At 45.5% G+C, this 133475-nt stretch overlaps 1 protein-coding gene across 9 annotated transcripts; it reads right to left on the reverse strand.

Moving 5' to 3' along the window:
• Positions 1-216: 216 nt before the first annotated feature.
• Positions 217-116992, reverse strand: PEX5 (peroxisomal biogenesis factor 5). 9 transcript variants are annotated; one of them, XM_086932945.1, is made up of 16 exons: positions 116913-116992; positions 95739-95920; positions 83794-83829; positions 72744-72876; positions 72107-72238; positions 53431-53533; positions 46056-46146; positions 45648-45770; positions 45276-45365; positions 43711-43830; positions 39808-39951; positions 39316-39386; positions 35505-35705; positions 33723-33888; positions 8778-8935; positions 217-3080 (listed from the first exon to the last, which is right to left on the reverse strand). In XM_086932945.1, exons 2-16 carry the CDS (start codon positions 95880-95882, stop codon positions 2879-2881), a joined length of 1914 nt encoding a protein of 637 aa, XP_086789071.1. In that variant the 5' UTR covers positions 95883-95920; positions 116913-116992; the 3' UTR covers positions 217-2878. The 9 variants fall into 9 exon arrangements, with proteins under 9 accessions (XP_086789071.1, XP_086789070.1, XP_086789073.1 ...); XM_086932944.1 differs by having other exon boundaries at positions 116909-116992; XM_086932947.1 differs by having other exon boundaries at positions 95739-95974; positions 116899-116977.
• Between the last annotated feature and the right edge of the window lie 16483 nt (positions 116993-133475).

The raw sequence follows: 133475 nt of genomic DNA on the forward strand, positions 1-133475 counted from the left end.
CAATATATTGTATTATCTTGAGTGTCTTTTACTTGGACACATACAAAAGGAAGGCAAAGACAATAAAAAGGATGTGTAATACAAATCTCAAAAGAGTATGTTACAAGGCTGGCTTACACAGTAATTCCATCACAGCAGTGTGTCCTGCACTTACCATCAGACAACAAACTCATGGCAGATCCTCCTTCAACACTCCCGGCATAATAACAATACTGCTTTTATGTTTATTTACAGTTTTTATTTCATTTGATATTATCAAGAAAGCTCCAAGTTACAGCCAAGGGACTTTCCTTCTACAAATATCTTACACATATTTTTTACATATTTTGTTTACCGGAAACGCGCAAGGTAGACCTATACAAGTATAAAAAGACGAGACAGATAAGATATTGGACTGATTGATTTTGATATTGATATTGATTTAGTTTTTTAACCAAAGTTTACACACATAGGAAAGGCATCCTGGCTACATCACATCTTGCGTTTCGCCAAAGGAGAGAAAAGAGAAAAGTTGAAAATTGCATTGATTGGATTATGGGGTGAATAACATCCAAGATCTTGGAGCTTCATTGATATTTTATAACGCAGACTTCACTGTGATGTCCCACGCGGTTAGTGATCTCCAGCTGGGCGTAGCACCTCCTGCTGTCAATGTTCCCAGGCTGGAGAGAGTGCTGCCAGCATTGAGTGCTCACTAAGCTGGGAACAGAATTTGAGATAGCTCCCTACACCTGCTGTCAGGGCATGCAGCCTATCAAGCGCATACCATGTTGGCATCATGGGTTTTCTTGAAATGTTGGTCAAATCCCCAATGGAAACGTTTCACAGACAACTTTGGAAGCGCTGCTGATGTACCAGACACTGCTGCTACAGATATGGCTGCGTCACAGCAAAGAGCTACAAATTCACACCCAATGATAATCTTAGATCACGGTTTTTCATTGATGCGTCTGTTACGGGCAAGTGGTCCTAACAAGATATCAGGGTAGGAGCTTTCCCTCGTCCCCCGCGCAACACCCAATCAGGAAAAAAGGTTGAACACCAGGGGTGGAGGGTGCTCCGCGGTCTCCGATATCACTCCTGTGGGTGGGGAAGGGAAGTCAGCGGGCCTTTCACCCTCACCCGTCATACTGGACTAAAACTGCCTGAAACAAAGAATTGCGAACACAATTGCTTATAATGTAAAAACACTCCAATCCTGTAAGCCCAAAACCAAACAGGAAGCACTCTTTCCCAAACGTACTCCCTGTTGGACAGGCCTGATTGGGAACCTATTTGCTGCCACATTCCCCATCCTGTGGCTGGTACGGAAAATCCCATGGTCCACTGTAACTGTTAAAACTATTCCCACGGACTCACAGGTATCACTTGCAGGGGACGGAGGCAGAGCTAGGAAGGTTTACCTTGGACTCTAAAGTCAATCATCAAAGAAAAAGAGAGGACGGTCTTTAAACTTAGCTTTCAAGCGTCCATGACCACGCTGTCCTTTTCTATAGATGAAGAGTTGTGCGAAAGTGTATGGATCAACCATGGTTTAAATGAGGTGAGAGAATATTCCAGCAACATTGAAGTATTTCACAAGGAAAGCAAGACCACAGTGGGGGTGATTCTCAATGGAGAGGGGCCTGCACCGGAGTGTGGACAGAAAGAATAGAATTACAAAGCTCGGTGAGGAATATGGGTTCACCCCATGAACTGAATTAACAAACAAAAACTCCTATTGTAGGCCTGTTACAAAATATAATTAACATTTGATGTAAAGGAACAAAAGATGCAAAGAGGTCAAGAATGGAAAAGGGTAAACATTTCTTTAGCGACGCAAACTTAAAGTTATAATCCAAGAACTAAATTATAGATAGTTGTACACCATGAATGACTGAAATCAAAGGTGGTTAGCTAAGTCTGGATGTAAGACCCTTAAATGGCAGCCAGGTAAGGATTGCTCCTCTGTTGCTTGGCAAGTCTTGCAGCATAACCGGAATAAATAATAAATCTATTCAACCGTCTTATGTACCACGAGGTCCTTGAGAATCTGTTTGATCGTACCATTTTGGAAGGATACCATAAGTGCGTATAAGCCATCTCGCATATTTTAAGGTGCATTACATTGAGAGGGGTTTAACAGTAGAGGTATTTTACAAAAGAAGATCAAGAAAGCACAGAGCAGCAGAGGCGATCAACACGTGTTGACATGTGGGAGGTTTTCATCATCTTATCCTGGATCCAGTCTCTTACCAGTTCTCACATCCAGTTGGGATGTTTCTGCAGGCCATCATGAAGACTACTGTGCCACAGCCTCGAAATTGCTGAGTAGGGTTATGCAAAACAGTTCCTTAGATATCCCTCAAGATAAGACATTTTAAGGAGAGTCCGAGGAGTTTCCACCAGCCTGGAGTTTTGGCCGCTTTTTGATGGTACCCTGTCCCTGGTGGGTGACTTCCTAAACCTATATACCACAGGCAACCATCATTGTTGAAAGACTGAGGAATTTGTTAATATGGAGGACTTGGAAAGAACAGATACTGTCCATGAAACTGAAAGGAAAAGTCACACTCTCAGTACTTGGTAAATGCCATGTTCTGAATGAGGTCGTACTTCAACATGGAAGTGGCATGGAGCGTACAAAGAGCATTACAGGTAATGTCCTCTTCAGTACAGTTATTCTTTCCATTGTATCTTTAAAAGGCTCAACACCACCTATCACATAGCACATTCCCACCTGCCACCTTCTGGGAGCATTTTGAGAATATGGTGAAGCGTGGATGCACCACTGTGGAGCCTGGGGATGCTGGGGCTGAGAGGACTGGAAAAACCCTCTCGAGTCTCTGCCACCTGTTCAGCTGGTGTTGAAGCACTCGCACAGTATCCCACTCGGCTGTCACTGCTGGAGTCCGAATGCTTGGAGGAGGGCAGGTAAGTCGCGGGCATCAGCCGTAGCATAAAGGTCACTCTGGCCCAACATGGACAGGGCCATGCGCAGCGTGCTCCAGATATTCTCCGACATCGCACCCCGCTCTCCCTGTGGACCCCGACTCTTGCGCTGCATGTTAAGTGCTTCAAGAAAATGTTCCACCGCCTCCCTAAGAAAAAAACAGAAAAAGGAAAAGATTTGAGTATCTAAATCAGGGCCAGATAACGCCAACATTCAGCAAAAACATATGTTTATTTGAAAAGAAAATGGCCAGTGCAGCAGTTGACAATTTAACACTGTCCTCATGGAATCTACACATTGAAGGATTGTGGGTTAAGCAAGCCCTGGCAAGGCATAGCCAATACAGGTAATGCTGCTCTTATGACACCACTGCACTTACTTTGTGTCAGATGATGGGCGGCCAAGTGACCAGTATGAGGGGGAGACCAGTTTCCTGATGCCTCGAGTTGCACAAACCCCCTCTGGAACAATGTTGTTCCATGGGAGACTGATGGTCCATGGATTCCTGCAGCCCTTCAAAAGCAATAGGGCCCTCTAGGGTCACAGTCATCCTCACACTTGTGTAACTTCAATTATTTTGATTTCCCAACACATGTAAGATGGCAATGTACATATTTTTGTGGCTGCAGTATTTTGCATTTTATGTGTGTAGCACAGATACTTAGTTTATACATAGGGCTGTTTTGTATGGATATTAGTGGCTCTTTTGCTACACGCAGAGTCATCTGCAAAGTGATTATCACAAGTTGTATTCTTTTTTTCTTTCTAATGGGATAAGAAAAGAATGATGGACTAAATTTTTCTAAGTCGAATAGAGAAGCGTCAACGCTCTCCTGCACTTGGCGCTGAGGATGGGTCTTGCTATTATGATGCTCTTTGGTTTGCCTCGCTATCATCCACAATGCCATCTTTTTCCAGTTCGAAAGGCCTTTAAAACAAGCGTGTTCTAGCCCTTGGGACTGTGGTTCTCCCTGCACGAATCACATGGCTGTATAAGGAGTTTCTGCACTATAAGCGCAAGATGATAACCTTATCCCCCTATATTCCATGCATCAATCACCCATAAATGTTGCTGCATTATCCCCTCGGTCTTTCTCCTACCAAGTATAATTTGTATTTGTTACTTATAGAGCGCATATATCACCACAAAGGTCTCATAGCACTTGCTAGTGTTCAAGGCAAGACAGGACAGAAAACACGGCAGTCAGATGTAAAGGACTGGGCTAAAACAGCCAGGTTTTAAGGAGTCTACGGAACTTCTTATGGTCAGTCTCCAGGCGGAGGGATAAAGGCAGAGTGTTCCAGATTTCTGGGGCCACCCGGGAGAAAGATCTACCCCCATTTCTGGCGGTTCGGATCTTCAGCACTGTCAAAAGATATTTGCTATTGGACCTGAGAGTTCTAGCCTGTTGTTATATGGTGAGTTTTTTTAGCTAGATAGTGGGGCCCTTTATCATCGAGTGTCTTATGCACCAGACAACACAGTTTAAAATGGATCCTTTTTTTGATTGGAAGCCAGTGCAAGGTCTTCAAACTGGGCACGGAAGGTGAACGCGAGGGCAGATTGAGGACCAGCCTGGCCACCGTATTCTACACGACCTGGAGCTTGGCCAGGAGTTCTACATTAGTAGAAGCAAGTAAGGAATTGCCGTAGTCCAGGCAGCTAATAATCCATTTGAATATTTTTCCAAGACTGCGCATAAATCCGTAGCAGATGCGAACCAGATTGTTAATATGGTGTGACATAGAAAGTTTAGAATCCAAAATTACACCAAGATTACGTGCAGCTGTCTTAGGTGGGGGACAAGATCCAAACATGGGGGCCACCAGTTGTTGTTCCATAATTTGGCTGCATCCCCAAAAAGCACAATCTCTGTTTTGTTGGCATTAAGGAGAAGGTGATTATTCGTCATCCAGTTGTTTATGGCTATCATACAGAGTTTGAAGCGTTTTTTGGTCTTGGTGACATCTGATCCCATGGTGATTAACAACTGAGTGTCATCTGCGTAAGACACTGTTTGAAACCCAGTCAGTCAGTCAAAATACACTTTATTCGATTTTTGTTAAAATAATAAAAGGACAAAATACAATACAATACACATTTTTTAGAAACAGCAAAGGATTTGATTGCTAATTTATAACATGATTTGTTGATTTCATTTATCCTCATAATTACAATGATTAAAATTGCAGATAAAACCAGATTTAAAATTGGGTTAAAATAAAACTTTCCCAGATATTCTTTTCTTCCTTGATCTGAAGGCAGCTGTTAAATAACATGCAACGCTAAATATGGTATGAGTGTCTGCCAGTGATTGGAGGAAAATTAAAGCTGGCCTTACTTGGATGAATCCAGCAGCCTTTAGAACAGGAAGTAAATATTTTGCCCTCTCAGTAGTATACAGACTACAAAAAAATATAAAATGGAGGGTATCCTGGATTGAAAACTGATCACAATCACAGGGTGGTCCATCTTCAGGTTTTGACCACACAGGGAAGTTGCCAAGTGAGTAATGAATTAAATTCAGCCTGAATTTTGTTAGCAGGAGTCTGTGGAGTGGGTTCGAGACGATTTTTAAATATGGTTCCATGGAGGGAGTGGTGATTAAAACTATGTGAGCCCTTACCGTCGGTTTCCTCAGTTCCAACTCCTCTCTCGCCAGACGAGCCCTCTCCAGAAACTCTTGCTTAATCCATCTAATGTCTTCCCTCCTGATGTTGTTTGGGTCAGTAAAGAGCTCCGGTCTCCCAAGCGTGGCGAAAGCACATCTAATGTATTTCAGCCAGGGTATTCTTGTGGCATTTTCCCTTGAGATTACATCCTTAAGGATAGCATGATTTAGTGTTAGCTCGGAGTTCAACCATGTTTTGGTCCAGAAGAGAAGTGGGGCTAATTTTAGTTTGTCAATAATATAAGGCAAGCCCATTTCCTCATGGATCGTAAAAGTAGGCGTGGAATTGGGGATGGATAAAAATTTTCTGATGAGCCCATTTTCCACCCTCTGGATTTTATCCAGGTTTGCATAACCCCACAAGGCAGACCCATACGTGGCGATTGGGATGCACTTGCTATTATATACCTTTATCATTGCCTCCATTGGTTTGGCCCCTAATCTTTTTGTGAAAGCCAACAGGGCTGATGTTGATCGGACTAGGCTTATACTCTTTGCCTTAATCTGGGGGGCCCAGGAGCCTCTCTGGTCAAAAAGGACCCCCAGATACGGAAAAACAGGAACCCTTGAGAGGACCTCACCCTTGCAAGTAAAAGGTTTAGCATGCAGTTTTTTCCCTTTATGGCCTAGGATCATGGTGTGTGACTTTGTTACATTAATTTTTAAGTCGAGGTTCTCCATAAAGGAGCCAAAACGATCTAAAAGGGCCTGTAGACCAATGCCAGTACGGGCGATTAACACGGCATCGTCCGCGTATAGGCGAGCTGGTACCTGTTCTCCTCCTATACGCAGCACAACAGCCATTCCTTCTAGATATTTCCCCAGCCCATTTATATAAATGGTAAAGAGAAGGGGGGCCAGGATACAATCCTGGCGCACCCCTCTCTCGGACCTAAAACTCTCCGTGCACCTTCCATCCCTAGTGACCCTTACTTTAGCAGAGAGGTCCTGATGCAAACTAGCAATAAGAGCTACTAAGTGTTCTTCTATCCCTATCTCAAGTAAGAGAGACCATAGCTTGGTCCTATTTACCAGGTCGAAGGCCGAGGAGAGGTCCATGAAGGCCAGATATACTGACCCCTCCCCGGCCACCGTGTATTTAGAGACCAAAAGGTGCAGGTTAGAACATTGTTCCGTGGAGCCCCGTTTTTCTCGAAACCCATATTGAATATTAGAGAGCCCCCCCACACAGTTCTAAATTTTCCCTCAATTTAGCCAGTAAGACTCTGCCCAAGATCTTAAAGGCAGAGTCAATGAGGGAAATCGGGTGATAGCACCCTGGGTCCTCCCGGTTTCCCTTTTTAAAAATGGGTACAATGATGGACGTTGCCCATGTTTTGGGGAAGATTCCTTCATTTATTGCCCTAAAGACTCTAGCTAGTATTTTGGACCAAAGTGTCGGACAATATTTAAAAAAGTCCGCCGGCACACCATCGGGACCTGGCGCCTTATTTTTTGAGGACTCCATTATGGCTTTGTGGACCTCCCCCTCAGTAAACTCTACTGCAAATAAAGAGTCGTCCCCCTCCATCGTTCTAGCTGTTTCGTTACGGTTACCACCGTATATGTTGCTAAAATGCTGCACCCACTTCTCATCAGGGATCACACAATCTGTGACTATATTATCATCCCCCGAGAAAAAAGAATGGTTTATGATGTCCCAAAATTGTTTACCGTCTCTAAGGACATCTATGGTAAGGAGATCGTTCCATGCATTATTTTTAATTTCATTTTTCCTTGCCTTGATATATAATGCTTTATAATTCCGCCTCAAATTTGAAATTACAACCTTGTCTCTTACCTTGGCCTTTAAGGCCCGTTTCAAAGCTCTATGGGAACGTGAGCATTTAGTGTCGTACCATTTATGAGGTTTTGGGGGGAATTGTGGTGAGGGTTTGAAACCCAAAAGATTTAATGAGTTTGGCCAAGGGGGACACGTATAGGTTGAATAACGTAGGGCTCAAAATGGAGCCCTGGGGAACACCTTTGTTGATAACTTGGCTATCCGAGGAGAAGTCACCTATTTGCACTTTAGAGGAGCAGTCTGTCAGATAGCTCCTGAACCAATTAAGGGCTGCGCCTTCGACACCAGATGCGCATAGACTATCAAGAAGGATGCCGTGCGAAATGGTGTCGAAGGCAGCCAACAGGTCAAGTAAAACCAATACAGCCGGCATCCAGGGAAAGTCTGATATTGTCGACCATTTCAAGCAGGGCTGTTTCGGTGCTATGGAAAGCCCTAAATCCTGATTGGGAGGGATCCAGTAGTTTATTATTTTCCAGGTGCTGGGTAAGTATGCCGTTAACCAGGGACTCTAGAATTTTGCCGAAGAGTGGTAAAATGGATATTGGCCTGTAATTGGTTAACTGTTTGGGATCAGCAGAGGTTTTTTTAAAAATGGGTCTAATAATGGCCTCTTTCCAAAGGGTGGGGACTGTGGACTGTGACAGGGAATGGTTAAATAAAACAGTAAGTTGGGGGAGGAAGACGGGGCCAATTTTGGATAGGACTTGAGCAGAGGCCGAGTCGGTAGGCGAACCCGATTTTATGCGATTAGGAGTTAATAATATTTCCTCCTCTGAGACTGTATGAAAGTCAGTGAGGGGGGCAGTATTAAAAGATACGGGGTCAGGATTGCTCTCGTTGAGTGAGATGTCTGATGATTGTGGAAATGATTTGTGAATGTCATTGATCCTTTCAACAAAAAAAAGTGGAAAGGGAGTTCACCCACTCCTGAGAAGCGATTAGCGGTGGTTGACAGGAGGGAGAATTGGTGAATTCCTTGACGATAGTTTACAGTTCCCTCTGCGAGTTAGCTGCAAGAGTGATTCTGTTGCCTAAGTATTCTTTTTTAGCCTCGGCTATGTGATTCATATAAAGCCGGTGAGTGATCTTATAGTGCTGTTTATCACTACTATCCTTGGAGCGCCTCCACTTACGTTCCGCCTTCCTAACGGCAAGTTTGTCGATTTTAAGTTTGGGGGTGAACCAGAGGGAGAGTTTAGTGGGGCATAATCCCATGCAAATCTCTTCTACACTATCTTATTTGTTGCCACCCAGAATGTTGACACTGTACTCTGTAGCCATACCTCCCACTAACACTTCTGCACCCTGTGGTCCAGCTGGTCCTTTCACCCCAGTGCCTTGATGCTTCTGGCCTACCCTACGTTACCTGTGTGCCCCAAGGTTGATGCAGCTGATGCCGAGGTTATATCGGGAGCGGATGTATCCAGGCTGCAGCTCCAATGCCCGCCGGTATGCCTCCACCGCCTCTTCGCTTTGGTTCCCATTGGCCAGGGTGGCACCCAACTTGTTCCAAAGCAGATAATCCTGCAATGAAAGAGGGACACAGGCAATGATTAGAGAGTACTTTATAAAGCGTAAGATGGATGTGAAGAACAAATTACTTACCTTCGTTAATGCGGTTATTCTGGTGAATTTTCCATCCGTAGATTCCTCACCTTTGAATATTCCCCAGGAGCAAGACTGGATTTGGAAAAAGTTTCTCCAAGCAGAGCTTCTGCACACAGCTAGGTAGGGTCATGTGGCTCTTTGCTGACTTCACACCGCCTTGGAAGTGACTAAGCGGAGCTGCATAGAAGCGCCACCGCTACACAACGTCACTTTGTCTTTTTCCTTTCTGCCCCCTGACAGAGTGTGAACAACTGTTGGTTCCAGTGTGCTCAATACTAACTTTGTAGATGTTGAAAAGAAGCCACTTGAGAGGAAGAGGAGGTGGGAGGGTGCTGAGGAATCTGCGGTTAGACGGAATATATATCAAAAAGAGTGTTACTGAAGGTAAGTAACTTGTTCTTCTGATTGAAACGTCCAACTACAGATTCTTCACCTTAGAATAGATACCAGAGCAGAACTTCCCAAGGCGGAGGGTTTGTGAAGTAGGCTCACACCAAAAGTATTGCAGGACAGAGCTGGAAAAATGCCATTCTGGACCTTGCAGTCAAGGAAGCAGTATTTTGTGTTCGTGTGCACACACACCCAATCTTGCAGCCTGGCAGATGTGAAGTAAAGGCGCTCAGCGTGCCAACACAGTGGTAGCAGCCATAATCCAGGTGGAAAGGGCTCTCAGAGCTTCGGAGGCTGCCAGTGAGTTGCAGAGCTTAATGCTGAAACCTACCCACCTCAACAGGGCCCTGCTCTGCACAGCCTTCCTTTTTTTCCTATGGAAAACCCCTCAAATAGTTGATTGTACACTTGCTGGTCATTGGTACGATCAATGTAAAAGCTTTAAGCAATTTTGGGGTCCAGTCGATGGAGACTCTCCTCCTTTTCATGAGTTGAGAGGGACCAAACAATGTGATTGATGGATTGCCTTAGCACCAACTTATTTGAGAGAAAGGATGATGTATGGCAGAAGTTCACTGTCTTGATAAGCTGACATAATTGCAATTAGATAAATGGTTGTCAAAGTCGGGAACGCAGCAAGCAGCTATGCATCGGCTCAACGTGCACACACATAGGAAACCTCAAGATTAAGTTACGGTCCGACTGTGGCATCACAACCCTCTTTTGGAGGAAACACAAGTCAAACCTTTGATAAATGTCATCACAACAGGTGATATAAGCAAGAATGGTTGGTGTGGAAAACATAGAACGGGCCAGCAAATAACCTTTAACAATGGCAATTGCAAAACCTTGCTGTGCTAAAGATAAAAAACAAAATGAAATCAGACAGTTTTGCTTGTACTGAAATAGTCTTGCAAATGTCACACGAGGTCATAGATTTTTCCCAGTGTCCAGAATAAATGGATTTTGTGCAAGGGCACCCTGTCAGCAAGATCTGCCTCTTCAGGCAGCCGATCAAACATAGTCAGGTGCTGCCACTCAATCTACAAGCATGTAGGTGTATATTATAGTACTTACAACAAACACATACACATTGCTAAAACAGACCACCTCAGGCTCAGCTGGATGGCGATAAGAATAGACCCAAGACGCTCTTTGAAATCATCAAGCAACAAGCTTACCACTCTTCCAACTCCATCTCGACTCCCTTATCCCTGCTTCCTAGTGGGGAGGACTTCTCAGTGCACTTTGCTGAAAAATACAAGAACACTGAAATGGAGCTGCTCCCTGACACTCCCATTTTGAGACCTCTGAACCTCACTGCACCTTCAGTTGAGTGGGCGGAAACTTTGGGAGTGTCCTTACCCATTAGTTGTTCTCTCAAAAACAACACCTCCTGGAATTCCTTTCTCCTTCCAGATGTCAAGGAGCTTCTCCACGACATGGCGTCCCTTGAACCTTCCAACCTTTTCAGCGATCCACTGCCTGCTAAGATTTTTAAAGATCTCAATTCGGCCATTCTCCCTTTGTGGGCCCGGTTCATTCATGAATCTCTCTTACAGGGAAGGATCCCTGATTGCCCCAAGAGAGGGCAAGTTACTCCCATTCCTAAGATGCCCAATTCTGATTTATCTGATCCTAACAACTTTTGACCTATCACCAGCGTCACGACTCTAGTTAAATTGCTCTAGAAATGTTTCCATTCGCAGTTATGCAAACACATCAAGAAATTTTAACTCCTTGACCTCTACCAGTCGGGTTTCAGAGCAGGGCACAGCACTGAAACAGCACTAACGCACATTGTGGATGACGCCTTGAGATCCCTTGATCAAAATGTCTTTGTCTCCTGATCCTTCTTGACCGGTCCTCAGCATTCAATACCATCAAACATGGACACTTGATTGCTCTTCTTCAAGAGGATGGGTCTCTCGGGCTCGGTCCTAAATTGGTTTGCCTCTTTCTTACATAACCGCTCACAAAGGATCAAAGTTAACCACGCCCTTGCAACCAGTACCCAATTGGAGTTCCGCAAGGATCCGCACTCTCACCCACTCTTTTCAGCCTTTTTATGGAACCACTTACCGTCATTCTGAACCACTAACATTCAGAACCACATGTATGCGGATGACACGGAACTGCACTTGAAGATCTCCTCCCAAGAAGACATAAAACGCTAAATGATGCTCTCTCACAAACTCAACAATGGTTAGCGAGAACCATCTTCTGTTAAATACTCTCAAAACTGAATTCCTTCTGATTGTTCCACTCAACCACTCTGAACCTACCCTTGTCTGGCTTAATCAACTCACTGCTCTTAACTGCACCCCTCATGTGGTTGACTCTACTAAATCTTTAGGCATCACCTTGGACAAGTACCTAAATATGCAAGCGCACATCAGTGCAACTATAAGGGGAGCCAACTTTCAACTCAACACCCTTAAGAAAATCAAGCCTTTCCTGCTGCCCGAAGACATCAGGCCACTGTACAATCTCTTGTTAACTCTCGTCTGGAATATGGTTTGGTGACCCTTGCTGGGCTTCCCAAAGCTAGCTTGGCCGTGCTTAGAATTACTCTAAACCCATAGGCCAGGCTCATCACTGGCTCTAGAAAGCATGACCACATCTACCCAGACCTTTTGCAACTAAATTGGCCATCTATCGAAGCCATAAGAGGTTTCAATTGAGCTTGCTTGATGCATAAAGCCATACATCACAACACCCCGGTATACTTTGCAAATAAGTTTGAACTATCAGGCTCTTGTGGGAACTTAAGAAGTACATCCACCCTACTTTTGAAACCTCCCAAATTCAAAAAGAAAAGATCTTATAATCGGGCATTCACCTGCCTTGCTCCAAGAATTTGGAACGCTCTACCGCCTCAGATTAGCTCTTATCTTTCCACGGCATCTTTCAAGAAACAGGTCAAACTATTATTCTTGAGTGAACATTAACATCATCAACTTGTTCTCATGCTCCTTATACAAATTTGACTCTTTTTTTACACCGTTGTTTCGATTTATTGTATGCTTGTCTGTTAAATGGTATTGTGCTCTAGTTTGCATCGGGCCATCTCTCCAACCACTGACCTTGATTGTTTCCCCTTTGCTTGTCGTTGTGTGGACTCAACTACACCATTTGTAAAATTGTGCTTGGTTTTATTCGTGCTTTCCCCACATCTGTACAGTGCTCAGATACCCATAAGGGTCTTGTTTGCGCTTTATAAAACTTTTCAAATAAATTGTGCAGATTCGGGTGAAGGACTGTTACTGAGAAACTAGGTCCTTGCAAATTGGTAGCAGAACAGAAGAAAACTACTCGTACCCAGAAGGTTTGGGTACCAGACTCGCCTGACCCAATCAGGAGTCACTAAGATGACCTGAGCATGGCCATTCCGGATATTTTCAGAGCTACAGGCAGGAGAGGCTGGAAGGTGTACAAGAGTACCAAACTCCATTTCAGCCAGAATTTAACTCCTATAAGTATTCTTGCAGAAACCCAATGCGCAAAACTTTCAACAGTGCATGTTTTTGATGGTGGCAAAATGATTTAGGCAGAGTTCTTCCCACTGTAGTACGTTACCATGAGTCACCTCAGGATGTAGGCACTGCTCATAATGCACCGCCTGTTCAGTTCATCTGTTCTAGCATTCAGGGGCCCTGGCAGGTGGTCCACAATGAAGAAATTGCCTCGATGTTACACCCACCTTCAGGACCCAGAATGCAAAACTATTGAAATTGCTATTGAAACTTGGAATTTCATTGAAGAGCCTGAATATGCCATCTGGAACAGATGAGAAGGATGCAAGAGGCTATGAAGCCTCAGAGATGCTCTCAATGTGATCCAGGTTTAAGCCGGAGACATCAGAATCATAACTCGAATGTCCTAAACTTCACTTTGTTCAGGATTGCTCCAATGAATAGAGGCATCTGCTTAAGGAGTAACTTGGGACTTTGGCTCATTAATAGTGAACCCGAACGATGTTCATAGTTTTTTCATTAGCTGGAAGTGGTACAAGACCAAGTGTGGTCAGCCTGCTTCCAACATCCATTCATTGATGAACAGCAATACTGATATCCCTGAACTCAGATGGGTAGTGACCACCTGTATCACTTTTGTGAAAACTTGAGCGATACTAGTGAGGTTGAAAGGGAGCTCGGCAAACTGATTATACTCCTGGCTTACCTTGAAGTACGAGTTAATTACCTTCGTTAACTATGTATCTGGTAGAGATGTTGCCTTGCCGCAGATTCCTTAACTTAGAATATCCCCAGGCATCAGACTGGATCCGGATTATTTTTTTTTATGTGGACACTGACCAAAGGATGAGAAGAACATGAAGAGATGCAGTCAAGATCTACCAGACTAGCCCATGGAAGGAAGGCTGGAGGAGCTACAGTCAAGAACCAAGGGTAAGAGGTAGAAACTGAGCAGTGTCGCAAACACGCCAAGTGCACACCCGGTCCTAAAGGGGAGAACAGGGATGAACAGCAGCAACCTAGAACCCGCTGAAGCAAGCCACCACATGAACATTCCGCAGCAAACAGCCATAGAGACCACAAGGTGGCGTAGCTAAAGAAGCAGACCGGGTATCGGGAGGGCTAAAGTGAGAATCAATCCACAAATAGAGGCATGCAGGAAATAGACCAAGGACAGTCGCTATCAGAATAGCCGTCCAGCAGGCCTAACAGATACAATGGTAGGAAGATACCTAGGAAAGAGGCATCTCCGAAGGAAGTGGCAGCAGAGGCACCCAGACGCAGAAACGTGGGAAGAGTCTCAGAAACAGAGACCAAACCCTCCAACTGGAGGAAGGGACCGACATCCAGAAAGAGATAAGTACAGTTGTAAAACTGGGAAACCACCCCACTAAGTGGAAGCAAAAAGGGACATTATTGGCAATCCCGCAACAAACACTTAAAGGGTACCCAACACATGGAGACATAAGAACAGACCTCGCAGCCTCGAAGAGAGTTGACGACGTAAGAAGAAGAATACCCATGGCAACCGGCAGATATACATAAATATATATCTATATAAAGACATACATTAATATAAACGAGCCAGGACTATGCAACATGGCCGTACCGGAACACACCTAGTACAGAAATGGCAACCATGAAACCCTCCCAAGGAGGTGAAACAGGAAAAAGGCAAGACAACCTATGGTGGACAGAAGATAGCGTCAGGGTGGAACATGGAGTACCGTACAACAAAACATAACTGCTCCAGGTAACACCTAGAGCCCACGTGATCTCTAGGCCCAGTTGAGATAAGCAGAGCTATATAATAGCATACAAGTACCCCACATGGAGTATGCATACCCTAAACACCAGGGAACACCTCTTAGGCCGGGGGGGCGTGGCTTGGGCGCCGATGGCGATGGTCGCCTGAGAGCTCGGCTCCGGGACTAAGCCCGAGATTATCCTGAACATCGGAGGCTGAGGGGCGCCCCAGACCCCTCATTCGGTTGAGCGAGGCGACGACACCCTGCCGGGGGCCTTGGTGGAGTTTGGACGGGGGTGGCTACGAAGAACCGCCGAAGTTTGCGGAGTTGCGGAGTGCGACCCAACATGGCGCCCGGACTCCTTTGTCCCCTTGATCGAAACTACGATGTTGAAGAGGTCTCGCGGGTGTCGACTGGCACCCGGCTTCACCATCCTCGCTTGTTTTAGACATTGGACATTGGCAGGCTCGGACCTTCTGCAACGGGTTCATACTCGATTGGACGACCGGGCGGGTGCCCACGCACTAGAGGGCACCGGGTGCGGGTGCCCTCGGATCCAGGCGGTGGTCTGCATCGCGACTCCGCAACTAGCCACGATTTCCTGGCCAGTCCAACTACATGGGAGGCGCGACACTCTGGCGCCACAGATCAACCGAGGGAGTTGGTGGCCCTCACCCCGGAGCTATAGTGGGTGAACGGGCCTGCCCGACCCGGCGACGGTTGTCTCCGCCCCCTCATCGGTGCCCCCAGACGCCGTGGCGGTGGCGTGAGCCGAAGCGGCGGAGTCTCCACAGGCTCTGGAGAAGGAGATCGCCCATACCCGACGTGAGAACGAACTCCCGAGAAGGTCGTGCTGGACACCTGTACACGAAGACGCCTACTCCGGGACCCTTACGGAGAGTCCCTGGCAGCATGGGGAAACCTAAAGGAGCCAAGGGTTCCAACCAGACCACCTCGGACTCTGAAGCCCAGGACAAGGAAGAGCATGGAGACCCAAAAAGACCTGGTGGCGCACCACTGCAGCAACAATTTGACCGTGTACTGAAGGCGATAGAGGCAACTCGGTCGGCCCTCCAACAGGACATTGCTCAGGTGGCGACGGGCCTGGGCCTCCTTAGGGCAGACCATGGTAAACTCTCAGACCGGGTCAAGGAGGTGGAGGGCACAGTGAAAACTTTAGAACCGGCGCAGAGAACCCTGGCTGCGACGATAAAGGATGCCTTATCCCGAATTGAGACCCTCGAACGGAGGGCGGAGGATGCGGAAGGCCGCAACAGGAGGAATAACATTCGAGTGGTGGGCCTGCCGGAAAAAATCGAGGATGGCGATATGGTGCGATACTTGGAGACCTGGCTCCGAGACACGGTGGTCCCGGAGGGTCTGTCCTCCTTTTACACTCTAGAACGGGCCCACAGAGTCCCAGCGCGGCCCCCACAGCAGGGACGTACCCCAAGGCCGGTGGTGGCGCGGTTGCTACATTTTCGGGACAGAGACCTGATCCTAAATGCCGCCAGGCACAATGGCCCGTTCCAGGTTGCGAACAGTCAGGTGAACATCTTCCCTGACTACACCTACGAGACGCAGCGCAAGCGGTTCTCCTTCCTGGCGGTTAAGCGTGAACTCAGGAGTGAGGGCATCCAATATTCACTCCTATTTCCCGCAAGGCTCCGCGTCATTGTCGACGACAAAACCCAGTTCTTCGACACCCCAGAGGAGGTCTGTGACTGGCTCGAACTGTATCGGACAGGGAAAGATGGTTTTGGCGCCTCGACCCATCAGGCGGATGAGCCGGAACAAAGGAGGCGATCCAAGAGGGTCAGGAATCGACGCGGCCGCACGGGAGGGCCCTCGACTGCGGAGACATCATCGGAGCGGAGGGGAGTGTTGGAAGCTCTGTCGGAACTGTCGGGAGCAAGAGGCGAAGTCATCGAGGAGGAGGAAGAAAACCCGGGTGCTCAGGGGGCACCATCGGACTCGGAGGATTCAGTGGCAGACAGTACCCACACACCGGTGATCACACCGAAATCGGTGGAGGACCTTCTGGACGGACAAGGGTAACGGGGTATGCTGCCTTGGTTTTGGGTGGGGGCCCGGCAGGGGGGAGGCGGTTGCCGTTCTTTCTTGCTGACAACGAAGGAGAGAGGGTTGGGGGGCTCCTGCTCTTGCCCCGGAAGGTTCTGACACCGGGGGGGCTTGCTATAGTCCTGGTAGCCTGGGCGACGAGGGCCCACTGCCTCCGCCCAGCCCGCACCTGGCCCATAAGGCCTTCCTACGGTGGCGACCGTAGGACTAGTGGGGGTTTTGGGGTTGATATACATCGAGGTTTGGATGGGATCTAGATGGTGCAGTTTGGGTCCTGTTCTGGGGTGGTTTGGGGGGGGTCTTGTTGGTTTTTGGGTGGTTTGGTTCTGGTTGGGGAAAATGGCCGCCATCAGCGCTGGGAGGATTGATGCTTTTTCTTTGTGGGGACCCGAACGGGGAGACTGTGCAAGAACACTCTGGGACAATGGCTGATGTTACTAACTTGAAATGTGTTACTTGGAACGTGAGGGGGCTTCACACTATGTCCAGGCGTCACAAGGTCCATGCTTATTTAGTGCGTAGGGGAGTGCAAATGGCGCTGCTGCAGGAAACGCATCTGAACAAGGCGGAAGGGGCGGCGCTTCAGCGTAGGTGGCGAGGGCAGGTCTTTTCCACGGCGTACTCTGCTTATGCCAGGGGGGCGCTAATATGGATTAGGGCGGGAGTCCCCTTCCAGGTCACGAGAACAGTGTTGGACCCAGAGGGGCGTTTCGTGGCCATCTCAGGCACTCTAGGAGGGAGGGACCTAAACGTTTGCTGTGTGTATGCTCCTAATGTAGACCAGACTGCCTTCCTTTCCAGGTTATCGGGCTCGCTGGCCCACTTTTTCGCCGGGCCCCTCCTGCTGGGGGGAGACTTTAACTCCGTAGTGGATGTGGACACAGACCGCTCGCATCCCCCGCTCCCCGATTCCCCGGTCCGGCGGACGGCTAAGGGTCGTCAAGATTGGCAGACCCGCTGGGGTTTGACGGACATTTGGAGGGCGCATCACCCCGCGTCCAGAGATTATTCATACTTCTCGAGCCTTCATGAGCTGCATGTCAGGCTAGATGGCTTTCTTGGTTCGTCCGAACTAGTTTCGGCAGCGGTCCGATCAGAGTATTTATCGCGGACCATCTCGGACCACAACCCCCTCCTGCTGGACATTCGCTGGTTCCCCGGGACGCCGGCAGTACCCACCTGGAAGATGCGCCCTGAGATCCTCGAGGACAGTGTCTTCAAGGCGGACCTAGGGGAGAGAATCACGGAGTATTTTGCGTCCAACGGCGGCTCCGCGAGTACTAGGGCGTTCGAATGGGACGCTTTTAAGGTGGTGGTGAGGGGCTACTGTATCTCTAAGAAGGTGGGCATGCGGCGTGTTATCCTGGCTGATTTGGACGCAGCGGACCGGGCACTCCGCGAGCTCGAAGTTGGCCGCCCCGGACACCCGGAATTGCAAACACAAACGGTAGAGGCGAGGGAGAAGGTGGCGGTGGAGGTCGAACGGCTCCGCTGTTTCGATTATAAGGCCTATACGGTCCGGTCTATTGCGGAGGGAGACAGGTCGAGTGCGTTGCTGGCGTGGTTGGCCAACCCTACGCGCCAGTCCCAAACGACGACAAATATGCGTAGGGCAGATGGGACCGAGGTGTGCACCCAACCGGAGATTCTTAGTTGCTTCCGGCATTACTACGAAAGTTTATACCGCAGTCGTTCCGCACGTGACCCAGACCGGCTTGATAACTATCTTAGCCCACTGGAACTCCGCACAGTAGGACAGTAAGTGGCGGAAACCCTGGGTGCTGATATCGACTTGGGGGAGATCCGCGGAGCCATCAAACGGATGGCGAGGAACAAGACCCCGGGCCTAGATGGCCTTCCGGTGGAGTTCTATGCAGCTTACGCTGACCTCTTGGCCCCTCGATTACTGGTGGTCTACAGGGAGGCGAAGAGGTTGGGTCGTCTCCCTGGCTCGATGTGTGAGGCGTTGGTGGTTCCTCTCCTCAAACCTGGCCGAGACTCATCTGACCCGGGGTCCTACCGTCCCCTTTCAATGTTGACGGTGGACTACAAAATATTGAGCAGCATCTTGGCCTCGAGGCTGCTGGGACATATGAGTTCCCTAGTGCATGAGGACCAAGCCGGTTTCATCCCACGGCGGAATACGACTATGAACATCCGAAGGTTGTTCCGCTTGCTTGGAGAACCATTCGTGGATGCCCCGGCCCCGGTAGTCTTGTCGGTGGACCTGGAGAAGGCTTTTGATAGCCTAGAGTGGGACTACCTATGCACGGTATTACGGAAATTCGGCCTCGGGGAGGGATTTGTCAAATGGACTGCAGTCCTCTACGCTTCCGCTTCGGCCAGGGTTAGATCGGGCCCTTTGATTTCATCGCGATATCCGGTGGAGCGTGGCACGCGGCAGGGGTGCTCCTTATCCCCGCTTCTTTTTGCACTAGCGGTGGAGCCGCTGGCGATGCATCTTCGCTCGGGAGCCCACTATACGGGCTTATGGACGGCGGCGGGCCCACATTATGTCTCGCTCTATGCGGACGACCTGTTGCTCTTCCTGGAGGATCCGGTCGACGCTTTGCGGGGAGCGGAATTAGCGCTAACGGAGTTCGGAGCGGTCTCAGGCCTCCGAGTGAATTGGTCTAAGACCTGCCTCTTCCCGATGCGTAGGGGTACCTCCACTCCTGCGCTACGTAAGGAGATCAGATGGGAGCCCGACTGCTTTAAATACCTTGGGGTATTTGTGTACCACGACCAACCCGACCTCCTGGATGGGAACATTGCCCGTTGCGTTCGAGCACTCCGAGGCTGCATGGACTTTTGGGCCACGCTGCCGCTCTCAGTGGCGGGACGCATCGCCCTACTCAAAATGGTGGCGCTCCCCCGACTATTGTATTACTTCCGAACTTTGCCGATCTGGGTCCCACCGGCCACGTTTCGTCGCCTGCGTTCCATGGTGGTCGGGTTCCTCTGGGGAACGGGCCGGCGGCGGGTGGCCCTTAATACCCTGATGAGGCCGAAGGACGAGGGGGGGCTCGCTATGCCGGACTTCGAGAAGTACTATCTGGCGGCGCAGCTCCAGACCTACACCCAGGAGATAGCCAGGGAATTCAGAGGCCCGGAAGATAGTAGAGGGACGGGTATGGCCAGGCACGTCCTCTCCTTTATCGCGCTGCGACAACGCTTGGTCCTACGGGACTTGTCGATGGAGGAGCGGACTATCCGACTATGTTGGAATCGGGCTCACAACAGAGGCCACCTACGGACGCCATATGCGCCTGAAATACCGTTGGGGATGCTGACGGCCCTCCCCCACGGAGGGGATTGGTCACGATTGGCGGACTGGGAGGATTCCGGTTTACAGCTCGTCGGGGACCTGTACGAGGACGGAGCGCTCCTGTCCTTTCAGGATCTCATTGACCGCTTTGGGATTCCCCGGGGCGACTTTCTGCTGCACTCGGCCATTGTGCGAGCGATCCAGGCGCACTGGCAGAACGGGCTAGAGGAACCTCAATTGTCTCAGGTGTGCCAGTATGTAATGATGTCGGCGGGCACGGTGAAGGCGGTCACTTGCCTCTATGGCAGGCTGATTACCGAGGGGTTGGTTCCTCTTACCACACTGAAGTCCCGCTGGGAAGAAGACATCGGTAGGGAGATCCCGGAGACGACCTGGTCCCAGTTGGTGAGGCGCGCCTGGAAGGGTACACGTAGCGCCCGTTTCCAACTGGTCCACTACTATGTCCTCCATAGAGCGTACCTGACCCCGGTAAAGATCAGGCGTTATTTTGCCACGGCTTCGGCGGAATGCCCTAGGTGCCCGGCTCAGGAGGCGGACCTCCTACACATGCTATGGGCCTGTCCAGGACTGACGTCCTACTGGCAGGAGGTGGCGACGACTTTGGAGGAGGTGACAGGGAGGCACTTATCATTCGATGTAGCGGTAGGGCTCTTGCACTGGTTCCCCCATACCCCCCGGAATAAAATCTCCAGTAAATTTATTGACCTGGGGCTCCTACTTGCTAAGCGAGAGGTGACCAGGAACTGGAAGGCACGAGCTGGTCCAGCAGGCAGCAGATGGCACAGTGAGCTTTTGAAATGGGCGGCGGGTGAGAGCGCGCTAAGATATCAGCTGGCTTGGAGGCAGGGTAGTGAGAAGGCGCAGGAGGCCGCGTTGGAGTGGGAAACGCTGGTGCAGGCCCTCAGGGATCATTGTACCCCTAGTGACTCCGAAAGTGAAGAAGTAACTCGCCCCGAGTCCCGTTAAACATTAGCATTGACAGCACTCTTACCTTCCCCGTGGGTCAAGCAGTGGATTCTAGGTTGATGAGCTCCCTGGCGCTGATGGTGGGGGGGGGGGGGGAGGGGGGGTTTCACAGTTACTGGGAATTTCGAGGGGGGGGTTTATTTTAGGGGTTTTGGGTTTGTTTAGAAAAGCAGAGGACGGACAGTGTGTTATCCGGACCAGCTCCAGCATCCTACTGACCCCAACTGTATTTGCCGCCCAACCCCAGGGACATGGGCTGATTAGATGTATACAAACGTTATGGAAGGGGGTCGGTGGGCTTTATTCTGTATATGTTGTTCATATTACAATGCTGGTCGCTACTGTATTGTTTTACTGATTCCTGCAATAAAAATATATTTTAAAATAAAAGAACACCTCTTAGGCCAAACCACAGTCAGAGGACCAGACACAGCATCCATGGTAACGCAACCACAGCAAGCCGACTGTCAGCTCAAAAGTAAAAATGCATCCAAAGAATGCCAATGAAAGGGTAATCACCCTTGACCATACGAAAAGAAGACCTAAGGCTTACTGCCCATCTAAAACACTGAACGTATCTAAAGGATGACTTCTGTGGGACTGCGGGAGGGGTATATGAAAACAAATGTCCTGCAGGTCCAAGGAAACCATCCGGACGTTCGGTCCAGAACAGACAGGATCTGGGCTAGCATGAGCATTTTGAATTTATCCTTCTGCAGGAAGGCATTTGGAGGTCCAAAATAGGCCCGAGTCCCTCAGAATAAGGTAATAGCCAGAGCAACAACGCTCTACTCATTTTAAGTTCGGAACCTCCTCAGATAGCAAATCTGAGAGTAAATGTCAAATACTGCCCCTCACCGCTTGGTTAACATATTTGGCTGCATCCTGTCCATCATCCAAGCCTAAGAGGTCCTAGGGTCCTTTTGGACAGCCAGCAAGATCTCACTTGCCATGCTCCTCATGGTATGTGTGTAAAAGCCCAACAAACAAACCGCATTCACGGATCACAATGCTAAATTGGTGGAAGAAAACATGCACTCAATCCTGTAGGATTAATCTTACTGGTCGAGGCCAACACAATAAGGCTCTCTCATATGGGCCGCTTCAGGAGAAAATCTGGGTCACCAAGCACGGTCTCAGACTTTTGGTGCTTGTGTATTCATAGGCAGGGAAGAACTAGGTTTCGTCCAAGTAGGTATCAAAGTATGAGTCACAGCACAGTTAAAGGGAAGCAAGGGCTCAGATGTAGCTCGCCTAGGTTGTAAGATCTCTGTAAGGACATTTATTTTGGTCTCAACCGAGAGTAGCTGTAATTCTAGCACATATTCTGCGGCCTGGACAACCACAGCAATCGTGAAACTCTCTTCTGGCAGTGACCCATTAAGGCCACTGGCATTCTGTAAATCAATATAAAAGGCCTTATTGGTATAGTGAGTGGGGAGCAAGTCATCACCTTTCACATCTTGGGGTGCCCCTTGCACCCCAAGATAAAGCTTAAAAGATAAAAGTGAGACCTTGAAAGATAATGGAGCCTCTGGTGATAGGGTCGATGTTGCAGAGGAGCTGGGTTAGAGTCAGAATGTATGACGATCAGTTGCACTTTTGTAATTTGTAGTGCAACATTAGTCAGAATCAAGCCGAAGTAGGTTCAGAGTCTGACAAGGACGTTGGCAATGCCTCCTCTACAGGCACCAGTAGGGTTGACACCAGGTTGGTGTAGAAGGGACCAGCTTGGATTTTGGGGCTAGCGTTGGTATGCGTCTTTTAACAGGTCCCAGAGGCACAGATGGTGCCAGGAGTGGACTCAGATGGTAACCCAATGCAGTTATGCGGCGACCACAGGGGACCCGGAAGCACACTGAAAATTTGCAGCATGGCCTCACTGTAGGTCTTTATCTGCTGCGAGGTCTACAACTGCCTCAAAAATTCAGGGTGCGGGGGGGGGGGGGGGCAGTTGAGGAATTGATTGCGTGGCTGGGGACCTTTAAGGGGTGCGATTTAGAAGTCCCAGGGAAAGCAGCCAACGTTAGAAGTGGAGCTTTGGATCGGTGCCAGATGATGGAGAAAGAAAGGAAAGGACATCAGTGCTCAGGGGTGTCATTTATATGTGAATCTGGTCTGCCACTTCAGGGGTGGTGAGGAGTCAGAATGGAGCTGCACGGTGCCACTTAGTGGTGCGCTGGAGCACTGTTTGGAGAAACGTTTTCCTGAACCAGTTGGGCTCCTGGCTGGTATTGTAAGATGAGGAAACGGAAGTTAGAAGTATTCATCAGAATTATATTTTCTCTTTATATTAACAGTTAATACCACCCTCAACTCAGTGCTACTCAATTGATCAGCCTCAGAAGCATGCTCTTCTACATCTGCCCAGGTGGCATGTTGACCTATGACATGGTGATGACACGTCTATCTGCAGCAGGTTCATCATCTTACTGGGATTGTGTCTAGCAGCCTACAGTATACACAGACACCTACAGCAAAAGCAGATCAGCCCATTTAGTTATCCTATTACAATACGAATCTTTGACCTTGAGCAGTGGTGGCTGGGTATCTCTGAAAGTGGTGGGGTGCAATACCAGCCAGGAGTTCACTCCATTGTTTTTCATGATTTGCCCCACTCATACTCGCACTCTCTCACATTTAGGCCCAAATGTATCCAGTATTTGCGTTGTCCTTGTGTCGCGCAAAGCAAGGATATCACAACGGCTTCAGTAGTATGTACAAACCACTCAAGGGATGATTTGCGCCGCCTTACACAGTTTGTAAAGAAATGTAGCAACGCAGCTGCTTGTGTGCGTTACATGTAAGCTGGGGGCATTACACGGGTGGAGCATGGGCGTTCCAATGCAGCCATGGATTTTGGTGCATTCTTGGATTTACTAAAGCTAGTAAACCAGGGAAAGTGTCAAAAAGCTACACCTTCCCCAGGGATGTATGACGTTAGCACGCATACTATTACCACGCATACCTTTACAACGCGGTATTTACAACGAATACCGTTACAACGCATAGCGCTTTGAGGTGCTGGATAGTGGTAAGTATAATTTTATATTCCAACTCCAGTCCCCGTGGACACTAGGGAAGGTGTTGGATATAAAATTATACTTATTCCCTATCCTAGAGCGCCCCCCAGCGCAATGCGTTGTAATGGTATGCGTGGTAATGCCTGCGTTGTAGTGGTAGTGCGTGGTAAAAAATGCGTGCTAAACGTTGTATACCCTTCCCCAGTGGCTGCACACAGTTCACTAGCGCCGTTCATGCAATGAAACACAGCAACTTTGCTCGCTGCCCTGTGTTGTGTGAAAGATTAGTAAATATGCCTCTCAATCTACTTCCTTACTCACTGTAACTTACAAGCTCTCACTTACTTTCACTCATACTCACTCCCACTCACTGTTAACCACACACAAATGTACACATACTCACTGGTTCTCTTTTTCACTTACTGAATCTGGGCACCAGTGCAACTGCACCTGCTGCACCATTGGTAGCTACACCCCTGGCTCACTTCCACTCCATCTTGCAACCTCCAATCACTTACTCATTCTAACACACTCACACTGGTGCGTTTCATTGGATTGAGGGATACACAGATGTGGACTCCGGCAGACACACTGTATGGGATATGCTGTGCTCCATGAGGCATGCAAAGCATGTCTCCTAAATAAAAGAGATTGTGGCTGTGTGTTACACTACGCCCCTCAGGCATGCACAATCCTGACATCCAGATACAGAGTGTTGTTTTAACATATCACTCTGTTGCTGGATCATGAGGCAGCCCCCCCCCCCCCTCCCTCCCCCAGGAGCCTGTAGAAGAGGCAGAGAGGGCGGACATGAATGCATGCAGTGTTCATGAATACACAAAACATATGTTTACATGAACACTACTAACTTGAAAAATGAGCAGGGGTATCACAGAAGCCAGTGGGGCTGCACCCGGATGTCCCTGATCAGAAGCTGCTGCTGTCCTTGAGGTGCACATAGATCTCTTCTGTAAGAGAATCCCCGACCTTCTGTACTGTCCTACTGGATTAGGACGAATGAAATGCAGGGCAAGGAGGTTTAACACACTTTTGTATTCATGGGATCGTAAAATGGACATTCAAGTTATGCAGTTTGTAAGCAGGTCCACCAAACAAATAGCCCTACTGGGAATAAATCAGCCCTACTGCAAGTAATATTAAGGTCACACACAGATTCAGGAAGCAGGCACAACCTTCCCCATTTATATAGGGGTATTGAAACATGTCGTCTGCTGGTTGCACACAGACGTCTACAGCGGGTGCATTATTCCAACTGAGCCAACCACCTTCCTAATCCTTCCATTTGTACACTTAAGAGATTCATCGCTTCCCCATGGTGGGCGGCGGTAGCAGTGGTAGAGCCAGGGTTTTCTGGACCCCTAGTGCAAGCATTACAGGTCAATATTACAGGACCGCCATAACTGGGGTGAAGGGGCCCCTTGCACGCCTGGACTCTCCGTCTTCCATATTCCACCTTTCCTTTCTCCTCTCTATTATTACCAGTCTCTCCAGTTACCTATTTTCGCCGTTCAGCTGCTCCCCTCACTGCCTCTTTGAGTGTCTTTCTCTTCATCCCCTCACTCTTCCTCATCTCCTTGCCCCATCGCTCACTTTTCTGTTCCTCTCTTTGGTCCCATTTATCCTCTCTCCACCCCCTTTCCATCTATATCCTCCTCTCTATTCTCTCCCCTCTTCTATGCACATCCTACTCTTCTTTCTCCCAGCATCCACTCTCTTCCTCCCTTTTAAATATTTACCTTTCCTTCTCTTTCTCACTGATCTTCCATCGTTCTTTTTCATTTCCTGCTTCTTTTCACATTTTTTTTATCCTATCTCTGGACTCCATTTCCCCCTTATTTTCCTTCTTCAAAGCTCATTTTCTGCTCTCCTTCTCTCTCTGTGCATCCCACTTTTGCCTTCTGCTCTCTTCGCATTTAATCTGGCCTTTCCATTTCTCTTTTTCCTCCCTTCTCTAGCTTTGCATAATTTACCCTTCCAACCTACATTTCTATTTTATTTCTTACTAACACGCCATCTGCTCAGCTGCACCACCCACCATCCAGAGCTCTCCCCTCTACCAAAATAAACGTTCCTAAAAAAGAATTAACACAGATGCACGCCCTGGTATAGCACAGGTATCAAAATACTCAGTGGGCCTCCCAAGTAAACTTCAGAGGGTCTATGGCATGCTGGGGCCTCTCACACCTTTGGGCCAAGGCGCCACTGCACCTGCTGCACCATGGATCACTACGCCCCCATGCAGTACATCATTTATGGAAGAAATGCTGCTAGTAAGGGTGCTCTTGGTAAAATAGGCTTGTCTTGGTTTGAGAAAATCTCAACACCATTCTTTCCTTGTTCAGGTATTATTTCCGCAAACTTGAAAGAGGACATCAAATGTTTTCTGTTTTACATGCCGCTATCAAGCACAGTTGTCACATCACGGTTGTGTGTTACTGTCTTAGGAAACGTCTCTGCAAAGCCTGGAAAAGCTGTGCAGCCATCTCGAGTTTTCAGAGATCGCCTATATTTTTCCTCCAGAGAACTCAAAAATCTGTTGGTCCACTGGAAGTAATCTACATTTTTACTGTGCTGCTCATCGTCTGACCTAGGATCTGTTACCCCCAACCCGAGTGAAGGTGGCCGCTAGCCCTCCTCCCCGAGAGATTCTTAGTGGTGGTATTGCTATCACAGTCCAGGCCTTTTAATTGGCGTCCCAGTGGGGTGAATGCGTGTTGGCTCTCTTCCACAACTAGGGTCCACTGCCTGTTTACAGGGTCAGGCATGCCTTGGAAGTGCTAAACTGTGTAAGGGGGCAATGGATGTTGATTTGTGGCATCTGGTGCATGGATGTACAAGACGTTGATCTCCACGGAGACTGCACTCTGTCCATGGCGGACAGGAGAGCCTGCAGGTCTCTGTTCTCCAGACACCTTCTTTGGGTATCCATCCGCTTTCCTTTGTTGGGAGCAAGATTTCCTTGCAAAAGTAAACTTCCCTATTGCTTTTGCTGCCTGGCAACCATTACCTTGTTTTGGGCACTGCCTAGGAATAATCAACATCGACACCTGGAACAATTCACACCTGGACTCCTTGTTCTGGAGGTTCACACATACAGAGGGTATTATGGGGTATAGATATGCCCTTTATCTAGGGAGAATGTCCTTGAATTTAAAAAAGGTAGTACTTTCGCTTGGCAGGGCTTCAGCCTGTGCCACATAAGTTAAGTGGATGATGGGCACGTGAGGCAATAACATTCTACAAAGAGAAGACACTGCATATCACTGCTGAACAGAACTTGCCATCAGCAGAACAGCTAGCTACTCTTCAGGTTGATGTATAAAGAACAAGGGGACCCCAGTCGTAAGAACAGGGGTAGTATATAAGGTTGAAAGGAACAATGTTCTAAGGGAGGCCTTTAAGGTCCTCAGGTAGCCGAGGCTACTAATTAATGAGCGCTGCTTTAATCAGAGGGAACACTTTCACAGGGAGTCCAAGCGGGACTCGATCAGCAATGTATGCTGGGACACAAGGTTTTTGGAATGACATCACATTTATTAACAGCATAAATGGAGTATCATTCAATTGTTTACGGTAATAGTTTTAGTGCTCACACAAAAAAAAGTGAAAGTGTGTGAAGTGAAAGGTGCTTAGTGACATTTAAAATTTACATCGCATTGACAACAATATTCAAAACTCCAATTTAATCAAATACAGTGGAGGAGTTTTGGTTGTAAGATCGATGGCGTTTCGATCTGATTAATTGAAGATCATCATCAGGACAAGAGAGTGTGAGCAAGTAGAATCTGTAGTGAGAGCTTGAGAGCAAGAATTTGCTAGAAGGGGTCCGCAAGGCGCAGAATGGGTTCCAATAACTAGGAATCCGCTTAGTGGGAGAGCTGTGGAAGAGAAAGCGAGTAAGGCAGGGCCACAATTGAGGCCGGGTGACATTTGAACCAATTTGGATTACCACAGTGGGCCGCTGCGGGCGGGCGGGAGAACCCGAAGGCGGTAATGACCGTCAAGTGAGGGCAAGGAGTATTGGGCGAACCGGATTAAGTCAGGAAACCGGGAGTTAAATCTTCTGAGCCGGCAACAGAGGAACAAATTGAAAACCGGGATTAGTCAGGATCAAGACAGAGTCAATCTGCTGTGTCAGTGCTTTCTTGGGAAGGAATCTGGTTTGCCCAATACTCCTTGCCCTCACTTGACAACACACCAGATTGTTCTTTTCCTGCATGCAATGTGATGGATGCTTATGCATTATTCAACGAGGAAGTGGTCTGTCCAGGCAGGAATTCACAAAACATCACAGCCAGGTCTTGTGTATGGAAACTAGAAAATGTAGCAAAGCTGCCTTAATGGTCTTGCGCACTAACGTCAGCAGGGCTACCACAAGCATATTAAAGTCACTGTGTTCTCTCATTTTGCATAGTGACTTGGATAATATACCAAGGATAATATGTAGCTATCCAGACAGCTGAAGGCTTGTAGATGACCAACAACAAGGTAACAGCTTCCACACAGAATTGGAAGTTGCATAAGAGTCAGTCAATGTAGTAGGAGTTCCAATTCAGAGTCCCTTTACATGTGTGGATTAAAAAATACCTCCCACTCCCTGTCAGGATGCTTTTCTGTTGCAATAGAAGCCATCAGAGATAGCACTGGCAAGGGCAGGACAAATGATGCCCTGAAGCCATACATCAGTAAGAAGAGAGATGAAAAATAAAGCAAAAGGGAAGGAGAGCGGGGTATCGTGTCTTTCCACTCTTGTCTCCCAGAACATCCTTGACTACCAAGTGGAAGTTACCTGGAAGAGCCTCACAAATAAGGTTCAAGAACTGATGTCATGGCACTCCTTGGGTGTGCATCCTGAGGTTATAGGGTTAGCCAACTTTCCTAATCCAAAATGAGCCCAAGTAACATATGTTGGCGTGTGTGGTGGGGACAATGTTACCCACATTACATCAGAAATTCTTAAAACAGCGCATATGTGTAGATGACCAAACAATTTAGATAGCTCTGAATGCACTACAATTTAATTTTATTGATATACATCCATTACGAGATCAACAATTGTACATAATTCCGTTTGTGAACATAACATATTTTAAAGCTTAGTATAAAAGTCACATTTAAAACAAAAATAGAACACATTTAAAAAATGTGTACAATTTATAGCCAACAAATTAATTTGGTGGACTTAAAAAAAAACCAATTACATTAGTGGAGTAGCCCCTACTACCTCCTTGTTTGAACATAACCATAAGATATGTGCTAGGTCCTGGTATCGGTGATTGCACTTATCCCATCCCCCACTATCATCATCAAGGTTATTCCAGTGTCTTGTAAAAACCTTTAAAGGAAGTAGTCCTAAGCGCAACATGGCGAAACATCTCCTAATATTATGTTCTAAGGTAAAACTTGTGTATTTTTGAGGGGATTTAAACTCGATTGTAGAAGTGATAGAGTTGTAATGGGATACTTGCAGGCAATACGCCTTCTCAAGGTCGAAACTTAAACGGGGAGTCACATTTTTCAGGAAATGCTTCAGGTGGGCTGGAGTCCAGGATTGAAGATTGGGTTCAGTACACTGAAAGTATTGTAGAGCAGGCTTAAGATTTGTTTGAAATTAATCATGATTTTTCCCTGAATTAAAGCTTTCGTATCTCAGTAAAGCCCTTAGAAAGCCTTCTTCTGCAGGCAGAACTTTGAAAGCCCATCTAATTATATTTGCCAAGGCTATTGAAAATGCACTTGCTATGGCGAATTCCAAACGAACGATCTGTACTGGGACGGGTTTACTTAACATTAATTTCCGTAAAAAAATTGTTTGCTGATATTCAAAAAGTCCCATCTAACTAAAGGAATATACTCTGTGGCATAGGTTATTGTTGGTGCAATTGTGGCCCTATATATATTCCTAAAAGCGCTTGAAAATGCCTCTTGCCTGAATAATTGTTGAATTTCCCTATGGCTTAAATGTGCGCTTTTGCTTTTTGGTTCATCTGATGAAGACGAGAATGAGCTTCTAAGGTTTGAGAAAAGATTCGCCCAAGATAGGTATAGGCTTTTACCACCTCGATTTTAATGCCATCTACTTGCCAATTATAGTGGATGTGACGTTTCCTACCCCTAAAGGGAACTACCTTTGTTTTGGAAATATTCACCATTAGGAAATTTGTTTCTGTAAATAGCTCTGAATGTATTCCATCAGTGACCATGTGTGTTTTTGATGACTCCAGACTTGCCATCTCCTCAACGGAGACACATGCCTAACTGTCAGTCGTATAACCCTATTACACTTATGGAACCACTGAGTATCACCCAGGAGAGAAGCCAGATGGGCAGGTAGGAATACGTGATATTGTCATTTCTTTAGCCTTGCAGTTGATACTGTGGACTCCTGTCCTCTCCTGGCTTGGTTGACTTAAGACCTTTCTATACCAGGCCTAACCTTCTGATTGTCGCTGCCAACAAATCTCAATAATGTCTTTAAGGAACTACCTCCGCATGAACAAACTTTCATTTATGAATCATTCAACCCAAAAAAGTTGAATAAGGAATCATAATGTATAGCCATCAACTTTTCTCCTGGCAACATGGAGAGGATGTGGCATAACGGCTAGAGTGGCAGACTCCGACGCTGCGGAACCGTGTTCCAGTCTCGGTGGGAGGCTCGACATCCTGCGATTCTGGGCAAATCACTTAATCAACTGGAGCGCATGTAAAGTGCTCCGATACCTTCAGGTCAAGTTTGAGCTATTATATAAACTGCTAAAAAAACATGGATGCAGGCATCAGAAAAGATCCATTGATTCTTACTGCACCTCTGAAACGGTACAGGGCTGTAGTCAAGCTGTCTTGCCCAAGCAGCTTTCAAACTTTAATGCTTGATCCTCTCACACTCATTCAACTCTAGTCGTATTCCTCTGTGTGAGAGAGGGTTTAGTAGAGCCGACACCTTTTCCTCTAGCATAAGATTCTGCATAGAGAAGGCTAACTCAAAGGTTACAGTCCATGCAAGCACATCATTACCAAGTGTAGTTGACTAGTAGGGCTTTACATATGTACAGCTAGGAGTAGGCGTCAAGGCAGAGCAATGGTACGTGGATAGCGATGAGTTTGGCTTTCCTCAATACTAATTCTTAAGAAGATGTTACAAAATCTCTCATTTGCCTAGATCTACTCCTTTGCAAGGTATTCGTTATCCATGTCCTGCTCAAATTCCCTGGTTCCTTTCTTATCCTCTGTGGTCTTTGCCTCAGGTACAGCCATCCAGCCTCTTGAAACCAAAGATTTTAAAAGCTAGAAAGAGCTAGAGCTTGGGGTTCCAGAGAATCTGGAGAACCATAGCGTAGAAAAGCAGAAAGAGTGCTGCAAGCGATCATGTACTGGGTGAGCCGCACTGCTAACCTAGTTATCATGTGGTCCTGGGGAAGTCTGTGGTTACTGGGTCTGATGCTGTGTGGTTGCTGTTTAACCACGGGTTACAGTGTGACATAGTAAGTAAAATTTAAGCTAAAAGTCCTTCCAGTGGTATAGCTTCAAAGAAGAATATGACTTCCTCATAGGCACACAAAAACGCTTAAAAACCCGATACACATTAGAAATGTAAGATATCAGCCCTAATATTTTTTTTATAGTGCTAGCTCTACATCACCTGTTTCACGACCAATGCTATCCTATGGGTCTGCCGTTAGCCTTTGTTGAGGGAAGTCAGACTTTTATTACACTGTTTAGTAACACAGTCAACAAGACGGAGGTGCCAGATAAAACAAACGCAACGTAGGAACCTTTCGATTCCTCTGTATTAATGACCCTCAGTGTGGCGACACAGTGGGTGGAAGCCCCAGCAGCTGTGTTTTCAGTTTAAAAATCGCACATTTCCTGATCCTCCAAGCCTACATTCCGTACAAGAAGAGTCCCACCCAAATAAAGTCAATGGTAGTGTTTTCAGAGTGCCTGGAGTCCAGGTGTCAAATCAGTGGTAACTAGGAATCTGGGTTGCAGTGTACTACTGCAAGTCCAAACCTCCAGCACTGGGAAGGAGCATGCAACCTCCCAAAAGCTGCAGAAAGGATTGGCAGAAGTGCAGGTTTGAAGGAAATGTTCTCTGTAGCTCCAGAGCGCTGCTGGTCTCTGGGTTTGGATCTTTGCGAGAAGAGCTGCAGGGACCCTTGAAGTATGCTTCAGTCAGCGGGACCGTGGTACATCTTTCGGGTTTCAGGCAGATCCTCACCTCACAGGGCATCCCTGCTCCATCTTTACCAGTACAATGGTCTTCAAGAACCCAGGTTGATCACAGCCTGAACGACAGCAGTCGATTAGGTAAGGCCTTGCACAAGGCAATGTGTTCGCCCAACACTGATCTGAAGGGTCTCCAAGACATCCAAATAATGTACGAGTTAACAGCTCAATTCGGAGAGTTTTGATACTCCTTTGATCCTCTTCTGGTTCCAAAACTACTTAAAGTCTGCCTTATTAAAAGATCTCCCAATCAGGGAAGAATACAACTGCCTTCTTTGTGTCCATGTTTCACAGTTATGGAGCAGGAATTCCAAGGCCACACCAGTCTGAACTGGCCAGGAGATTTTGTTGATCTGAGGCAGACAGAGCTGCCAAATGGTTATGATTGCTAGGCAAAAGATAGCAATACAGGAAGAGGGTTGGTTCACTCTGGCCTGAGAAATTACACTGAACAAAGGAAGGGGCTAGGAAGCCTTCCCCCGCCCACCCAGGAGGTAGGGATGTTTGCAGTGAGGAAGATCTCAAACCGAGGGAAACTGTGTCTTGTGTGCACCATGAACAAAGGCAGCCTGCATCATGCACATGAGAACACGGCTCTACACCCATATTCAATGTGTCCAAAGGGACAACATTCTATTTCTTACAATGACAGCGCATTGTGGGACTGTAGTTTTATGTGAAAATACATACAACAGTGTTTAGAACTGCTCTGAAACTACTTTGAACAAGTATATTATTCCAAGGTAATATTACAATGAAAATAAAAACATTTTGTCAAACAATACAAAATGTGGCTGTTTGAAAAAGGTGAAATACATTCTCGGACAATACCGTCTTGTGGTTCTAGTGACTTTTACCAAGCACTTTACCTTCAGCCCTGTGGTTTATTACGTCAGACAAAATAAACACCAGTTGCTGAGGGTAATTATTGGTATGCTACCAGAGTTTCAAGTGTGAACAACCTTTTAAGTTGGATTGCTAAAAAGCAAACGTCCGTAAGACCGGTTTACAGAAATCCCAACAATCACTTGGAATTTGAATTGGAAATGTCTGACATATGTGTGTTCAGTAGTCCTACAAGGACATTTTTTCTTTTTCAAATCTGCGGGTTTCTTAGTGGTCACTGGTGATCTTGTGCTAGAGCAATGGCTTTACCGGAACATGTTAAAGCTCTTCTGGAGACAGTAAATAGGCGCCCCACTTTTTGTAGTCCCCACAATGTGATGTACCAATCTGTGACGCCTCAGGGTCTGTCGCTTGTAAAGTCTCTACTAGAGGTGAGGTAAAAGAAGCATTTGTAGTGCCCAAGATTAGGCAGTAACCTCACTACCAAGTTGGGTTTGGACCCACAGTTCTTAGCTTATATTAACAAATGTAAGCTCTTCTGCTGAGGCAGGGCGCTAGGCTGCCCTTACCCTTCAGCTTCCAACCCACACCATTTCCAGTCCCTTCTGGAGCTGCCATTTTCCACACACTTACATTTGGCCGCGTGCTCAGGGCTGCGTTGAAGCAGTCCACCGCCTTTTCATACTCGCCGCTGAGGTTGAAGAGGACACCCAGGCCACACTGTACATCAGGATCAAGGCTAGACACATCCAAGCGCACAGCTTCAAGGAACATCTCCTTCACATCAGCAAAGAGAGAGCTGTGGGGAAAAGAAGAGCAGAAGTAAGGGGGAGAGAAACGTTCAGGTGATTTAGTAAGGAGAAAGTAACAAAAAGCAGATAGGGGAAGGGCTTAGAAAGAGTGAAGCGTGAAAGAAAGATGGAGAGAAAAGAACGAGTAACATTGAAGGAAGGGGAAACATGGGAGATGTGGCGTGAGACGTGGAGGTCATGGGGGTAGAAGAAGAAGAGGGAAAAAAAGAAAAGAATGGAATAAAATAAGAACGCAGGAGACAAAGAACGATTAATAAAATAAAAGCAAGTAGTTAATTGAGTTATGGGAGAACGAGAAATTAGAAAAAAGGAAATGTGGAAAAGAGGTAAAGAAATGAAAAGCAGGAGTAAAACAGAGCAGCATGTGAAAAAACACGAAAATGGCGTAGAAAAGGAAGAGTGAGAGGTGAAAAAAGTGAAGATGAGTAGGAAATAATAAAATAGTGAGAGAGTGCCAAAGTTAGATAAAAAAAAAGGCAGCAAAGATAGCAAGTGTATGGGAACAGAAAGAATAAAAGCAAAAAGAGTGTGAAAGAGGGAAGGATTAAGAAAAGTAAATCGGATTTAAGCGGCGGCAACTATTGATATCAACAGAAACCTATCATAGTCCAAGAATGATGGATTCTCCAAGTGCCACTAATTTTGGGACGCAACTTCTCGAAGCATTGTAAACAAAACGATTGCAGCTTGAGAGCCTCAAACTTTGTGGAAAAGTAGGTCCATTATACGCGATTGATACTTCTACAATTATCTGAATCTAGAGACAACTATTTGTTACGTAAATCAGCAGGATTGACACCAAGAGGTTCTCAGGACTACCTATTTGTCTTCACGTCATATGTCTCATATATCACAAGGTACAACCTGGTGATTTTACTCAGAGCCTTTGAAAAAGTCACCTCAGTGACAAAACACATGTCGGCTGTTGTCTATCACCGAACATTGCTATGTTAATTGGACTTGGCAACGCCATCACCATCACCAAATCGTGTAGTCATTGTATAAAATAATAATTTTTTCCTTTTCTGTAAAATTTGAAATGAATTTAATACGTTTTCAGTGGGATTACTAAATCATTGAGAAAATGACTTTCTTCTGTATTTTCTAACCTGTGAAAAGGAAACAAAGTTCTTTAACCCCTTCGGTGCTCATGACGAGCTCAGCTTGTCATGAGGCACGGTGCTCGTGACGAGCTGAGCTCGTCATGACAACACCCATTATCATTATGGCCCAGCACAGCAGAGAATATCCTGGGCAGCCAATGTGTTAAAAAAACATCAAAATATATGTGACTAGATATCAACTTGTTTGGGTGAAGGGGTATACTTCCTGATTGATAAAAAAAAAGCTGTATGTGGGAGGGGAATCAGGACATAGGTCAATGCATGGACTGGGCTAAACACATTTTTGCTTTCTGTACATGACAAGATGTCTACCACGCATTTCAATGGAAAATTGTGAAACCTCTCAGGACCCAGTTCTGCACTGCTGGAAAAACGAACTGCCCTATATCCCATAAGAAATTCCAGGGGCTCAGCTACGGCAATAGAGGAGCACATCCCAATGACAGAATAAAAGCTCAATACCCCTTTCAAATACTCACTCAGCCAAAAGGGAGCCCATTGCCCTCTTGGGAAGGCCTAAGCCGCTTTCTGCCTCCTCCTTTACCAGGCTGGAGTACTTGGGATTATACCGGAGCCAGTCCCGCAGGGTCTCACATGCCTGCTTCTGGAGAGACTCGTTTGTAAAGCTCACAGCCAAGGCCATCAGGGCTGTGAGGTTATCCGGCTTCAGCTCCAGGCACCTACCAGAAAAAAAAAGAAGACATGTAAGGAAGGAAGTGAAGCAAAAAGATGATAATGTATGGGATGGGAGTTGGATATATAGACAGAACATGTCTAGGGGGAAAAGGAATACCAAGAGAAAATTAGGGTGAAAAACAAACCAAGATAATTTTATATTTATGGGTTAGAATGGGAATAGTGTGAAAGGAACGTGGGTGGGGAGGGGGTAAATCGCTGGGAAGGAGCGACGGTTTAAATGAGAGGGAAAAAGTGATATTTGCTCACCCAGGGATGCATCGGTTAATCCTTCTCCAATGCAACCATCACTGAGAGTGAAGAAGCACGACCAACAAAAGCAGAAAAGTATTTGCCTTGTTTGGGAGTAGAGTAGTTTTTGGCCTCTTTTCAGATCTTTCCAATGCTGAGGGAAGATTATGGCTGTACTCCCACCCTTGGGTTTGTGGAAATTATAATAAAGGGCAGAGAGTCAATGTGTCATGGATGGTGTGGGCCTTTTGAAGGATCTCCCACTGATTAGAGTGTTTGTCCTGTGTACAGCTTTCCTGAATGCCAGCATCTTCTGGCTGGATCTCCAGCCAGATGTTGAAGCGCAACAGACTTTGGAAATAACATATGACTCTTGTGTGTGAAGTGCTGAATTATCAAGATAGCTCTGCAATTTAACTCATGGCTCGGACATCGGTAGGTCAAGAATTCAACCACCAGTAGGCCAACACAGCCCCGAGACAGGTAGGTCAATGGAGTATCATTAAACTGCCCAAATCCTTCTGTACGCAATGTCTTTCAGAATGAAAACTTGAAACACTCAGCCATGAGACTTTACTCGAATCTTGGTTGGCTAAACCTTCTGCAGTTCTAATAATCTTCTTAAACTTGAACAGAACACTTATCAGCCTGATTATATTTAATGAGAGCCAATTAACTAGTAATGTGTGTGAAATTAGAAAAGGCAAAGTGACATAGGTGTAAGGGGTAATCCATCATGGGAATCTTATTTGATATCAGACATTAGAATGCGTTTGCCCACGAGTAGCCTGGCACCAACCTGCCATTTGCTAAACTTGGTTTGAGAAGTGTCCTTCCCCTGTAATCATGGCTGTGTGGGGAGTTATTGATTTTAATGCGGAGAGGGCTATCAAGAGAGCTTTTGCCAAAGGATGTTGTCTTTGGTCTTTGTTGTTCTCTGTGTGTTTTTGCTGATCCTTTTGGAAAGTACTCCTACTGTTGCTTCTGACATCAGGTGTGTAAACTAGCTGCTGGTAGACTTCTCCTCCTGAAAAACACGGATTAGATTCTGAAAAGGCCCCTTTTTCCTCGAGGCCCAGCATCTTCATGATTCCAGCCACAGTCTTCACTTTCTACACATATTAACTTGCAAGACACTCGAAGATGGAAGCCCCAGAAAATGGCACGGCTAGGTTCTTCTCCCGTGTTGTTGTAGTTCAGGTTAGTAAGGTGGAGGTAGGAGAAAACTCGCATTGTGACTCCCAAGGCAATAACAAGAAGTCTACATGTCACTTAGTTTCTAGCTAGGCTTATAATCGGTTTGTAAGCGCACATGCTTAACTCAAGAATTCATATGCGGTCTCCTTTTTGGTTTCTGAAAATTACTCACTAACCCAGATGAGCTTTAGAGCTAACTGCCAGACTTTCCTCCACACTAAATTCATGCCACTGATCTTTATCGGATTATCATGAAGAAGTGGGTGGAGAAATGAACCTCTTCCTTACTGATTAAGGTACTTGGTAAATCAGCAGGAGGGTGTTTCTTCAGGAAGAGTTGATCATGTTTGTCACTTCTGAACCGCTTAGCCTATGTCTACCTTTCTGTTTGGCTTCAGAAGGTGAAGAAAACCTTCATACTTCGCTCAAAAAAGTCTGGAGCCAAGGAGCCTGGCAGATGCTTTCAGTTGCAGTGTTTCATGAAAGACTGAGTTAAACTACTGGTGCAAAAAATATCAATATTTAGTGTCAAAGGTGACTCCATCATATCCCAGAGTGGACATATTCTGAAGACTGGTTTGTTCCATCAGAAAAAGCATCAGGCTGAGAGATGCAATTGTCCCTTCACATTGTGGCGAGACTTCTGAGGGAGGAGATAAGGCCTGGGAAGGTAGAAGACTAAAGAAATAGGTTTTGATCAATTTCCTGACCTGCAACACTAAAGGAACAAGTCTGAGGTAAAAAGGGAGGTCGTAGTAGAGTCTCAATCTGCAAGGGTTTGTGTGTTCTTAGAGTCTCTTGGGTTTCAAACCTGTCCAGACATGTGGTCCAAGTGCACATCCACTAGTGAACATATTGGTAATGAATATAGCCATGTTTGCTCAAAAGTAAGGCCCTGTTGACCGCACAACAGACTTTAAAATGGATTCTAACAGGGGAAAGGGAGGCCCTGCATAAAGGTATGGGAGATGTGACTGACCTTTCTTTGGTTGGTGATTAGTCAAGTCACTGTACAAACAAGCAGTTTAATTAGTAGCCTTTTTATCTCTGGTAGACAACTAATGTGTTGTCCCCAACAGTGTTTGCTAAAATTAGGAATCTCAGCTGTAATTCTGAAATTGTAGAGTGTGAAGAACACCATTTTGGAAAAAAGTTTAAAAAAAATCAAATTGGGTGTCAACATGTTTGGCAATTAGTTTGAGAGGCAAACGATTACAATCTTATTCATTTTTCTCACATGTGCAGTGAGTTACACTCCACCCTAATTCTCACCCCTAACATTATTGATAAATGCATCACTTAATCCTTAATGGTATATACTCTAATCTTAACAAACAACACCCGATACTGGTCTCATCATTTAACCACCCCTAACACTATGCCTAACCCGATCTCTCACACTATCACTATGCTAACCCTAATCATATCTCTTACCTCATATGTGCCCTTAATGGCTTTAATCCCTAAGCCACTCCTAAACCCACACCCTAGCGCACACACTTGCCCGTACTAGTACCCAAAAGCTTTAGGTTACATTAAGACGAGCGTGATGAGGGTTCTCTCATCTTTCATACTTTGTTAAATCCGTGTCATTCTCATTGACCCCTCTCTGTCCTTCACTGCTCATATCAACAATAAAGGCCCACAGAAGCATGGGTTCAGCTTACATTGTTTTGAAAGCTCAAAGCCTTTTCACCAATTAAGAACATCTGGCTCACAGGTCAGACTCATCTTAATCTTAGACTTCAGTTTCAATTAAAGTGAGATCTACACCTACTATCCGCCCTAGTATAGACTACCTGCGCTGCAGGATTATTTTCCAGTGGCAATCTCCAGATCTCAGAATGCAATATGCTCAACCTTATGATAACGCTAAGTGGAGATACGCCAATCAGTCATTACCAAGTCTGTTTACTTTCTGCCATTAGACGGTACACAAGGTAAACATACAGTGTACACCATGATCATGACCAAAAAGCTCAATTTTAAGATCAGTTTCCTGGTTCTTTTCAGAAAATAAACATTGCCACACTCAAGCAATGGGGAGAATGTCAGTACAACAAAATGAAAAATAAAAGCAGTGAAAAGCAGTGCAAAATAGACACAGAGTAATGTGGATTTGTCTGGCCATCTCTCTCCTTAGGGATCACAGGTTTGGGTACTCACCGGCGCAAAGCACTAATAGCAGACAGCTCCTGCTCGTTCTCTGCCTGAGTGGTTCCCAGATACTGCCAGGCCTGTTTAGAAAAAACAAAGAAAAGTAGTCTTACCTTACACTTACTACAAAGAGTGCTGTGCCCATATCGCCTATGTTTAGATGGGATCAGCTTTGCAAGCTACGTGGCGAGAATCCTTATTGAACCAGTTAAATCACAACCAATGCCGCATGGTCAACCTCACCTCTCTACCATGGATTATACAGTCATCAATCCTGCCAAACAAATCAGAGTCACTTTTTATCCCTCCTCCTCATTCACACAACAGCCATAAAGCAATACAGACAGCCACCGGACACTCACAACATCATCAAAACTGTTTGAAAATCCATCTTTTTAGTTATAGGTAATATCCTGTTAAAAAAAAAAAAGAAAAAGAGAGATTGCTCTCTGTCCTGTGGTCAATCCACGTCCATCGACGTAAGTGCATTACACTTCTTACCTCCATGTGGTCGGGCTGTTGTTGAACAGCAGCCTCAAACAGCAGTACAGCGTTGGGGAGGTCGCCTTCCTGCATCCTTCGGAGCCCTTCCTCAAAAGCCTGAGGGTGATCCCTCATTGGGTTTTCCTCTTCAAACGTGTAACCCTGGGGAGAGAGCAACGGTGTGAATCATCCTTATGAGCATCCACCACCATCCCATGTACATGTCCCTTTACTCTTGCAGTGTGAGTTGTACCCAGGAGCATTATCTACTCTCAGCCGTTCCAGGTCTGTGCAGATGCCTGACAATGCCACACAACGCCCCAAGGATCATATGCATGCTCTTTGGTTCATCCCCATGTGGACTTCTCCCAGCAAGATGATGTTCCTCACAGCAGTCATTAATGATTGCTGTAGGACCCAGACAACACGGGATTCCTCAGAGTCGCGCCACATCAAGAGAGGAGGAGAGAAGTAGTGTGCACTTCCACCCAACTGTGCGCGGTCAGTGCAGGAGGGAAAACTTTGAGTGTGTCAGTGGACCATGACTCCAGCAGGCAGTGTTAGTTCACTCTCAGCAGTGCCATGTCAGAGTAGGCTGCATCCCAGCACCGTCTCATCAGTGTGCCCAGAGTTTCCAAGACCATGACTACAACATGCCATAGACAGATAAATAGGAATACAATTTGGCTGTGACCACTGAGTCACAGAGGGATATTAATGATGGTGCTAGGCAACATAAATAAAAGGACTACTGTTAGAAATTGAGGTCACAGGAGGTCATTTTGTGCTATAACAGGAAAAATGAAATGCAAATTTGACACAGTATCATCTGTACAACAAATTGCTTACTAATAGGTGTTGCTAAAGAATCATTTACAGGTGTGAGGCAGATTTATCTTCCTCTCTGAACCCTGCCCAGGCACCAAAGAGCATCAGAGCTGCTGTGCATCACATTAAAATTACAAAAAACAATTTGATGGACAGAATGTAGATCAATGTCTTACATTCACCCCAGTACAATGATCTGGGCCTAAATCCATCGTTTTTTGCACTCCACACCACCCTGGGTTAGATAATGGCTTATTCACCCCAGTACAATGATCTGGGCCTAAATCCATCGTTTTTTGCACTCCACACCACCCTGGGTTAGATAATGGCTTTATGCAAATCAGCCCTGACCCTGTTGCCCCATGGGAACAGTCCAGTCCGAACTACACAGCCATATCTTTCCCAGACCGGAATCAAGCATCCGAGGACCGGACCGGTTTCGAGGTAACACCTCTCATCAGCCCGGCTAGCTTGACTCCAGTGGTGTGGAGGCTCTGGGACCCATGTCTGAGCTACCCCAGTACACTCAGGGAGAAAATTACAAAAAACAATTTGATGGACAGAATGTAGATCAATGTCTTACATTCACCCCAGTACAATGATCTGGGCCTAAATCCATCGTTTTTTGCACTCCACCCCACCCTGGGTTAGACAATGGCTTTATGCAAATCAGCTCTGACCCTGTGCCCCATGGGAACATTCAGGTCCGAACTACACAGCCATATCTTTCCCAGACCGGAATCAAGCATCCGAGGACCGGACCGGTTTCGAGGTAACACCTCTCATCAGCCCGGCTAGCTTGACTCCAGTGGTGTGGAGGCTCTGGGACCCACGTCTGAGCTACCCCAGTACACTCAGGGAGAAAATTACAAAAAACAATTTGATGGACAGAATGTAGATCAATGTCTTACATTCACCCCAGTACAATGATCTGGGCCTAAATCCATCGTTTTTTGCACTCCACACCACCCTGGGTTAGATAATGGCTTTATGCAAATCAGCTCTGACCCTTTGCCCCATGGGAACAGTCCAGTCCGAACTACACAGCCATATCTTTCCCAGACCGGAATCAAGCATCCGAGGACCGGACCGGTTTCGAGGTAACACCTCTCATCAGCCCGGCTAGCTTGACTCCAGTGGTGTGGAGGCTCTGGGACCCACGTCTGAGCTACCCCAGTACACTCAGGGAGAAAATTACAAAAAACAATTTGATGGACAGAATGTAGATCAATGTCTTACATTCACCCCAGTACAATGATCTGGGCCTAAATCCATCGTTTTTTGCACTCCACACCACCCTGGGTTAGATAATGGCTTTATGCAAATCAGCTCTGACCCTGTGCCCCATGGGAACAGTCCAGTCCGAACTACACAGCCATATTTTTCCCAGACCGGAATCAAGCATCCGAGGACCGGACCGGTTTCGAGGTAACACCTCTCATCAGCCCGGCTAGCTTGACTCCAGTGGTGTGGAGGCTCTGGGACCCACGTCTGAGCTACCCCAGTACACTCAGGGAGAAAATTACAAAAAACAATTTGATGGACAGAATGTAGATCAATGTCTTACATTCACCCCAGTACAATGATCTGGGCCTAAATCCATCGTTTTTTGCACTCCACACCACCCTGGGTTAGATAATGGCTTTATGCAAATCAGCTCTGACCCTGTGCCCCATGGGAACAGTCCAGTCCGAACTACACAGCCATATTTTTCCCAGACCGGAATCAAGCATCCGAGGACCGGACCGGTTTCGAGGTAACACCTCTCATCAGCCCGGCTAGCTTGACTCCAGTGGTGTGGAGGCTCTGGGACCCACGTCTGAGCTACCCCAGTACACTCAGGGAGAAAATTACAAAAAACAATTTGATGGACAGAATGTAGATCAATGTCTTACATTCACCCCAGTACAATGATCTGGGCCTAAATCCATCGTTTTTTGCACTCCACACCACCCTGGGTTAGATAATGGCTTTATGCAAATCAGCTCTGACCCTGTGCCCCATGGGAACAGTCCAGTCCGAACTACACAGCCATATCTTTCCCAGACCGGAATCAAGCATCCGAGGACCGGACCGGTTTCGAGGTAACACCTCTCATCAGCCCGGCTAGCTTGACTCCAGTGGTGTGGAGGCTCTGGGACCCACGTCTGAGCTACCCCAGTACACTCAGGGAGAAAATTACAAAAAACAATTTGATGGACAGAATGTAGATCAATGTCTTTACATTCACCCCAGTACAATGATCTGGGCCTAAATCCATCGTTTTTTGCACTCCACACCACCCTGGGTTAGATAATGGCTTTATGCAAATCAGCTCTGACCCTGTGCCCCATGGGAACAGTCCAGTCCGAACTACACAGCCATATCTTTCCCAGACCGGAATCAAGCATCCGAGGACCGGACCGGTTTCGAGGTAACACCTCTCATCAGCCCGGCTAGCTTGACTCCAGTGGTGTGGAGGCTCTGGGACCCACGTCTGAGCTACCCCAGTACACTCAGGGAGAAAATTACTAAAAACAATTTGATGGACACATTAAGGCACATCTGAGAGTAAAGGAGGCAGCGGAGCATCTGTTTGGATAGGGAATCGCTGCGTTCTTTGATATACTGGCAATATGGGTGAGAGGCAGATGGAAAGGCAACCGCTAACAGTGCTGCACTTGTTTAGCAGGGAATAATGCGACAGACGTTCAAAAGCTAGTGCTTCCCCACAAATCCAGACCATCTGTTTGCTGTACATCATTATGGTTTTTCTCTCCCCGGGAACAGGTCAGTGTGAGCTTCCTCGTAGCAGGTCCTGTTTAGAGTAAGCTTCATTCCAAGCTCACACACTAACACATATGGGGTTTCTAGTAACATCTTCTGGTCAATGTGAGGTCCGCTGAATAGGCCCAAGCTCACACGCTAACACATATGGGGTTCATGCCAATATTTTATGGTGTGACCTTCCTCCTAGCAGGTGCTGGTTAGAGTGAGCTTCATTCTAAGCTCACACCCTAGCACATATGGGGTTCTTACAGACAACATTCTGGTCAGTGTGAGCTTGCTCCTATCAAGGGACTGGCAAAAACATGAGATTCTGCTGACTGTTACCTTGTCATATGAGGAGGAGGTCAGGTCGTCATAATCCGTCAGCCAGGGGTGAACCTCAGCATCACGCTTCGCCATCTCCTCCCACTCTGCCTGCAGCTTGTCCCAGAAATCAACATCAGACTGCGAAGGAAGAGGAGGTTGGGAGTTGCAGGAGGACAGAGGTTGAAAGAAGAAATAGGGAAGGAATTGAGCAACCGGCAAACAGGTGAACAGGAGAAAAGGGAAAGTAAAAGGTATGGATAAAAGAAAGTAGAAGAGAAAGGAGGGGAGAAAGCAATGGCATTAAAAAGGAAAAGAGAAAAGTAAGATGAGGGAAATGAAATATTAGAAGAGGGGAAGAGGAGTAAAGGAAAACAATTTGGACGGAGACCAATGAGAATAGGGTTAGGAGAAAGTAGGAGAGGGTAGATGGAAAATGAGACAAGAAAAAGGAGGAAACAGTGGAAAGAAGACAGTGAGGGGAGAAGAGTAAATGGGAGTAAGAATGAAAAGTAAAGCAGGGTAAATGAAGAGAGGCATGAAGAAACGGAAGAGTGGAAGGATACAAATAGGGAAAAACAGGAGAAGCAAAGAAGAGTATTTGATATAAGAGTAAAAGGACAGGGGGAGTGGAAAGGAAATGAAAGAAGAGGAAGTGGGGAAAGAGTACATGGTGGTTAGGAAACAAAAGGTGGCAAGAAATGATGGAAGCAGAGGAGTATGCCAATAAGAAAGGCGACAAAAGTAGTGATAAAAGGAGCAGTGTGACCAAAGTTAAGAAGGGAGGGGAAAGAATGGCAGAAGAGTGACCATGTAATTAGTTGTAAAGAGAATTCCCACTATCTTAGCCTCACTCTAGCTATAAAGATTCTCAGTTTTCTGGTCCTGCACGCAGTCTCTGTTCTGTGTATTCCCTTACTTTCCTCACAATTAGCATCCTTTGGGGCAGCAAAAGGAAGCCTTGCTAAGATGTTTGGGTCTAGTCTAATCACAAGGGTTACCTACTGGAAAACTGGCAGTATCTCCAATGGAAACTAATGGCTGCTATCTGTCCAGCGTCCCCGCTCCTCCTTTCCTCAAAGCACTAAAGCACTGGAAGAGGCCTGTTATGCTAACAGGTGAATCTAACAACTCACAATTCCACCCAGAGAAATAAGGCTCCTTTGGGAGACAGATTCCAGAGCCACTTGGAGTACTGTAGAATCGTATGTAGGTGGTCATGCCTCGTCTACTTGCTGAGCATATTCTCTCCAGACATCCCCCACAATTTTTTCTCAGCCCATTTGGTCTATTGAGTGCTGCTCCTCTGTGCATTTTAAAGGCATTCATCACTTCCCTTTTTGCCCCACCCTTTTTAAAATTATGTTGTAGGGACATCATCTTGTGCGCATTCACTGCAGTTGTACCCCCTTATTTATCACAATGTTATGAAGGGTATTGTCCTGTCCTACGTCAGTCCTGGTTTCATTTCCTGGAGCATTCAAACTCCATCTCTCAATCCACCTACCCCCACAGGGGAATTAACAGGATCAAAGTTATTCTGTTCTGTATCCCCTGGTCACCCTCTAATCGCTTTGCTCTCTTACCTCGACAGCCACTTTAGCCTTCTCAAAATCCGTGTCTGCTGGCAGGTTCCCACTCATTGCAAACTGGTCGACCCAGGCATCTGAGGCAGCCTGCCATCGGAAATAAAAAACACAACACAATATGGAACCCTCTAGAAAAGAAATTGAAATAAATCGTTGGGGGTGAAGAACTTCTCTCTCTACTGTTCTCGACTATAGAAATTTTAAAAGTTGTGAAATCCTACTTGCCTATAAATCGCAGAGCATTCTAACATCTGTTACAGTGGGTTACAGACCACCACTGCCACTCGAGCGCTAACACTTTAAACAGTGTATCTTTTCTTCTTTAAAGGAAGTGATGTGATCCCTGTTCTGCAAGAAGTACTTCCCTACCTGCTGCTGTAAAAATTCATCAGCCCACTGCTCTGCCTGCCCGGGGGTGCTAGTGGTCACAGTCACTTGGTTTTGGTCAATGGTGACCTGACCGTCTCCTATCTGTCTGACAAACTTCATGAACTGTCACCAGGAATGGGAGATGGAAGCAAAAAAGAAAGGAAGAGAGAGAGAGAGAGAGAAAGATGGATAATATTCAGTTAAGAGATGCTGGTTTCTACAAAATCTTGCCATTTTAAAATACATATTAATAGGTGTTCTTCTCAAATAGATCTCCTTAGTATTTTAGTTTCATTCTCTTAATATGAGACCACTAAGAATTGTCTTAACTGGCACTATATCACAAATATCTTCTCAAGACATCTTAAAAGGAAGCTTCAGATACAAGCAGCCCCCGACTCTCCTCACCTCGGAGCCGGAGAGCTTGGGGTCCTCCACCTTGGACAAGAACTCGTTGGCTGTTCTTCTGAGGTCCTCCTCGGGCTGATATTCCTCGTACCTAAAGTTCCCACACAAGACATGAATAAGATTGACATGTCAGTCATTAGACATGCGAGGATGGAACATAACCTCAAAAATATTCTTTCAAGCCCCCCCTTGCAATACTGCTCTTCGAGGAATCCCCAAATCAGGTTGAGAAAGGCTCCTTCATTGTATTGCTTTACTATACCTGCATTTTTTGATTTTTTGAAAACCATACAGACTTTTAAAAATATCTGAGGAAGAGACACAGCATAGTATAGGACATCTGGTTAGTCTTGCATGTCCAGCACAATGGCCCCCAGCTTTCAGAAGAAGAATGATATGATTCACGGGTTCTGACCCACAAACTTATGCATGTGTAGCACAACCAAATGAGGACATTGGAGGGGAATCAAAGAGCAAAGAGCGGAACAGGGAAAGAAAGATGCTGAACAGGTGATTGAAATGAGAAGAGCACAGACTGCTTTCAGAACCAAGGAAGGCAGGAAGAGAGGATCCTAAAAAAGCTGAGAAGCAAAATGTTTCAAGATAGGAATGGTCGTAAAAGAGCCAATGCTACAATAATAATTCACAAAGCTGGTTATCATAACTTATTTATTGTGACCTACGTAGCATTGCTTCCCTGATGGCCTTATTTCTATTTACCTGACCTATGTCTGCCAGCCGACAGCCATCCTTCGACAATTATTCCCTTGTAATTTTCTTTACTATAAGGGAGCACTGAAATACCACTGGAACTAAGAAAACATATAAATTAAAACCGCAGAAAAGTGATTTATTCTCTTTAACAATAGCAGCTGTTCAACCATTTATCCAAAACAATGGTTGTTCTACAGCCCGGCAGACTATATTGCTCCTTTCTTGATTTGCAAGGTATCGTTGAAGTTGTTGGTCAAACATCTGTAACTATGCCGTGACGATCATGCCTCCAAAACCAACCACTGTCCTGCACTGGACAATGCTTTGGCGGCCTTGTGTAAAGGCCTTTCCAACCAGCAGGCAAACCATTGCTAGGCTAAACCACTTCCACCTGCATCAAGGTACACTGTTGAAGCACAGATGTCGGTGGCCTCATACAAAGTCATCACTCTTACTAAATGAAGAAAGGTTTCAGTGGTTTGTACATATCACAAGAATGTCCATAAAAGAGATAAATGAGTTGCATTTACATGAGACGTAAACAGTATGTAGACTTGATTTAGGATCCGTAAGCTACATAAATAATATCACATCTGTGAATTATTGGTACAGAAATCACTGCAAGTTATGCAAAAATGATTCACAAATGATAGAAATAGCACAGGTGGGTAGGCAGAACCGCCAAGAACTCTTTCTCAGGGAGATGGCCTGAGAGAAGTTGTTTTTCCACGTACCTCAAGGAGTTCATTCCTTAATGTAGGAGGGTCATTAGAACTCGAACTACAACCCACACACAAGAGATTTACGCAATTGTCAATTCGTTTTTAAAACCCCAAATTGCTGGAGCCAGTCCTCCACCCACAAAGGATCATTGTGAGTAGTTTCCTAATTTCTTTCTTTGAAAAATCAGCCTTATATACGACTCTCTGGCATGAGACCTGGATCTAAACATTAATACCAGGGAAATCGTCCAGGCAAAAGAGGTTTCATTGGATTTGTCAGCCTTCCACAAACTGAACAACAACGTCATTAGGGCAGCAGCTAAGACAATCACGTCTGGCTCGCCTCTGGACTGGGCACCTATAGATCTACTGCTGAAGGGAGGCAACAGTATCATCTATGTCTTGGCGGCAATCTATAACATCTCACTGCAAAGAAGAGTAGTCCCTGATATGTGGAACATGCAATTATTAGTCCATTGCTGAACAAATCCTACTTGAATCCCAACAAAATCAAAACTAGACCAATATCATTACTTCCAGGTATTAGTAAGATCTTAAAAAAGTGGTAAATGGCTATTTGGCCGACTTTTTGGGAAACGCACAATCTCCTGCACCAGACGGAAACAGGCTTTCCTCCCGGGTATAGTAAGGATATATCCCTTTTGATAGCCAAGGCGGACTCAAAAAACATTTGACCATGAAGGGGCAGCTGCTCTCATTCTTCTTGATTTGAGCGCAGCCTTTGATACAGTCTCCAGTGGCATCCTCAAACACAGATTTTAGGCGGTAGGTGTCACTAGGAAGGAGCTAAAATGGCTTACCTCATTTTTCGCACAATAGATGTTTTCAGATTAGGGAAGGGCCTTGCCTGTCGGTTGTCCGTCAGCTCAGGTACGGAGTGCCTCAAGGCTCATCGCTGAGCCCAACTCTTTTTCATACCTATGCCCGCTCTTTAGCAGACACTATCTGTTCAGCTGGTCTCATTATGGTGTTGTATGCTGATAACACCCAGATCGCCATTTCCTTTCACCTAACACAAACCCAACCTCAGAAACATAGTCCACCTGGCAGGTGAAAAACTGGATGACAAGCTGAAATTGAATGGCGAAAAAACTATGGTTATGGTTGTTGGAATCAAACCAGCATTGTGGGACCACATTCTCTAGCCTTCATGCCTGGGTGCCCACCCTTCCCCTAAAATGGAGGTTAAGAGCCTGAGGGTTTTAATAGGTAATAATCTAACCATTGCCATGCAGGCTAAGAAAGTGTCAGGGACATGTTTTGGTCTTCTGAGAGCCCTCAGAAAGCCAATAAATTAGCTCCCTGTGCACACTCGAAGAGTTGTGGTCCAAGCTCTTGTACTTCTACGCCTAGATTATGGTAACTCTATCTAGGCAGTCCTGCTTATGAAATTCAAAAATTGAAAGTTATGCAGAACACATCTACCCGAATACTGCTTGGCCTGCCTAAAAAACAGTTCATAAGTCTGGCTTTGGCAAGCCTTCTTTGGCCTCTGGTGAACAAAAGAATTTAATTCAAGGCCTTGTGCAGTGCACACAAGGTAAAATACTTGTGTGGCCCGCATATCCTCAGTAACCTTATCCCACCATACCACAACACAAGAGAGTTAAGATACAACAATTGCTCCCTCCTGGTTACCCCCAGAATTAAAAGACCCAAGGGCGATGGGCGATCGTTTGTATACTGGGTGTCTAAACTCTGGAACTCCCTGCCCAGTTACTTCAGAGCCAAAAGCAACTTGTTAAGTTTCAGGAAGCAACTGAAGACCCACCTCTTCGCCTAACCAATACATTTTTTCCTCACGATTCCGGTCAGTGCTGGGAAGCCCGGTCTTGAGTAGCTACGGGCTTTACAAGACTAGGTAACATAACATAACATCTCCACCCCCTGAGAAGATTGGGTACATTACACTAGGCCCTGATGAAATGCCATTGATCCTTAGGGACAAAAGAAGCATGAAACATGTCGACCATAAATTCAATTTTATTAATTTCCCAAGTATCATATGTCAAAGAATGCCTACTTAGAGAACACTAGGAAAATTAATTCCTAACCTAGGTTGCACAACTACAACCTAATTTGAAGAAAAAAAGATCTCCGACAAAGAGCCCCCTTGAGTGGCCTCATATGGCATTGCGATGCCAGCCCAACGAGGAGCAAACCCAGTGAGGAAGCATGCCACCCTTGGGTGGGTGAGGACTTCTACTCCTACCAGCAGATGCTCCTAGTGACTGAGTGGGTTCTGGATATTTAATATAATAGCTCAAGCCAGCAACAAATGGGTATACTCCTCTAAATTTAATACAAGTTAGGAGACCATATATTGGACCGTAATCTCTCCTTATTCTACAAGGATTAAGATAGCACTGTAAATGACACCCAGAACTTTCCATTTTAAGGTATTGTGTGTTACGGAATTTATTCTGTGCATCCAGTATCTATCAAAGCCATTTCTGCATAAGTTTACAGAGGTACAAATGAGAGATATTAGTAACCATCACCCAGAAACCGGGCCCCCAATACTCATTTATTGTTAGGTCCAGCTTGATGGTGGGACTCTTTCACAATCTAAACATAGAATTGTAGGAATCTTCAAGCATGTACTCTTGAAGGACAGGACTGGTTTTCACTACAGCACTAAAGGATCCTAAGGGAATTGAGGCATTAATCCTCGACTTCAAGGTTATCTCGATACATAAGGGGGAGTTGGCTAGGGCGGTCGATCTTGAATCTGGGGAACTGGGTTAGAGTCTCGGCAATGACGCTGAACATCCTGTGATTCAGGGCAAATCACTTAATCTCCCTGTGCTTAACAAAAATTAATGTGTCCTCATGTAATGTAACTAGTGCTATGTAAAGGGCTCTGATACCCGATTCGGGTCAAGTTTGCGCTATATAAAGCTCTGCAAAAAAAAATAATAATACGTAATGTTGATGTTGAGGATGCACAGAGGTCTAGGATGCATCAACATTTTAAGGAGAAATATGCGCATATTGCTCAGAGGTTTGATGTGGACATCAGAGAGAAACCATCAACAACTGAAGGAAGAGAAAATCCATTTGTGTGTAGCAAAAATGCAACCACCAAATACACTTTTTTCCACCTTTATGCTCTGCAATGCCTCAATAAAACCCTGTAAAAAGGATGTGATGACTAGTGAGGGGAACAATAAATAATACAGCACACAGAAAGTTACCCTTGCATTAAACGTAAGGATGGGGGCATGCAGGAGAAGCAAAATAAATTAATTCAGCTATTATTCTATTGTGAAAAATTACATGAAATGCAATGCACAGAGTTCAGGATGCTTGCACGACCGAGTGGAAAATGAACTAATTCAGTTGCTGGACAACATTATGGGAAAGTAAAGCAGTTTCAAGTCCTAAAGTGACAGTGAAAGATGATTTTTAAAGAGGCTGTTGCCTATCTGAATTCTTAGCCTGCATTCTGCCCAGTGAAAAGCAGAGTATTAAAAGGTGTTAACCCACCTTATGGTTTATTAGGGTATTTAATTCCATTTGCAAAGAAGTAAAAACCTTTTACTTTACCTGGCAACTTTATGTGCCAAGCTTGGAACTCGGGCCACTGTTTGAGTCATGATTGACATTACTTACCCCTCCTCGCTACCCTACGCTTTAACTGTAGCTACCACTGTCTAAATAACGTGCTGTGTACCTATTCAATGCTAAAATGCTTACAACTACAATAGATGCAAATATTATTAAATATGTTACTAGCTGATTAAAGCTATAGGTGGAGGTAGGCAGTGAAAATCCTTTCATCAAAAAAGGTAATAAAGATGGGCACCATCCAAGAAATCAAGGGGTTAATTCAGGTGCCACTGCCACGTCTACATACAGGCTGAATCAATTCAAATGCATTCTTTGATTCTAAATCATGTGGGCACTAGCTGTGCGTGGGCGGTTAGCTTTTGGCCTGCTGGCCCAGCATGTCAAGAGTTTGTGTAGTGGAATGACAGTAACCAATTTTAAAGTCCTGCCATTTTTCATGCAATGTAGTAGAGTCGTAAGGTTAGGGTTATAGACACTGCTTCATGTGCTTAATAAATTACCAATAAAAAAATGAGTGAGTGCAGGGGCCCAAAGATGAGAGTTTTTCTTAGAAACCCAGTGCTGATAAACACCAGGTGTGATGAACTCCATGGGATGCCTAGTTTTGATTCCACCTCAGGTGCCTGACTATCACCACCCCTCACTTCGGAACTTCTTTTTTCTCTTTTGCAGGTTACTTTTCAGGTTCTTTTTCATCACTGTCCCTGAAAATAGATGCTGGGGCCAACCCCCTGCAGACACCTGTACAAATGAAACACTCCTCCTGTAGGTCCGGGAGGAGTAGAGTGACTGGGAGTGACTTCTCTGGAGGAGCCCTAAACGTATACATGGCCGATTTCCAGTGGAGCTGCACCGACAGCTAAAGGGGAGATTGGCCCTGGCACAGCGCTATGGCCGTCACCTACTCAGCCGGATCACGGGCATTTGTCTTGTTTTCTTTCCCGCTGCTGTCTCCTCCCTGTGGATTACCTGCAAACCCTGGTCTTTCCTAGCCTGTCTTTCTTGTTCGCTAATTTACTCCTGTATTGTTTTTTATCCAGGATGTAACTACTGTGAAACCTTTGTAACTTGTAACTCGCGGTGTCCTTATGTAAAGCGCTCTGATACCTCCGGGTCTAGCCAGCGCTATATAAAACTCAAGAAAATAAAAATAATAAAATAAAATAAATTATCCTGCAAATTGGAAGAACAGGAAAGTGGGTTTTCATGTGTGAGATAGTGTAGTTCTCTCAACTACAGGTCTTGTGAAAAAATTAAAAACAGTTACAAGACACAGGAAAGAAAAGAATGCCAGTGTTGGGGGCCTGCCCCTGCCAGTACTAGGATGTACAAGCTGACCTCCAGTTAGATTGCCAACCTTCCTTGGTGCCAGCAGATTGTAGTACTGTGTTTGACTTTTTGTTTTTAGCTAGAACTGCTCGAAATTAAAATATTTCTTCCCACCGGACCACCAAGAGAAGTTTTACTGCAGTTACAGCACTGATTTGCTCTAGTCTGGCAAATGGCAATGAGATACATTTTGTCCAAACTAAAGGTATCGTAACTGATAATAAGGTCATTCAAAAAACTGCAGTTGGACTTCTACTTACGGCCCCAAAATACTCGCCAATGTCTCCCTTCATTAGGCACTCGTAGTGGGACCAGTCAATGTCAGAACAACATTTAAGACCATAAGTGCATTGCCAATCAAGAAGACCAAGCCATGTCCCTTGTGAGATGAAGCAGCTATGCCCCCAGTTATGTCGTTCTTCCTTGGCTCAGAAAAGGTAGAAAAAGGGACTGGGGCTTCTACGTACTCGACTCAATGTTCAATGCACTGCTTCCTACTCATCAGGGTCTGCCAGGGCAGCTTCTCTTCTGAAAAAGCGGATCCAACCTCTTAACCAATTTATTTACCAGCATTCGGCTGCTAAACTTAGTACCACAATGCCCTACAGCTCCACTTTCTAAGAGACACAAAATAAATAAATAAATATAATAAAGACTGCCCCACAAATAGCACCTACAAAAAGGCCTACATGTTTATATTCAGAGAGGTGATTACATTTTAAATAGATACCATTTAACAAATTCTCAATTAACAGAGTAAAGAACTGAACACCTTAACAGAGTGAATAGTATAAAGACGGATTACGAAGAGTGGCATTTAAACCACAGCCTTGTGTGCGATAAAGGGTGACGCCTTTTATTAATTAAGCATTCAGGGCACTGGACTAAATAGCACAAAAAACAGAGCAAAAACAAAGAAAGGAGGAATGCCCACCCAAAAAAATTAGAATTTATTTGTGGAAAGATGGTTTGTGGAAAGGTGGCCTGAAAAATGAATTAGAATGATGGATTCTTACCACTTATTAGCAGTCTGGTCTTCGGCCTCCCCCAGCCAGAGCTTCTCCTCAGACTGCTCCAAGTATTCCTCAGCCCACTGTGCAGGGGAGACGGAGAGCGGATCTGGAAAAGAGAAGGAGTCAGTGGTGCACACATAGAAGAATGTCTAGACCCAGCGGCTAATCAGTAAATTTGCCCGGGGAAAGAGACAAAGGAGACGGGAAAAACATGTTCAAGACCTCAACCAGTGGGAGATGATCACTTGTCTTTGAAGTCACTGCTACACCAGGGAGTGCCAAGTTTATCACACAGGCTCTCACAATCGCTTTCCTTGTACTGGTGAGATGATTAAATGTATTTATTTAGTGACATGGCCTTGTGGGCTACAGAACAGTCACAGTTCCTGGAGTCTAACAAGCGGCACAGCTTGACTCTGGCCCTTTCATATCAGAGATTCTAGCTGATTTCAGGAGCTGGGGAACATTGAGACTTTCTTTCAACTTGAAGGGATCATGAGAGACCCACAGCCGGAACACCTTCTTTACTCCACTAAAGGTATTCTGATCGACTTTTGCCACAGGGCAGCTGATGGCGCTTGGCCTAACCCTTGAAATCAGTCCCCCGCTGAACCCTTGGATCCTCACTGCCACAGAGAGAATCAGGGTGCCTCAATGGAGTGCAAGGTGCTGGAAACTTCCTGCCAAGCTTCCAAACTATGGGAAGACAGAGGGCCAGTGGGGCTATTCAAAACCACTAAGGAAGGACACCCTGACTCAAGTCACCCCATGCCCCCACGAGAATTTCTTAAAAGGAAAACCTGGGTGCGGCTAAAGGTTCCCCTTATGAAGCAGAGTCGTAACACAGGCCTGCGGTGCAGGGTGCGGTGCCCCCCCAAGCTCCAGGGGGGGCCCCTCAGCATAACACTGTGGCCGGAGATCTGATTTAGCCCGGAGGGGAACCCCTCCACGTACATTTGCAGGGAGGCCCCCTCAATTTTGGTTATGTCAGTGTTATGACGGAGGGAGTATAGAGGACATGTGCAAGGGAGAGCGGAGTCTCCTACCTTCCAGGGAGAAAATGCACAATATATTTGACAAAATGGAGGATACAACAACTGCTTTTGAGGCAAAGGTAGAGTAACTGAACGTAAATGTAAAGAATGTAGAAAATGGGGGGGCCAGTGTTGACAACAAGGTGACGATACTAGAGACTGCGTTGAAGTGGCTGGAAGACAGCGCCATACACATTATTGAGATGTGTGCTTGCGATGGTGGCGCACCTGGTGTAATAGATTGATTGCCTAGAGAACAGAAGATGCTTGCTGAACCTCAGGGTCTGGGGTGGCCTGTGTTTGACGAAAGCCAGCATCTTGTGAGCTAAAAAAATGGAAATATCCTGCAACGAGAGGGCCCGGCACATTGAAAAGGCAATGCAATTGCCCACAAAGGGACAGAAGGATTGGGCAGGGGAGGCTGAATGTGAAATAGTAGTGTTCGTGATTAGGGAGGAGGGGCCATTTCATATAGAGCAACCATAATAAAAAGTGGTCTTGTTGGGTAAAATAATGTTTCTGTTCTATCACGTCTGCTCAGTGTTAGGAAAATAAATCTTTCAACCTACCTAAGAGTGACACAAAGAAAACACAGACAGGGGCTCAGAAACAGATGAAAATCATTTGCAGGTACCAATGCTTATTGGCAGGCAAGGCAGAAGGCTGACGCACATCCCAGTGTTACGTCTTGGAACAAGCCCCTTTTGCCCTGAGCTATTCTTGGGGGGTCTTTAATATGTTACAAAGTGCTATCAGCAACAAATCCCCAAAAGGGGACACATGGGTAATCATATAGAACAATGAATTGCCAATTAAGCACAAAACACAGTGAAAAATGTACTTATTGCAGTAAATGTAAATAATGTAGAAAATGGGGGGGCCAATGTTGACAACAAGGTGACGTTACTAGAGACTGCATTGAAGTGGCTGGAAGACAGCGCCATACACATTATGGAGATGTGTGCTTGCGATGGTGGCGCACCTGGTGGAATAGGTTGGTCTCTCCTACCTTGTCGCTGCTGCTCCCTCGCTCCAACTACCGCTCCCCTAGCCCCGGTCCGGCACGGCTGAGTGCCGCTAGATCCGGAGGGCTGACGGGGTTGCGGCCGCCATCTTTGGAGGGGCAGAGCATTCCCTAGGGTAGCGCTCTAGTCACCGCGCACCTAGGCTACAAAAGCCACGCCCCATGCGCACGCGCAGCGGCGCGCCAAAGGCAAGCCCGTCTGCGCCCGTCCGCGGCCGGCCGGGGCAAGGGGCACCTCACTATGCCCAAATATTAACGTACTCCCCAGAGGAACTCTATTGTTATCAAAACCATGGAACCCTTAGCCCCACTTCAGCGTCCATTATTTCCAACCTCGGCCTTGCTCTGCCCCTTCCTGTTCTCCCCTCTGTACTCACCTTGCCTTCCCTTTCACCCCTGCCCTCCCCCTCATTAGAACCTTGTCAGCTCTCGAGGCCAGTGTCTACCATCTCGGCTTTTCTCCTGAATACCAGATCAGCAGTGAAACACCACCTTGAACTTTTTGTGTTTCTGGACTCCTACAAACCTGATCTTTTATTCTTGACAGAAACTTGGTTCTGCCCAGACTCCCTTCCCAATATCCCTGCATCACTACCCTCTTCTTACTATGCCCTGTGGGCTGATCGACCGTTGGGCAAGGCAGGAGGAGGTGTCGCTCTGATTGTCCGGTCGGACCTCCACTTTCAAACTCTCTCCTCTCCGATCATCCAGGGAGCTGAGTGTTTAGTGATGCGATCTGCTTCTTTTCAAACCCCTATCAACGGTGTCCTTGTCTACCGCCCACCTCACCATACCCCCTCCTTTGTGACCGAGTTCCAGGAACTACTTGCCACACTAGCAGTTAACCACTCTTCTGTGCTAGTTCTCGGTGATTTTAATTTCTGGCCACTTGACCCCGCAGAAGACGCCGTAACCAGAGACTTCACAGACCTTCTTCATAGCTTAAATTTCACCTCAAATGTGTCTGTTCCTACTCACATTGAGGGTCATATCTTAGACCAAATTTGGTCTCTGAACATCCCGATCTCTCCTATTACCATCACTCCCTGTCTCTGGTCAGATCACTTTTTGATTTCGTTCTCTTTAGATTTCCACCGGTCCAAGCGCCCCACCCTTCCTAGGAATGTCTGGGCCCGCAATTGGAATAAGGTTGACATCCCTGCCCTCTGCCTTTCCCTCCAAGACTCCTACCCGGCTTTAGAAGCACTCCCTCTCTCCTCCCAGGCAGCCGCTATCAACGCCTGGCTATGTAGGTCATGCAGTCAAGTGGCCCCCTTGAAACTTGTCGTAGTGAAACTTGCTCATAATGCCAACAAATGGTTCACTGACGAACTCAAGGGAAAGAAGTTAGCTGCCCATCAGGCAGAACGTGCATGGAGGCGTACCTACTGCCCAATATTGAAAACTCACTATTCATCCATGCTTAATGCATACAAAAGCGCAATCCTTTTAGCCAAGACTAATTATTACTCTGACAAAATACTCTAAGCTGAAGACCAGCCTAGAGAAATTTTCTCTACTGTCCACGAGTTGGCTTTGTCAGATAGAACCTCCCTTAAACCTCCACCTTCCCAAGCCCTCTGTGATTCCTTAAATACTTTCTTCGTTGAGAAAATTGCAGATATTGAGGCCAATATACCCCCTCCTCCCCCTTCCCCTCCGGCTCCCGGACCCCCCCTAATAGGTTTCAGTTAGATCATATACCTCTGCTGACCAGAGAAACGCTATCTTCTCTGGCGGTCCGTGTCAAATCAGGCTCCCCCTCTGATGTCTGCCCAGCTCCCGTCCTGAGAGAAATCTTTCAAGCCTGCCCCATCCCTCCCTTGGTATTCCTTAATGACTACCTCAGGGACGGTACGGTCCCTGATCTCCATAAAACAGCTATAATCATTCCCCTACTGAAAAAAACTGGTGCCGACCCTTCCTCCCTCACTAATTATCGCCCCATCTCCCTTCTCCCTTACCTGGGTAAAATCTTGGAATGCCATATCTGCTCTGTCCTCAGCTCTTTTGTGGAGGACAGCGGCTATCTGGCCCCCTGCCAGGCTGGATTCCGCCCTCGTCATTCTACTGAGAAGGTCGTGGTTTCAGTCTTAGACAGCCTCAGGGAGGGGATGGACAAGGACCGGCCCCAGGCTTTGGTCCTTCTAGATCTGTCCGCTGCCTTTGACACGGTCGATCACTCCATTCTTCTCGGCCGTGTCAAGGCAGCCGGCATCGGCGGGCCTCCGCTGGCTTGGCTTACTTCCTTCCTGAGGGACCATACCTAGGCTGTTCATCTAGAAGGGTTTTCTGCTCCCCTACGTAAGGTACAGTGTGGTGTCCCTCAAGGTTCCTCCCTTTCCCCCCTTTTATTCAACCTGTACATTTTCCCCCTCATTTTTGCTTTACAGCAACTGGAGGTCACTGTCTTTAACTATGCAGATGACCTCCAGTTAATCTTTAACCTTTCCCACTCTCCGGAATCCATCCATAACTTCCAATCTATTATGATTTTTATCAGGGACTGGATGAACTTTAACCACCTTAAACTTAACCCAGATAAAAACGAGTTGATTTTGACGGGTGGTACATCCAGTCCCTGGACCCCCACGTTTTGGCCCCCTTCACTCGGTCCCCCTCCCTCACCTTCCCACTCAGTTAAAACACTTGGGATCACGTTAAATCAAAATCTTACCCTGCACTCCCAGATTAGCATGGTGGTATCCTCTTGTTTTTTCACTCTCCGCACTATCCGGAAAATTTCCAGATTCTTCTCTCCCTCTGCTCTCAAACTCATGATGGCAATGGTATTATCACGGCTGGATTATGGTAATATCTTGTATAATGGCGCCCCAGCTTATGCCCTCTGACGCCTACAGCTGGTTCAGAACCAAGCGGCCCGCCTTATTCATGGTCTCCCTAAATTACATCACGTCACCCCTGTATTGAAGAACTTACACTGGTTGCCCATTAGGGAGCGGGCCCTCTTTAAACTTGGCTGTACCGCGTTTCAGGCCCGAGCTGTAACTGCCCCAGCATTCATAAATTTGGCAATCTCAAGCTACATTCCGGTAAGAGAGCTGCGTTCATCCACCCAGTCGCTCCTCTCAGTCCCTCGTTTTAGAAAGAAGAGGATGGGGGGGTAAAATTTGCTGTCCTCAGTCCTACTTTCTGGAATTCTCTCCCCCTTGCCCTCAGATCCATTCTGTCCTACCCCGACTTCCGTAAGGCATTAAAAACCCATCTTTTTCTGCAAGCCTTCTCAGTTTAAAGTTTTCCCACAGTCTCCACCCAGGCCCTAACTTTCCTCAGCGCCAAGAAACCGCCAGGTATATGTGCGCTTAATAAATGTTTTTAAATTCAATTCAAATAAATGCAATATAAGCAAACAAAGGAACATAAAACAGGTTGAGTTAAACTTAACGTAGCGACAGGAGGCCTAAGACTGTGGTTTATGTTGACAGCTGTTGGAGGAGTGAGAGGGAAGTGAAGGGCCTTGTGTCAGGTTGGAATAGATTAGTAAAGGAGTGGGGGAGCACTGCGGAGGACAGAGCAAGACGTTTCTTCAGATACAGATGTAGGTAGCTTGATTAGTCTGACATAGTGTGAATAGGAATCGGAACTGATTCCCATATCTGTGTAAAAATACACATGGATATATATTTTGCTCCCACAATATCTCCCCCTTTAGGATAGTCATATCATATACCATATGTAATATAGAATGCTGCTTACCCAGTATGCATCTCAGTGGCGTAACGAAACTTGAGGGGGCCCCCCTGCAAAGCACATGAAGGGGGCCCACCCAGCGGCCCAGCCCACTACCTACCACTTTGCCCCACCACCCAAAAATCTGATATATTTTGATCTAAAACCTCCAACATTTAATGAAATACCTCTATATTGTCTTGGTTAAAGTTCTAATGAGAAAGTGGGAAATCCTCTTAACATATAAGCTACGCCATTTGTAACAATACTGTCAAAAGCAGAATATTTAACTGACGCAGCAATCAGAATAAATCCAAGGAACGATCCTATAGTCTCAGGAACTGCCTATGGCTGAAGAACAAAGAACAACCATGAAGGGTTTGAATTAGAATTTACATTAATGGACAATAACTTGAAACTTTGAAAAGCAAACCCAAACCTGCAGTTCCATAAAAACTCAACTGACAAAATACATGAGAAGTACCCAAGATATAACTCAGTATCCCGTGACTGGTGAATTATGTGCATGCCAAATACTAGCGACTGTGAAAGGTTGTGCATGATACCATGAACTGAGGAGGCAATTTTAATTCCTACCATTATGTCTTTATTAGTAAGCATTACAAAACAGGCAGGCAAACGAGGCTGAGGATGAAAACTGTTTGGATGCTTCAAAACATTGATGCAGATGTTTGCCTGAATTGATCATTTCTGTAGTGTAAACAATTCTTAATACAAGATTGAAGGCACACGTATTACAGACAAGTGCAAGCAACACCATAATTAACTGCATGTAGAATAAAAACAAACCATATCAGCAAGTACCTAATGACAGAATCTGTACAAACTGTAGTTGGTAAAGCACAACAAATGTGCAAATACTTCCAAGTGCATAATAAAGCAAACACCAATCCAGCAATATACAAAAATCAAGCAGGTTTTGTAAAACAATTGAACTTTCTTAAATCAAGGTAAAAATACTTCCAAAGTGCTTGATAAAAACAAGTCCATCAGTATACAAAAATTAAACCAGATTAGTCAAACAATTCCCCATTTGGTGTGTGCATAAAGGCACATATGTTTCAAAGCAACTGTTAAACAATAACATCTACAGCACCATACAATAATCAAACCAGTTTAGACAAAAGTCCCCTTTTGAAGGCTCAAACATTTCAAAATGACTGGCAAAACCGTAAGTACAGCAGGCAGCAGCATACAAAATCAAACCACTTTAGTCAAACAATGCCCTTTTGGTTTGTGCCTGAAGGCATAAATATTTCTAAGTGCCTGGTAAAGCAATAACAATTTAGCAGCATAAAAATCAAACCAGTCCAATCAAACAATGCCCCTTTTATTTGTGAATAAAAGGTGCCAGAGCCCACTTTGCCCATGCTTTACAACATCTCTGGATAGCATCTGCCTTTAATGGATGCAACAATTGCACATCCAGTAATGGCTGCTTAAGAGGCAGCAATTGTGACCTGGGGAAAGTTAGGAGGCCCTGGCAAGAGGCGATCCCAAGGATATGGCTCCACAAACATGATACGTGGCAGAGCCCTTAGAATCAGTCCTGGGTCCTGGCATGGAACAGGAGCTGAGAATTTACTGTGCGTGAAAAGAAGTGTGGGGGAAGATAGCAGCCCATCACAAAATAGTAGGCATGTAAATGGAAATAACAGGGTGGCCAGGCAAAGGGGCACTAAAACCCAGGCACCTAAATAATTTGAAAAGATATCTTGCAGCCCCTCACGTTGGTTCGCAATTTGGAAAAGCAAAGGCATGTACATTTTAGTAAGAAGCATCCGAATCTGCTCATGCGGCACATGATTTCAAACAAATAGTAGCGAGTTGCAAGCTTGCTTTTAAAATATGTGCACACGTTTTTTCCAATATTCTCCATTCCCATATAACAGCTCTCCGTCTGAGCAAGTCTATATTGAAGTGTTTTAGGATGTTCAGAGTAAAGTTGGAGATGATAACGTGGTTAGTTGTTAAAAGGGAAAAGTACGATTCCGATCACCTTCCTTTCTCTTCTGCCGATGAATGCAATAGAATTTTAGAATAGAGGAAAGCAAACTATATTAAGCGGTTGGTTATGCAGAGTGATGGACACATCCTTTTTTCCAGAGAGGTTATTGTGAAGATGAATCCCTGATCTTCAAAAATGGAGATGAATACTGCACATTCGGAGTATAATTAACACCAATACTGGGAGGAGTAAGAGACATGTTTGCCCTCAGTTTATACACACAGTTGTCTACAAACAATATTCATTTTTGAGCAACTCGTTATTTTCAACATGGTTGACAATGCTGTATTTGCATAGCAGTAGGCTATGTCCATATTCAACTCCATGAGCTATCACTCATGGTTCAAAATGCGGGAAGTACCATATAATGTCTAGAGATGGACACATATCTATACTATGGAGATCAAATGGGTGTGGCACTGGGGGTAGCACACCAGTGCCCATTCACGGATTAGCTTTACCCCTTGCTTCCCCAGTGGTCATCACTGACCTAAGCCTCAGATAAAACAAATCAGAGTGGGGAACGAAAGTCCTGAGTTTGCTGGGGCATTAAAACCAGGGGTGCAACTAGACCTGAACTTCAGGGGGGGCTCCCACCCCTAGCCAGGGCTATCCCTAGCACTGGTCGCACACAGTGGAACAGTCTTTTCTGGTGCCCCCTCCACCATTTCCTCCTTGTCCATGAATTCCCTCACTACCACTCACCAACCACGCACCTCATCTCTCTATAGCACCTTTCTGACAAACATTTCATTTTTTATAGCGCTACTCATAGTTTACTTGCACTCAGTTCTGGAATCTGCATGGTACTCTTTCTGTGTAGCAGGCACATTAACCCTCTGCACTTTGTGAGTGGCAGGAGTGCCCATGTGAGTGCACAGTGGCAGATGCAACAGTGTGAGAGTAGGGTAAGAGGAGTGACTGCAGGGTGAGTGAGAGGACCATATGAATTTGGGTGTGGATATTGGTACAGAGTGGGGCGAACAAATGCATGGTTAGTGATGGGCATGTTTGAGTGAGAATGCAGATTGAGCAGTGAGGGGGACAGGAGATTGAAGGGTAAGTAGTGTGCTCTTGAGACTGCAGGGTGAGGTATAGGGTGAACAGCACAAGTGCATTGTGAGGGCAGAGTGATCACTGTGAGTGCAGGGTGGGCGGGTGAATGGTGATCAGTGTGAGTGCATTCTGATCACTGTGAGTGCAGGGTGAGCGTAAAAGTGAAGGGCAAGAATGTCGATTGAGTTGTCTGAATGCACTTGAAGTAACTCAGCATGTTATTGACAATTGTTTGCTATTGTGGCATTAATAGGGATTGAAGGTGTAGGAAATGAATAATGTGCTGATCCTGCAACAAACTTCCAGTCTCATGACACGGGTTGCCAGCTCATTATTTTGATGTCCCAAACAGGACAAAAATAAGCAATCACCTAAAGCTGGATTTTCAGCACTTATCTGTGCTTTCTTTGAACAGCAAATATAAATAGAAATCACTTTTATTTGTGTTCTAGGGCTGCCTGAATGATCCATGACTGATAATTAAAGGAAACAAAGACAGAAAAGTCACATTACAAATTAATACGTACACATTTCTTTATAACCCTATTTAGTGTCAACACGAGGTCTTTCTAGTCTCTTTAACACCTTGGCTGCTATGGCTTTTCCCCTCCGGTGCTGGTGAGCTTTGATCCCCATTGTTCATGACGAGCTCAGCTCGTCATAAGCACAGCTCCAGTGTGCCTCATGACGAGCTGAGCTCGTCATGAGCAGCGAAGGGGTTAAACAACACATTGCGGGCATTTTTCTTTTGGCCACCCTACTTTATATTACTTTTCATGAAATGCATTCTCAACAGTGATGTGATATGTGATGTCACCTCCAATATCATCAATTATTTTATTTGTGATGGTATTATCTTTAACATCAAGAACGAGCTGGGGGCAAGTGTAGGAAATTATGAGGTAGAGGCACAACGTGATTTGCGGGAGGCATTGTGGGTAAAATGTATTGGAGGAGCACAGAGTAATGCACTTCAGTGAAGTGCTGGTTGTCATGCCTGAAGGGAACACTATGTGATGTGTCTCTTTGGAGGACTGGGTGTTGGGAATTTAGTGTGCAATTTGAAACTGTGCATCAGAAGGGCACTGTGTGCTGTACAGACAAGGTGCATGCACATGGCTGTGTGTATTACAGAGCAGGTGATGTGCCAAGGGAGGGGGGGGGTGGGCGCAAAAGTTGATGTTCAATAACAGTTGTTGGTTAAAGTGTAACTTCAAAGAGGCTTGAAGATGTATTGTGTCAAGCATGAACAACTCATCTGTTCCATTTTTTCTTTCCATTGAGGGATTTGGAGTGCTATTCAATTATAGATAAGCAAATGCAAGTACTACAATACAAAGAAATATATATATTAGGGCTGGATAATCTACTGACATGACAACCAGTACTTTGAAAGATAAAAAATGACAGTCTTGCTTTCTAATGCATTTCGGTGATTTGTTTTTAGGGTCAGGAATCTAATCATGGCAGAAGATTGTTTTTAATATGGCATGTTTAATACAGGCACAGGTATATACATGAAACATTCATGTGCACACATTCAAACATGCACAATTCACATACAAGAATGGTTACACACCTGCATAGCCGCAAAGGGCCTTATGTTTTCTACTACATCTTAGACAGTCCTGTTTTTTTGCACAACACTGTTTGGCATAATGGCACTTTCAATCCTTCGCTTATATTTGTAAAAGAAAACCTAAGCCCCAGAATGCAGTAATTTGTTGCTGGAAAAAAAGAACTGGCTGAGGGTGTCACATGTGAAATGGGCTACTTGGTAGAATAGAATGACAGACATTTTTTAAGAAATACATTCCCTCTTTATTAGCTTGTTAAATAGATTTATTTTTGGCTTGTTGCTTTAACTCCTTAACCGCGGCGCAAATTCTGCTGCGGTGCAGGAGTTCTATTGAGTGGGCAGGGCTGCGTCAGCCAACGGACGTGTGCAGCACTACCGAGATAGGGCTCGCGATGGCCGTAGGCCGACGCGCGCACGCAAGGGGTTAAATATTTGCCTTCGTCTTCCATGCCTACAATAGGAACAAGAAAAGTGTTGAAAGTATTAATTTCCATTATTTTGTTTTACCCTGCTCCTCTCAAACTCTTGGAGAACCTTCACATTTCTCAACAGGATTACAGCCCACGTTTCATTGGCCGGGGGTGCGTCTTGATTCACCTTAATTCTCGTCAACCACGGAGTCGCCACTGCTTAATTTATAGAATAATAATAATATTAAAGTGGAGTGCACAAAGTATTTTTTTCAGGAGCCAGCCTCTGACACAGCCAGCAGTATAGCAAGGAAGTCATGGGCCCTGTTGCAAGCAAGTAAAAATGCCACCTTTTACTGCTGCTGGGTGGTCAAAAACAGCAATTATCATAGATCAAGTGGCCCCTCAGAGTTCTAAGTCCTGGTGCCACTGAACCTCCTGCACAGATGGTAGCTGCGCCCCTGGACTCGGCAGGTTGCCTTTCTTCCACTACCCAAACCTTCCTCTCTTTCTTACTCTTGACGTTTTCATTCATGCAATCTTCCTTTTATCACTTTTTTTTATCATTCTCTTCCTTCCTTCTCCCTTTTCTGACGGACTCTCTTGCTCCCACATGAGAAATAAGGAGTAGTTTCTTACTTGTAACTACAGTTCTGTAGTAGGGGTATCTCTGTTATAGTCATAATCTAGTGAATAGTCCCGCCCATATGCGGGGATCCCGGAGAAATCAAAATAATCTCTTAAGCTGTCTTTTTGTGCAGTCCTGCATAGACACTTAAGAGAGAATTTAAAGACAGCTAATGCAGCCAAGGCTACACTGTCCAGTACTTCAACTAGATATTCCACCAATTTTAACATCAGCAAAGCCTGCCAAGTTTCTTACACAGAAAAAACGCCCCCTTTCACCAAGAAAGCCTCTGGAATGATAGAGAGGAAGGGGTGGACAGACAAGCCCCATAGGCTGCCATTATGTGGCTCAAAAAGGGATGCTGTGCCTGTAAGGAAACTTTCTAGAACTCGGTATCCCAGAATGCACAGCAGGACCCCTCCACTTTTAGTTCTTTTTTCCGGCTCCAGCGAGCAGGACCCTGGGGCATTGAGCTCTCCTTTTTAGGGTTTATTTAAAATGTTTGCACTTTTAAAGTGTGAGAGTGTGTTCACTCGACGTGTGTCGGTGCCTTCTATTATTACTGGGGTTTTTCTAGTAATTCTGAGCCCTCATTTATCAAATATGCCTGCCTTGTTTGATAAATGCCCGGAGTGCTCGAGGAAGAAGGCCAAATCCGATCCACACAGGGTGTGTATCCTATGTCTTCCTTCTAGTCATGTTCCTGAGGAGTGTGAGATCTGCCAAACGTTCTCCTCCAGGACCCTGAAGGACAGACGGAAGATCAGGCTTCAAGAACTGGAGCAAAGGAAGCACCAAGGTGGGTCTGGGCATGCTGGAACTACTTCATCTGCCCGTGCTGAGGCCTCTGGGGGGCTCCTAAGTGAAAAGAAGGCCAGACAACGCCACCGGTCTCCGTCGACGTCGATAGCCTCGACGTCGGCGACGAGAGGGATGACCACGGTCTGTTCCCCCGTCTCCCCAGGGCTCTGGGTCGAAGCGGCGTCGACATTGAGGGGACTGACGTCGAAACCTCCGTTGAGGTCGGCGTCGAGGACAGTGTCATCATCGTCGTCGAGCCATCGACGTCGAGAGAGGTCATGACGGCGACGGCGCTCGCCGTCGAGGCGACACCGCCGTTCGCCTTCGACGTTAGACGTCAAGGAAGTCGACGACGTCGAAAAGATCATCGACGTCGAGAAAAAGGTGAAGAACTTCGACGTCAAGACGGCGATCGTCGACGTCGAGGAGAAGGACTCCGACGTTGAGACATAGATCATCGACGTCGAGACACCGTTCAGCATCGAAAAGGCGTTCAACGCCGATGAGGCGTTCGAAGCCTAAGAGGAAGGCATCATCCTCCAGGAGGCGTTCTGGCGCCAGAAGCTCCTCCAGATCATTGGGGGCACGACGGCGACGTCGCTCACCGACAGGGGGCACGGCCTCTCGGTCTCCCCAGTCAGGTCAGGCGAGGAAGAAGAAGAGGGTAGAGTCGCCGGGCTCGGTGTACTCTGTGGTATACTCGCCACCCAAACCAAGGTCGCCTTCACCACCGCCTCCGTTGCCGAAGGATCCGCCCCCTCGGGTTCCGACACCACTTCCTCCTCCTCATCATCATCATCATCCTCCGCCTCCCAACTGCAACAACACACTGATGTCTAGTGTTGCCGAGCTCGCTGACAAAAAAACAAAACACATATTACCAGCCAACTTGTGAGCTGTAGATCATATGCTATGCATAGAGTACATAGCAGTTATCTCCCAAAGCGGTGGCCAACCTGTATCTGTTGCAGTGGTCTCACAAAGTGTACGTAAAACTGCCTGGCCCACTCTAGCTTGTTGTCTTGCTAACAAAGCTACATAATAGTGTTTTGTGAATGTGTGAGGTGTACACCATGTTGCAGCTTTGCATATGTCATCTATGGGTATATTTCCTAAGAATGCCGTAGAAGCCGCCATTTTGCGTGTAGAGTGTGCTCTAGGGGGAACTGTTAACGTTCATTTTGCTTTTGCATAGCATACTTGAATGCACTTGACTATCCACCTTGCAATACCTGATTTTGATATTGGATTGCCTTTGTGTGGTGGAGCAAAAGCGACAAAAAGTTGATTTCTGTTACGGAAAGGTTTTGTCCTTTCTATGTAATACAGCAATGCTCACTTCACATCTAATGTGTGTAGGGCATGTTCTGCTATTGAATCTGGTTGAGGGAAGAACACAGGTAACTCAACAGATTGATTGATATGGAAAGCAGAAATGACTATAGGATTGGTCCGAAGATCCACTTTATTTTGGTGCATCTGCAAAAAGGGTTCTTCTATAGTTAATGCCTGAAGCTCACCTACTCCTCTGACTGACGTGATAGCAACTGAGAAATTGCAGTTCACATTTATGCAATGGCTCAAAGGGTGGACTCATTAGTCTGGTGAGAACAATGTTCAGATTCCACACTGGAGCAGGTGGACGTCTCAGGGGAATGACTCTTTCGAGTCCCTCTATGAAGGCTTTGATAACAGGCACTTTAAAAAGATATAGATGTGGTCTATTCTGAAGGTATGCAGCTATTGCATCCAGATGTAGGCGTATGGACGTGTACGCTAATTTGGAACACTGTAGATGTAACAAATAACATATAATGTTTTGTACAGAAGCATCAAGCGGGTTGACGTGGTTGTTATTACAGTATATCACAAACCGCTTCCACTTTGCTGCATAGCATGCTCTTGTGGTAGGACGGCTAGCCTCTTTGATAATGTTCATGCAGTCTGGCGGTAGATTAAGATAGCCAATCTCCAAGACTTCAGGAGCCAGATTGCCAGATTGAGTTGACTGGGGTCTGGATGTCTTATGTCTCCATGGCTATGTGTGAGGAGATTGGATGTAAGACGTAATTTTTGGTGAGGAACTACTGACAGTTCCAATAGGGTTGTGAACCATGTGGGAGCAACTAGGATTAAATGTCAGGGACACTTGTTTGTGTTTCCAAACCACTAACGGAAGGAGTGGGAGAGGCGGAAAAGCTTAAGCAAATATCCCTGACCAACTCATATAGTGCATTGCCTTTGGACAATGGGTGTGGGTACCTGGACATGTAGTTTGGGCATTTTGCATTTAGATGTATGGTGAACAGGTCTATGTGTGGGAAACCCCACATTTTAAAGAATGGGAGGAGTACTTGAGGGGGTATTTCCCATTCGTGAATTTGCTGTGTCTGACGACTGAGCACTTCTGCCATCTGATTGTCTACTCCTGGGAGGTGTTCTGCTAGGGGATGCATTTTTGTGATGTATGGCCGATTTCTAGAGTCTGTGCTAGCTGTGACAGCTGGAGAGTGTGTTCCTCCCGGTTTCTGTATGTAGTACATCGCTGTCATGTTGTCTGTACAAATTAGGACAGTCTTGCGTACTAGCTGAACTTGAAATGCTTTCAGAGCTAGGAAAATCGCTACCATCTCTAGATGATTTATAGGAAGCTGTGTTTGCTGGAGGCTCCAAATGCCCTTGGGTTTGGAGACGCGCTCCCCAACCTGTCATTGATGCGTCTGCTGTCAGTACTATCTGTGGAACCGGATCCCTGAAGGGACGCCCTTTTAAAAGGTGTTGCGTTTTCCACCACTGCAGAGAGTGACGGGTGCAGCTGTCTACCAACACTAGATCTGATAACTGACCGCAAGCTGGGTTCCACTGACCTGCTAAGCATTCCTGTAGGGAATGCATTTGAAGTCTTGCGTAGGAGACTATAAAAATGCAAGACGCCATGATTCCCAGTAGCTGCATGAACACTCGCGCTGGTAAGGAGTGTTGAGGCTGAAACTGAGACATCAGGGTTTGAATATTCCTGACTCTGGCTGGAGTTGGATATGCTAGAGCATTTTGTGTGTCTATAGTAGCTCCTAGATATGCTTGAGACTTGGATGGTTGGAGATGGGATTTGGACAGATTTACTGTGAATTCTAGCTCGTGGAGCAATTGCACAGTTTTTTGTGTGTGCATAGACAGCTGTTGTGTAAGCTGGTCTTCATGAGCCAGTCGTCTAAGTATGGGAAGACGTGAATATGTTGTCTTCTTGGATGGGCTGTGACTACTGCCAAGCATTTTGTGAAAACCCTCGGTGCAGCTGTCACTCCGAATGGGAAGACTTTGAATTGGTAGTGCCAAACTGCTATGATATGTGGTGCAGAAGAATTCTGTTACCGAAGGATGAGTGCACTTTACTTAGAACATGAAAGTTTCAAGTCCATTTCCAGACAATTATTCAAAAATTAACCGATTCAACTGTATCTTCTTCAAAATTACTTTTTATTCTGTGTTAATTCATTTGGTTTCCATTTTCCATATTCAAAGGATGTTTCCATGTTAATCAACAAAAAATGACATGAACCCAATGCATTTCGGGTCATATGTTTGACCCTTCCTCAGGGGTCTATAGAAAAAGAAACTGTAAACATTGAGCTAGTCTCTACAAAATTATGAGGCATTTAGCAGAAACAATGTCCTGGCAATTGCTGTCTTCATTTCATAACTTTCTAAGCCGGTCTGCTATAACTTAACTAAATGTGTTCTGTACAGTACAAACAATGGGGCCAAGCGCCAACTCTACGCTCTACACGTATGAGGAGTACACCTATCCTATCTCATAGCTAAACGCTAAAAGTCACAGAGTTTGAGCCCACTTACTTCAAGTGTAATCTCCTGTTCCCCTCGCTATTCCTGTCAGTTCCAGTGTGTCGGGACTACGGGTAAACAATGGCGACCATTATTTCATTTATTTATTAAGCCCTTTGATTGGCGAACAGGGTCACATGATCGGGTTGTACTTTTCTATTCACATTTACTAATCTTGGTTCTCATATGATGATTGGTGTGTGAAATTAATTACCCAGAACTTAATAATGCTCCCTACTAACCAGCAACTGTAATATACACAATGCTTCTTGTTTGAAAACGATCGCAGTGTTTTAGACCACACACCAATCAACGTGGGGCCTGGGTTTGCAAGTTTCCGGATTGGCTTCAGACCCTGAGAATGGGCTCTGGTTTCAGGGATCCCAGCGCTGCTTCCCTGGTCTTATCCGGACTGGTTACAGCTATGAAGTATGGGCGTTTGTTTCAGGGATCCCTGTGCTGTTTTCCCTGGCCACCTCTTTGTGTGAATTCTTCAGACTTTGGAACTGTCTCTTCCTCCTCTCTTCCCATCACTCGTGTCCTGGCGGTAAGTAGAAAGACGAGGCTGACGGCACACCCCAAGAATACCGGGACCTGGTGCTTTTTGATGGAGGTAGGACGATGCCCCCTGGGCGGATTCCAAATCGGTTTTGCACCTACTGCGGAACCCGAGCAACCTTGGCTGATGCACGTTGGAGCTGTACTTTGCAGCTATTGAGGAGTCTGGCTCTGGTTCACCCCCTTGGCCTTCACCTACCCAGCCAGACATCTGACATTGTTTTCCTCGTCCCCCGCTGTTTTTCTTACCCCCTCCCTCCGTTTTCTTAAATCTAATTGCTGTAACTATGTATCCTGTATCTCGCTGATCCTGTAACTAGGTAACCTGCAACGCACTGATCCTTATGTAAAGCGCTCTGATACCTCCGAGTCTCGTCAGCGCTATATACAACTTTATAAATATAGTAACATTTCTACATATCTAGGGAGGGGGCAGAGGCAGTGCATGAAGCCAGTCATAATATTTCATACTGGTGGGGAATGGGTCAGGTGTGTTCTTAGTCATCTGAGTTGCCTTCAAGGGGGTTCATTGCTTTAATATGGTTGTTCCCGCTCCAACACTATGTTTGGTGCCGTTATTTTATAGTTACATGGTATTTCATTAGTATACGACTTCTCGCCATTTCCCTTTTGTGCCCATGTGCATGATCGTGTATGTATCTGCCGTTCCCTCTTATCTATCTTATCCTGGAGTTCATTAATGGAGCATTCTATTTCCTCCCTACCAGTGTACTCCTCTTGGAACTCATCTGCCTCCTTCCTCGAATGTATGCCACATGCTTGCGTTCCTCCTCGTTGTTTCTCTCTTCTGCACTCGGTCCAAATTCCTCCCCCCCCAAAAAAGTGGAAGTTTGGGCCAGTATTTCAAAACCATTTGGCATGTCCCCTCCAACTGATAGGTGCCCATTCAGGACCGGTTTTCTGTAGGGCCACGTCGTTCACCATCTTGCGTAGTGAAAGCTGAAGGCCAAGGCGTCAGCCGCTGCCGTCCTACCGGCTCCTGGCCGATACCACACAGCGCTGCCTCGGGCTAGTTGGCACGTCAGATACCCTAGTTAAATCACCTTCCAGGGATATATGGAAATTAGGGGCCCATGATAAGCCTGGTTTAGGAGACAGTGCCTGCTAGTGTGTGTTATTCTTTCACAGTGTATGTAGGGGCTTGAAAGTGAAGGGTACATTGGAATTGCTTGAGGAGAGACTGAGAAATGAGGTGGCAGGCTAGTCGACACCTGTCAGCCAGCACACTAGAGACTGGTAGGGTTTATGGGGCACCTCTAAGGCACCCTCTGGGTGCATGTATTAATAATCCACCACTGAAATCACTGTGGGTTTATTAATACAAAGTGTATGATACCAAACACCATAGATTTCAGGGAAGCCATCATGTAGCTGGCGAACTTGATTTTACCTGTGTCCAGCACATGTACTTAAAAAATGGCTTCCACTTGTGATATCTAAGAATTGACTTAGACATCACAGGGGCATATTTGCTCATACAGATAATCCCACACATGTATTACAGTACAACCTGCCTTAGGGCTGTAAGGCCTACTGTAGGGCTCACTTACCTAAGCCGCATGCAGCGTCTGCAGGCATGGTACCCAGGGATGTGTGGCATGTTGTGTTTTGACTTTTCTTAGCACCAAGACATGCAGCCTGCAATGGCAGTCTGCATAAATTAGGTGAGGGGTCCCTGAGGGTGGCACAATACATGCTGAAGCCCTTAGGGACCTTCTTTAACCTTGCCATGGGTACTTGAGGTACCATTTGCTAGGGTCTTACAGGGATGCTACTATCGCCACTGGGGGGAACAATTGTATTGTTTAGGGAAAGAGATCTGGCACTGGGGACGTGGTTAGCAGGAACCCAATGTACTTCTGTCGAAATTGCATACAATACCAGGCAAAAAGTGGGGGTGACCATGTCAAAATGGGGGACTTCCATCAGTACTTATATCCCAATTGGCATAGTCAGAATGGGGCTGACAAGACACATTCTCAGTTTAGCAAACCTTGTGTTCTCACCTGCTGCTTCAGCAATGAACTCTCGAGACCAATCAGTTTCGTTGTAGTCCTGTGAGGCTTCTATGGGACCAGCCACTGAAAGGAACTCCTGTGCCCAATTCTCAGACCGGGCGAGGTCTGCAATCCCAGGAGCTGTGATTGGCAGAAAGAGAGCGACAAGGAGGGTTAAGACGGGAGAGATGGAGACGGTACCAGTAAATGAAAAGCCAAGTCCACCCTCATTACATTCTCTGCTCACAGATCTCTTCTTGTTTATCCCAGGTCACCTTGTTCTAGAGTAAGCACTTTGGTAAGATTAAAAGACCAAATCATCTTTGCTCAATCAGGCGACATGTCCACTCCACCCCTCCGGGTAAGATTCACTCCATTTATGCTCAACCTGGTCACAGAATAAGGTCAGTCCGATTAGGTTTTAATCTCACTCCATCCCATTCACCCTCTTGCTAGGTGGTCAGGGTTGCTCATCACTTTCCACCCTGATCAAAACACAAGCTCACTCCGTCTACGTCCTAAGCCTGGTAGCAGCAACTCTCTTGTCCACCCTTAAGGCTGAACTAGCCTATTATTGACTTTCTGATGGCAGCTCAGTTGCCCAGTCCCCACCAGCCAAGGCAACCGCATGCTCTGGTTCCCTTACCTCGTTGTGGAGCTTGCCGGAAGCTTGCCTGCTCAATTTCCTGCATCTCAGCCAGCAGATCATCCATCTTGAAAGTCTGGGGAGCTCGACCCAACAGTGGGGCATTCTGGTCCTGCAGAAACTCAGCCACCAGCTTATGATGAAGGAGAGAGGAAAGTGTTCCCAAAAGAACAATTAACCTCGGTCTAAACTAAAATAATTAACATAACTACGTAAAGGGCTGAAGATCCAAAGACTGCCTCGCACTGAACTATCATTCACCCTAAGCCACGGAAAGGACAGATGAACTTTCAACAGCTCTAAATTGAACCACTCAAGGGGATATGAGGCTTAGGAACATAGAGGAAGAGATTCCAGGTCAGACATAATTTGTGATGGAAAGAGTCCAGGATGGAGAGAAGTGGGGAGAGTAAAAGACAAGACAATGGGCTGGGAAGGAGCAACTCTCTAATATAGGGATGGAAAGGAGAACATCTCCAATTTAAGGATGGGTTGGAGTTAGACTCTGGGATATGGTTAGGCTGAGAATGGGGAAAGCATGGGTAAGAATGGGCTATGAAGGAGAAAGAGTGCCGCATAAGGAAGGGTTGGATTGGGAAGGAGAAATACTTTAGGATCATGACTGTTTCAGAAGGTGTAAGACTCCTGTACATGGATGGCTGGGAAGAAGTAAAATTCCAGAATAATAGTACGTTGGTAAGGTGAAAGACATTAGATTAAGTTTGAGTCGGCAAGGATAAGGATTTCCGGATAAAATCGAGCTGTGTGGAGAAAGACTGCATGATAAGGATTGGTTGGGAGGCAGAAAGACATTATAATGGAAAGCTGCAAAAAACAAAGCCGACCTAGAGCGTCCAGGTATTTGGGAGTTTCAGGTAGTAAAATGCAAGACTGGTTGCAGCCCCATAGATCGTAGCACAGCTGTAATGTGGGGATACAAGATGTGGGTTAAAAATAAAAGCAACTAAGAATCCTTTCGCTTTAGGATTTTTAAAATTATTTCTCATCTGTGCAGATCAAAACCAGCATTCTATTCTGACCTTTTATAAACGACTGACCACTGAATTTGAAATGCAACTACCCGTTTGGTTTTTATGTCAACAATTCCACAGGTAGTTTGTTATTTTTTCATTTCTAAACAGCCCTCATGCTGTTTCTTTTTCAAAGATTCTTTGTAAATTATAACTTTCAAAACCACACTGTCAAAACAGAAACAGATAGCATGCAATGGGTAAAAACCAGCTACAGGTTTCCGAGGTTGATCTGTGCTCACTGGACGGTTTGTAGATCTAATATGGTTTGCTTTATATCAAGTTTGAAGGAGTCCTTACCTCGTACATGGGGATTTAAAACACTGGTTCACAGGCATATTCCTGTTCCCCAGTTAAAGCAGAGGGCGGTTTATATCATTTTAAACATCCCTCGTAAGAACCAAATTGAGTCTTGTGTAGTTCAAAAGTAGGCCCGCCTACACACTACATTAGGAATACTGGTAGACTATGGAAGGTCATTTAAAGCGTTTTCTCCATGGGAAAATCCACAATCTCAGACATTATAGTCTATTAGAGTAGTGAAAGTGCCAAGATGATGAGAAGCCTGCACAATGCAAGATCCATGTTTACAATGACATTATAAGCAATCAAGACATGCTATTTATGTGGCAAAGACCTCTAGTTGTAGGCAAAACTTCTGACAGAAATTATATTGTTCACTGCTGAGTTAAGATGGGCAGTTGTAGACAACTGCGCACTTTATTATGCCAATCAAGTGGCTAATACCAAAAAGCAAGAATACGAAAGGACCGTAATCTGGTTGTCTTACTTAAGTTTGATCTACAGAAGCGACAACCTGTAGTTGACTTTTTAAGATTCCGCAACTGGCTATATCTGCAAAAGTGGCTATCATTGACTAGGTTTAGTCTGTTCAAGTCTTAATAGACTGAACTCTGAACACTCGTCAGCTGGGCACTATCTTCCTACAAGGAATTAAAATTTTATGGTGGCTTATGCTTTAGTAATCAACAGTTGCAAGGTGGTGGAAAGGGGCACCAGGAGATTTTCAATTATGGGGCCCATATTGTGGAATGCTTTTCTAGGACAATATCAAAAATATGTTAATACAGTTTTGCAAATAGTCTAAGTTTTCACTCGTTGGAAGTTGGATCTGCATGATTTTTAGATGGAATCATTCTAAGTCCTTTTAAAGAAGAAATGTAAATGCGGTTGGTCCTCATTAGAAAGATCAGAAATACATTATTATATTTTTGAACGGTATGACTATACACTTTTAGTAATCCTGATTAGCTTTTCTGTAGGATACAATTAGGTAGGATAGGAAGGCACTTAATAGAAAATTATGTTTTTAATCTTAACTGCAACTTTCTGGTCAGTGTCAGTGAAAATACTTCCTTTTCCGACATGTAGCTGCCCTTTTTGAGAGCTCATCTGTGTTACAGTAATGACAAATAGCCCTCAACAAAACACTGAAGGCTGCTGAAGTGAAATATGAAGATTGTGTTCAGTCTCAGGATAATTGTACTGCTAAAACCTTGAATAGTTAACTGCTCTCCCTGACCAGAATCAAAGGCAACTTAATGAATATGCTACAGAAATTTACAGGTGTGGACGAAGTCTGCAAACAAGCACTGTGAGGCAAACAGAGAAGACAAAAGCAGCTAATCCTGCCATTATTAGAGTGAAGGGGCAGACTATCTGCGGAGGTGGGGGGGGGGGCGTCTGGAAGCCTAAAATGTGCTTTTAGCAGCTGGAGACCAACCCTGCACCTCCAAAACAGACTCACATACACCTCATAATCATAATAAAATATTCACTTGTGCCTGAAGGGGCCCACGGCCATATGCGTCTTAATAAGATTCCAAATATTTACACATCTGAGCAAATACACCAACACGGACTTTCTCAAGTGACAAAGTTCAATACTAGGAGAAAGCATTCAGAATTGAGTTTTATTACAATTGTCATGGGTGAAAGGCAGAAACCCTGTTTATATACCAACAGTCACTAGCCTCCCATCACTGTGCTGGAATAAGTAAATAATCTGCTCAGAGGAAAATTATTATCAGAAATATAGCTCAAATCTATCATGTTAAAACTCGTGAGCCACCGAATCCTTTTCTGATGAGCTGGAGCCCTGAACAAAGAAGCAGAATTTCATCAAAGGGCGAATGCACAAGGTCCCAAGAGAGAGTAAGATCGAAGACCAAGGAGTTGTAGAGCAAATGAGCACAAAGCAAGTCAGCTGTATGTAGGAAAGTGCCTCTTTTGACAGGTTCAACCCCCACCTTTTGACTGATGCATGATGTGATTTCGAATGTCAGTGAACTGGGTCCCTTCTCATCAGGCTTCCAGCACCAGATATCTTTCCTAAAACTGTACCACGATTGGCACCACTTCAGCACCCCTTCTAAGTACCTAGTAAATGTCACCCCTGATACTTGGGGCCTGGGTACTGAAGAGGGTACACTACGGCTACAATACAAATTGTGCCACTCTAAGGACCCCTTCTCAAGCTCATGCACACTGCCTACTGCGTGTTATGGTGCAGAGAAAACTGAAGAGTCGACATGGCATGTACCATGGCAACATACACTGAATGAGGTATAGGCAAGTCAACACTACTGCAGGTCTTGCAGCCCTAAGGCATGGTGCCCTAGATCCCATGCATGGAAATGTCAGCATGAGCAGATATGACCCTACAATAGTTAAGTTCATTCTTGAATACTGTAAGTGCACTAGTCTTAGCCAGCCTGCCACCATCAGACAGGTTTCTGACCTCATGGGGGCAACAGCGAGCAATCCCAGAGCCAGACACAAAGCCTCCTCCAGGCTGGGAGTGCCTACCACGGAGGGAAGCTTCAAATGCATTGCCGTCATTAAAATGGAACTCAGGCATACCGAGATAGTGGAGGATTCCACCCCACTCCCTTTTCCTGCTACTCTTTAGGCGGAAAGACAGGCAAGAAAATGTAGTAAATTAGGAGGTGTGCCCACATTCAGCCAGCACCACACCTAAAGTGGGGCAGGCGATGAGGACACTACTTTTCCAATTCCTCCATCTTGTGATGGTAGGAATTCAACCTATCAGGACTAGGTTAGTGCCCCTTCCTAGAGAAAGTGGTAACTTAGAGGGTGTGGACACCCTAAAGGTAGGTAGCCCATTGGCTACTACCCGTCACCCCCTGTAATGCCCCTAAAGTTAGTGGCATCCCCGAACTTCGATTAGACGGACCTATGAATGGCAACAGACAAAGAAAGGGTGCTGAACTAGGAACAGAAGACCTGCTGCAAAAAACTGGCACCAAACCCTGTCAGCTGCTTCCAGGACTCAACAATTGTGGTGTGCCTTCACGTCCTGCAACTGTGAGGCCTCCAAGCACCCTAGAGCACATCCAGCTGAGAACTTCCCTTGAAGTAGAGGAGTTACTCCTCTACAGCTTACGAACCTCAAAGTCCGGTTCACCAATCTGCTTCTCCCCGGCGACTCAGACGTAGCACCGTAGCCAGAAGAGGTACATTAGCTACAGGTGGTCAGATCTATCCCCCCACTAAGTGAGAGGATACCAGGACCTACTGGAGCCATTCCATGCCAATACCTGGGGTACTGAACCCCCTACACCGAAGACTGAGAAGAAAGAGTCCAATTCAGACTCCAACCACCCAGGACGCCGAAACCAGTTGAGGGACTTTGAGATCCCTGAGACCCGCTCCATGAGTGGACCAGCTGTCCCAAAATCATCCCTGCAACCTGCCTGCCCCTACCGTAAGGACCATCTTGATGCACAATGATTGGCAGGCCTCTCTGCTCTGCAACCAGCCTGCCCAGCCCGGCTAACGAGCCAGCCTCCTACATTGGTGGATCAGCGGTGGGATAGAAGACTTTGCATTTGCTGATACCACTCTGTCAATAAGTGACCACATCAGTAAATCTAACAAATGTCTTCAGCTGAGTTGTATTTTTTCAATTGGTTTAATTTTTGATAATTTCTCAAATTAACTGCAAGGGCCTTAGCCAAGTCCCTGAAACTAAGTGGTTAAAAACGGACAGTATCTTATTGTAGTTAAGACAAAGTATTTCCATTTAGGTTTTTTCCTCTCTAAAAAGGTCCCAACATAGTAGAAATAATGAGTGGTACAGAAAACCAGGCTCATGAGCTCGACCTGACCGCTTACCTCGACATGCCCTATGGCAGGCTAAGGGCTCTCTGTAAAGGTTATGGTATCAAACATAGAGAAGCTGAAAACGCTTTTGGTAGAATTTGAGAGAGATAGCCCAGAACTAGTAGCTGCATCATAGGAGGATCAGAATACTGAAGAGAATCCTTCTGAGGAGATAGCAGAATCTCTCCCCTCAGGAGCAGAGGATGAGCCCCCAGGGGAGGAACTCTTGCTAGAGAGATTGGCCAGGAGGTTGAACTAAGCTCAACTCCTGGACACAGAAAGACAAAGAAAAGAGACCATTCTCTGGTGGCAGCAGTTTTATAACGAGGGAGAGAAAATAATATTTTGCTCCTAAACTCCCCAAAGGAGTTGTCCCTAAATATGCAGAGGGTGATAATATCACCAAGTGGTTTACTGCTTTTGAGAGAGTTTGCATCAGTAGAAAGGTAGACCAAAAGAATGGGGGCTCTCTCTTGTAGGAACTCTTCTCAGGGAAATGCAGGGATAGACTCCGGACATTGAATGAGAAAGATGCTGAGCCTCAGGACCTCAGGAAGGGTACCCCGATTTATTTATTTTATTTATCAAGTTTTATATAGCGCTGGCTAGACCCAGAGGTATCAGAGCGCTTCACATAAGGATCAATGCGTTGCAGGTTACATAGTTACAGGATCAGCGAGTTACAGGTTACAGAAATTAGATCAACGAATAACCGGGGCAGGAGGAGGGAGCGGGATGAAAAACAGCAGGGGACAAATACGTCAGCATCAACGCACCGTGGCATCAGTAGAGCACCAGCACATTAACATCAGCACAGTATCGGGCAACACCAGGACACAATAGCAGCCTAAGAATACCACAGCATCACCAAAGCATTGTTCGACATCTTCAGAGCACCTTCTAAGCATCAGTACACCCCTGCAACACCAGGGCACCTTAATAGCAATGGAGTACCCCCCCAGAGAACCACCGCATCACAAGGGCACAGCTGCACCGCCTTAAGCAGCCACCTCAGACCTCGATGCTGCCACAGCACCTTGGCTTTATAGTATATGTCCACAACAGCAAAGCACCACAATGTCCCACACGGAGCCTGCACATCAGCAGAGAATTTTAAAACAACCATAGCACCCATTCGCAGCATATCCAGCACCAAGGAAGTGTCACCAGCCCGCTGTACATCAGTACAGTACACCACCAACAGCTACACAGAACTGTACTTAATGTCCAGCCACAGTGGGGTAAGGAAACTCTAGAGGACCCCCTCCCCCTTTCAAAGTACAGGCAGGTGGACCACAACGCTCCGGACCCAGTCCGAAGCTATATGGCCACAGATTTGCCACTGCCGGAGGGGGCCCCTTAAATGACCCCTCCCCCGACCACTACCGTCTATGTGCAGAAAAGCAGTAAATAAGTTCTCCCACTGAAGAAACGCCCCTCCCACTGGAACTTGCAGATTATCTCCTTTTCACACTAATAAATGTGCGGGCTGAATTTCTGTGCAAGCCCGCTGAATAGGGGGTTGGATTTTATCAGCAAAGGCCCGCAGTTTGCAGACACTGTACCGAACAGGTGCTTCATAATCAGATTGGGTCTTTGAACTCACCACTGAGGAATAAAGGATTAAATTGAGGGAGACTCGAAATACCCAGAGTCAGTCCTGGGTTGAATTTGTAGACTTTTGAATGAAAGCACTAGGTGGTTGGTTAACGGGTAACAATGTGCATGATTATGAAGGGCTCAACAATTTCATTGTGAAAGAGCATCTGTTGAGTAATTGTTACAATGAGAAGTTACATCAGAGAGGTGTGGCTCACTGGTTAGAGGCGGCAGACCCGAGTGCAGAGAACGGCCCGGGACCAGGGTTCGATTCCCGACGCGGCAGGGTCTTGGACCAGGATCAGCGGACTGATAATTCTCGCATCGGTGCCTACTCCGACCAGGGATCACACTCGGCAACTCTGGGCATTAGCTTGCCTCATCTCCACAACGGCCCCACACAAACGCCGGGGATGCCTGGTTTCACCTTGGAGACCCCCAGGAGGGACTATCTCACAGGGAAAGCCAGGACGGGTTCCCCAGCGGTCTATAGCGCTACGAGGCCTCCGGGTAGCAGTGCGCTTTACAAGACACAACAATAACAATAACATCAGTATTGGTAGACCTAGGTCCACCTTCTCCTCATGAGTTGGGGAAGAAGGTAGACCACTGGATCAAAACAAGGGTAACCAAGACTACCTCTGATGGGGGTTACCAAACAATAGAGGCCAACCCCCCCACAAGGAAAAGATGATGACCAATAAGATAAAAACACAAATGAGTCGCCTAAAAGTCCCCAAAATCCTGTTCAGGAGGGAGGGCCCAGTAACTCTTCACAGCCCAGGTGTGGGTGCGAGGGTAAAAACTGGGATGCCAAAAAGGCTTTGTGTCATGACTGTCAGGCACTTGGACACCAAACTTGAGACCCTAGCTGTAAAAAGAAAAAATAATGCCTCTAGTACACCTGCAGTAAATGTATTGATACCTCTCCAGATAGGATCACAGGTGGACCAGACAATGTCAAAGAGCCTGCTGAGGAAAGTCTAGTCACAGAGGGTGGAGTTGATATACCAACCCTGGCATTCAGGCTCAGTAACCTGCAAAAATACAGACAACAGCCACATGTAAGTGGGGTTAAAGTTGAAGCTCTGCAAGATACTGGTGCCAGTGTCACAATGGAGACTGAGCAACTGGTATCCTCACACCAGTACTTGCTAGGAGAGATGTATACAGTCCTGAATGTTGAAAATCAGGCTAAGGTACATCGAATGGCGTTGGTGTCGTTAAGAGTGGGGAGGGGTTACTGGCCACTAAAGGGTGGTGGTATCTTCTGCAATTGCTGTAGAGTGTCTGCTTGGCAAAGATTTGGAGACCTCAGCATGGGCCGATGTCAAAAAGAAAACCCATGGAGCAATGGGAATACCCGAGTTGGTTTGTGTAAAAACAATTGCACAGAGAAGAACCCAGGGTGAAAAAGAAGTGTTACAGCCTGAATATTTGGCCAAACCTTCCAAGACAAAAGGCAAGAAGTCTGGGAAACCAACTTCTGATCAGACCCCAGATCAAGTAGACTTGTCAGTCCCAGAGGAACTGACCCCTAGGAGCTTGGGCCTTACACACCAGAGCTTTTTGGCTCAGGGTGGCCCTCTAGGGAAGATCTGTGCCAGGGACAGAGAACCTGTCCCACTTTTGAAAGCCTGAGGCAGAAAGCTGCTGATAAGGAAAAGGGAAGTGTCAGTGGTACCTACAGAACCTATTGGGATGAGGGACTCCTATACTCTGAGGTCAGAGACCCCAAACCCGGTGCCACTAGGAGAGTGGTAGTGTCTCAGAAGTTTAGAGAGTTTCTCTTTAACATTGGCCCATGACATTTCCCTAGCTGGGCATCTAGGACAAACCAAAACTTGGATTAGGTTGGTGAACCACTTCTACTGGCCAGGAATGTCCCAGAAGTTGAAGGAGTTTTGCAACTCATATGCCACCGGTCAAGCCAGTGGCAAGACAGGTAGCCAACCAAAGGGCCCCCTTCATTCCACTTCCAGTGGTTGGGGTACCCTTGGAGAGGGTTGGGATTGACATGGTTGGGACCGTTGACCTTAAACTGGATCAGGAAACTGATTTATTCTGGTGGTAGTGCATCATGCCACAGCTAAGACTCTCCTTGGTATTTTTACCAGGGCTGGCTTTCCAAAGGAGGTAGTATAAGATTGAGGAACCAAACATTATGTCTGCATACTTACAAAACATGTTGGATGAGTGTGGAGTGATCTATAGGTTCTCTACCACCTGCAGACAAATGGGATTGTTGAAAGGTTTAATAAGACCCTGAAAGGTTGACTCCATGAAAAACTCAGAAGGAGATTGGATGTCTTACTACCATGCCTGCTATTTGCTTACAGAGAGATGTCACAGAAGGGAGTATGATTTTCCCCCTTTGAGCATCTGTATGGCTACCCTGTAAGGGGAACACTGTGCTCGTACTAGGTTCTCATATGCAACAGCTTATATAGATATATTTTCTTGACTTATAGGGTCATCTATAAATTTAAGGTTGCCCGTTGTTCTATAGTCCTGATGAAGACTCGCATGGCCCAGGCATAACTCACCGTCAGGCCCTAAGTCGAGTCGAAACGTCAACGCCTTTCTGATAATTGACCTGGACCTATATGTTTCCGCTTTATTTTCATGTGCATCATAATTTACAAAACATATGTGTGTTTCAAATGTAACAACATTATGGAATAATTGATTCATGGCTAGGTCGTACAACACGGATGATTGTTGATCCGTATTGTAGTGTAAAAAGTGTCTTTTGAATTTTTATGTCACTAATTTCCGTAATTCTTTTCTTCTTTTCATCACTCAACACTATTTAATTCACCTCTTTCCATTTTTCACGCTCCCCTTGGGGCAACCTGTATGACTCTTATGTATTGTTAGTTATTTACATTCTTAAATAGTGGCAATAAATAAATTGCCTTAGAAATAATTTTTTGCTGTTGCTTTTTGCTATAGTGAGGCATCCATTGATTCAGAGTAGATTTGTATACTCGTGAATGTTTATTTAATAATTAAGCACTGACTAAGTTTGGCATTGAAAATTAATAGTCTATGGACCGTTGTTTTCCAATACTGGATGTGAGTCTTTGTCACCCCTGGAGGACGTGGCGGACTGTCGGTGGTTGAGTGCCACTAATGGCGCACTGAAGAGGGCTTGAAATTGTTGCCCGAGAAGTATGCGGTCCCAAATGGCCTAGACGGTGCTTGATTAAGCTATGGCTTGACCTTGAAAAGGCCGAGATGCCAGTTGTAAGAAAGGTGTCAAATAATACAGCCTCCAAGGCAACTGAAGTAAAGAATATAAGGTGGCTGTGGAGGGTGCAGTGCTCCATGGGAGGAGAGAAAGGTGGCGATGCATGAACCCCAACTATACAAACCCACAACCAACATACCGTGGCTGTTGGGTCTGCAGAAAATGGCGGAGAGCTTATGGAGAAGGTACAGGTTGGACAAAGACAGATGAGGAGAGGGAGGTAAGGGAACAGTGGCACAAAAAAAACACAACATGTGACTGCCAACAACATGATATCCAAAGCAATAACATAAAACAGGGGAGCAGCAAAGAAATATGTGGAGTGAAAAATAGACTGACAGGAAAGGGAGGGAGCATATAGGCATCCATAGACTGACCACAAAACGCAAGTCAGAGGGGGCACCTTAACTGCAGCGCCTCCAGGATACTATTTACCAATCCGCCGAGGACCGAGGAAGTGGGGACACCAGAGGACCGAGGAAGTGGGGAGAGTAATCACTGGAGCTAACAACATCTTGTGGCACGCATCATTTTGTGCCATTCACAATCCCCCCTCACCATCAGGAGATTAATTTATTGAATTTGGAAAGACTACACACCCACGTACAGAATTCACGAAAGTGGGAAAGAAGAATGGTGGAAGACATTCACCGGATGAGGGTGGGAAGAAGAGAGGCATACCCTCTAAATAGGTACAATACAGGGTAGCAGTGGAACAGCAAGAGGATTACAACATTTGAGATTGAATGGCGTTAAGTGAAAGACGCACACACAAGCACAAGAAGACTGAGGCTCTACAGACAGGTTTGATGGTTTTGGTAAGGCCCTAAGGTCAGGGGAGATTAACGCCACAGTCAGGCGGCGTGGCACAGCATGATAATGTGTACAGTGCACAGCATATACAAGAAGGGAGCCCAAAAGTGCTTAACTAGTTTGTAAAGAAGGGAACAGAGTGACAGAAAGCACCAACACAGAAACACACATGCCCCTCTAAACTAAAACAATCCCACAATGCACTTACCTCCTCTTCAGATGCAGTTCCTAGAGGCCTCAGCACCTAAAAACCAATGAAAAGGGATGCAAACGTTAAAGGCAGTTAAGATCACACTGGGGCAAAGGTTTAGTTTATCAGGTTCTCACTCTCTCCTCTTCATTCTACAGTTTCTGTATCTTTTGCATCCAAGTGTTGACTCTTTCCTGGCTATTCCTGTTTGCCAGCAAAAACACACAAGGCTTTTATTAATTGATCTCTCCTCTGGGATGAGCCGGAGTACAGTCACACGGCCTTGCACCATATTTTCATCACTGGCACTGCCATTACTGCAATTTAGGGCTCGAAATGAGAATATAAACTAATGCTATTCTTTAGTCCAACCCTTACTTCACTGGAACAAATGAGTTCCTTATGATATTGGAAGATTGAGGCAGCACTCAATGTTACAATATCACTGTCTTGGTACTTTGGGCAGGGATAGGTGGAATAAAGGCTAATCACACTTTCCCTGACCTCTCGTTTTGCTCCTCCAACCCAGAATAAAGCTAGAATAAAACCAATTTGTTATCCAGAGATGCATAAAGAGAATTCATTTCAGATTATGCGTTGGTCTGAAGATAATCAGAGAAGAAACATACTTCCTCTATCTCCTAAGAAAATCTAACAAAGCCTTACTTTGTTTTCTTCAAACTGCCCATGCAATCCCAGTGCAATCCCAGTGACTGTCACCAAAGCATCATGGGCTATCACTAACTGTCGCATCAGTAGCTCTACCATTAGTAACTCACCCAACCCTTCTCCTATCCACCAAAACCTGTATGGCTGAGATATTGTGGGTGAACCTGTGCCAAAAACAGCACTATTATTAGGCAAAGACTGAAACCATGCACCATTCACACACTAATCAAAATCCATCACTTGCATTTTCAAAAGATTTTAAATGCAAATTGTTCACTGCTAAGAAAACCACTTTATTACTGAAGCAAAACCAATTGTGCTTGACTTGTAGGTTTTCTATTCTTGTATGGTTTGGTTCTCACTTCCTGTACATCAAACACTTTGTTGCTTTATAGCTAGGTTTGCACTTGAGAACATAAAAACATACAACTTCGTCAGCTAATCAGACAGAAGTAGAGCTTGGAATAAAAAAAAATGTCATCTTCTTCCTTCTACCTTGTGAGGTTTAGTCTGAGAGGATATATTTGCCAGGGCATCGAAACAGTGAAGGGGTTTTCAACAGACAATGAGGAAGTTTAACAAAATCTTTGATTCATCATCCAGTTAAATATAAAATAGAATCTGGGGGTGATTATGTTTTATTAGTGATAAATGTTTATGTTTTACAGACAAGTTGTCTAAATATTTAAATAAGCCTACACATAGATATAATATACCAGCTAAAACAATTCTCAAGGAATGCATTTACTTATAAAAGATATCGCCCAAGCCCAAGTGCATAAACCTAATTGCACTTCAGCTGATAAGATCATTGCAACTTGGTGAAAAGAAATGTCATACTTTAAAAATAAAGGTTCTAAATGAAAAAGGTGAAGAGATAAAGACAGTAAACAACTGAGAAGCGCACATGCTATAGGACATTTAAAGCACATATACAGTCCCTTCATTTTATCTCAAGCAGACAACAAGGTTTGGGGAAAGAAAAGATAAGGGCTTAAACCCTTGATTAGCTTCAATATCTCAGCCCTCACGCTGTGACTCAATCCCCAAGTGTTGTTCTGGTGAGGACGACTGAGCATTTGTTTTCAAGTACTCCTGGCTTTCTCTAAAGAGATTTGCCGAAGAGCTTCTTTGGCTACAGTTACGCTTGGCTCGACTTCTATAGGAATTCAGGATTTCCTTCCAACATCTGGATGAGATTTTCTCTTGTACGCCTGTTGACAAAGCCTTCTTCAATCTCAAACGTTTGTTACCTAATGTTACAGGCCAAGACGCTAGACCCAGTGTACATTGCATTATTGTATTTGGTAGGAGGTTGAGGATACATTTCCAACAATGCCCCTCTTTGAGCTCCCAACGCACCTTTGATCACAGGACAGCAGTTCTGCGCCACAGAGGGACACTGTTCAATGTATGGTGTACAGTCATGCCCGCTGCCCAGCATGCCTGACCTGCAAGAATCTGTTATCCTGGTTTTTGGATAGTGGCCCCAGACTCACATAAATCCAGTGCGTGCGCAGAGACCTACGAACAACTCTGACTGTTTGCTGGAGCTGTAGTGGTACACCGAGCAACACTTCATAGCTGGACAACTGTTTAGGTTTTACAAGAGTAGGTAGAATCGTTGTGGCAGTATACACTGCTTTCTAATTATTATAATCTGACCAGGTATTTTCATCTGTATTGTGTGAGTGGGAGCCTACGGACCGACTCACTCAAAAATTGGTCTGGTGGCAGTGACCCCGGATTCTTAGCGCGAAGATCCTATAGGCTTGAGCTTATACCCGTCTGTGAGTATAGAGTTGTGCTGTACATGGGAGTATGAGTGAACCGGAGGGACACACATCTATGGATTCCTTTTTTAAAGCTTTTGGCCTCTTTGTGTGCACAAGATGGAGGTGAGGCTGCTTTCCCAGTCAGTGGAAGTGGATTACGGACATGCTTGAGACAGGAGGGTCGTAATCCAAACAATGAAGTTGTTGTGCCAGTGCCCCTCCTCTTAGCAATGCAGGCACTGATTCGGACCCGGAGGCTTAGAGCTCATTGGTCTACTAGTGCGCGGGAGCAGTCGGGCCATACCTCCGCGTCCTCTACCATTCCCTCTAGCAGCCTGCTGCAACAACACCTTCGTCTTCAAATCTTTGTGATTCTTCTCTGTCTTTTCCTTCTCCTCATTCTCCCTGTGCTCATAATACTGTGCCATATACAAAATAACAGAAGGGAAAGAGGTGGACCAGTTGCTTTTGAAGCATGCAATCTATTCGAAATTTCAGGGATCAAATAGGAAGCTAACCTATTAACGAACAACCGAATACCTCCTGCAACAGACAAATCCTGTCCACTGTAATCCAAAAACACTCCCTCAAATCGAGTGAAAAAAATCAGACACACTCATCTTTCTTCTGTCAACAAGCTGATAACTTGTCCCAATCAACCTTCCTCTGTGGAATAAGAATGCATGTACGTGATAATACGACCTGGCAAGGCAAGTATCTCTGTGATATACTTGTCGTCTGTCTTTCTATCCTGATCCCAAACCTTAATTTGTTCCCAGGTACCATCCAATTCCACGCCATGGTCCTGCATGTGTACCTACCGCCAAACATCAACCGGAATGAGTAAACCAAAAAACATTTCAACGTCCGCAAGTGTCATCGCTGTAGAAGAAACAGCTTCAGTCAATTTCTTATAGTAAGCAGTGGGGATTTTTTTCTAGGGTCGGGCACTGATTTTTAAGCACCAAAGCTTCAAGCTTCCAAGGAGTGTAGACCCATTGTTCTTGGAAACGGGTGGCCGCTGCTTCTCTAATGACAATGTTACTTTGATCCACGAGTTCCAGTATTTTAGGATGGTAGAGAGGATAAAACTCCTGCATCGGAAATTGTGTTACCGGGGTAGGGCTCTTCTCAAGCAGTCTACCGTGATAAGCAACCATTTTTGCAAAATTACTGAAAACCTGAACGGGGGCCATATCAGTGGCGTATACATGGTTCCTAATATCATACAGAATCTGGAGTGCCACATCCTTGAAATACTGTTCTCAAAGACCAATCAGAGTGGCTGACATATGCTTAAGAGCATGCTGTTACATGAAAGGATCATAGTCTTTCATCACACTCCACACATCTTTCATACCATAGGTGGGATTTCGGGCCCACGACGCAGCCTGATTAGCCACCAACCGTTTTTTCACATCTCCTACATCAGATCAGACTAATGTCCGCCCCAAACGTTCCCTAAATTTTATCCATTCTCCATCGTCAAACCCACGTACGGGTGTCTCAGCATTCTGCAAAGCCGTGGGTTGGAAAAACACACAGGAAGTAACCACTGAGGTAGCAGGCACCAGCGATGCTGCTGGCTGCGTCGCAGGCGTAAGGGCTGGCGAAGGAGACGCTGAAGCAATAGGCATTGTAAAAGTACTAACAGTTACAGTTGCCACAGACGGCGAGGACTTAGAGAAGGCAAGAGGTGCCGTAGCCAAAGTATTGTCATTGTATTGTATTTGCATTTATATAGCGCTTACTACCCCTGACGAGGCGTTGAAGCACTTTTTGGGCTACTCCGGGACCCATGGAGGATTAGTGTTGAATTAGTATAGTGAAACATGCAAGTACATTTTAAGTGGTGGATAGGTTAGTCAGTTATTTGGAGTTGGAATGATAGCAGAAGGATAGAGGAGGACAAAGGTTTGTATTTATATAGCGCTTGTTGACGCACGCTATTAAGGAAGCCTATAAAGGATTAGTGGTGAATTAATGTAGAGAAATATGAAGTCATTTCAGTAGTGGATATTAGTCAGTTACTTGGAGTGAAAAGGATAGCGGAGGGATAAATGGGGAAGGAAGATTTGCATTCATATAGCACTTTGTAGTGATAATGTCCACAATAGTTGAAATAAATGATAAGTTGAAGTTTAATTGTAGTACAGGTGCTTTGCAGCAGCTGACTTCTACAGCAAGTAACCAACACCTCACATTGAACACAGGTTCTCTTTGGAATCATAAGTAAGAACACAGCGAAACAGGCATTACGAGAATGACTAGAACATTACATTATCCTCTTCTCTCAATAAATAAGTAGTTGTATCAACAGAAGCAGAAACGGCAGGGACAGAAGAATCAGGTAGCGGGCCTCTGAGGGAAGAGCAGGATATATCCTCTGCAGAGCATAAGAAGGTTGGGGTCGGGTATCCAGCAATTCTTCCACAAATGTACCTTCCTCGTCTTGGGCTACATCAGACTTATCCACATTCAATCGAAACCTTCTATTTGAACATTCTATTCCTATCTCTTGCTTCTCTTTATCATATGCTACAGATTTTGGAGTTAACGGTTGCATTCTTCCCTTTTGGGCCTCTTTCTCTGCTTTCATTCGTCTCTGTTTAACCTCTTTTTGCCATATTCTGAGCAAATCAGACATAGACTGCCTATTTCGTTTAGCAAACAACTTCTCTTGTAAAAAAGTAATTTTCGGTGTGTCAAAAGTGCTTGTTAACGGCCACTGCAACTCGGCATTGTCCCTCGTATATGTTTGCCATAATGTACTAAACATAATAGGGCCAAGGCCATGCTTCAAATACATGTCAAAATTCGGGGTGCCTTCCGGAGGCGCTGGCTGACTCTCTTCCAATTGCGCATCAGCAGAACAACAACGGCAGCAAGGAACCCAAAACTTGCTGTAACCAGGCATTTTCAAAAGTAAGCCAAATTTATTAAGTTGCCCGGTAAAGTGTTCACAGACACTTTGCACCAAAAGCGGTCCTCAAAACAACACCAAATCCAAAAGCAGTCTCCGAACCGCACCCAATACAAAAGGCGGTCCTCAAACCGCACCAAATACAAACCAAAATGGTACCATGTCCAAGTACAACCCAAAACAAACTCACCTGGTGCACACGGGTCAAACAAATGTATTCTCCACTGCCGACTCTTCGGACCAAACGGTCAGATCCAAGTATTCAGGACCCCAGTGAGGATGATCACTGGGCAAGGCACCGACTGGTCAAACAGACGGGGCAGCTGCGAGTTCAAGACTCTTGTGCAGGGATCCCTGGTCCGCCCGTCCGACGGCCCTGACCTCCTCACCCATCCGCTGGCAAGGATGGGTCACCCAATGGGGTCCCTGTTTGGGCGCCAACTGAAGAAAGGGACCCGATTAGGGTCACCCGGGCCACTCACGACCACCTCTCAGCCTTCCACACAAATGAAGCGTTGGTCAGACAGTAGAGAATCCAAACAAGGCATAGATTTATTCAGGTACACTATAGTTGAGTCCAGTCTTCCCAGTCGCTTGGTGTGCTGCAGAGAAGACTGCCTTCAGAACATATGGTTATGCATTTTGTACAATTCAGGACCAGCAAAACAAGCCCAAACAGGAAATTTCCAGTTGGGACCAGCTAAACAATGAAGGTACAGTAGAAGATGTTTTGATCTTGAGACTGAGCACACACAATCTGTGTGCCAAGGTCACTCTGCCTGCGCCCATAGCAAGGCTGGTGGGAAGAGGCTCCTATCTAGTGGGAAAGGTACGCAGTAACGAAAACAGTGTTTTCATTAGTACAGCGAGGCCCATCCTCGAGTGACAGAGAAAATTCAGCACAGCTTCTTCTAGCAGAGTCAGAGTAGAGTTAATTGCGATTATGACCCAAAATGGCGGCTGAACATGAAATGGTGCTGCAAACGCTAACTTAAGCAAGGCAACATATAGTAACACAAAAATGCATTTTTATTAGATTCCAACATGTTTGCGAAGGGAACAATCCCAATATTTGAGCAACTCAAAGCAAGTTTTAGGCTGGGGGAGGAAGAACTATATCAATGTGTGCCAGTAATATAATGGGATATGAATCTCGTGATTAAAGATGGGGTTGTGAGACCTCTCAATTCACTTGAGAAGCAGCTGCAAAGGGTAGATGAATATTCCAATTTAATCTTCCAAATGAACAACCTACTACAAGCAGACAAGGCGTCTTTTAAAGGATCGTTTCAAGCTGGGTGAAAAAAAAATAAAGCAAACTTTTATAGAAGACCAACGGGGAATCATGAAGAATTTGCACATGGGTATTACACAGATTCAAGAAAAGAAGGAGGAAGGAAGATTGTACTTAAATTGTAACTTACACCTTACATACAGATCAGTTGCAGAGCTGCTAAAGAGGATGTGCAGAATTGGGAACACTTTCTAAGGAACTGTGCTTATAACTAAGAATACTTGTAGAGTATTGGAAGCAGTGGAGAAAATTGAGGGCTACAGCTACTATCTGCCCCCAGTAGAGTTCTACTAGGATGGATGCCTGATGTGAAGTGGGAATCTAATCCAGAGATCTTGTGAACTTGTTAATAGAATACTATTATACCAAGCAGGTTCTACTGTCACAAGGGGGGACAAATAAAGTGCAGCACATACATAACTGTTTCACTGACTCATGGCACACATTTTGGAATATTGTTCTGCATACTGTAAGAGGTGTGAGTCCGAGGATTTTAAGAACACTAGAAACCTTGTTGAAATCGTGAGGCCCTATCCTTACAATGGAACAAGAATATAGAGTCTTCAGCAATCCTTTCTTTCTTTATACAGACTGGCTGAAACAAGGTCAGCGGTGAAGATTACATTTTACTAAAAGGCTGGGAAAGGTTAATTACATAATTAAGAAGACCATCAGGATTTATGATAGATGTGTAAATAATGGTACCTATGCTCTTGATTGAGATGCCACTGTATCTCACAGCAAAACTCTAAGCCATCAGCTGCATTCGCACTAACAATCTTGGAATGCTAAAGGCTACTGCAGCACTATCAATAAGGACACAAACCAAAACCGTGTGTTCTGGGTTGAATCACAGAATCTAAAGAACTCTGGTCCATGGATGATGGCTTTCCTGTATCCAGAATTCAAATCCATTCAACGCAGAAAGATGGAGCTGATGTATCTGCTTTTCTCAAGGAGTGAGAAGGGTAACTTTTATGCTGGTTCCTAGTGTCTCAGTGCAAACTGGCTGGAACACTGCACAGATGGCACAGAAAGCAGCAAGAAAGTGGGCCACAGAGGGTCTTGAAATGCCACAGATTTACTACAAAGAGATGACAATGGCCTGGATTCTACTTAAAGGCTTACATTGAATTGTTATTATCTTCTAGGCTCAAGCCTTTAGAGGCAGAAGCTACATTTCACAATCGCATTACAGCAATCAAAGCAAAGCTAATTTGGAAATCTTAGTTAGCAATAACACAGACACCATTCACATGTGTGTAATATATCATACAGCTAAGACGGTTTATGTTGATATCACTGATCATTTGCCAACGAATAGCAAGCATTGTAACACCAGTAGGTCTTGCCTGTGACACCATAGTACAGTTTTATTGCCTTTACCTATCATTATATTACTTTTTCCATCGTTTCTGACAAAAACCACAGTAAGATAAACGCTTGTGGATCCACACGCATGGACAACCTTTTTGGACTGTTTTTCCATGAAGTATAACAAAACACATTTCAAGATTGCTCCTGTGCATATGCATGCATATAAACACACAGGTGGCAAGACATGAAATGGCTTTTAATAAGAGAAAGCAATTGAAGATGGGCAAATATGTGCAAAATTATGCACCCACAGGTGGGCATAATGGAAGAACTGTTTTGAAGATGGCAGCATACCTCTTTATTAGTTGTTTTTGGATTGCAGGGGCAAAGCAGGATTTTAGAGCAGGGCCGTGAAAAAGGAAGGAAAAGAGAAAGGAGAAGGGGAGACTGATAGAAAATAGTCCGGTGTGGACTACAATGCAAAGTCCTGACATCAGCAGTGAAAGGACACAACTCATCCAATCAAAATAGAGCGAAAAAGAACTGCTCCTATGGGCAGGACAAACACAAGAATATAAAGGAAAGCCATCAAATCTAGACCAGGAACTGAGACAAGAAGGCCACTGAATCATGAACAAGGAGTAAACTAACGCGATTTTAAGCCAATGGCTGAAGGTATCTGAGCAAATGAAGTCAATGGCTAAAGGAAGATGAAGGAAAAAGTCTAAGAGTATGAAAATGAATACAATATGCGTGCCATGTATACGTCCAATCTAATCATCACCATTATATATCATACATAAAAATAACCTCTTAAATCTAAAATAAGAAAGTAAAAAAGACAAAACCCAAATCACAGTAGGAGAGGAAGGGAGTGGAAAGGGATGCTACGGAGCAATAAATCAAAGGTGCCAGGAGCATAAACAGCACATATGCCAGTATTTGGTCCCACCTACATTTGGTACCGCCTAAAAGGGATATCTACTGAGAAAAGAAAAAATAAATAACAAATAAAATAGAAAATTTGAGGAGACTTAAATTTAGTGCATTACATGCATTATTGTGCTGAAAGGATTAAGCAGAAATAAACTAAAATAACACCTGTAGCTCAAACAAGTCATTGTCTCCCAATAAATTTGGAGTTTTGGCATGTACAATGAAAGACCGGGTGTAAAGGGATATAACTGCAAATGCAGAGAAATGGGGAGAAAGTCGGGGTCCATGGTTAGTCCCTACAAAGGATGTAAGGGTAATAAAAAAACAGGGAAGTGAAGAGGAAAAGACAGAAATGGGTAGATAGTTGAATGGTACAGAAGCAGCTGTTGTATATTTCGTTCTTTTGTGTATTCCGTTTCTTTTTCTCTTCATCCCATGGTTTCTTATTTCTTTCTGTACCTTTCTCTTCCTCTTGTTAAGGAATCCTGTTTTAAGTTTTAAGCCAGTGTTTGCAAAAAGAACTATGGGGGGAAAAAAAATCAAAATACTGGAGGAAAGCGAACATATCTTAAGGTATGTGAAATTAAACAATAAATCCCATATTATAGAGGAGGAGCCAAGCGGGCATCCGAAATGGCCGCATAGTCGCTCGGCTCCGTGAACCCCTTCGCCCCACACGTATATCCTGGCGTTTATCCTGAGCTACGGAGGCATACTTTAGCAGGAGAAGAATAACGACCACTTACCGTCTGCTCCTGAGGCTCCTGCGTGCGGTAGGCCCTGAGAACTGTCCCCGACTGCTCTGCGGCCCACGTGGTGAAGAGACCGGGGCGTTGACCTGGACGTGCATCCGGCCGCGAATGCAACAACAACGGCCGCCGTTGGCGGTGAAGAGCCGGCCGGAGGGGGCCGTTGACTTGAAGGGCCGCTGAAAGCGGTGAAGGCCCGGTCCCCTTGACGGTGACCCTTGAGGGGCAATGTGGCGAAGCAGGGTCAGAGGGGGCGCATGACTCCTGCCCCCTCCCCAAACTCTTTGCCCGGGCATAGCCAAGGATTGCCCCCGATATAGGTGGGCGACTCCCGGGGCGCGGCAGGGATGTTAGCCTTTTGGTGACTCTCCTTTCGGGGGCCTGCCTCACTGTTTTGAGCCCCGGTGGTCTGTCCCACGACGCCCCGCACTGGTGTCTGGTCCCTGAGTGCGGTGACGAGGGACGGGGCCAAATTGACTAACATGGCGGCTGGTGCCCCCCTCTGCGGTCCATGTCCGTGTCGGACAGTTGTCTCATGGACGGGGCCGGGATGCTTGCAACGAGCGCAAGAGCCCACATCCAAGGACGTATTGGCTGCCCTAACGGTTTTGCACGAGTCCCTGATTTGGCATGCTCAGGACCTGGGTAGCAGAATGGCCGCCATCGCTGCCTCGCCGTCCCTAACAGATACAGTCCGATCCCATGGGACTGCAAACGAACCCGCAGCTATGTCTATGGAGGGAGTCCCGGTTCTGCCCAGGGTACCGGGAGCCACTGGAAGACCCGGCTCCCGTGACCGCTCGGGCCGACATGGATCTACAAGTGGATGTCTCCTCGGGACACATATTCAACTGGCGGCTGGAGATAACATGCTATTCTCCTTATTGGACTGTCCCAGCTATGTCGTGGCGATTTCCGGACTGTGTGACTCTACTTTCCTGGATGTACTACTGTTTGTGAACTTTTGGAAGTTCTTGGGGACGACGACGATACTACCGGATCTTTGCTGCCGATACTTGGATGGGTTTGGGATGCTGTACTTTTCTATGGCTATGCTCCGATCTGACCCGCCCAGATCGTTGGGACCCTCCGGGCTGCTCTGTGAACCGATTGACGAGTGGACTTCTGGCGGTACCATTGCCAGACAGGGTCAGGGATGATGTGGTTCATAATCTATTGGCTTTATTGTTGACAGACGGTGTATTGGGTATGCTTGACCGGGATTTCACCACTGTCGTGGCCGGGACTTGATGTTCCTCATTATTGTATTACTTCGTTTCTGGGATTTTCCTGGGCGTAGGGGCGAGGGGCGGGGTCGGGCGGCAAGATCGAGGGCCCTCCTCCGTTTATCTATTCTTTTTTCTTTCCTTTCTCTCTCTTTCTATATTTCGGGCCTCTATTAGGGCGACAGGCACGCTGTGGGGGGGGGGGGGGGGGGGGGGGGTAGGCCATGGCCTTCTGCGGGTGTACAGGGTTGGGGGTTGGGGCATTTAGGTTTTAATCCTGATATCTGCACTTAAAAAATGTGAGGCAAGTCACTTGACCTCCTGGGCCTGAAACTGTGATGTATGTACGCTGTAATGTAAATGTTTGTAATGAAACAAAAAAACAAACAGCGGGTTGTGAAGCAATGTCAGAGTTAGGTTTACATCCCCCCTCTCATCACATCACATCCTGGTTTCCGCAAGTTGGGAACTTGCTACAAGAAATAATAAAAATACAAGTTTTGAAATAAAAATAATGGCAAGCTACTGCTGATGGGGTTATAATGGGGAGGGACATCAATTCACCAGATGTTAACTCTCACCCAATGGGCTTCTGTGACTTCGAGGTATCATTGGCATGCATGTTTCACAAGCAGTTAATCAACTAGGTCCAGACACATGGGGATAATGTTACAGGCCAGACAATAAGCTAGAGGGAATACCTAGGAACTATTCCCTACTGAACTGCATCTTCAAGTATAGCACAGAACACATTAAGGAAAAAAAAGTCGCCTACAGATGTGACCCACACAGCTCCTTTATTAAAGAGTTGAAACAGGTAAGCTGAACATCAGGGTAGGAACTTTAGTAGCACCCAGCATTTCCATGATGTCCATTTGGCCCACAATCCTCACTACAAGCCACAAGACCAAGAGAACATAATTGTATCTTCAAGCCCAATAGAAAACGATCACATCCTGGTTTCCGCAAGTTGGAAACATGCTACATGAAATAATAAAAATACATGTTTTGGAATACAAATAAGGGCAAGCTACTGCTGATGGGGTTATAATGGAGATAGTTTGTCATACTTACCGCTTCCGCCCCTGTGCCGGGGGGCCAGACCGGCTGCCGGATCCCCTCCTGCCGCAGAGCCTTGTCCTGCGTGAAGTGGTTGGTTAGCCTCATTAGCGGGTTGGCTCCACCACACTCGCCCTCCACTAGGTCCCGCATTGCCATGGCAGCGGCCACCGAAACTCACAGCAGGGTCTCCAGCACTGTACAGGGCATAGAGATAGTGGTAATAGTTCAGATATATCAGGGAGTCAAAGCTTGAAATAAAAAACTTAATGTCTATCAAGTTGGAAATACAGTGCTGAGCAAGCAAAGTTATTTTGGGAGACCTGGGAATTCTGACAGCGTTCCATATCCGACCATAAAGGTTACATTCATCTCCGACTGAAGGATCAACCTCCTTCAGTCAGTAAGACTTACCCACTTACGCATATACTCCTCACTCATACAGACATACACCCAAACCACACACTGGTAGTGCCAATAGGTCTGCATTAAAAATGAAAGTGCCTCTGCTGTCACTGAAGGGTTCATGCACTCAATACGTCATCACACATACAATGTCACTAATCTTTGCAGTCAGATCTAAACATCCACCAGTCCCAAAGCATCAGTCTCGCCTAATACTTGCACACCCAGAATAAAATATGCAGACGCATAGGGACGATAAACTAAAACACATAAAAGTAGAAAAAAGAAAAAAAATGCTGCCACCTTAATATAGTGGATAAATGCTTGCATTAACAAATGAAAGTAAACATAGCAGCAAGTGGTCATCTTGTAATGGTATTGTACATAACGTATACCTGTTTTTGAAATTCATCATGGCTGTCAGATTTAGAATCAACGTGTTCGCCATCTTGAAATGGTATCAAAATGATACAGAACACAAAAGAGTAGGCAATTTATAAGTTACAGGGTCATAGCAAAAACAATTGTTTGCTGAAATACGCAATAAGTCGATTTATTCTTTTTATTTCTTTTTTTACTTCTTCTCAACAAAAAGAAATATATATATCAGCCAACGCGTTTCGCCCAACACATGGACTTCTTCAAGGCAATGTGATTCTACTAACTATGGTCATATGTTCAATAACCAGACCAACCCAGTTGTATCCGCATAGCAGTGTCGACACTGCTACGCGGGCGTAGCTGGGCTGGTCCGGTCGCTGAACACTGCATATCAATTTTAAATTTATCCTAACATTGAGGGACAAAAAAGTTTGTGGAGACATCACGTTTATTGGACTCTTATTTGTTATTGATATCTTGTGAACCTAAGGGTGTGCCAATAGCATGGTACATATTTTTTAATTCTCTGTGAGATGCAACCGTTCTTTAAATGTAAAAAGAGAAACAGAAATTGCAAGAATAAAATCGACGTATTCCATATTCCAGCAAAAATTGCCTAACATCTTTTTTGTTCTAAAATGTCTAAAGCCCGGATTGGTGTCAGTACAACGCGTTGTGTTACAACGCATTCCGTTACAACGCAGATTTTACAACGCGGGATCCATTACAACGGATGTCATTACAATGCATGGCATTACATCGCAGATGCTATTACAACGCATGGCATTACATCGTAAGTATAGGTAAGTATACCTTTTTTTAAAAATGTTATTTAGTTTATTGTAATTAATTTTTTTTAAATAATTTAATTAAAAGACATTTTAAAATTGTCATTAATTTAATTTAATAAAATAAAATCTATTTAATAAATGTAATTTTATTAAAAATTGTAATTAATTAAATTTAATTAAAAAAAGTAATTAGTTTAAAGTACATATTTTTTATAATGAAATTAAATTAAATTAATAATAATATTTATTTAATTAATTTAATTAAAAAATGTACTTAATGTAAAATAATTAATTTAATTTATTAAATATATTTTAATTATTTTAAAATGGTAAATATAATGTAATTATCCCTAAACACAAACCCTGCCCTAAAACCTAAAAACACCCCTGTACCCCAAAACCCAAACCCTACCCTAAAACCTAAAAACACCCCTGTACCCCAAAACCCAAAACCCTGCCCTAAAACCTAAAAACACCCCTGTACCCCAAAACCCAAACCCTGCCCTAAAACCTAAAAACACCCCTGTACCCCAAAACCCAAACCCTGCCCTAAAACCTAAAAACACCCCTGTACCCCAAAACCCAAACCCTACCCTAAAACCTAAAAACACCCCTGTACCCCAAAACCCAAACCCTGCCCTAAAACCTAAAAACACCCCTGTACCCCAAAACCCAAACCCTGCCCTAAAACCTAAAAACACCCCTGTACTCCAAAACCCAAACCCTGCCCTAAAACCTAAAAACACCCCTGTACCCCAAAACCCAAAACCCTGCCCTAAAACCTAAAAACACCCCTGTACCCCAAATCCCAAACCCTGCCCTAAAACCTAAAAACACCCCTGTACCCCAAAACCCAAACCCTGCCCTAAAACCTAAAAACACCCCTGTACCCCAAAACCCTGCCCTAAAACCTAAAAACACCCCTGTACCCCAAAACCCAAACCCTGCCCTAAAACCTAAAAACACCCCTGTACCCCAAAACCCAAACCCTACCCTAAAAACACCCCTGTACCCCAAAACCCAAACCCTGCCCTAAAACCTAAAAACACCCCTGTACCCCAAAACCCAAACCCTGCCCTAAAACCTAAAAACACCCCTGTACCCCAAAACCCAAACCCTACCCTAAAACCTAAAAACACCCCTGTACCCCAAAACCCAAAACCCTGCCCTAAAACCTAAAAACACCCCTGTACCCCAAAACCCAAACCCTGCCCTAAAACCTATAAATACCCAAACACCCCAAAACATATACCTCAGTACCCCAAAACATATACTCCTATACTCATACTTATTTAAAAAATCACTTAAATTAATATATTTAATTTATAATATTTAAAAACATAAATAATTTTTTTTTATAATTAATAATAATTAAATCAATTAAATAATATTAAATAAAAAAAAAATTAAATACTTACCAATACTTACGATGTAATAGTATGCGTTGTAATAGCATCTGCGATGTAATGCCATGCATTGTAATGACATCCGATGTAATGGATCCCGCGTTGTAAAATCTGCGTTGTAACGTAATGCGACGTAAAAGATGCGTTGTAAGTGTTACATACCCTAATATACGGCCATCTGGTAGCTGGTCAGTTGAGGTGGGGAATTTTCATCAAATTCTGGACGGGTGATTACTTTAAGTGGGGCAGTGACTGAAATCCCTAACCACCAATACCTTTTCCTTATAAAAATTATACACTCTAGAAATTACCGTTCAGTGATTGTCACCTGGTTTAAAGGTATGGTTGTACATGATATACTGCGCTACAGAGGAAATGTGCAACTCACATGTGGCTAATTACCACCCTCTTGCAAGCAGTAATACGCTCTAAAAAATAAATAGAGGAGAAAGAAAATAAAGGGAACCTTTAAAGAAAAAAATTGAAAACTTAATGACTTGCCTACCAGGCCTGGCTTTGAAGAGCACTTATTTTCAGGCAGATGTGCACATGTGATCCGACAAATGCCATCGCTCACAAGGCAAGATAGCTAATGGTTGAAGTGAGCAATCCCACTGCCTATGTTGTGATATACAGTGGAAGGAAGCAGAGTGTAAATAATATTGTTTCTAAACGTGGCAGCAAAACTTTATATCAGAGTTAGACTATGTACAATTACACTGCAAGAAGGACACCTGATGCTATGTTTAGTTTCATTATTACAAGCTTCTTTAGATGTCTACATATTTACTTTTTTTCTATTTGCATTCTTTTTATTTATTTTGTGTATGTTATTCAGTTTGTGTGTGTTTTATTACGGTGTAAGTAGTGAATGCAAGAATGTGCCAGTGGGTGAATAAATGGATGCATGAGTGCAAAGATGAGCAGACGAGTGACAGAGTACATGTACACTCATTGAGTGTCTAACCCTTTCTGTGACATTAAAGGCACTTTCATTCATTAGCCGACCTAATGAAATAGCTAATGCTCGATTGGTCGTGGTTTGCAAGAGGTGTCATTAACTCATACAATTATGCGATCAACAGAAAAATGCTTTCAGAAGTACTACTGAGAGACTGGCTTAGGGTTCTCCCACTTGTTGGTTGCCTTTAGTACAGTATTTGATTGGACAGAGGTGTGAGTTCCCTGAAGAAAAGTGGTTGTATTTACCTTTTTGGCTTGTGGGAAAGCTTATGCCCAATGTAAACTGCATTGATTACGGTAGCAAGTCAGCATTTAACAATGTAGGCCTGCTTTAGTGGTTATGAAAAGTTATGATTAAGTCAGTAGACAAAGATATTGTGAAAAGCATATGTTTCAACCAGTAGACATTTAACTATGGATGAATATTAGTCTGTATTAAAGACTGAAGAGCGGTATTGCACTACATATTGTTACAAATGGGGGTCTCTAGTTGACAATGGTTTGCACCTTGTCCAAGTAGGGACCCTTCCTTCTAGTCAGGATAAGGAAGTTACACTCCTAAAATAACCCCTGCTCACCCCCTAAGTAGCTTGGCATGAGCAGTCAGGCTTATCTTAGAGGCAGTTTGTAAAGCATTTGCACACAACCAACGGTAATACAGTGTAAGCACTACAAAAGGACACAACACCCGTTTAGAAAAATATCCAATATTTTTATATACTTAGACAAGACCAAAAACTATGAAAATCCACAATACAGCACTTTGAAATCTTCAGTTATCACAATAACTTGAAAAATAGTTCCTCTAAGTCGATAGCTCCCTCTGGGGCTATCACTGAGGTCGCAGTCAGCTACAGTGTCGGTAAGACCTTCAAAACAGTACCTATAGAAATGCAGAGCTTCCGAAAGCACGGCGTCCGCAGGCGTTGGTTCCGGAGGTTGGTGCAGGAGTCGTCGGGCCCTTGAAGTCACACACGTTGCAGATCGAACTCCTCGCAGTTGAAGTCAGGAGCGCTAGCATGTGCAGGCGGTTGGTGCTGCGGTGTGAAGTGCAGCGGTGCAGCATGCAATGCCCTCAGGTCGCGGTGCGAGCAGAAGTTCGGTGGCCGCATCAGATGGTGTCGTTAATGAGACCAGGGTCGCAGTGCGAAGTGATGTGGTGTGAAGTGATGCAATGTTCGTTGTGCTGGCAGATCACGGTGCAAGCAGCGGCGGCATCGTTGCTTAAGCGCTGTCCTCTGCTGATGAACTGGATTCGATGGCGTTGGTAGACCAAGGCTGCAGTGCGGGATGAGGGCGGTGCATCGTGTAACTTTACGAGCGGTGCCCTTGAAACACGGTGACAACAGCTGTGTCGATTTCGGCATGGAGCGGCGGCGGTGGGGATACCAAGGCGGCGGCGTGAAGCGAGGCGATGTGGAGTGCGGTGCCCATAGGTCGCGGTGCGAGCAGCAGCTCAGTGGCGGCTTCAGCAGGCATAGTCAGTGAGGCCAGGGTCGCGGTGCAGCGTTGCGGCGGTGCACTCTGCGGTGCCTTTAGGACACGAAGTCGACAGCGGCGTCATAGACGGCGTTGGGTTGCTTTTTTTCTGTTGCAGCACAAAACACACAGTCCCCAGTGCTGAGGGCAGAAAACTTGAAGTCTTTGCTGTTCCTGAGACTTCTTGAACAGGGGGCAAGCTCTACCTCAAGCCCTTGTAGAAACTCACAAAAATAGATTGCAGAAAGTTCAGTCCAGTCCTTTCACTGCCCAAGACAGAAGCAGCCACTGCAAGCCAACACAGCAAAGTACTCAGCAAAGTGGTAGTTCCTCCTCACAGCTTCTTCAGCTCTTCTTCTTGGGCCAAAAGAGTTCTAAAGTTCAGGGGTTTGGGCCCCATTTTTTATAACCCAAAATCATTTGTCCTCTCAGGCAGAGAGTGTCTGTGCCCAGCCAGAAACAGTTCTGTCCTCTCTGGTGCAGCTTCCCAGCAGGAGGCGAAGACAGCATTGTTAAAGGCAGACAGGGCTTATTCAGGTGCAATGGAAATCTCCTCCCACCACTCAAAATGCAGACCGGGCCTATTCAGGTTCTAGTGACAACTCCTCCCACTACTCTGAATGCAGCCGAGGTCTATTCAGCCCTGCCCTGACTCATTCAGGAAAGGCAGGACACACATCAACCCCCCTGTGGCCGTCTGAGAGAAAGCCCCTTCCAAACTCCTGTCACTCCAAAGCCAGACAGACAATACAGATCTTAGCAGAGACACACAGGATGGCTAAGCAAGAAAATACCTACTTTCTAAATGTGGTATTTTCAAACACAGAATGTAAATATCACCTTTAATACAAGATGCATCTTTAGATTCTGAGTTCAGGCATACTAAACAGTATTTTCCTATCTGGTCCCAAAGGGAAGTTATATTTATAAGATGTTATGAATTAACTCCCATGCTTTCCTATGGACCAGATAGCCTTTAAATAGTGAAAAACGAAATTGGCAGTAGTTCACTATCAGGTCATGCCACACACACCAGGGTGTGTCCTATCTTTCACATACACTGCACCCTGCCCACAGGGGTACCTTGGGCCTACCTTAGGGGTGACTGACATGTAAGAAAAGGGAAGGTTAGGGCCTGGCGAGTGGGCACACTCTCCAAGTCAACATGGCAATTATAAATTGCACGCAGACCCTGCAGTGGCAGGTCTGAGTTACCTTTTCAGGGCTACTAATTTGGGTGGCACAATCAGTGCTTCAGGCCCACTAGTAGCATTTGATTTACAGGCCCTGGCACACTCAGTGCCCTTTACTAGGGACTGACAAGTAAATCAAATACGCCAATCATGGAAACACCAATCCATAACACAATTTACACAGAGAGCATATGCACTTTAGCACTGATCAGCAGTGGTAAAGCGCCCATATTCCTAAAACCAACAACAGCAGGTCAGGAAAAAAATAGGAGGAAGAAGCAAAAAGTTTAGGGATAACCCTGCAAACAGGGCCATCTCCAACACATATAATCTCACAGATTACTTTTGTAGGCAACTATTTTGGTGTTCATTACGACTGACAATTACTGAGGGTAGAAGCAATAATTCCCAGCAAAATATCTTCAATAGGCCTGCCTCTTGTAATTAAAAAACATTTGGAAATACACAACTACTTTTTACAAAGGGCTGTGGTCCAGCCTTCTTTTGTCATTGGTATATTTACATACTCCTGCTGGGACACAATCTCGGATTGAGGAGGTTCCTCTAACACTAACACCAGCCCATCCTCACTCAGAGAAAGGGTCTTTCAATTTCAAGCCTGACATCACTGTTTGTACTGCTCGATATCTGAGTGGGAGAAGCCACCTTTCCTATTCTCTGCTTTCTTGCATAACTGCCAGGTCCCCTTGAGCCACAGGTGACACATGGACTGCTGACACCTAATCTCAGATGGGAGAGATGCATCTTATCAAATGGTCTGCACCAGGCGTGGACACTGAAGGGCAAACAGCAAAGGCCTCTTCCTATTGGGCTGCACGGTATGATTGGGCCTGCAGGCCAAAACACTGCCATTTGCTCCATTAGCTTCAACTCGAACACTCAAAAGTGTTCCTTAATGACTTTAAAGGTTTGGTAGGCCGTACTAGCGGGTTCGTAAATGTATTTTTCTAGGCCTGAGGCTTTTCCACTTTTACTTTTTCAAGAATCACACAATGTACTTTAATCATTCCCAACGTCCCTGACTTACTTTCGTAAACACTAATATGTCACATGTTGAATACATTACCTATGATAATAATAGACTACACTAATATGAAATGAATACAGATATTCAAGGCTTTTTCCTAGGAGCATTTCATATATTTTTTTTTTTTTAATCCTCATATTGCGAAAATTCTATGTATATGGAAAATTTGGTTTCTACCTCTGAAACTTTTTTGTACCGTCACTGCCCATTTCTCTCTTGGAAAGGGAAAACTCCCATGACAAGAGAGAAATGGGCAGTGACGGTACAAAAAAGTTTCAGAGGTAGAAACCAAATTTTCCATATACATAGAATTTTCGCAATATGAGGATTAAAAAAAAAATATATATATATGAAATGCTCCTAGGAAAAAGCCTTGAATATCTGTTTTACAAGCAGCTGTTATGTAATAAGAGTTGTGATCCACAAAACTATGAAAGTAATGCTCTATGTTTCTATGTAATGCTCATAGTAAAACACCTAGAATATCTATTGCTCGTGCTGCTGTTATGTACTGTTTCGTGACGCGCACAATACAATGATATACTTGTATGTAATGTTCAAATAAAAAGATCCTTGATTGTTGAACCCTGTCCAAATGTATTCTGTGATCCACATGCCTGGATGAGCTTTCCGCACCAGTAATTTTCCTACCTTCACACGTTCTGTCTCTTTTGTAGCATACTGGATACTACCAACAAAACAGAAACTTTTATCATAAAATAATACTTCATGAAGCTGGCAAATACATCACTGAAAAAAAGATGCTCTAAAAACAACTGAACACATGATAGCTGACAAACACAATCCAGGTCTGGTGGTATCAAACTGAAATTCCGTTTCTCTCTTTGGACACACAAGTGTGGTTTGAGAGCTTCTATAACTTCTTCTGCAATGCAAAGAATTGCAATAATCATTTCTAAAAGAAATTTTTAGTTACAAGTTTCCAAACCCGGATTGTAAACTGTACATCCTTATCTTTGACATGGTCATACGCCGCTCTACCGAAATTAGTCTCAACATCTTTACTATAATTTTAACTCTTAAAGACATTAGGTCTGATTCACAAACGTAATGTTACACTGTAGATTTACTCACTTGTAAATCTACTACTGCACCTAGGTGTAAATCTATGTTTGTATGCTGTTCTCCATTTCTGAGTGTAGGTTTACATTCAAGTGTAAACTTGCATCTCTCCAACCCGTGGTGGAGCCTCCTACAATAGGGATGTATGCATTTATAGTTTTTACTAGTAACTTTTCAAACACGTGGGTGATGATGGAGGGGTTGGGCGTGCGTCAGGTGATGAAGTCCAGGAAGCCAGTATTTTAGTTTTTCAAATGAATCTTTATTTTCAATCAGTTCATTCTCACAGAATAGGTTATTATTTAGCCAGCCAACGCGTTTCGTTCTTATGGTGAGAACTTCGTCAGGGCTCAGTAGGTGAATATCTTTCCTTAGGAATTAAAAGAAGACTTGAAAATGATCACACTCCACAGGTGTAATGGGTGCAATGTAGACTAGGTCCAATGTGACCTCTCGTGTCGAAATACAAAAAGCGAGCCTTAAGTCAAGTCAGTGTTCCAGGCTATTCCTCTGGAAACAATTGGGGTATCGCAGGGACTCAGTCGGCCTCAGTTTTATATCTTTGACTCCAGAATCTCCTGCCAGATGAGCAGGGGATGATTATCACTGCCATGTCTTTGGGGTGCGCTGTACTCCTAGACATTTTGCATGACACTGCTGCGCTCAAAATTGGCTGGATTAAGGACTATGTTAACCACACATTCTATGAGTTTATGTGTCCCCAGGGACAAGATTCAAAACAGGATTTCAAAATACTTTCAATAAGAAAAAGACTGACTCAAAAAGGGAGTTTGAGATTATTATTTTAGGAAAAAAGTGTTGGTTTATTACAAGTTAAAGCGCAATACAGAAATTAAGAAAAAAAAATCAAACGCAGCAGCAATCTCAGTAAAATGCACAGAAATCATTAGCCATGAAGGATCGCAGTAATAGGAATGGTATAACATTATAGAAAAAAAACAGAAACAGACCAAGTCTCATATGTGCAGCAAATCAGTGAAAAATCGGACAGCATCCTTACAAGCTCAGGAAAGAGTAAAAAAATCGTCTTTGGCTCAACCCAAAAACAAGGGATTGGGGTGAGGTGTGGCGCCGCGGCCAGGCCGACTGACTCCGGAATCTGGGGATCACGGTTCGGTCGCCGGCGGCAGATTAGCCCAGCACCATGTGACTCTGGGCAATAGCTTGCGTAATCTTCCCAACGCCCCCAGCGCCTAGAGACCCTGGCGAAGTCTAACTGATGCTTAGTTAAAGCTAAGCTACGAAAACACTAACACAGCATAATAACTTCATTTCTACTGCAATAGCTCTGGGTCAGTGTACACGTGTGAATTTGAATGTACAGCAACCAACATTAATGTATTGTTCAGTTACATTTTAGAACCTCCGGCAAATCATAGAGAAAAATATCAAAGTCTTAAGTATTGTTTTAAAAAAATTACAAGAATTTTCATATAGATTATAACTACAAAATAATTAAAATGTATTATAAACCTAGAATATTAAAATAAAATGCTACAGCATATTAGCTCATTACTTTAAAGGTGCATTAGATAATTATATATTTCATGTACAAATATAAAAGATTAATTTCAAAGAAATCCGACCGACAGTAACTTTAAACTTTTTATGACATTTTGCTGTTATGTGTAAAGTTTAAGAGTTTGATTAAATTTTATTTTTGAATGAAGTTTAGCAGTACATTTTAAAATATCAATAGTAATTTATTATGATACTGTACATATATATGTACAGTATGTAGACACACAGACACACATATTTTGTGCATTATAAAACTTGAAATATTCTTACTGAACAGTATTTCCTTCAGAGTGTTATTTTAAGTTGCTAACTGTTTTTTTTCTATGGGAGCGTGTTGCAGTAACTATCAGTAACAATGTGTAGTGCTTGACATTCTCCAAGGCTAGGGTGAAGTACATTTAGTACTGTTTTGTCGCCTTTAGGGCTGTAGTAATTTTAAAAGTGTAGTTTGTGAGGGGCAATGGGCTTAATCTTTTGAGCGTGGGACTTTGCAGTAGCCTCTCCCTCCCTAAAAACCTTCCTTACGTTTCCCTAAACCTTTCACGTTTAGTAAGGGAGCTTCATTTTCCAGCTACTTTATCTTTCACTTCCACATTTACTACTAAAACATAGGCGTGTATAGATCTCCGCCAAAGTGTCTCCACATTGAAAAGACAGGAAAGGATGAGGTCTTCACCTGTAGGTTAGTGAACAGAATTCTGTGGTATGCGAGTAGTACTGATGTAGGTACTACTTCATATAATACAAAATGCAATTTGTGAGTAGGTCACATAAAGCCTTCCTCCATTAGACCTTTTGCAATTGGTCTTCCCCTCTGTCATCTTTCAAAAAACTGTGGGCTTTACTCACAGTGGTATTTAAATTCTTACGCTTATTCACCTAAGTTGTCTCTGATGAACGCAATCCCGATACACACGATCGTCCTACTCAACGCTTCAACAAAAGTGAACTCTGCTCCGGATTAAATACTACAATCATCTCAAAACCAGATAAACCGCAATTTGAAAATGTGTTTTCATGATTGCACAAAGTAACCCCAAATGTGCCAGATACCTCAATCTAAGAATATATTTGCTTCTTCTTTGGCCTCCTATCCTCAGGAAAGACTCTCGCCTTCCCCCATCATCTTCCAACAGCCTTAATAATCAATTTCTACATTTACTAGCCATTAAAAGCTGAAAAGCAATCACCCTCTTTCTGTATTGGTTCCTTTTCTAATACCAAATGTCTTTCAATAACTTCTGCTACTGCATCCAGCAAGTACCCCATCTTACGTCCATGAGCTCAAGAATTCTTGCAAAGCAAATTTGGAAATAATTTCTAGAAAATTTGGATAGGTCTATTATACTACTCCCTGCACAAGTCGATCTCATTCTGTAAGTACGGCTCATGTATCACAAAATGACTCCTAAACAAGCAAGGACCTGTCTTTGAACAATGAATTCTCTATTTTAATAGCTTGAACTAGTAGAACCTCATTCCTTGTGACTATGTACTGGAAATATCTTACTTGCTCATAGGCAGTACAAAGGCTACTTTCCCCTGAATGGGTAGCGCAGCTGTTACATTACCTAATACCTTATAGGACAATATACCTCCTCATTTGTCCACATACGATCTAACTCTCAGGGACAATGAACCACACTAGTACTCATTTGACACAATCCCCTATGTAAATTATGAAGTGATCGCAGCTTCCAAACATTTGCATCAATCCATCCATCCATCCATCCTGTTCCCACAAACCTGAATGAGGTACCCATAAGGACTCTTGGTATTGCCACACTATAGATAGCTTTTTCTATCCCCACAACGGTTGATGTTCCAGAATAGACGACAGGCTAGCTTGCCATTAACACAATAAACAATTCATAATGTATTTTAATAACAGCACAACCATTGTGATGCAAGGAAATTCAATTATACAGTAAATCAAACTCTTCACTCACAGTCCGACCCACAGCCTCTCAGGCATTCGTAAAAGCCATGAGAGAAAGATAGTTTCCGGGGGTGCCTTAAGCCTCAATAATCTGTGAAGAGTAACATCACTTCAGAAATCCAATGTCAAATGATGTCACTGCCCAAGAACCTCCTGTTTTTCCGAGGCAGAAATCGATCCTGAAAACTGTCATCAGACTGCAACATCAATCCCTAATCATTATAACAGACTGTAACATCACTGTTACCAGCGTACATGCGTCAAGACACCAAAGCACCTGATTCAGTAGATTTCTCATATGTAAAAAAGTACCCAATATTGTTGAGAACCCCATTTTTTTGCATGTCTGGATTTGCTGGCTTTAGAACTCTGTGCACTTTAAAACACCGCTAAACAGTAGTAAAGTGGTTGTGGTTCTCTTCTAAAAACAAGTGCTGTAAACTGGAACTTCTTATTTGCCCTATTCAACTTTCCTAGAAGTCCAAAAGTGCCTTAAACACTTCTGGATTGACAAATTATAGGTCATATGTGGGCTTCAGGTGCTATTTGTACCACGCCCATATATGACAAAATGATATCTGCCAGAAGCACCAATGTTCTCTGGCTGGGCTGCAGTGTACATGCATTGAAGTGTTACATGCCAGGGAAAAATGCATTTGCATGTATCAAAACCTTATTCTATATAGTCATAAATCGCCTCCTACAGCGTGCCGTGTAGGCCGACAGGGCAGAGTGCTACTATATAAAATTAGGGCACACTACATATTGAAATTAGTGTTCCATCACAGTTGAATATACCCCAATTTCACTGTGTAGGCCAGTCTAGAGTTTGCAAGGTGTATGTGAAATTAAAATCTTTAATTTGCACTTCCATTTAAGTAGGGGCAAGAAAAACCCTTTACATTTATATCCGGTTTAGTTTTTAGGTTTGGACCTGGCCGTAGCACTGCAAAGCAGGGCTACGCCCAGGCGAAAACTTTTGTTTACAGTATGGGGGACTTGAATCCGCCCCTTCTTCCATTGGCTAGCTCCATAAATGGAGGCTAGCCATTGGAAGAGAGTGGCTGACAATCACGCTTTCCCTGTGAAAACGCGATTCGGGGGCGTTTCTGTGTCTTTTTTTAAGTACCGCCCTCTCCTCTTCCCATTGGCTGGAATTTTACCTTCCAGCCAATGGGAAGGGGAGAGCGCGAAAAACACGCCCCCGAATCTGCCGGCCGGGACACCCCCGTAACTTCATTCCCCGGGCCGCGCTGTGATTGGCTGCCGGCCCGGGACCTGACTTGTTTGTTTGTTCTCTCCTTTATGAGGTAAGTTGTGCCGTGTCTTTGTTTTCGCCCCCTCCCGCTCGCTGTCCGTGTCTTTGTTTTCGCCCCCTCCCGCTCGCTGTCCGTGTCTTTGTTTTCGCCCCCTCCCGCCCGCTGTCCGTGTCTTTTTCACCCCCCTCCCGCTGTCCGTGTCTTTGTTTTCGCCCCCCTCTCGCCCGCTGTCCGTGTCTTTGTTATTGCCCCCCTCCCGCCCGCTGTCCGTGTCTTTGTTTTCGCAATGTCCCCACGCCTCGTGCATGGACACCTGTACACTCGCAAGCCCGCACCGTCAATTATTACCAAGTTACACTTTATTCTAATTAAACCCATTCCGGTCTGACAAACACATGGATCGGTACACAGGCTTTGCCCTCCCCAGTTTCCAATCCCAAATGGAGACAAGGTTTTGCTGAGAAAGGCAGACCGCTTAGGCCCCGCAAGAAAGAACCCAGTGGCCCATTATGAAATAAATCAGCGAGGCAAAGAGAGGAAAACACACTGCAGAGTGAACGAGTTCGCATCTCGACCTTTGACCCTGCCCAGGTGCCTCTGGACCTAATAGCTCACCGCGTGTGTGTCTGCACGGAGTCTCGAGTGCGCGCAAAGGCACAGCCCGATCACCTCACTCGCGGTAAGGCTGTGTGCAAAGGGTCACCTTGCTGTGTACACAGTCATTTTATGTCATGTGTGCGCCCTCCCTCACCGCTTGCATGCCTGTGTGCCGACACGTCCTTGGGTCTGACATTTCTGATCTATATATCTGTCATATACATAAATTCACAAAAATCCCTGCGCTGGACACGTTCGCCCACAGGGTTAAGTTGCAGTAGGTTTGCACCTAAGTACACAGTGCCGTCTCGTGTGTGCAAAAAGTGCTGCAGCAACAAATAATGTGGGAATGCAGGAACCACTTTATGTTACAATATATGTACGGTTACTTTGTGGCATGCATGTATGTGCTAGGCACCTTACTGCGTATGTATGTTCGTTCGTATGCAGGGCCAGCTGTGTGTGGGAAATCACCCAAATGTACGGATGTGAACACATACAGCGTCATATTATGTATACCCATATAGTCCACAATATATTTGAACTCGGTAATCTTACCACACTGTGTGTATGTATTAATGGTCACCTTACTATGGGTGCAAGCATACACCAGGCTATTTTGTGTGTGTGTGCGCGCGCACCAAGCCTAAGCTCTGGTTGTGTGCGCACACCCAAGGTATCCCCACTTTGTGTATGTGTGCAGTCATTGCTGTACTGTCACCCTGTGCGCGCACACGAAGGGTCCCCACAGTGAGTTCCCTCTCGGCTCACATGTCCACACAGGACTGCCTTGATGTGCTTAAAATCATTTCAATGTGTTCATACGTGCACATATTTGACTGTCTGCTACTACAGATCCAGGCTTTGCACATCCATGCATAGAGCGACCTCGAGCGTGTTCACAACTCCCGAGAACTCACACACACTGACGAGCAGCAAAGAGCGGAGACTGCCATCAGGAGGATGCGTGGTACCCAAGTGGTTGCGAGACCTTAATATTTCCAGCTGCGCGATGCTGCAGTAATGCTGGAAGGGAAGCAGAAATGTACCGAGAAAGCTAGGTGTACCAGAGGCGAAAATGCAGTAGTACTAAAACGAACGCGTTTGAGTTCGTAGTAGTACACTCCTGTTTATTTGACCGATTAATCTTTTATGTTGTTCGACTTTCTTCTCTATAGAAGCCCGGTGCCTATAGCATACGTCACTCGGCCTCTCGCTTGATTTTCCCTCCAAAAAGTTCACTTGTTGTTGGCAGGAAGAGGACGCAACCCGCACGCAGGTGGATCGAGTTGCACAATAAGCCTCCTGACCCATGACACAAACAAGCGTTTCCTCCTACAATACATGCCAAGGCAGTCCGCGAGCCATTCCCTCCATCTCTGCCTCCCATCCCCGGCTCTTAGCGCAGGTTTCTGGTAAACCCTGCTCTTGTTGTTCGTGCTGCCGCTTTATTTTTTAGAGGCACTGCAGTTTTGAAAGTTCCAAGCTCATTTCTTGAAACTGCCTCCCCGCGCTTTGGAAGGCGCGGTACATTTAGAACCGGGACAGACCAGCTGAGAAACACTTGCTCAAAGCCCCCCAGAGAGGTGGGGGGCCAACACCCCTTCCTTTGTGGAGAAAGGTTTAGCTCGGTGTTAAAAGGCAGAGATGTTTAACGTGCTACAAATGAGGGACGAGTTCTCACACAATCAATCACCCCTCTCTTCACAGCACAAGGACAGAGGTTTTTTTAGGTTTCTACCTGGCCGGAGCACTGCGAGGCACTCAGAACCAACACCTAAATACACATTTTGTCATTTACAATGCCAATAGCTCTAACTTTTCCAAAGTCGAAACCGTTGCATTGTAAATGCTTGTTAAAATTGAACTTGATTGTAAAGTCAGATTTTTGGTAACCTAAGGGGAAAAGCAACCTTCCAGTTCCACCACTCATCAAACCTCCAGAACTGGAATATACACCACACCTCCAGAACTGAACATCCATCCCTGGCTGGGGCTGAGGGCTGATTCAGAGAACAATGGATTGCCTTTGGACCCATGAAATGTCAATGGGTGTTAACTGCTGAACACTTAGCAGGAGTTAGCTATTGGCAAATGTATATGTATTGTTGGTAGAATAAAGGGCTGTGTAGCCCTCTCCGTTTCGATCTTGGAGGTGGCAGGGACAGCTTCTACTGTTCATTTTTCCAGAACCCTCATAGACAGCCACAGTAGGAGGGAAACCCAGTTATGCCATATATCACTCTTCCAGAGCTGGAATACACAACTGGAGGAGTTAAAGACTCTGGCTGAGAAGACAATGGCTTGCACCCAAGCCAAGTAAACGCCAAGATGTGTTAACTGGCAAACATTTAGCAGGGATAAGCTGTAAGTGGATAAAGGAATTGGCACACCAGTAAAAGACAGCTTTAGAACTACCCCTTATGACTTGTAGATATCAAGAAGGGCTTCTTTGATTCATCTTCAGGACCCTCCTAGACAGTTAGGCTCTAGCCACAGTAGGACGGGAAACTAGTTTAGATCCTGTCAAGTATGGAAGTGACCAAGAAACTAAAGACATGCTGCCTGGTGGAAGCTTGGTCCTAGGTAATTTTACAGTAAGGCAAAGAGAAAGTGCTGCAAAATGAGGTGGAGGGACTGCGAGGAAATGATTAGGACTGGATGGTAAAATTCTACCAATCCCTGGCTAATACATATGATACATCTGGCACCTCTACCTCCTAAAAACTTTTCTGGTCCTAGGAAGCCTACATCTAAAGAAGAAGGCCCTGTTGAAATAAGAACCCTGACTTATGATTCTTGGCTCCTGCAAGCAGACAATTCACACAAGAACTCCTGGTAATGGAAATGCTCTTTAAGGGTCAAGTGGTTAGACTCCTGTTTACTTGCTTCACGGTCACAAAAATCAGAAGGACTCTTGACTCCAAGAGGGTCCTGTTGACTAAATAGGACTATACCCTGCTAAAGGAAGGTCTGGAGAGAGATCTGGTTTCCAGAAGCCTGTTCTAATGAGCTAGGGGCTGCAAGGCTGACCTGAATAAATGTTCCCAGAAGTTGGAGCCCGAATCCAAAAGTAAAACCTTTGACTGTGATACCTCATTGTGGTATCTATCTAACCTCCATTCTATTGAGGTTAGCCTGAAATTGTGTCTAGATCCCGGTCTGCTGCAAACTGATTTTCCATAGAGCCTAACTATTGTCTAGGTCCTTTTTGTCTTCAATATTTAACTATACATAGCTCTGGTTACCCTTAACCTAATTTGATGAGCCTAGTGCCTTTATGTTTATTACATTGTTCTCAGTTTTTCTAAAGTGGTTTGGGAATTGTATTGTGTTGTGTTCTTTACTTTACAGTTGTTGGTACTGTTTAAAGTAAGCAAGCACATTTCCGGGGAGTACAGGGATGAACAGAGATTATCTCTGAAACACTAGCCAACATCATCCGATCTCACTGCACATTCACCATCTCATATGATGACAACACCCAACTCATCCTCTCCCTTACGGACAAAACTACCACCTCCACAACCAACTTAAACAATTGCATGACCATGGTTGCAGACTGGATGGGAACAAACTGTACGAAGCCCAATTCTAACAAGATGGAAGTTGTGATCTTCAGTAACAAGACCTCCCCCTGTTACTCCACCTGGTGGCCGTCACTGCTACGACCAACGCCAATATCCACAGACCACAATAAAAATCTGGGAATCATCCTAGATGGCAAACTCTGCATCACTGCACAAGTCAACGCACTGAGCACCTCATGCTTCCACATCCCATTCATGCTACACGTCTTCAAGTGGCTACCACAGAACACCAGAAAGCCCGCCACTAGTCCTTTATTTGTAAAAAAAAAAAAAAAATTGCCAGGGCCCTTCTTAGGCCACTGCAGCCTGCACCGCCCATTGCATCTGTCAGAGCTGCCTGTGACAACAAAACTACTAACTACTGCACACTTAAGAGTGTGACAAGACAATGCAAAGCCACCCAATGCTTCAATAATGGTGAGAGGGCAGGTATTATTTATTTTGTAATGTATATTGACTTATTAAACACTGTTGCTGTGTTCATACCAAAATTAGACAGACAGTGCCACCATGTTGTGGCCTGTCATTAGAGCCGTTGCCGACATTTAAGTCCCAGTGCCAAGCACCGGAAACCACTTGCTCAAATAAAGCATGCCATCACTCAAGCACTCATCACAAGCAGGCTTGACAACGGCAACGCACTCTATGCCGGAATATCCAAGCAACACCTACAATGCATCCGGAACGCTGCTGCAAGACTCATACTGGACCTTACACGCCACACCAACATTGCACCGCACCTCAAGGAGCACCACTGGCTCCCCGTTCACAAATGCAGACAATTCAAAATACTCATTCACACGTACAAAGTCCTACACAACATTGGACGAACATACCTTAACAACCTCATACACTTTTACCAACCAACCAGACACCTATGCTCTACCTCACTTTCACTTGCATACACCCCCAGCATTCACAAAAACAACCATTAGGTGCTCCTTCTCCTACATCGCACCCAAAACATGGAACAACCTCCGCCAGGACATCAGGGCCCCATCCTCACTTCTTGAGCTCCGCAACAAGCTGAAGACCTGGATCTTCCAATAACTCCACGGGGATCATTCACCTGCTCAAGCACCTGGATCCCCTCAAGGGTGATTAATGCGCTCTACAAGTCTAATATAACATAACACAACTGTTTTTTGACCTTACCAAAGTTTAATTATTGGGTTGATGGGGGTGTCCGCTGTCCCAAATGAATTACCTCATTTCTGAATTCACATGTGACAATCATCAGTGCCTCACTCTCACCACACACCAAACAAATGTGAACTTGCCTTTTGCAGCATGTCCAACGACACTTCTTATTTCTAACTTAAAAAACTTGGTAACTAAACTACAATTGTGTATAGTGTATTTTGTATTTTACAGCTCTTAATATGTGTTCTCTCTCTTCAAGTAAAATTCCTTCATTTCTTTTTTTCCAAAAAAAAAGGTTCCCCTCTTGATGGTTTGCCACTGCATCCAAATTGAGAGCTTCATTAAATTAAACACATGACAAAAAAACCTTCTGGTGCAGTTGTATGCCATTTCTATTCCATGTGGAATTTCAACTATTCTGCTCTCTCTTATAGTTTTCAAACTATGTACAATAAAGAAATACATTATCAGTCAATCAATTAATCACAATTACAAATTAATGTTTTGCAATCTACTCCTATCAGTTAATACCACTTGGCTCCTCCAGGCATCACATTAAAGGCCTTATTTAGAGTTTGGCAGAAGAGAATTTACTCCCCCAGGTTGCTGGATTAAAGTACTTCATCGTTCTGAGGAAGCACCTGCCCACCAAAGTTTTAGATATGCGCTGGCCCAGTGGATATCTCTTGAATTTACACGGACCGCCATCACAGTAATTCCTGTAAATGCTTTAATAGTCTGACCAACGTTCCTGTAAATATAATGGAGACATCTAGCAAATTTCCAAATTTTTTGTTATTGTCAAAATCAAAATCCCAAAGGGAGATTTTTTTTTTTATAAATAAAAAATTACCCTCAAACGATGAGAGTTTTCTTCCATGACGCAGAGGGTCATTTTTCAGTTTTCACTGTCTCTTACCACCAGGCTTTCCCTGTCAGTGACGGACAGTGAATAGTTGCCATTTGCCCGTCCATTCTATATAGGGCGGGAACACTAATGGCAAAACCTCAGACAGTTATTACTCTTGTGGGCGGTGTGTGTCAGGGACAGAGACGGAGCAGTGTCAGTCGTCGACAACTCTGAGGCGGGCGGACCTACAGTTTGGTGGAGACAGTACTCTGTGGCGATGGATTACCATTTCTACCAAAATCTAAATCAAACCTTTAGCCCTCCCTTTATTATTAAGAAATTATACTTTACTACGATATTAACTCCAAATTGTCTTAAAACTCATGTTTTCATATACTTGCTGTTTAATTCTTTGGATAACTGCTCAATGACTCCTAATTTGGGGTTAAAATCACTTAGAAGCCCACGTTTATTTTCCACATCATATTGGATAATATATCACACAATACCGCTGCTTAACATGCCTTAACCAATAAGCATGTTCAATGTATGCTTTCTTAACGTCAGACGGTGGGTATCACTCCAGCAACTTTATGTCAGACAGTGACATCACTCCAGACAGCTGACATCTCTGGAGTACTGTCACAACGTGACACCACCCAGAGACCAACTGTCAAACTGTAACCTCACCCAGAGACCTGACGTCGGACTGTGGCATCCCTATATAAACAAGAAATCATTCTGTGGTATAACTGGGGAGAAGTGAAGTCAGGAAGCCCTCCATGAAGGAACTTGAAGGCAGGCTGTGACCTCACTGCTTCAACGTTGTGTCAAAGGGCAACGTCGCAGCAGAAAACCTGAGGCCAGACAGTGATACCTCTGCAGGAATTGGTCTATGCTGCCCTTTACATTTCCACGTTCACATCTTAAGGCACCAGTCCCAGCACATTCTGTAATTTCAATTAGTACACGCCACGGGAGAGAGGCATCACTGACGCCAATAAATCTCAAAGGTTGCGCTCTGTGATTTAAAGGGCCGGTGGTCACATGCACCTACAGGCACTTTAGAGTGAGCTTGCCTGGTGACATGCTGACACTAACAAATGTGTTGGCAAGGCCATATCACCTTTACTGCTCCTTAATAAAGGTGATATGCATAATATTAGCCTCCATGCCTTTAATAAAATCATGATCTTCTAACCCATTAAAACTGTGGAAAATCTGCATTTACGAATACATACAAATGCAAAACAAAAAAAACGATACCGTTGTACTCTTTCGGCTTGCGCAGGGTGGTATGAGATCCAAGTCCAGAGTGACACGTCTCTCTGACAGGCACACACAGTGTGTTGTAATGTGCACTTTGGAACCCTCTTCGAAACGACCCTCTGGGCCTGTTTGGGGGTTTGCCCTCTCTGCCCTGGGTTTTAATGTACAGTAAAGGCAACGAGTGTGGATACGCGAAGCTTTGTCGCCTCCTGCCGAGAGTATCAGGGTGAAGGGGACTAATCCATACCTACTTCGGCTGTATATCCTCCCTGGGTCGGCACTGCAGCCCTGCTGCTGCACTGCCAGTTAGGGATGTGAAAACAAGCTCAACCCGATCCCGAAAAGAAGGCCGAAACAAAAATAACGATAACGAGTGCTACTAAAAGTGGCAGCGCGGACATGCCTATTTCTTTGGTCCACTGGGCGAATCGTGAGGGTTCTTCTTCTATGTTCATTAACCTACCCGGAAGTGCGAGGATGGCAAATGATACTGACCTAATTACGTTATGTAGAGGGCCGTATAATGTCATATTTAAATCTGGTTTACAGCTAAGTTAATCAGGGGGCAGGCTTGTCGTTGCTGGAATTATACTAACATTAATTTGATATCGAAAGTCCAACAATGCTTCGAGGTAAAAGGGTGACGCGTCTTTTCACATTTTTTTAATAAAACATTTTATTTGGAACGCCAATGATACAGATTATATTAGATAGTGAAATCTATATGTATATGAATTTTGCTGGTGTTCCTCTTAAGTGTTGAAGGGGACGAGGATCAGCGACTATTTCTGCCGAGCTCAAGTTAGGAGATTGCGGGGAAGGAGGGGGCACAACTTCAAGATGGCTGACATTTATATCCGAAGAAAATGCAGGAAATACTTGTCCCTTTTCTGTTTCACAGCTCTTTCTTTGCTTATGTATTACTAACTTCAGCAGTTGCCAGCTGCTATTGTATTTGATTTCTTGTAAACACGTTAATTTAAAGCAGCTTGATACGTTTTCAGTCTCCATCTCACACCTCCTGCAAATGTTTTGTGTCCTCTCCTGCAGCTGTCTGTCGTCCAACTTTCCTCTAGACCACTTCTTTAGTCTCATTTTATTCCTTGCCATGCGAGTGTGATTTTGCTGTATTTGTGAAGAAGTGAGATGCTTTCCTTTGTGTGTAGTCTCGCAGACTGCTTCTGGCTCATGTTGAAGGTTCCTGTTGTAGTACAGACAATCAAGGGAACAAAACGCTCCTATTGAAGAGGACAATTTACTTTCTTCCTCTCGCTAGTCACCATGACTGATTAGTATCAACTTAGTACACTCCCGAAGCTAACTTTCGAGGAGGAGCCAATCTGATCCCTGGGGCAGGGAAAACATGCGAACAATGGAAAATAGTATCACTACAAGTAATTGCATTACTATAAGTGATTGCATTACTATACAATTTGTATTTCATTACAACACATCTCCCTTTAGTGGAAGTAAAGATATTACGATCCCTGAAAAACTTTAAAAGAATGTGTTCTGATATGGGTGTAAAACTTGACTCTATCTGCTAAGGTGAGGTGTCAGCTTGAGGTTCCCTAACCACAAGGGATTCCTGTCTCCATTCCACTGCAGGTACAGCAATGGAAGGAATCGCTGGGCTTGATGTGTGAGGTAGGGAGGTACCTGCCATGGGTTGAGACACTCGGCAATGAGGTGACACATTTTCTCGATCCACTCCTGGGCAAGTATCATTCTCTCAGATGAACTGGGTAACCTCACACTTTGACACCATTTTCTTATTTCAACACTTTGCATCTTGAGTTGCAATACTTTACTTTGACAACTTATATAGGCCTATAATACATGCTCATTCCTTTCACTGTTCTCTTGGGGATACAGATCCTAACACAATCCCGATCCTGGCTATCCTGTACTGTGGACCTGTGTAGGAAGGTATATCTTGTCTCAATGTTTTTCTGATGGTTTGAAATGTTGCTGCGTATGGCTGCCCTTTCTTGCTTAGTGTAGGGAATCTTTTCATCACTCAATTTTGTTTTAAGCCACCATGGGCAAAGGCTAGAGGACATCTGTCTATCTTTAATTAACCAGAAAAGGAATACCCCTGTTACCGAATGTTTAGAAATCCTGTATGCCCACAATCTATTATGAATAGACAAAATGTGTGGATCATGGCCCATTAACGCAAAGCAGACACTCTCTTTGAGGTACCCATTGAATCGTTTCACTTGCTCATTGCACTGAGGGTCATACAAGGCAGTGTGAATGCGAGAAAAAGTGACGATGTAGCAAAACCCCAGTGAATTCCCTGGAACGCAGTTGGACCCCATTGTCTGTAATTAGAGTTTCCGGAAATCCTATCCTGCTGAACTCTTCCATCATGAATTCTGGCACTGCAGATCTGGTGATCTGTCTGAATTTTACTTCTGGCAACTTGTAGTGGTAGTTAACAAGCACTAGGACAGTCTGCATGTTGGATGGTAGGCCTTAGAATAGGCCAGAAATATCTAAGTCTAACTTCCTCCACGCCATGGTGGGCCAGGTTACACTTTTCATGTGAGGTACATGGGTTTTAAAACTTTTTTTGTAAAACCTGTGCACACATTTTACATAGCCTTACAGCATGCTTGATCTCGAGGTTCATGCCTGGACACCAATAGTAGTCTCTAAAAAAAGATTTTTTTAAGGCTGATATTCCCATGTGTCCCTGGTGGCCTATTTTTACTAGACCATCACATACGCCCTTGGGAGGTATAAATGTATCATTCCTGAACACCATATCATTTACCACACTTATTTCTGGAGCAATTTGAGAGAAAGAAAGCAGAGAATCCTTCAAAGGATTGGAGGGTGGCCACTGGCCACCCTCTAAATATCTATTCCTTCACTGTCTTTAGTTCATCATCTATAGCATTCTCCTTAAACCACACACTCCCTACTATTCCTTCCCCCAAACTTCTGCACACATCACCAACACATGCCACCAGGTCACTCTCATCCATGCAAAGGTTTGACTTAAGGGGTTCATTAACAGGAAACTAGAAAGCCAGTCTACTGATTGGTTGCATTTACCAGGTACATGGGAGACCCCAAAACTGTATTCCTGTAATTTCTAACATAACCTCATAACCTTGCAACCTGTGCTGTGAACTTTCCTTCATCCTATGGGGACAAATGTTTAATGAGGGGCTTGTGGCCTGTGTGTATTGCAATTTGGCTGCCTCTTATATAGTGCTCGAGTATCTCCAATCAGTCTTGCTCAAAGTTCTGGATGCATATGCTACTGTCCATGTTTTGTTGCCAGCCGTTTGTGAGAGGATGCTGCCCAGCCCATAAGCACTGGCATCCACTGAGATAATGCACCATTTTTCTTCAATAAAAGGTTGCAGAGTGGGAGCCTCTGTTAGCTGTCTCTTGATGTTGATAAAAGCTTTGTTTTGTTCATCTCTCCACACAAATTCTGCATCTTTACTTAAAAATGTGCTTAAGGGTTCCATTAAGGTGGCAAAGTCCTTAACTAATTTACTATAGTATTCGTATAGTCCGGCTAAAGACCTCAGCTTATCCTTGTCATACGGTGGAGTGTCAAGATGGATAGCATCAGCTACGGATTCTTTGGATTTACTCAGTTTCCTGAAATAAAGTGGCCTAGATATTCCACCTCTAGTTAGAAAACTTCACATTTGTGAGAGCTTAGAACTAACCCTGCCTCTCTCAGCCTTCTGTATACTTCACTACGTACTTCTTCATGTTCCTTTTCAGTCTTTCTGAAGATCAGCATATCACCCTGGAAGCAACATACCTTGGCTTTCATTTTTTTGGTAAGATGAAACATCATCCTTTGCTAAATGGAAGTGGCGGATGATAAGCTTCATGACATTCTTTTGCACTGATATATTTTGCAAGGAGTGAAGAAAGCTGTCAAGTGATGGGATTGCTTTGGCAAGTCATTCTGATGACATGCATGATGTAAGTCCTGACTGGAGAAGACTGTTGCTCAATTCAAAATCGAAAGGGGATCATTGATCCTAGGCATGGGATGGCTATCTGCTATGATACACACATTGATAGCTTTGAGATCCACACATAACATCATGTTTCCATCCAATTTCTTGGTTACTACTACTGAGATATCCAGCCAGAGAATTTTATTTCTTCGATTATATCATCCTTATGAAGTTTCTCCAACAGTTTTTGTAGGTCATTTTTTGCGCTAAGTGGCACATTTTTAATTTTATTTCACTGGCTTAGAATTCTCTTTTACTCTTATGTAATGGGTAAACCCTTTGAGTTTTGCAATCCTATCACAGAAAAGTTCTGGAAACAAGTGTTGAAATCGCACTCATGGATCATATTCATTGATGACCACGACCGGTTCAGCAGCACAGGGATTGATTATTATCTTCTAGAGTCTTCAGTCTGTCCGACCCAAAACACAGAATTCTGTATGAGCGATGTATATTTTTACTTCCTCCGATCTATTCTTGAAAGATACTTTGGTAAGGAAATATTCAATCAGACTTATCCTGTTTTTTTCAAATGTCACTGCTTGGATATCAGCTGGAAACAATGATATGTAATCTGTTGACCAAGTTGCCTCCAGAATGTTTCTGGGTATTTTACTGATCGGTGATCCTGAGCCAGCTAGAAATGTGAACTCTGCCCCCTTCAGTTGGAGTACACATTTGGGAGGTTCAAATTTTCGAAATCATTGTTTCCATTTGATCTAATCACCAATACCAGACTAGTGTTTTCCTCCTCACTTTTTGCATTGATTTTACTGATTCCTTCTTCAGATACGTGGGCAACGCTCTCACTACTGCTTTGTTTTGCTTCTCTAGCAAAAGGAACAAATGAGGGACTGAACGTTGAAACAATGCAACCATTCACCCCCAATCACAAAGATCTGGGTTTAATCCATCGTTCTTTTGCTCACCACGCCACTCCAGTTTGAACCCAGCCATATGCAAATCAGACTTTGCCCCGTTCCTCATTGGAACAGTCCAGCCCAAACTGCCAAGCCAGGTCCTCCCTGGACCAAAAACAAGCATCCTGGGACCAGTTTCGGGGCATCACCCCTCATCAGCCAGTAGCACAGTGAGCACAGGACCCACGTCTGGGCATACCCTTCCCACTTAGGATGACAAAAGCAAAAGGAAACAAGCATTTGCAATGCAATAGGTCTCGCCTTAGGAAAGTTGGAGCTAGTGGTATGGTAAATGACAATTTTTTTATTTATGTGTTTTTTTTTAAATAACGTAATTAATAGCTTTGTCATTTACAATGCCAATAGTTATAACTTTCACAAATGTGACACCTATAGCATTGGTAATGCAACATGTTTTGTATTTACGTGACTTACATGTGTTGATATTACAAATAAAAATGGCTTTTATTTCTTTTTAATAATTAATACTTAAAAGTGATTCTAATTTATAATGGCAATAGCTTAAACTTTTGTAAATAACTTTTGTGAATATTATGTTCAGTGTATTTTATTGTGACGAAAATCCAAGAACAGAAGTGAAATATTAACATCTTTTTGTGACATTTGTAATAAAGCTTGAAACATTGAGAGAACATATTTGAACCAGTGATGCTGTGGTGGTGCTGAGTGATGCAGTGGTTGCGCTGAGTGATGCAGTGGTTGCGCGGAAAGTAAAGTGTGCCATACTGCGATATCTACAATAGTTAATTGTGGATGCGTTAACAATTGATGTGTGCACTGATGGCTGGTGGTGTGTGTGCCTGTAGAAATGGTGCACTGATGTCTGGTGGTGTGTGTGCGTGGTGGAAGTGTGCACTGACGGTTGGTGGTGTGTGTGCCTGGTGGAAGTGTGCACTGACGGCTGGTATTGTGTGTGCTTGGTGAAAGCGTGCACTGACAGCTGGTGGTGTGTGCCTGGCTAAAGCGTGCACTGACGGCTGGTGGTGTGTGTGTTGGTGAAAGCGTGCACTGACGGATGGTGGTGTGTGCCTGATGGAAGCGTGCAGTGACGGCTGGTGGTGTGTGCCTGGTGAAAGCGTGCACTGACGGCTGGTGGTGTGTGCCTGGTGAAAGCGTGCACTGACGGCTGGTGGTGTGTGTGTGTGTGTGCTTGATGAAAGCGTGCACTGACAGCTGGTGGTGTGTGCCTGGTGGAAGCGTGCACTGAAGGCTGGTTCTGTTTGTGCCCGGTGAAAGTGTGCACTGACGGCTGGTGGTGTGTGTGATTGTGCCAGGTGAAATCATGCACTGACGTCTGGTGGTGTGTGTGTGGTGGAAGCGTGCACTGACGGCTGGTAGTGTGTGTGCCTGGTGGAAGTGTGCACTGACGGCTGGTATTGTGTGTGCTTGGTGAAAGCGTTCACTGACAGCTGATGGTGTGTGCCTGGCTAAAGCGTGCACTGACGGCTGGTGGTGTGTGTGTTTGGTGAAAGCGTGCACTGACGGATGGTGGTGTGTGCCTGATGAAAGCGTGCAGTGACGGCTGGTGGTGTGTGCCTGGTGAAAGCGTGCACTGAAGGCTGGTGGTGTGTGTGCCTGGTGGAAAAGTGTGCACTGACATGTTTAGAAGTAAAGTGCACCATACTGCGATTGCTACAATAGTAAATTGGGGATGCGTTAACAATTGATGCGTGCACTGATGCCTGGTGGTGTGTGTGCCTGGTGGAAGTGTGCAATGCCAGCTGGTGGTGTGTGTGCTTGGTGGAAGAGTGCACTGACGGCTGGTGGTGTGTGTGCCTGGTGGAAGCGTGCACTGACGGCTGGTGGTGTGTGTGCCTGGTGCTAGCTTCAAGTGTGTGCTTTTAACGAGCCCCAAAGAAGACTCCGGGGGGAGGGTGGATTACAGGGCCTCAGCAAAATGCAATTCAAATGTACTTTATTAGTCATAGCAAGTCAACTGGGACAATTCCAAGAACACGCACTAGTCAATATTACAGATTTATGTATGCGATTTTATATAGCGCCTGCACTACCAGAGGCGTCAGAGCGCTCTACATTGGAGCGAGGAGTGCTACATGAGAAGGTTTAAAGTAACAAGGTAGTAAGGAACCACATTTATGGCTACTACGGTTATTCGAGGTGAGAGTTACATATTTACAGATTACAAATTCAGGTGGCATGTAGCCTGCCCCAAGGGGAGAACCACCATGACTGACAGACGCCCCTGCTAGGATGCTATTCAGCAACGGAACCCGAGATGAGTAGAGTTTGGGGTCAATTTGCGGCTAGGCGTAGAGTTTAGTGTGAACTTGACTTAATTTTAGCAAGGCTCGTCAGACTTCAGCCTAAGTGCTCCCAGCCCTCACGTTGATAAGAAAGCGGTGGAACTGGGAAATACAGAGATTTGCCCAGTGTCAGACACTTTAGGTGAAGGGAGGGGAGCGCCAGGATTAAGCGGCTGGTGCCCTGGCTCCAAACTTTGAAACTGCAGGGCACCGCACCATCTCTGGAAAGAGATGCGTTTGGAGCGAACCGCGCCCCCCCCCCCGTTCTTCTTAAATGTTTACTGATGATCCCCGGCTGAGGAGACTGGCATAAGGCCTGTCCCACCCAGTCGACCCGCCATGGGAAGTATGTTTATCAGGCAGTGTCTGCTCAGCGACCGGCACAGGAAGTTCACAGGAGGTGCGGAGGGCGCGGGCGAGCTTTGCCAAGATTCCCTGGAGACTGCCCGAGAAGGAGTGACTGTCAGTGGGCTTGGAGCACATTTGACATTAGGTTTGGGTGTGCTCCTGTTCCAGTATTTGAAATGGAAATACAGAAGTTTAGGTACTCACTGTCCCAGAATACCCGCGGGATACTGCGAAGTGACGGTAATATTCCCCTGCATCTCTGCTGAGAAGGGCAGGTGCTCCCCCTTCATAAGTAAAGTGCAGAAACTCTGTATCCAACTGTACCTGCCCATTTAAAGTGCACATCGGCTCCGAGCGGGAGCCGCTGCATGGGGTGCACCCCGTGCAAACCATGCAGACTTTGGTGCCCCCACCCCCTGACCGCAAAAATACACAGATCCTAAGCTATGAAGAGGAGCAGAGAATAGGACAACTGAAAGGGCAGATCTCGGGTAAAGACACCGCAGATATGCCCACAGGAGACAGACCTGAGGTCAGATGCACAGGACAGGGCAACTGCGGCGAGCCGACAGAAGGAAGGAGGGGAGCCACATTGGGCATGAGGGCACATACAACGGGAGTGATACAGCATGGTGGCGAGGGCACCCTCATGGTATAGGAAGAGGGCAGCATCAGGAGTTGCAACAAAAGCTGAAAGGGCACAGGAATGGAAGCATAGAAATCCTGAGACAGACCAGGGGGCAGTTTCGGGTGAGGAAAGGGGCAGCCTTGGCCGCCACCCTGAAGTTTCTGCTGATACCATGTGCCGTGCCAGGGCGCCTGCTGCCAGAGAGCTCTCGAGTCACAGGTGAGGAGTTTGCCAAGTCCGCACACTGTTGCATGCACTGATAGGGAGGGGCTCACCCACGCCACGGGCCTCTACATGAACACTTTCACCCTTAAACTACCGATGCATCCTGTGCCCGTGCACCCCTTAGCTTGGCAGAGACACAGTTAGCACTGCAGGGGCACTGTTGGCAGTACAGGGGTAGACGACGTCCCATGTCACCGGTTCTCTGCTGCAACAGAGCATCAACCAAAATCACAACAAGGGGGCTGCCCGCTCCCCAGCACCCAGATCTGTCCCATCCGCAGCTCTCCTTACCTGTGTAAGTCTAGCCTTCCCGCACCGCAGTCACAAGTCACAAGCAAAGTCCCGAGGATGGCAGCGAGCGCCCGTGCCATGGCTGCTGCCGGACTGGCGGCGGCGGGAGGCGCCCCTGCACCCCGTTGTTCCAGCCGCGCGTCCGCCCGATGCTCCTGCTCCCTTCCGGCTGCCCGCGTGCCCCCCACCCCCCACCCCCCAAACTCCTTGCTCCGCCAGCAACTCTTTGCCCGCGCGCCCGTCTCGCGCTCCATCAGCCTCCAAGCTCAGGCGGCCGCGCCGCAGACGTCAGCCGCGCGCGAGCTCTTCTACCACACCGGGCCACTAGAGGGCGCATGACTGCAAGAACTGCTGAAGGCTGGGCGAGCTCCCGCTGGGTGCAGAGCGCGCGCAGCTCTAACTGTACAGGAGGCGCAGCGTTAGGGAGCCCGGGGGCTTCGTCAGTGTTACAGGGGTGTCGGAACGCCCGGCACTCCACATCAACAACTACCAGACCCGGCACTCCACATCAACAACTACCAGACGCGTTGACGCCTGCCCCTTGAAAGCGAAACTCACTATGAAGCAAGCGCCCGGCCCACGGTAAACCAGAAGGAGGCGTGCTTGCGACAGGCTGGGGAGCACGCGCACACGTTCCAGGCAGCGAGGGAGGCGTGGCGCGCACCATGGATCTCCAGACACATTGACGCCTGCACTTTGAAAGAAATGAAACAAAGTGAAACTGACTAAAGGAAGCGCACGGCCCATTAGATGCAGTCAAGGCGCGCTCACGAGGTCAAATCTCCAAAGGAGAAGCTCGTGACAGCCTGACTACAGCAGAAAAAGCTCGTAACAGTCTGATGTCCACACCATTCCCAGAAAAGTGGCAACATAAGTTGTCTCGCATAGACAGCAAAAGCTTCGCTTTTGCTTTCGTCTAGGCGAGACCTAAAAAGGATGGACGGAATGTTGAAACAATGCGATCATTCACCCCCAGTCCCAAAGATTTAGGTTTAATCCATTGTTCTTTTGCTCACCACGCCACACCAGTTTGGACCCAGCCATATGAATGTGTGATTTATCCAACATTCCGTCCATCATTTGTTGCAGCAACACTTTTCAACCTAAGTGAGATGGGTATGCCCAGATGTGGGCCCCTTGCTCACTGTACCACTGGATTTAAGCTAGCATGGCTGATGAGGAGTGATATACCCCGAAACTGTTCCTAGGATGCTTGTTTCCGGTCCAGGGAAGACCTGGCTTGGCAGTTCGGGCTGGACTGTTCCCATGAGGAACAGGGTCAAGACTGATTTGGATTTGACTGGGTCCAAACTGGGGTGGCGTAGTGAGCAAAAGAACAATGGATTTAACCCAGATCTCTTGACTGGGGGAGAATGTGTGTTTATACAGCATTTCGTCCATCATTTGATGCCGCAGCACCTTTCGCCTTAAGTGGGATTGGTATACCTAGGCGTGGGTCCCTTGCTCACTGTGCCACTGGATTCAAGCTAGCCTGGCTGATGAGGGATGATATACCCCAACACTGGTCCCAGGATGCTTGTTTCCGGTTTCAGGGCGGAACTGGCCTAGCAGTTCAGGCTGGATTGTTCCCATGAGGAACAGGGTCAAGACTGATTTGCATATGGCTGGGTTCAAACTGGGGTGGCGTACTAAGGAAAAGAACTAAGGATTTAACCCAGATCTCTTGATTGGGGGAGAATGTGTGATTCATTCAGCATTCCGTCCATCATTTGTTGCCGCAGCACTTTCTGCCTTAAGTGGGATGGGTATGCCCAGACGTGGGTCTCTTGCTCTCTGTGCCACTGGATTCAAGCTAGCCTGGCTGATGAGGGGTGATATAGCCTGAAACCGGTCCCAGGATGCTTGTTTCCGGTCCAGGGGGGACCTGGCTTGGCAGTTAGGGCTGTACTTTTTCCATGACTATCAGGGTCAAGACAGAATTTCATATTGCTGGTCGCAACCCGGTTGGTGCAGTGAGCAAAAGAACACTATATTTAACCCAGATCTCTTGACTGGGGGAGAATGTGTGATTTAATCAGCATTACGTCCATCATTTGTTGCCTCAGCACTGTTTTGCTTCTCTGCATACCTTTACGAAGTGGCTCCGTCAATGACAGACACTGGACTCCTTGTTCCAGGCACAGCATCCTTTTAAGTTAGTGAGATGAGATAGGCTTCTACATCTATAACATTCCATTTAGACTCCTGCTCTCTTCTCTCTGTGTGGATGGCTTTTGTCAAATTTCCACTTTTTCATGAAGCTTACTTCTACATACTTCCTCTGATCTTTGACTTCATTAACCTCCTTCACCCAGGACATGGATTGTTCTATGACTTTCACTGATTTCACCACCTATTCTGGAGATGGATCACCCATGACCCACAGATGTTCTTGAATTTTCCTTATATTGGTATTCACTGTCAGTTGAACCCTGATCATTTCATCAGTCTTCGAACCAAAATTGCAGATGGTGGAAAGACTTCTCAAGGCTGGTAAAAACTCATCAAAACATTAATTTTTCCTTTGCCTCCTGGTATAAAAGTGGTATCTTTCTAAGGTGGTTTGAATCTTATTTCTAGTCTCAACATTGCCTCCTCAAATTAATCTGGATCCTCCTCCTCATTGGGCGATTGTACTTTGAGTAATGGTCTAATAATGTCTTGACTTTATGAACTTAGTAGGTGGAGTAAGATGCACTTTTTTCCTTTCAACAGGCATCTTGTTGAAAGGATCTATTGCTGTTTGATAGGTAGTAAACTCTTCTATCCAATTTTTCAACTCAACTGGTGGATCTCCTTTGGTCTGTCGAAATTTGTGAGGTGGATCAAACTGCATTACGACATTGTTACATTGATGAAATAAGTAATGAGTTTGACAATAGTAACTGTACTTGAGTTTACTAGCTTTGTTAACCAATAACAAAGAAGGATTCGTCCTTTGCTCTTTACATGTGATATTGAATGTAACTAGAGATGTAGCAGAAAACTGCAGCAGAAAACTGCAGTGCTAATAAGTTGACAGGTAAAAGTACCTAGATTTTCACATGTGATATTGAATGTAACTAGAGATGCATCAGAAAACTGAAGTGCTCAACAGTTGACAGGCAAAAAAGTACTTTGCATAATTGAAGTTCAGTTTTTGCATCAGGAGTATCAAAGCATAACTCCTCTGCTAAAAGTCTGAAACAGGTATGGTAACGGACGGTATAAAACTACAACAATTTAGTTTGATCCAGCATATATTAGTAATTTCATTGTTTTCTCTCAATGTCGGCATCTCTCCTGCCTTACCTGAATGAAGCAGGTCCATAAGCAACAGTCTTGAGCAAATCTGGCCTTTTGAGGTAAATTAAATAATTTAAACTGGCCGCGATGTGGCTGGAACGCATAGATCAACGGCCAAGCAATGGAAATTAAAATGTCAGTCTCTGAAAACGAGGCTTGAATTGCTGTAAGGTTCATGGAGCATCTATAAAATAAGAGCGCCACCCAGTCAAAATCATTCCCCGACAAGCCTGCCTCTCACCTCGTGATCCCTTGCTCCTCGTTCAAGCGCGTGTGGGCCAAAGTCAGCCGCGGTGCGCAGACAAGTGATTCACCTTTCTGCGATCAGACTCGCCTTGCTGCAACCCACTTCAGAAACAGGTCTCGGCTGCTGCATACCCGACCAACAATGATGACAGCAGCCCGCCAGAGTTGAAAGTGGGAGGTACTGGGTCCCTTCACTTGTCGCCAAAAGTTGTTGTAATGCAAGCAATTAAGGAAACAACTAGCTTCTGTTGAAGAGGACAATTTATTTACTTCTTCTTGCTGGTCTGCATCACTCATAATGAACAGGCGCTCAGCTTAGAATCCTCCCAAACCTAACGCTCTAGGAGGAACCAATGGGATTGCTGGGGTGGTGGATACATAGGAACGATGGAAAACATCATCACTACACATGATTGAATTAATATAAGTGATTGTATTAATATACAGTTCTTTATGTAGGATCTTTCCTTAGAACTGGTTGAAAACATTTAGCATAGTGTGAGGGAGTCCCCAGGGGCGGACCCACCACCAATAATGGAACCCCGATATATCCAGCGTGGATTCCCTACCGTAATGAAGACGAGGAAGTACCCGCAACGTTGGAAATAACAGACAATTTTTTCCTCCTCACACAGAACGCAGGAAGAGACCTGGACATAATCTGTCCCGAGGGAGGTGGGGCGGAAGTCCAACTCACCCAATCAGGAGCACTGACGAGAGGTCAAGACCAGCAGAAAAGGCGAAGAGACGTGACGAAAAGGGTGCCAACGGAGGAGAATCCGAAACCAGACTTCCGAGAGACCGAGACGCTGTTGAGGAGTAACACTGACACCAGAGGACAAGAAGCAGAAGAAGAGGATCCGGACCCCCCTGAGACGTGGATTGAATATTTGTGGATCCCGGAGGACGTACGAGCCGCCACAACTCAGGAGAGTTGGGACTCTTAGCGGTATGTGACGGGCGGGGAAATCCAGGGAAGGGGGGATAAAGGACAGGGTGAGAGAGTTGGTGTTGGCTCTGCGTTTGTACACACCTCTTTTCTCCCGTTTCCCTCACAACCCGTTGTTCTATTGACTTCCCCATATTCTACCCATTTACTATCAAACAGATGTTGGGAGCAATATACCAATATCAGAGGTTCCATCACTATCAATTCTTGCGACCTCCCTCTTAAACTCTCCCTAAACCCTCACAATTTTCCGCACATTTTTAGGTCGAAGGCCTAAAAGGCTGCGCTTGCGCAGTCTTAGGCCGGAGATTTAATGAGTCTGAGTAGCGGTGAATGTCCCTCCTCCGTGCCCCCTCTCTCCTTCATTGGCTGGCTTCCTAAACGGAGGCCAGCCATTGGAGGAGAGATCAGTCACTCCAATGTAGCCCCGTCCTTTTCGGATTTGGGGGCGTGATTTTTTGCGTTCTTTAGACAGTGACGTTGTCCGTCACTCAGAACAGCAAAACACGCCCCCAAATGCGAAAATGACCATGCTTTCTCCGAGGCATTTCTGCTTTGCCTCGGAGAAAGACGGTGGTTGTTTCCAGAGCTGCTCTGAGCTGCTCTGCTCGTCCCCCCTTCCCTCCGCTTTCCTTCGTCCAGCTCTGTCCTTCCATCCGCACGCAGCTCCGTCCCCCTCCCCCATCCCTCCGCCCGCAGCCCTTCTTCGTCCCGGTCCCGCTCCCCCCCTCCCTCCGCCCGCAGCTCCTTCGTCCTGCTCTGCCCCCCCCCTTCCCTCCGCCCGCAGCTCCGTCGTCCTGCTCTGCCCCCCCCTTCCCTCCGCCCGCAGCTCCGTTGTCCTGCTCTGCCCCCCTTCCCTCCGCCCGCAGCTCCGTTGTCCTGCTCTGCCCCCCTTCCCTCCGCAGCTCCGTCGTCCTGCTCTGCCCCCCCCCCTTCCCTCCGCCCGCAGCTCCGTCGTCCTGCTCTGCCCTCCCCCTTCCCTCCCCCCGCAGCTCCGTCGTCCTGCTCTGCCCCACGGTTGATCCGTGCACCCTGTGACAGTCCAGATCTGAGGTTCTGTGCCCTGGAGTACTCAGATGCTGAGGCCTTTGCACCGTGACAGGCGAGATCTGAGGGTCTGTGCACTAGAGTACTCAGATGCTGAGGCCCTTGCACCCTGTGACATTCGAGATCTGAGGTTCTGTGTCCCTAAAACTCAAGCACCCACGTTCCATTGGTTCTGCTCCTTACAAGGAAGAATATCTTCCTTTGCAGCACGTGTGCAATCCACCCTTGCAGACCTCTAGATTTTTATAACTGTTCGGACATTCAGGGGTCCATAGTTTAACCTTAATTTGTAGGCCTCGGCTTTCCTTCCAGATGTGTTGTGTGTGCGCATCATATGCCACCTCTTACTCGGCGCCCTCCTCACCGCCCCCCTTGGTTTTGTTCAAACCACATCCCCCCCACCCACAGGGTCGGAATTTCCCTTGCATGCTCACTGAAACAGAGCTACTTCCTGGGGTTTCTTCAGTGCACGTCCACTAAAGACGCCCACTTGCTGAAAGCCGCCTGTGGTAGCCAGCGTGACTCAATGCTCGATCGACCAACCGCGCACTCCTAATAAAGGGCTCTTTTCCCAAACAGACACGCCGTTGTAGCGCCTCCGTGAAGCTCTGACACTGTACCAGCGCTGAATGAATGACTAACCCGATGTGATGCAACTTCACGCTATGAAAGTGCATCTGCAAAACTCTGTGAATTAAGTGGCTTTCGTTTACTTGTATACAAAGTGAACTATGGATCACACTAAACTGGAAGTCGTGTCAGAAGCTAGCATGGCGAAAGCACACATGTTTTACGTAAAAACGCAGTCACAGCCTCGTCTGTGAATGGAACCCATCAAGCCGCACATGGCACTCTGGTGGCAAGCCCCCCTCCCCCCCCCCCAAACCCCACCCCGCATGCAGATGGTCTGACACCTAGAAAGCCTCAAGGTACTCCACGCAGCCAGCCAATGGACACCACAGAAAGCCATGTGTAGCACAGTCAGGGTACCCCCATCAACGACATTCCCATCCTCCCAGCAGCGCTATGACCTGTACTTTACCCACAAGAGCAATGCCAAGTATAATGCCTACCTGCAGATACAAGGTGGAGCTTTCAGCCATTTTTCCATACTACATCCCTCAAAGCAACCGACCTTCTTGGAAAGTTGGGAGCATCTTCTGCTCACCGACAATCTTATAGCATTATTGGTTTCTTACAGGGCCAGTATTTCAGTTATTATCTAACCGGTTTCTGGCCAACTCTGCATTTATAACCACATAATAACGTTTCCATCTGCACATCCGTGTACTTTCCTCAGAGTCAGTTGAGTAAATGTATCCTCTTTTCCTTGGTTTGGAGTATGCAGCAAGACAACTGTCAGTACTATCCACGACATACAAGTGCACACCTTCTCATTTGCTTCAGTAATGTCTCCAATTTTACCACCCAAACTTTCCCTTTTATTTCGTTGCCCGTCTTCCCAGCACTTCCTCTTCTGTTCCCAGTTTCTGTTCCAGAGAAGAAGGAAAGGCCGGGTCAGCCCTGCTAAGCATACTCATTAACCCCCTCCCTCCGCCCGCAGCTCTCCTTCGTCCCCCGCTCTCATGCGACATTGTAAATGTATTTGAGCTGCTTCATAACCTCTGGTGCAAGTGTAATTGCTGCTGTGTGCGGTGGCCAGCTCGCACGTGACTGCACAGGCCCTGCTCCGGTTTATGGGACCAAAACTGAAATTCTTTACGAGTAGTCATACAAGAGACAAAAGTACGATATTTATTGCGAGGGTTGAGGAGCCTCCACACCTCCACTAAAGCATAGTCATGGAGCAGGTCTTTGATCATGCCGGAAAATATGCCACAGCTTCATCCTGCTAGATCGGTCTATCCGAGGCCCACATGACACTGTTCCCTTGCTGCTGCTCCCGACTTTTGATCCAGACGTCCCTGTTTCCATGCTGCTTCTCGCTGTTTCTTATCATGTGCATCCAGCCTGATCCCGAGTTTCTGTCTATCTCCCCCAACCCCCCCTTCCCTCCTTCGTCTCTCGTCGCACACTGCCCCCCCCTTCGTCTCTTCTCGCACCCCCGTTTCCGCTGCTCACCTCCCCCCACTCTCCCCCCCACTCTCCCCCCCACGGAGCTCCCATCTCTCTCTCCTACTTAGTTCACTCCAGCAGTCACGACGCCGTGGAGTACACACCTCAGCCCCAGGACGCAGAGAAGCCCCCCGAGCCCCCATTTTGAATTTGCGCAGAGTAGAGGACAGCACCTCATGCCCTCACGCGGCGTTGTCACGGGCCGCAACTTTACCTCGCCAGCCTGGACTCTGACACTTAGACACAGTAAGTACTGAGGCAGCCTGCTTGCCATTTAGTGCGCTGTTGCTAATTGTCACACTCTGCTCCGGTGCCCGATAGCTGCATTCAGATATCCGCAGCTCTCCGTCTCTCGTCGCACCCCCCTCCCCCCTTCGTCTCTCCTCTGCCCCCCTTCCTTCTGCCCGCAGCTCTCCTGCTCTCAAAAGTTACATGCAGCGTTTTAAACTCTTTTGCTGGCTGCTGTATTCTGTGAACTGTACACCATGACGCCCAGTGCTTAATTTTAGCCGG

The sequence above is a fragment of the Lissotriton vulgaris genome, chromosome 7 (genome assembly GCF_964263255.1).
Source record: "Lissotriton vulgaris chromosome 7, aLisVul1.2, whole genome shotgun sequence".
NCBI classification, from domain to species: Eukaryota; Metazoa; Chordata; class Amphibia; order Caudata; family Salamandridae; genus Lissotriton; species Lissotriton vulgaris.

Excerpts from the sequence above, each read along its gene's own strand:
- PEX5 (XM_086932945.1), bottom strand. The coding sequence starts at position 95,882 with ATGGCAATGCGGGACCTAGTGGAGGGCGAGTGTGGTGGAGCCAACCCG. Across the intron at positions 72,239-72,743 it reads CCGGCAAGCTCCACAACGAG|CTCCTGGGATTGCAGACCTC; the intron begins GTAAGGGAACCA and ends TGCCAATCACAG. Across the intron at positions 3,081-8,777 it reads ATCAACCTTGGGGCACACAG|GGAGGCGGTGGAACATTTTC; the intron begins GTAACGTAGGGT and ends TTTTTTTCTTAG.